Source organism: Salarias fasciatus, chromosome 16, assembly GCF_902148845.1.
Source record: "Salarias fasciatus chromosome 16, fSalaFa1.1, whole genome shotgun sequence".
NCBI classification, from domain to species: domain Eukaryota; kingdom Metazoa; phylum Chordata; class Actinopteri; order Blenniiformes; family Blenniidae; genus Salarias; species Salarias fasciatus.
The window spans coordinates 8,355,862-8,495,653 of NC_043760.1; the positions used below are offsets into that span (position 1 = coordinate 8,355,862).

General features: G+C 45.0%; 11 protein-coding genes and 1 long non-coding RNA gene across 15 annotated transcripts; 8 read left to right on the top strand and 4 right to left on the bottom strand.

Annotated features, from left to right (window-relative positions):
* Positions 1-15,982: 15,982 nt before the first annotated feature.
* LOC115403109 (uncharacterized) lies at positions 15,983-17,408 on the bottom strand. The gene is made up of 3 exons (XR_003933184.1): positions 16,607-17,408; positions 16,426-16,538; positions 15,983-16,336 (listed from the first exon to the last, which is right to left on the bottom strand). It is a non-coding gene; the product is annotated as an uncharacterized LOC115403109 (long non-coding RNA).
* Positions 17,409-23,690: 6,282 nt separating this feature from the next.
* On the top strand, positions 23,691-39,004 carry lypd6 (LY6/PLAUR domain containing 6). Of its 2 annotated transcripts, none has more exons than XM_030111909.1 (5): positions 23,691-23,970; positions 37,074-37,224; positions 37,677-37,775; positions 37,892-38,022; positions 38,126-39,004. In XM_030111909.1, the coding sequence occupies exons 2-5, from the start codon at positions 37,107-37,109 to the stop codon at positions 38,309-38,311; spliced, it is 534 nt and encodes a 177-aa protein (XP_029967769.1). In that variant the 5' UTR covers positions 23,691-23,970; positions 37,074-37,106; the 3' UTR covers positions 38,312-39,004. The 2 variants fall into 2 exon arrangements, with proteins under 2 accessions (XP_029967769.1, XP_029967770.1); XM_030111910.1 differs by having other exon boundaries at positions 23,745-23,970; positions 37,078-37,224.
* A 1,325-nt stretch (positions 39,005-40,329) lies between these two features.
* Positions 40,330-46,361, bottom strand: mmadhcb (metabolism of cobalamin associated Db). Its single transcript, XM_030112806.1, has 8 exons — positions 46,177-46,361; positions 45,454-45,503; positions 44,642-44,795; positions 44,331-44,548; positions 42,866-42,983; positions 42,513-42,643; positions 41,687-41,773; positions 40,330-40,657 (listed from the first exon to the last, which is right to left on the bottom strand). Exons 2-8 carry the CDS (start codon positions 45,460-45,462, stop codon positions 40,463-40,465), a joined length of 912 nt encoding a protein of 303 aa, XP_029968666.1. The 5' UTR covers positions 45,463-45,503; positions 46,177-46,361; the 3' UTR covers positions 40,330-40,462.
* Positions 46,362-50,156: 3,795 nt separating this feature from the next.
* On the top strand, positions 50,157-58,750 carry LOC115403009 (rho-related GTP-binding protein RhoE-like). Its single transcript, XM_030111751.1, has 5 exons — positions 50,157-50,372; positions 50,960-51,047; positions 55,660-55,769; positions 55,891-56,016; positions 57,504-58,750. The coding sequence occupies exons 1-5, from the start codon at positions 50,274-50,276 to the stop codon at positions 57,744-57,746; spliced, it is 666 nt and encodes a 221-aa protein (XP_029967611.1). The 5' UTR covers positions 50,157-50,273; the 3' UTR covers positions 57,747-58,750.
* A 160-nt stretch (positions 58,751-58,910) lies between these two features.
* Positions 58,911-63,785, bottom strand: nmi (N-myc (and STAT) interactor). The gene is made up of 10 exons (XM_030112807.1): positions 63,661-63,785; positions 63,545-63,583; positions 63,387-63,452; positions 62,169-62,327; positions 61,988-62,104; positions 61,058-61,220; positions 60,268-60,374; positions 59,991-60,177; positions 59,791-59,897; positions 58,911-59,670 (listed from the first exon to the last, which is right to left on the bottom strand). Exons 2-10 carry the CDS (start codon positions 63,578-63,580, stop codon positions 59,452-59,454), a joined length of 1,161 nt encoding a protein of 386 aa, XP_029968667.1. The 5' UTR covers positions 63,581-63,583; positions 63,661-63,785; the 3' UTR covers positions 58,911-59,451.
* An 803-nt stretch (positions 63,786-64,588) lies between these two features.
* On the top strand, positions 64,589-78,247 carry ubxn4 (UBX domain protein 4). 3 transcript variants are annotated; one of them, XM_030112113.1, is made up of 15 exons: positions 64,618-64,869; positions 64,959-72,081; positions 72,467-72,666; positions 73,356-73,458; positions 73,729-73,757; positions 74,065-74,183; positions 74,478-74,613; positions 74,707-74,812; positions 75,109-75,163; positions 75,246-75,410; positions 75,491-75,618; positions 76,187-76,289; positions 76,965-77,096; positions 77,332-77,546; positions 77,633-78,247. In XM_030112113.1, exons 3-15 carry the CDS (start codon positions 72,585-72,587, stop codon positions 77,769-77,771), a joined length of 1,512 nt encoding a protein of 503 aa, XP_029967973.1. In that variant the 5' UTR covers positions 64,618-64,869; positions 64,959-72,081; positions 72,467-72,584; the 3' UTR covers positions 77,772-78,247. The 3 variants fall into 3 exon arrangements, 2 of the variants coding, with proteins under 2 accessions (XP_029967973.1, XP_029967974.1); XM_030112114.1 differs by having other exon boundaries at positions 64,959-65,433; XR_003933195.1 differs by lacking the exons at positions 72,467-72,666; positions 73,356-73,458; positions 73,729-73,757; ... (8 more) ...; positions 77,332-77,546; positions 77,633-78,247 and adding an exon at positions 72,171-72,277 and having other exon boundaries at positions 64,589-64,869.
* A 1,725-nt stretch (positions 78,248-79,972) lies between these two features.
* itgb2 (integrin, beta 2) lies at positions 79,973-93,128 on the bottom strand. The gene is made up of 17 exons (XM_030112342.1): positions 93,059-93,128; positions 89,238-89,288; positions 88,902-88,999; positions 88,329-88,530; positions 88,081-88,251; positions 87,681-87,922; positions 86,660-86,818; positions 86,361-86,456; positions 86,195-86,284; positions 85,964-86,101; positions 85,242-85,432; positions 84,614-84,846; positions 84,285-84,504; positions 83,990-84,204; positions 81,849-82,015; positions 80,811-80,962; positions 79,973-80,535 (listed from the first exon to the last, which is right to left on the bottom strand). The coding sequence occupies exons 2-16, from the start codon at positions 89,284-89,286 to the stop codon at positions 80,897-80,899; spliced, it is 2,337 nt and encodes a 778-aa protein (XP_029968202.1). The 5' UTR covers positions 89,287-89,288; positions 93,059-93,128; the 3' UTR covers positions 79,973-80,535; positions 80,811-80,896.
* A 6,585-nt stretch (positions 93,129-99,713) lies between these two features.
* On the top strand, positions 99,714-100,789 carry LOC115403449 (trace amine-associated receptor 13c-like). Its single transcript, XM_030112343.1, has 2 exons — positions 99,714-99,880; positions 99,973-100,789. The coding sequence occupies exons 1-2, from the start codon at positions 99,717-99,719 to the stop codon at positions 100,787-100,789; spliced, it is 981 nt and encodes a 326-aa protein (XP_029968203.1). The 5' UTR covers positions 99,714-99,716.
* Positions 100,790-105,269: 4,480 nt separating this feature from the next.
* Positions 105,270-106,358, top strand: LOC115403348 (trace amine-associated receptor 13c-like). Its single transcript, XM_030112214.1, has 2 exons — positions 105,270-105,442; positions 105,527-106,358. Exons 1-2 carry the CDS (start codon positions 105,270-105,272, stop codon positions 106,356-106,358), a joined length of 1,005 nt encoding a protein of 334 aa, XP_029968074.1.
* A 17,454-nt stretch (positions 106,359-123,812) lies between these two features.
* Positions 123,813-124,901, top strand: LOC115403349 (trace amine-associated receptor 13c-like). Its single transcript, XM_030112216.1, has 2 exons — positions 123,813-123,985; positions 124,070-124,901. Exons 1-2 carry the CDS (start codon positions 123,813-123,815, stop codon positions 124,899-124,901), a joined length of 1,005 nt encoding a protein of 334 aa, XP_029968076.1.
* A 5,403-nt stretch (positions 124,902-130,304) lies between these two features.
* LOC115403350 (trace amine-associated receptor 13c-like) lies at positions 130,305-131,393 on the top strand. Its single transcript, XM_030112217.1, has 2 exons — positions 130,305-130,477; positions 130,562-131,393. The coding sequence occupies exons 1-2, from the start codon at positions 130,305-130,307 to the stop codon at positions 131,391-131,393; spliced, it is 1,005 nt and encodes a 334-aa protein (XP_029968077.1).
* A 3,243-nt stretch (positions 131,394-134,636) lies between these two features.
* On the top strand, positions 134,637-135,725 carry LOC115403351 (trace amine-associated receptor 13c-like). The gene is made up of 2 exons (XM_030112218.1): positions 134,637-134,809; positions 134,894-135,725. Exons 1-2 carry the CDS (start codon positions 134,637-134,639, stop codon positions 135,723-135,725), a joined length of 1,005 nt encoding a protein of 334 aa, XP_029968078.1.
* Positions 135,726-139,792: the final 4,067 nt, after the last annotated feature.

Sequence of the window (139,792 nt, forward strand, 5' to 3'; positions counted from 1 at the left end):
TAATATTGTAGCGTTACGACACTGAAGCAAATACTGGGAACTACTTTTTCTTTTGAAATCGCTACGCCCAGACGCCATGTTTAGTAAGTAGTTCCGTCTTAGCAATCTTCGCATAAACAACTCAATCTGGTAATTTTGCATTAATATTTCACAGCGTAGTGAATGTGCGGATTATAACGTGTCCACCAAAGTGTTTTGGGGTTGTTGGATTGTGTATTTGATGAATTTGACGAGGGGGAACAAAAATAACCATTCACTTCCATTGTGTCCGTCCTGAAAACCTTCCCCGACTCACCTCTTAATAAACAACAGCTCGCCCTCACAAAAAAAGTAAGTATGCTGTTCGAAATGACTAAGGAATTGCGCTAAATGGGCCAATTTGACAAAATGTTGAAGTATCCCTTTAAAGTCCTGGTCTTGGTCTTGACTCCGTCTGTCTAAGGATCGGATGGCAAACATTTATAAAAACATTTTAAAGAACTCAGCTTTGGTTCTAGTTAATGGCCTCACACGTTTAAAAAGACTTTTTGACATTACGGTAATTTTTATTCTTTTTTTGTCATTCAGTTTTCCTCCTACCTACTTTCACTTATATTTTCTCTCTCTCTCTCTCTCTCTCTCTCTCTCTCTCTCTCTCTCTCTCTCTCTCTCACACACACACACACACACGCACACACACAAATACACACACATGCAGGGGCTCTGAATAATCTAACCAATAAAACTGCAGCCTTTATATTGTACTACACCTTATCTTATAATATAATTTTTATTATCATTAAAATGTTGAATGAATTAATTACTTATTTAATTAATTTCATTTTTTTGTGAGAACAATATTTTTCTGAAAATAGTCAATTCACAGGAGTAGACAATACGACTTTATGTTAGACATGAGATATGTAACGCTCGAAAAGGAGTGGGAAGAAGGAAAACTTCCCACTTATTTTATCCCACCCTGTTTTTCATGTGATGGAAAAAAAAACATGATGTTTTGAAATTAGCTGTAGTAACAATAACAGACGCTACTTAAAGAGGCTAGTCTTTCTTTTTTTTATGTGTAAATAATTTTATTCACATTCTAATCCATCCAAGAAGTAGAAATATTTGTTGTGCTGTGAAAGCATGGTGGTGGCAGCATCAGGCTGTGGGGATGCTGCTCTACAGCAGGTCTGTTAAACTGTAAGCATGTTCAGATTAATAAGGAAAGTTTCGATGTAGATGTTTCAAAAGGGACCTTGGTAAGTTTTCTTTTCACAGTTTTCTGACTGTGGCGAGTCCCTCACTTCAAAAACTCCCCTCCTGCTGCAGGACTTCTGTTCCCACATGTCAGCGGCGTGTTTCCCGCTTGTCGGTTTCCTCTTCCTTCCCTGCAGGGTTCAGGTGGGAATGAAGCCTGTCGCGGCTCCCAGCTCCTCGGTGATGGGAACTGACAAACTCCTTCTCAGAGTCTCCTGCAGTGTGAGCAGGAGGGAGAGGCTGAGAAAGGAGGAAGACGGGTTTCCACATCGCGTCGGAGCGAGGACTGATCAGGAACATGACCACTTTACTCAAAATGAAAAAAACAATCTGTTTTTCCCCTGTTTTCTACCACCTAATAGAGTTTCAATTAGTTGCTTTAGCGATAATGCTAATTGTTTAACACTGACAGCTAACATCCAGATTCCAGAGCAACTTCCTCCAATGGCCTGTACAGACTGCGATCTTAAATATCTGATAAGTTCACAACTTGCCACATGGATCTAAAAATCTTTCTCATGATGTAAAGTTTGCTCTGTGCAAACACGATGAAGTCGAAAGATGCTCGCAGCACTCGCCTTTGAGACATTTGTGCATTTGGAGGGAAATGGAGAAGGAGGAGAATATGGATGCGGTCGTCAGTCTGAAAGCGAAGCAAATTTGAAATGCTAATTTTGCAAAGGGAAGCTGAAGTAAGCACTTGTTAGCATTTGCTAGAATTTTACATTAGCTTTGCATGTCGTTAGCATTTACTGACTGTTATTTTCAAACAAAACACACGACATGTAGACATAACAAACATTGCCATGAGTCGCAGCAGCAGTCCCACGATCGCCCCAAATTTCTGACACTGTCAGAAGCTGATCTTTGGTCGCAGACGACGTCGGCCTCCTTGACCCGGTTTCGCAGGGTGACGTAGGACCTTGGATTTAGAACTAAGGCCAAAGATATCGCCACGATTCTCTCACAGTCGTTATCTTTCGTCTGGGAAAGCAGAATATCGCACCGTCTGTACAGACCATAACATCCAGATTATAGAGCATCTTCCTTTCACTGACTGATGAAACTTCAGCTGAACCTAATGAATGAAATCATTATTAGATCGACCCACACAGTGTTGACAGCTCAACCATTACTTTTCAAGTAACTGATAAATAGAAATGATTTGCAGTAACTTGATGTAAAACTGGCGGTCTCTAAAAGTCTGTGCCCGTTGCTTCATCAGTGTGCTTTGGAAAGTGTTAATGTGTAGAGAAGTTCACCTTCAGGGCATTCTTTTTAAGGTTGGGCCTCCTGCCAGAAAGGGTTAAAGTCCGTGAACAAGAGCTGGAATTCAGTGAGAGAAAGTTGCTGAAAGGCCCTGAAGGCAAACCTCTCTTGCGTCCCAGGTTCGAGGCCGCTCAGTCGGTGGAAACCACACCGGGCTTCGCCTGCAGCGCATGATGCATGCAACATACACCCTCTCACACACACTTTGGGACGTCCTGCTCCATCCATCTCAATACCTCGGTACACACTGCCCACTCCGGGACCCCCGAAGAGGCCGCCGGGCTCTGTTTGTCCAGCATGGAAACTGAAAACACTCTGAAGAAGGAGTGTTTTCTTTCTCTTTCTGGCTTTGTTAGACCGGGGGCAGAGTTCATACGCTGAAGAAAAGCGGGGTCAGCTGCATCGATTTGGCCTTGTGACACCACACGGAGTGGGGAGGGAGGGGGCGGGGGAGGGGGGGTGTCCGAGGAGGAGACGGGAGGTCTGGATCACAGCAGGATGACCTCTGAGTCAGTACGGCAGCTTTTTGCTGTAGGACAGAGGAGTTTAGGGGAGAGGGTGGAGGGGGTGGGGGGGTGGGGGTGTCAGCTTACCCACGTTCTTAACCAGCAGCTAACCAGACTCTATTCAGCTTCTTCATACCGAGGCCCCAGCTCCCCCACTGCCCTGCGATGGGGCGCACCAGTCTGCATTTAAGTCCTTTTTAATCATTCAAGGGCTGAAAGATCGCTGTGATGCAGCACAATCTGAGGTTTTACCCCGACTTTTTAACTGTGGGTGATAACAAAAACACCGCTGGGAGTGTGAGTGTGTGTGTGTGTGTGTGTGTGTGTGTGTGTGTGTGTGTGTGTGTGTGTGTGTGTGTGTGTGTGTGTGTGTGTGTGTACATGTGTTGACTTTCATTGCATCTTGTGTGATTGTTGCTGAACACACAGCTGGCCACGCTTTGATGTAGAACACATGTGTTCTGCATTTAATCTGAAGAAGCATCACTGTGCGTGTGTGTTTGTGTATGTGCGTGTGAGTGTGTGTGTGTGTGTGTGTGTGTGTGTGAATCAAAGGGAGAAGCTCAGACTGGGACACAGTGGGTGACGCTGGCAGTGTGAAACACAACTTGACAGGGAAACTGGGAGAGTATATTAGTACTAAGTTCTGTGTGTACGTGCACGTGTGTGCATGTGTGTGTGTGTGGCCTCCAGAGGGGCTTCAGGTGGGAGCCAGAGAGCCGAGGGCCAGTTCACCCAGCATCAGCTGGTGAAGACTGCCCCCCGGTGGTCCCAACAACCCCTCCTTCATTTTCAAGTCATCTTCGCGGGCCTACCTGCTGCAGCCCAACTTCAACGGATGGATAGATGAACCTAATCCACATTGTGCTCTAGGATTTCTTCAATCCTTCATAGAAAGTAATCAGATTACATTGTGAGGTCACTCCGGATGGTATCTTGAGTTGTTCCACTGGTTTCATGGCATCGTGTGTCAGTCTCTGCTGGCACGTTGTGTTGGAACCGCACACCAGCCTCACAGATCAGAGTCCAGTTTCATCCCACAATACCTTCTCACCCTTTCCTCTGTAAACACTGTGTCACATGATCAGATCCCATTCGATGCCCCTTTGGGGTTAAAACACAACACAACTCTACGTTTCATCATGTCACTGCACATAGTCTGCATGCACGATGTCTTTTGTTCTGTTGGAATGAAAGCGTGTTCAGGACAGCAGACTGTGGTCTTCAGTAAACACTGTATGACCGGAACAACGAAGGGAAGCTGAAGACAGAACCTGCTGGGAAGCATCTCCAGGATCTCTCTTGGTTTGGATTTGAAGTCTATCCCAGGTCTCGTATGAAAGCAGGCAGGAGTTACTGTGTTTCTAAAGAGGCTCCTCTTGCTGCATGACTCAGTATTTGCAGAGGAACAAGTCAGTTAAAGGTTGAATCCCAGAACAAGCATCACATCCATTCTCAGAGAGAGAACTTTGTATTATGGGATTATGCTGGCATTATGGTGTTGTACTTCAGACTTGAATTTCTTGTTCCTTGAGGCAGTGGCGGTCTTGGCGAACACAGGGCCTTGTCACCGGTACATGGTCTGTCCTCCTTTGGATCACGTTTAGTCAAAACAAAACACTCAGACCAGGAAGACGTCCTGATAGCTGCAGTGTTGGACGAGTTTAGACCGTGCAATCTAAAAATACCAACATTACTTCTCCATTTCTTTCAGGTTTAAAAATGTGAGCTTTCAGCACTAAAAGCCTATCAGTAGTGAGGTAGCTATTCTCAGCACATGACTTCTTTTTTAAGTTTCAGTCTAAAGGAAGAGGAAATAAACGTGTGTTATACTAACAACACTGAACCGAGTCAGCCATTCATATTCAGAATGAAATCAAAGTTTGGAGAATTCAGTAAAAATCTCAATCCGGTGAACACATGAAGAATAAATGAGCCTGGAAACTCTGAAGCTTCCAGCAGGTCTGTCTCATATAAACCAGGTTTAGTTTGAATCCTGCTGGAGCTGCATGATGGGAATCACGCAGGGTTTACAGGCTCCTGGTCAATCAGTGTGTGAAGCAGACAAACAGTCGTGTGTGTTTGTGTGTTTGTGTGTTTCTCAACATGCTTCCATGAGGTCATTTTCACTCACTTTGCTCCTCCAGCTCTTCTTCAGCTCCAACACAACGTCCCGATGTTTGACCAGTGAGAGTGGAGACACAGACGTGTCTTTCCACCACTTCAGCCTCTCCGTCCTGCCGCATTGTGCGCTGTGAGGAACAAGCGTGCTTTGTTTGGTGCGGCCGGCCCCGGCTCGGTTTGTGGACCAACATGCTCATTGTTCCCTGTGATCAAAGCAGACTGGGGCCCGGACCTCGTCAGTCCCGCGGATTATCACACCTGTGGTTCAGGGATTAATCCCTGTGGAGACTTGGGAACCAGGGACAACAGGGCTCCAAAGGGCCACAGTAGCGAGGGGTGGGAGGGAGTCCTGACAGAGTGCATCCTGGGACGTTATCCACATGAGACCATGAGGTGTGGGCCGACATGCTGGTGAAGATCATTTTCACTCAGCAGATCTCAGCTGGATTAGAGTTCAGAGTGTCGCCTGCTGCTGAAGTGACTGCATGTGGACTTCCCTCCTGGTCCCTACTGGTCCTGAGAGGGACTAGAGGGAACAGTATGGGGACAAGTATGAACCAGGAAGGTTAGCTGGGATGCCTCCCTGGTCTACAGTCTGATATGTAGACTTCTGAAAAAAAAATAAGGAGACTAAAATATAAACTGATAGAAACTAATTCATAAACCAACATGTAGACTGATGTGTGCATTAATGTGCATGCTGGGACTTCCTGAAGATTCCTCAGAGAAAAAAAAAAAAAAAAAAAAAATTCAGCCTCCACTCATGGTGAGCTGGGATGCCACCCTAGATGAAGCAGATCCACTCTTCCAGCAGCAGGGGGCAGCATTGTAGCACATGGCTGAATGAGAGCTGACAGCATGTTTGCACTCTTTGTGTAAATTGGCCGACATTCAGACCGTGTTGAAGACTTTATATCCTGTGGTGCAGTGATGCTACACACACCCGAGGTTCCCAACCGGAGAGGCGGTAAAGCTCCGAATGTTCAGGAAGTCACCGTTCAAGTTTCATTTGGTGGAAAGATTGTGATCAGAGGAGTCAAACCTGTGGTCTGCAGGCCTGAACCGGTCCTGAAGACGAGGCAATATTGTGCAATATTTTAACAAATCATCATCTTTTCAATTCCCAAGTTTCTGCTCTGATTTTTTTTTTTTTTTTGTCTTTCAAGGATCAAGCAGAGAATCGACACAGTCTTGCTCTTCGCCTGCTATCAGGACGAAGAACAGCATTTTCCACTTCCCTCCAACTTTATGGGCTTGAGAGTTATAGCAAAAGGCGTTTTTGGAATTGTGCTGCAATGTGAGAAACAGGGTTCTCAGGAGATTGTTGCAGTAAAAACCTCCAACAGGAGCCACAACTTCAGCAGAAAGGTGAGAATTTAGAATTTTTCAGGCCGACTGTTCAGAGATAGCCGAAAAATAAAAAGGATGGAGGGACTGAGGTTTTCCAGGAATAGAGAGATTATATCTCTGGTTTATGGTGGGCGGGACTCTATAGTGACAGAGACAGTGTTCCCATGGCTCAGGGAGGACGGGGACACAAGTTCTAGAAGGTTCTGCAGCTCTGGTGTTACACTGTAAAGTGTCACCATGTTATTTCCAATAGTGTTAATAGCTAATGACTGTTTGGAAGAAGGGACACAGATCAATTCAATTCAATTCAGCTCCATCAGCCTCCATGCTCTTCACATTCAAATAAAATTCTGACAAAAGCCACAGAGTTTCACATTCAGGGGAGACAAAGATACAAGTTACGGACCCTCTGCAGGAGTTTACGTTTCTCAGCAGGTTAACTGAGAAAATGCTCTGCAGTGACCTGAGTTGGAACTCACTGTGGGGTTACACACACACACACACACACATACACACACACACACACACACACACACACACACACACACACACACACACACACACACACACACACACACACACACACAGAGGGAAGCTGCCTCCCGTTCTACTTTTAGAAGCACATTGTTGCACATAATGATTCTTTCCTGTGTTTAGTTTTATTGTCAAGCTCCTGGGACAATCACAGGATCATCAGCTAAATGCCGCTCTGGAATCTGATGAATACCTCACTAAATGTGACTCTGGAGCCTGAAAGAACCCTCAATGGAGCAGACAGACTCTGACTGAAGTCCTGTAGAATCACACCATGAGAAACATCACCTGCTCACAGGAGCGTTTCAATGAGAATCTACGAGATACAACAAAGCGTCTGTATTCATCTGTATTTCCATTTACTCTGGACTGACTGAACGCAGCGCCGAGACCCCCACAAGCTCAGGAAAACAGATTAGGACACGATGGTGGAGGAGGAGCAGATAAATCTGAATTTGGTCCTTAAAACAAGAGACACATGCAAATAATCTGAGGTGCAACACAGAAAACATAAAGTCTAAACACAATCATTAAATCACAATGTACATTAACCACTAAGGAAAACTCAACTTAAGTCAAATGTCCTGAAACAGTAATTCCCAACCTGGTGGACCTGATCCTGACAGGGGGCGCCAAAGTTCATAGAGAGACGTAAAAACAATCTTACTTTTGGGGAGTATTGCATTTTTTTAAGTTTAAAAAATAACTGATTTAGAATTCAATTCATTTATGTCACGAAGTGTTTACATTAAACATTAATAATTTATTCAAGAATATTTTGTACAATAAATAAATGACTATTTGAAAATATCTCTAATTTCCACAAAGGGAAGATCACAAAGAAAGCAGTGTGAGAAAAAAAATATAAATGTTCACCTTATAAATAATAATATAATAATATAATAATATAATATACATTTATATAATATAAATGCATCTGTTGAAGATGGGACAGACAGACAGATGCACTGATTTTACAGACCAGTGGCACAAACATCCCACCTGATAAAGACCCTGGACAGTCTGGTCCAGGTTCATCTTTTCTTTTTCTTTTTCAACTTGTAAAGATGGGTAAGTACAAATCAACACAAAAATACATTACATGTGGAGTACCGCAGTGTTCCATATTGGGTCCAAAATTATTCAATCTGTATATAAATGATATATTTAAGGTATCTACACTACTGAAACTGATTTTATTTGCAGATGATATAAACATTTTCTATTCAAATGAAAGCTGTAGTGAAGCTATAAACTGTGTTAACAAGGAATTAGCCAATATAAAAATATGGATGGATAATAATAAGCTATCACTTAATCTGGAAAAAACAAAAGTTATGATGTTTGGTAACTTTAAGGAAAGCACAAATATGAATATAACCATTGATAATACAATTATAGAAAAAGTAACTGAAATTAAATTTTTAGGAGTAATAATAGATGAGTACTTAAATTGGAAAGCTCATATTAATTACACTCAAAAGAAAGTGTCAAAAAACATATCAATAATCAACAAAGCAAAGTGGGTACTGAACTATAATGATCTCTATATTCTTTACTTTAGTCTTGTTTTTCCGAATGTGGCAGAATGAATGGGGGGGATAACCAAAACTCAACCAAATCAAAGACAACGCCACCTGGGGGCTTGCACCCCAGGATCTCAAATGCTAAACCAAATTAAACCAAAAAAACAAGGGCCCGCAGGTTCAAAGGATTCACTGGGACGGGAGACATGAGTTCAAATTAAAACAAACTTTATTAAATTCCTAATGTTAAAATCAACAGACTAACTCAAAATAAATGGGGTTTGAGGCCTGCCAAACAAAACCAAACTGGACAGGGCTGGGGCTTACCACGACAGCGGTAACAGAAAGGGGGAGGATCCAAAAACACACAGCACCCGTGACACAGCAAACCAAAAAGTGAAAACGGAACCACCACCAGGGAACCGCTGCCGCTCTGGGGCCCCCAGCACCTGTCAAAAGAAAAGAAAATCAACAATTAAACTCACAAAATGATGGCAGCCCTCATACCCCGAAACCAAAAACCCAATACCTAAATATTCAAACGAAAAGAGGAACAAAGTAATTCATACGAAATGAAAAAAACAGAAATCATTACAAAATAACAAGAACCAAAGAGATAGAACAGGAAACAATAGAGCAACGTAATCACTATTAAACGCAATCGAACAGAAGAAGGAAAAAAAGAAGAAAATCAGAAAGAAAAGTGCGTCTGCATTTCTAAAAATGCCCGAGCACGGCGCATGCCCAAGCTCCTAGGCTCGATGCAGGAGAGCCACACTTCTCAAGGAGCCTGGGTGGTCCATCAGGCCCTAGGGCAGCAGGGTGTACTGAGGAGGCCGTGGTGCGACGAGCAGGTGTCAAGCACATCCAAAGAAGGAGAGCCAAAACAGCAGTAAAGCCTGGGGTCAACTGCAGCCGATGACTGCACCACTGTAAAACAAACCATGAAATCACACCAAAATAATGAAATTAATCTAAACAATAAATCATTGTTCCCTACTGAGGAGGGATTGGCACACCTGGCAGCATGAAGGAGAGCATACACAGCCCGATACAGCAGTGGCGGCGGCTGCAGGAAACACACCGCTCCCACACAGACTCCAGGGCAGTCCAGCTCCCAGTCAATTCACAGCTGTGAAACGCAGGGCTGGGGTAAATACACTGCTCTAAGCGGACTAAAGAGAAACAGGACATGCGTACCTTTGTGGGAGGCCAAACACTATCCTGCACAGACACGCTGTTAGGACAGCAGCCACATGTCTGTCAGTCCCATGAAGGAGGAAGAGGAAGAGGAAGGGCGGAGCAGGGATATTTATAGACGCCCAGTAATTAGAAGCCACACTGCCTCAAGTGGAGGGGAGTGCAACTCCCCACCATGCCACATCTACCCCCGGAGTTTGTGTCGTCGTCCCGACGACTGACCAAGGGAAAGGGGCTAACACCAGGGTCTGAACACAGCTGTCTGTGCATTGGACGCAGATGGCTGAGGGCCATCTGGTACACGATCTGCCTGCCCTGCAGACCGGGGAAGATGGTGCACATTGGGATGTCGACCAGCAGTAGAGCGACCAGTCCGGCGCAAGGTCTGCCGATTGGGCCCAGGTTGAGCATCCAGCAGAGGAGGCTGAGCCCACTCGGCTGTGTCTGCCTGTGCGCCAGATGCACAGTCCACAGCCTGAGGCTCCAAGGCGACAACAGGTGAAATGGCAGAAGCGGGCGCAACACTAGGAGCTGCTCTGGTAGGTGACAGGGGGTTTCCTCGCACCAGGAGCCATAGATCTTCCTCAGCGGACTCACTGTCCGACTGGACTGGTGCAGGTGGAGGCAGGACCCGGGAAGGGTCAGCCGGGGGTCCTGACCTGACCTGGGGCTTGATCATGTCTCGGTGGACCTGGCGCACTCTCTGGAGGTCATCCACTGGGGCAACAGAATAAACAGGCCCTTCCACAGGTGCCCGCACAATTTGGTAGACCGCAGAGTTCCAGACATCCTGGATCTTATGACGACCTCTGACACCATGATCCCGCAGGTAGACCAGCTGGCCAACACTCAGTGGGGCATCACGAACGCGTTGGTCATGTCGCTCCTTCCGGCGACTAGCAGCAGCAGACAAGCGTTCGTGAGCACCCTCAAAGGCTAACCTTAACCTGGCCTGATGCTCAGCCACCCAGTCTTGGACCTCTCCTGGAACTGGATCACGAACGCGACCTAGGAGAAAGTCTACAGGGAGCCGCGGCTCACGTCCAAACATCAGGAAAAAGGGGGACTCCCCAGTGCCCTGATGCGGGGTGGAGTTGTAACAGAACAGAACCTGTGGAAGACAAGAAGCCCAGTCACGCTTCCGTGAAGTCGGGAGTGTGCGCAGGAGGTTGTGGAGCGTTCTGTTAAACCTTTCACATTGCCCATTGCCTGCAGGATGATAGGGTGTGGTGCGGGATTTTGAAACCTCGTACAGGCTACAGAGATGCTGAATAATGGAATTCTCAAAGCTCTTCCCCTGGTCTGAGTGAATACGACTAGGAACCCCCAGTCTAAAGAACCACTCCTTGACCAATACCTGGGCTACAGTGGAAGCCCGTTGGTCTCGAGTGGGGACGGCCACAGTGTACTTGCTGAAGACGTCGGTCAACACCAGGACGTTTTCCAAGCCATTTCGAGATGGTTCCAAGACTGTAAAGTCCATGGCCACAATTTCATTGGGCCTGGACGCCAGTAAATGACCCATAAAGCTGTGAGGCACCAGGTCCGAGTCTTTTGCAACTTGGCAACGCTCACACCCCTGGACCCACTGTTTTATATCAGTGGTCATGTTGGGCCAGTAGCAGCGTTCCCGAACCAACTCAGAGGTCCTCTCGATGCCTTGATGGCCATGTTCATCATGGAGCTGCCTCAGGGTTTCCTCCTTAAGGACAGCAGGTAGGAGCAGCTGAAGACCTTCTTCACCCCCATCTGGGTGGAAGAATCGACGGTAGAGAACCCCCTCCTTCTCCACCAAGCGGTCCCACTGACGCAACAGTGCTACCGCTGGTCTTGAAAGCTGCTGGCGTTCAGCTCGGGAGGGCTGGGCACGTCTCCTCCAAAACACCAGGACCGCCGCCAGAAGGGGGTCAGTTTCCTGCAAAGAGCAAAGGTCAGAGGGAGAATGCCCTGGGAGGACGGATACCAGGGACTGGGTTACCCCAGTGGGAGGGGCAAGTTGCAAAGTCTGTTGGAGGGCCACAGGGACAGATGTTCCAGGCACAGCGTGTTCAACTGAAGTCGCACCAGAGGTGTACTGCCGGGAAAGGGCATCAGCATTCCTGTTACTTCGGCCTGACCGGTACTTGACTTCAAAATCAAATGCTGCAAGCTGAGCAGCCCACCGATGTTCTGTGGCCCCGAGCTTAGCGGTGTGGAGGTAGCTCAACGGGTTATTATCTGTAAAGACAATGCACTTGTGTCCCAGTAAATACTCCCTGAACTTCTCCGTCATGGCCCACTTAAGAGCCAGGAATTCAAGTTTCATGGAGCTGTAATTCTCCATGTTGCGCTCGGTGGGTCGGAGGCCCCGGCTAGCATATGCCACTGGGCGTACCCCATCCTCCAAGTCCTGGGAAAGGACTGCCCCAAGGCCGCTGTAGCTAGCGTCAACCTCCAATATAAAGGGACGGGAGAAGTCGGCATAGGCTAAAACCGGGGCTGAGACCAGTCGCGCCTTAATGGCCTCAAAACTCTCCTCACACTGAGAGGTCCAGGAGGCACCCAGGTGCTTCCCTGAGCCCTTTTTGGATTTCGTACCCACCAGCTCAGCAACCAGCTTATGGAGGGGGCCAGCCAGGTGGGCAAATCCCTCCACAAAACGCCGATAGTAGCTGGCAAAGCCCAGAAAGGAGCGTAGCTCTGAAACATTCTGGGGGCGCTGCCACTGGGCCACAGCCTTGATCTTGTCCGGATCGGTGGACACTCCCTGGCTAGAGATCACATGGCCCAAGTATTTCACTTCTTTCTGAAAGAAAGAGCACTTCTCAAGCTTTGCCTTCAGTCCCTCTTTCTGAAGACGACCCAGAACAACTTCGAGCCTCTGCAGATGCTGTGAGACAGAGGAAGAAAACACAACAATGTCATCCAGATACAAAAGGAGGGACTGGCATTGTTGATCCCCAAACATCCTCTGCATCAGGCGCTGGAAGGTGCTTGGTGCATTGCATAACCCAAACGGCATCCTGTTCCACTCGAACAAGCCGAAGGGTGTGCAGAATGCAGTCTTGGGCTTGTCCTGTTCGGTGACTGGGACCTGGTTGTACCCACTAGCCAAATCGATCGTAGAAAACCAGCGGGCCCCGGAGAGTGCATCTAAACTCTCCTCAATACGGGGAAGGGGAAATGCATCCTTCCTGGTCTTCTGATTGAGGAGCCTGTAGTCAACACACAACCGCAGGGTTCCATCTTTCTTTCGAACCAGGACAATAGGGGAGGCATATGGACTGCTGCTTTCCCTGATCACCTGGGACTCAAGGAGCTGACTGATATGGGCCCTCACTTCCTCATACTCGGATGGAGGGATTCTTCGGTATCGCTGTCTGAGGGGGATATCATCAAGAAGAGGGATGTCGTGAGAGATGAGGTTAGTACAGCCTAAATCGCCCTCATGAGCAGAGAAGACTGAACTATATTTTTGAAAAAGGGTTCTCACCTCAGACTGCTGTCCCTCACTTAATGCCGACAAATCCAATGCCTCCACCATGTCCAGGACAGGATCAGACACCACCTGGGAGGATACCATGGCAGTGGACGACGTCAACTCAGTGACCCCCGCCGGGAGACTAATGACCTGTGCACTACTTAAAGTGCCGAGACTGGTGCGTGGGTAGAGAAGGACCTCCGTAGTTCCCACATTGACCACAGGGACATAAGCGGTACCCCTGACCACCTGAATCAGGCTCGGAGATGCCAATAACCCTGCTGGTAGGCCTGACTCAGCGGGTTCAAACAGGGCATCCCGACCAGCAAACTGCTCCGGGCACGTACAAGTCACCAGTCTCATGAACCCACCAGGTATGCGCACCACACGTCTTCCCTGGACCTTGACGGTACCACTAAGGGTTATCTGAGCCTGGCCTGCAACCTCGTGACACTGTTGGAGGGCCTCACGGACTGGGCGGGGAACATCTAATAACAGTGGGGCATCAAACAGAGAATCACCATACTCGCCAAAGAGTTCTTTGTAACAACGGCGGATGATATTCATCCCAAGGATCCCTGGGGATGAAGACACTGGGGCTGGGGGGTCCCTAACCACCAAAATACCACAACGGGGGATAACCTTGCCACACAGTTCCACATCTAGCTCCAGGTAACCCATGTAGGGTATAGCGAGCCCATTAGCCGCTCGCAGCTGCAGCCAGTGACAACACTGGAGGCGGTCATGGCCCCAAGGGGCAAACTGCTCCATAAAGAACTGCTCAGTTATGGTGGAAACCATGGACCCAGTGTCCACCAGACAAGAAACGGAAACTCCCCCTATCGAGACATCAATCTTTGGACAGGAAGACATCAGATCAACAGCCTTACCATCTATGGAGCCTGCAAATTCCCCCACTGGGCCATGGCTCAGTGACTCAGCGGGTTTCAGTTTTCCGGCTGCTGAGTGGACGAGGCAGGTCTGGAGGGGCTGGAGACTAGTCCTGTAACAGAGTGGGCACGAGCGTGGGAAGAGACGCGTTCACCATCACACTCACGAGCAAAATGTCCCGGTTGCTGACACCGGCGACAAATCACAGGGTTATTACGTGTCATCCGACCTTGGGGTCGAGGGGCCTGCAAGGCATCTACTGTGCGGGTAAGGGTGTTAAGCTGCTCTTGTTGTTTCTTCAGAAGGTCCATCAGCTCAGTTAAGCTAGGACCCTGGGAAGCAGCTACAGGAGGTGAAACGGAACCACCCTGAACTCTGAACTGAAGACCATGTGTAGATGGTAGAGAGTAACTCCGGCCACGCGAACCGCCAGGAAGACCCTCTCGCTCCCATCTAATAGCCTCCATACGCACCTCCAGCAACGAAGCGGTGGGCTGACGCCGGACCATCTGCTTCAGTTCCCGGCGCAAGGAACTGTCGAGGACATGTTCCACAAACTGGTCTCGAAGTAAAACTTCAGAGTTTGGCATCCCATCAGGTGCACACTGCTTAATGTTCTGCATTAAGGCCAGCAAGGCTAATGAAAACTCCTGCAAGGTCTCACCTTCCTGTTGTTGCCTTGCAAAGAAAGCCTGCTGTAGAGTGACATAAGAGTGCGTGTGGCCGTACAACTCCCGCAAGATGGAAAAAATGCGGGCCGGGTCGTCACGCTCCACCCTCGGTCGAAACCTTATCTCCTCCCGTGCCTCCCCCTCCAAATGGTCAACAATGAAAAGGGCCTGATCAGCAACAGAAAGGTGGCGAGTTCGCACGCATGCCTGTATCTCTTCAATCCACTCAGCTACACCTATACCTGATCTACCGTTAAACATGGGACACCTGCGATCCCTTGGTATAACCACCAGCCGCTCCGCCACAACAGCAGGTGAACTACCAGCTGGATTTGCGGAGGCTGACGCTGCCCCATTGGGGTCCGAGTGAGACGCAGCACGCTCCCCACGCAGACGCTCGTTGTCCGCCTTCAGCTGCTGCACAAGCTCTCGGAGCTGCTGCACTTCCTCCTCCATACCGACAGACAACCCCACCTCAATTAGGTGCCTCTAACAGAACAATAACCAAAAAAAATGACAATGGTTAAATGAATGGGTGATCCTCCAAGGCAGTGCTGCTGTTTTGGCTCCAACACAAATCAGACAATGATTAAAACACAATTAAGACTTTTAAATATAAATACATATATTTTAAAGTTGAAATCACGTCTCCGTCCTTTAATTGTGAATCCTGCCGACAACGCCAGAATGTGGCAGAATGAATGGGGGGGATAACCAAAACTCAACCAAATCAAAGACAACGCCACCTGGGGGCTTGCACCCCAGGATCTCAAATGCTAAACCAAATTAAACCAAAAAAACAAGGGCCCGCAGGTTCAAAGGATTCACTGGGACGGGAGACATGAGTTCAAATTAAAACAAACTTTATTAAATTCCTAATGTTAAAATCAACAGACTAACTCAAAATAAATGGGGTTTGAGGCCTGCCAAACAAAACCAAACTGGACAGGGCTGGGGCTTACCACGACAGCGGTAACAGAAAGGGGGAGGATCCAAAAACACACAGCACCCGTGACACAGCAAACCAAAAAGTGAAAACGGAACCACCACCAGGGAACCGCTGCCGCTCTGGGGCCCCCAGCACCTGTCAAAAGAAAAGAAAATCAACAATTAAACTCACAAAATGATGGCAGCCCTCATACCCCGAAACCAAAAACCCAATACCTAAATATTCAAACGAAAAGAGGAACAAAGTAATTCATACGAAATGAAAAAAAACAGAAATCATTACAAAATAACAAGAACCAAAGAGATAGAACAGGAAACAATAGAGCAACGTAATCACTATTAAACGCAATCGAACAGAAGAAGGAAAAAAAGAAGAAAATCAGAAAGAAAAGTGCGTCTGCATTTCTAAAAATGCCCGAGCACGGCGCATGCCCAAGCTCCTAGGCTCGATGCAGGAGAGCCACACTTCTCAAGGAGCCTGGGTGGTCCATCAGGCCCTAGGGCAGCAGGGTGTACTGAGGAGGCCGTGGTGCGACGAGCAGGTGTCAAGCACATCCAAAGAAGGAGAGCCAAAACAGCAGTAAAGCCTGGGGTCAACTGCAGCCGATGACTGCACCACTGTAAAACAAACCATGAAATCACACCAAAATAATGAAATTAATCTAAACAATAAATCATTGTTCCCTACTGAGGAGGGATTGGCACACCTGGCAGCATGAAGGAGAGCATACACAGCCCGATACAGCAGTGGCGGCGGCTGCAGGAAACACACCGCTCCCACACAGACTCCAGGGCAGTCCAGCTCCCAGTCAATTCACAGCTGTGAAACGCAGGGCTGGGGTAAATACACTGCTCTAAGCGGACTAAAGAGAAACAGGACATGCGTACCTTTGTGGGAGGCCAAACACTATCCTGCACAGACACGCTGTTAGGACAGCAGCCACATGTCTGTCAGTCCCATGAAGGAGGAAGAGGAAGAGGAAGGGCGGAGCAGGGATATTTATAGACGCCCAGTAATTAGAAGCCACACTGCCTCAAGTGGAGGGGAGTGCAACTCCCCACCATGCCACACATATTTTACTTATGTAATAGAAGTATGGGGCAACAATTATAAGAGTGCACTACACCCACTGGTAAGACTTCAAAAGCGTGCACTACGAATCATCCATAAGACGGATTATTTGGAACACACAAATACACTCTTCTTGCAGGCCAAAACACTAAAATTTTTAGATTTGGTGAATTTCTACACAGCTCAATTGTTATTCAAAGGCATTAAAAATGTTCTTCCAGCCAACATACAAGGCTTATTTATGGAGAGGGAAGGTGATGGCTACAATCTGAGGGGAAGTGGTAAACTAGTACCACCAGCTATAAGAACTGCAAGAAGAAGCATGTGTGTGTCAGTTTGTGGGGTTCGTCTGTGGAACAGCTTAGGATGGAGTCTAAAACAAAGTTCGAACATTCACCAATTTAAGGCTAAGTATAAGGAAAGTATATTATTGCAGTACAGTGAAGGATGAAAATTCTTATTATAATTTTTGTTAGAGAATAAAGACTATACATTACATTTCATTACATCGGGGAAAATTCATTCTAACTTAGTTAGCACCATTATTGGTATTAAGCAACCACTGATTAGAGATGGTATGTACTGGTGGTGGGATTAAATAAGTATCTACTTCTTCCCACTCCCTTTCGAACGTTTAAGTTGTTAACTACTGTGTACATATGTACTATGTTTATTTTTATTATTATTATTATTATTATTATTATTATTATTATTATTATTATTGTTTTGGTATGCAAAATTGTACTTTAAGTTTACTTGTTTCCTGTGGAACTTCAATTGACAACCGAGTTCGAAATAAAAAGATTGATTGATTGATTGATTGATTGATTGATTGAACTATGGGAACAGAAGTAAACTCCAGGCACATACTGGTAATACAAGTTCATTTTGTAAAATAAAAATGACTTTTCTATCTGCTGATATTGAGCCAAACATCTGATTCAAAACCAGTTTTAAATGTTTAAAGAGCTGTAAACATCTGTAATTGACAGTACAGACGGATTAATAGTTGTTTTGTTTGTTTCCATGGAGTCACAGTTTTGAATAAAGGTTTTAGTTTCAGAGAAAGAAATGTGCCACATTGCAGAAGAGTGAATGTTTACTGAGTGACTCACCCGAGCCAGATGGACCCCTGCTGTTCCTCCATTCACCTCCATCAGTGTCTCACCTGTTGCTCGTAGGTCGACTGGGTTTGATGAGTGTGTTGCCTTCAGGGGAGACGGGAAATAAAAACACTGCAGACAAAAAGAAAAAAAAGTACAACATAAATGCAATTCCATACAATTTCGAGTTACAAAGGCAGTGAATTCAAGCACAATAAATAAATGGATTAAGACATGCAAAAGTTATTAAAGCATGCATTAAAAAAAGACACATTAACGCTGATCCTGACAACTGAAACGCTTTAATGTTTGTGTAATACGGTTCTTCCTCCATAAGAGGGAGCCACAGTATCAAGAAAGGATTCTTCAAACTCCAGAAAAGTCACAGTTTAAAATAGGAGAGTCTCTCATACTAAAGTGTGTGTGCATGACTCCAACATCAGCAGTCTGGCACGAGCTCTGAGACAAAGGTTTTAGAAAAGTCCGTTTCTGGCTTGGATAACCCTCCTACCTCACCGAGCTGGGAGACCAGCTATAACCTGGCGTAGGAGAGGATAACGGATCCTGTAACAACCTGACTTTCCCTGAAAGAAGGAGAACACGTCACTAATACTCTGACATAACGGCATTTAATAACATAATGAAAGCAGCAGCCTGCCTCTTCAGCCTACCTCCCACAGATCTCCTAAAAAAAAAAAAAAAAAATAAAAAAAAAAACAGAAACCTGGATGCAGGAAGATTCACAGTAGGATTAAATTAAAAAGAGAAAAACCTAAACTCTCCTGCCCAACTCTCCCTCACCTGCATGCAGCAGTTCAAGCCAACCTCAAACAAAGGAAGCTCTCATTGCTCACATCTGGGCTGAGAGGGAAGTTCTCTACCTGTCCTGCAGAGGGTGCTGTTTTCTACCCAAGTGCCTGACACTCTGACCTCCACCAGTTCTCACACGTGCATTATTGTAATATTATGAGTTATGCTTACTAATGCAAAACTCAGAGAAACTGGGAAGAAACTGCAGATTCTGCATCTGACTGGAGGACCGGGGGGGGGGGGGGAATCTAAGATCAGAGAGGGGGACCAGGTGTTTTTTACAGGGGGTCTGTGAGAACTTCACGGAGAATAGAATAGAATAGAATAGAATAGAATAGAATAGAATAGAATAGAATAGAAGACCCTTGATTGTCACTGGGAAAAGCAGAGATTCAGATTGTTTCTGAAGATCTCCAACCTGTTGCAGTTCAAAAAAAGAAAGAAAGAAAAAAGCAGAACATCGAAGAAAATAAAACCCTACAAAAAGCACACACATAATCATTCTTATTATTCTTATCATTATTGGTTCAGCAGGCTGATTGTTTGTGAGCTGGTTCACAGTGCTCTTCTGTATCTTGTCCCCGGATGAGACGTGAGACGTGTGTGTGTGTGTGTGTGTGTGTGTGTGTGTGTGTGTGTGTGTCTCTCCTCACTCTATATTGTGTGATTTTGTGGAGCAGTGGAGGGTGAAGCTCTTCAGAGCGAGCGGCTTCCTTTATTGTCACAGTGAAGTCTGAGCAGTCTGTGACTTTGATGAAGATCTGATGAGCACACTGGAATATTTCACGTTTTACTTCAGGAGTGTGAAATTCAACATAAAATAACACAACGTGACCTGCAAAGAATCCTAAAAATGTTCACATGATGCACCTTGAACTGAATCCAGCTGGATTTCTTGCACCTCTTTTCAAAACACATTAAAGCGACACAAACCAACGTGAACGTTTTCAGACATTCGCTAATTATCATAAAGTCAAACACGTTTGGTTTCGCATCCCCTCATCAGCATTGCAGCGTCACATTTTATTACAACGCTTCACCACATCCGGCTCCGGGGCTGCTTCTCTTCCGCATCACTGAGAAACAGACCTGAGATCAGATCGACACGACACCCTCATGCGGTCCTCCTGAGTGCAAACAGCAGCTCCGATTCCCGTCTACATGCCCTCCACTCGGGATTAAACGCCGTCGCAGTGGCTTCAAAGCGAGCTGGGCTGATGGCGGGCGAATCTGAGCCCGCTTAAGAACAGCCGCCCCGTCTGCGTCTGAAAAAACAACTGCACACAACCAGGGATTAACATTCCTGCCCAAGGTCACGGCGTCACGGTCATGCGGTGCAGTGTGGAGCTCCTTCCAGCGCCGTGGAGAACACACACTTTCCGACCATCTCTGACCTGCGTCTCCGTCGCCCGCCTCCTGTCCGCTGCTGACAGGGATCACAAACCGTGGAAACGAGGGAGAAGGTGGAGCGTAAAGGAAGTTCCCGAGGCCGACTGAGCAAACAGTGATAAGAGTTAAAAACACTGATGCTCAGCGGCCATTGTCTCACAGTGACTCGTGTGCACGAGGACAAACATCCAGAAGGAAAGAAACTCAGAGCTTTAGACTTCATAATGCTCCAACAGCCCACTGGTGTTTTCTATAAATCAAGATTTACTGCAGTGAAGAATCTGCACACTTCCATTTGGGTTTTTCTTGAAATACTTTCTTCCCTGACCTAATCAAAGCTCACTTCCCTAAACTCTACTTCAATCCACACCAAACAACGGAGACCTCGGAGGTTTTGGTCATCCGAAGACCCTAAAGTTTTCTTCTTTGTTTCAGAGTTTGGTAGCGGATAAACGGAGTGAGGCTGTGTCCCTGGATGGAATGATTGGTGCGTCGGTCCATGTGAAAGAGCCTCTGTATGAAGACGGTCCCTCTAACTGCTGCCATTGTCTCCTCTGATTGAAAGCTCGGCCCTGATAAAGCTCCGAGGAGCAGGTATCCTCCACCAGGCTCTCCCAGACGGAGATACACCACGGAGATAATGACCACCTGCATCAACGCACATTCAGAGCCATCTGCCGGCAGACGACCTCTGAAGTCATCCAGTAGTATCACATTTTTACACGGAAACCTTCTAGAATACCAAACTGAGCTGATGTAGGAACTTTAGGTTCAAAATTCAAAGCTGAACTATTTAACCTGAATCATCCACCAAGAAAGACTCAAAACATAAATCAATGTGAACGTAATGCCTCTTCAGAAAAGTTAGGAAAAACAGTGAACACAGCGGAAATACTGACAAAGATGGTATTATAAAATGCAATAAAAAGCAAAATATAAAAACATAAAAATAGTAAATCTACTGAAGTGACTAATCCTGCATAAAATAAAAACTTATGAAGCAGAAAAAAAAAACAACTAAAACTGCTATATTGCTTCAAACTAAACGATTAAAGACCTGAAATATCTTAATTGCAATAAAGACATTTTTAAAAAACCCAGAAAGAACCACCAAATTAATATTTGTGTTCAGATTTTGTAGCTCCAGATGATTTTTTGCAGTAAAAAGCTTCTTGTTAAGTTCAAGTTCAAGTTTGCAGCTCTGATCTGAAGCGACAATTTTGTTTGGATGGGTTAAAGCAACACTAAGGAACTTTCAGTTTCCGCTGATTTTGGCGGCGCCAGTGGACAAAAGCGGTAGTGTTTTGCCTGAACAAATACTACAGTTCCCATGAGGACTAGTGCTTGGCGTCATAAAATGCTGCTCCGGTTGGCGCGCTGTAGGACTGAACTCGCCTGCATTTGTTTCCAGTGGCTGTGTGAAGGACGGATAGCGACGAGGTAATGGATCTAATGGTGGCTAAACGATGTTATATCATAATGTGACGCATGCCGTGTGCAGGGTTCCTACCACCCTCCTCACAGTTTCTTAGTCCAAGTGAAAGCAATACTGACGCCCTCAGCCCGTGACAGAGGGGTCATTCAACTCGTTGTAAGTCAATGTATCATCACAAAAGATATTAAAATGTTTTATTAAGGTTGAAAAGTTCCTTAGTGTCGCTTTAAAAAAAAAAAAAAAAAAAAAAATTAGAAAAATAAAAAAAAGCCAAACTTAAGCTGAAGTTCTACAGTTGTGCATCTAAAGTCAGTGCTGAGGTTACCTGCCCCCCCCCCCCCCCCCCCCCAAGAACTGGAGCTCTCTGTCTTATCTGAGTGCTGAGGCCTTTATCTCCGGGTCCACCAGTCGTCATTAGCTGCCATCCGATCCCCCCTCTAATGCTCGTGTAATTACGGGAGATGGCAGCTCGCTGATCTTAACTTCAAGTGGAATCCAGTCATGCCTGAAATCTGCAGATAGATCCACTCATTTGTCCGGAGAATCCCGGGACACTTGTTACGCTCCATCACACACAGCCAGCTCACATTTTCCCTCCCGTTATGTAGACGATCAGCTGACGGCGTGAAACACAGTCGGTCATCAGAGGGAGGAATGCAATCAGAAACACCAGGAGAACAGTTGGGACAGGACAGGACAGGACAGGACGAGACAAAGTGAGGAGAGACGAGACGGGACAGGGCGGAATAACACGAGCACATCCTGAAGTCAGTCTGACTGGGACAAACCTCACAGATCTTCACAAGCACACATTTTTCCTCCAATGTGTAGACGATCTGCTGGTCAGAAAGACATACGAAACAACAGAAGACGAGATATGACAGGACGAGACTCGACGAGACAAGGCAAGACTGGACAAGATGGGATAAGACAAACCTGAAGTCACAGAAAATGTAATCAGAAAAATCTCAACTTCTAAGAAAAGCAGATTGTAGAATGGAGTCTTCGCACTTGAAGCCCTCTGAGGCAACTGTTGTTGTGATACTGGGCTATACAAAAATAAATTGATTGATTGATTGATTGACTTCTGTATCATTAAAGCTGTTTTGAGCAGAGGCTGAAGTGGGACGATGGAGAGAGAGGATCAACCACTGGAGAGTCTACCTGTAGGAACAGAGCCTCCATCATGCCCTCTGAGTGTTACTGAAAAGCTTTCACACCACTAACTTCACACCCAGAGGCTCATCTCGCTGCCCTGTTTTCAGTGGAATGACGGTCTGGTTGTGAGGTGAACACATGTTGTACCTCCACCAGGACACACGTGGACTCTTCTGAGGACGTCTTTGGGACATTATGTCCACTGAGACTTTAGAGGGTGTCTGTTATTTTATAGTGTTTTTATCTCTCTTTTTTACAGATGATGTTTCATTTCGAAAAGTATTTCATGAAGTCATATTCAGTACTGAAGAACATAAGTCCCAAGTAGTAAAGACTGATGATCAGAATGTGGTTTAAAGATATACACCTAATACATTTACACTGCATCTTCTAATTGTATCTATGATAATAATAATAATAATAATAATAATAATAATAATAATAATAATAATAATAATGAACTGTTAAACAATCCCAGAATAAAGAATTATCAAAGATTATGCACCACTAAGAAGTTTGAAATTTACCACATAGAAAATCCTACAATTCTCACACAATTTCAAGAATGAAAAAAAAAAAAAGGCTCAGAGAAATTCTACAACTCTCAGAAATTTTATATTCGGACAAATTCTAGCGCTTTTGATGAATTCCATAATTCATTCTCTAGAATCCTGACATATTTTAGAATCTGACAAATTCTCAATCCCTCAGCAAATCCTCTAACTCAGACACGGTCTGGTCTGTCAAATACTCCACAGCTTCAGGAGCCCCAGAGCCTAAACAGACCTTCCTGGACCAGGCTCCTTCTAGAACCTTCAGTTAAAACCTTTCTGTCTTTTTCTCTTTGAAGGACATTTCCCGCTGTGGTGACTTTCCTCTTTACCTGAAAGTGTTACATTTTTGGAAAAAGTCGCACATTATTGGGAGGAATCCCGGATGAAGTGATCAATACTGACCGGGTTTGGCGGACGTCCCGCGGCGTCTGGGTCCTCGGTTCCCCGGGCGGAGCCAGCCGCCGCCCACCGGCCCGTCCCGGCCAATGGGAGGCGGCCTGCCGCTCCGGAGGCTCCGTGTCCCGGGCTGTCAGCGGAGAGCCTGCCTCCCTCAGCCCCGACACACTGCGCCTAGTCCGAGCCGAGCCGAGCCGACCGGACCCGCCGATGGGACCGGAGTGACCCCCGAGGCGGGGAGGGACGCAGCGGGAGCAGCGCTTCCAGGCCGGGGGAGCTTTCTTCAGCCCGCCGGGGATCCTGAGACACTTTGACAGCCGGAACCTCCGTTCAAAGTAAGTGGTTTGATGCGGGGCCGCTGCTGCCGGACCCGGGGAGGGACCAGGGGGCCGCCCCTGGACCAGGGGACCCTTAATGATCCGTACGCTACTCTGACCCAATTTGACCCCCTGCTCCAAAAACCTGCCCTTCATCTTCTTTAACCTCCTCGATTTAAAAGCTTGTTTTTACTCATGAAGGCCTTCAAGACAAAATTACACCATGACCAGCAGCATTTCCATTATTTCTACTGAAGCATCTGAGATTAAACTGGCCTCAGTGGCATTCATGTGGACCTGGTCTGGATTCATGTGGACCTGGTCTGGATTCAGGACCTCAGGTATGTGGTTCAGGGTGCTCAGTGGGACCTCACAGCCAGGAGCAGGTGGTGTCCATCCATCATCCACCATCCATCCATTCATTCATCCATCCTGGATCCATCCTGGATCCATCCATCCATTCATCCCTTCATCCCTTCATCCAGAGCTGCAGAGATGCTCCTGTTTGGTGCCACCAGAATCATATCATGGCATCTCTCCCCATGTCAGGCAGGCTTTGTTCCCAGTGCTCCGTGCTCTTTCGTGGTTAAGTCGTGGAGGTGCTCTCTGATAAAAGAAGATGTTGAAAGGTTTTCCGTTTGCCGTCTTCAGGGAGAATGAATGTGATTATGTTAACAAGCTCTGTAGCCATTCATCAGTTATTCCTCCCATGTGTTTGGACTCATCATTTCAGTTCTTTTGTTCCTTTAAGCTGAAATCGTCTGATTCCATTTTCATCACTTGGACCGCTTGATCCACTTGTTTTTTTCTCATATGATGAGAAAGTGAATATTTTTGGGCTGTAAATTGTGGTGGGGAATAGCCAAGGTGTGTTTCATTGTTTTTAGACGTTTTAATGACCAAAAAACATAAATCGATCCTGAAAATTATTACTAGCTACAGCTGCGAAGCTGGAAAAAAACTGAAATGATTGATGTAAATTAGTATAAATATGTTAGTGTTATTTAAATGTTTCTGCTGGGTGTGGTTATTTACATTATTCTCTGACAGGACAGAAATTAAATAAATAAATGATTGTAATGACTGAAGCACCAGTGGAAAACATCTGGCTTCTAACATTCTGCTTTTTATCAAAATCAGACAAACAGTCTGAAACAGGAAGCTTTTATCTAGTGTGTGTGTGTGTGTGTGTGTGTGTGTGAGTGTGTTTCGTCACTAATTTTGCAGTGATTTCATTGGAGGGTCTCGCTCTGTTTTTCTACCCCTCTGTCTCAGTCTGCTCTCTTTTTCCTCCCTCTTTTCCGTCTTTCTGGATCACCATAACATTATTTCTGCTTTCAAAAGTCCGATCCGGCTGATTGAACTGTTTGCCGACCATGTAATCTGCAGCTCGCGCAGGCTTCGCTTCATATTCCGAATCATTTTTAAGATTAAACGGCTAAAAGTCAGTCGAGAAATGAACTGACAGATTCTTGTTTCCGACACAATAATTCATGAGCAAGGCAGGGTTTCTGGCGGGTTCAATAATGGCTTTAAGGGGAACAATTCTGCCCCCAACTGATGAAATATCCAGTGTGTGAAACATTATTGTCGGTGAACCGTCACCATGCAGCTGAGCTGATTCTTCTTCACGCTTCGGGATGTGCAGACCTTCACTGACACCACCAGAGGAAACTCCCACACCAGCAGTGAAACAATGACTCCACCCTGTCTCACCTCCAGGACGACTCAGACAAACAAAATGATCGGTTTACTTCCAGAAGGATTAAGACCAACACGGTGCCATCTATTAAAATGATCTGCTCAATCGTCCAATATGAGGATGGTTTGTTAAATCTCAGACGCAGGGACCTCTTGGGGAGACCGCTGACCAAACTCTTTAGGACACTCATTCTTTACTCTTAGGATTCAAAGATGTTTTTCATCCTGAAACCTGAAATTTGTCAAATAAGCCGAAGTCACAAACAGTTTGGATGAAGGTCTTTCATCGTCTGTCACAGTCCGCCTCCTGCTAAAGTGACCTGACTGCCTCTTTTCTCATCACATTGTCAGGCCTCAAGCAGTTGTTGTGAACTCCGGCAATCACAAGGCATTTAGCCGCACAATAGATGATGATGATGATGATTGTGTGTGTTACTTCTGAACCTTCTGCCCGGCCTGAAGGCTTTAATGTGCTGTGAAGTGCGTCTGCGGGCTGGCTGCTGCTCATTGTCACACGATGTGTCGGCCATTGTGTGTCCCTTCAATCAGCATCACAATGGCTGCTGGAAATTAGCGCACACTAAGGGAGGACCGAAAAGGGTTTGTGTAGGTTCTGCAGCACCTCTGCTCCTGCTGGACACTGTTCCCAACAGCTTGTATCCACCTGCTGTCACAGTGATCAGAGTTTTCAGAAGCACGTGGAGCTGAGACGAAACTCAGGTTGAGGTGGACAGAAGCAGACTTCTAGTTTAATCTTGGTTTTACACTCTAAAAACTAAAGAGGATAGACCTGGAAGACTAGAGCTGTTCCATGGTCCTGCTGGGATCCAGTTCTACAGACAGATGAGATGTTTGATACCAAATGAAGCCTAAATCGAAACCTCCAGCTCAGCAGGTGTTAAACATGGTGGAGGTATCATCAAGCAGTGGAGCTGCTTTGCTGCCACTGATACCGGACACAGTATCAGTGCACAGCAACCAGTTTGAGGTGTTGATTTGGCCTGTAATTCCCCAGATCTCAGTCCAGTCAGTCGTCTGTGGGATTATCTGAACAAACTCTCCATAAAGGCCCACCTCGTGGCCGTCAGGACTCCCGTGATGTGCTGCTAAGATCTTGATGGCAGTTACCACGGCGCCCCTCGGAGGTCTGGTGGTGTCCATGCATGTAACGCTCAAGGAGGAACTACGCCAGGTTATTCGGACGGCTGTAATGTTAAGGCTGTCTGAAGAGCTTCAGAAGACATTTACCTGACCTGACCGTACTATCCTCTGCACATCCAGCATCCTGGAGTGAATTCATGGATACGTGTCTGGAATCACATATTGTTGTTTTGGACTGACTCTGTGTTCCCCAGTATTTTTTTTATTGCCCCCTCTCCCCACTGCGGAATAACCTCCTGTCCGGTCTAAATTGCGTCTCTGTGTGTGTGATTGCATTAGTGTAGCTGTGATGGATAAGGCCTGTGTGGAACTGGGTCGTGCTGGGTGATGGATGACGTCTGGAACTGCCAGAGCGACAGGGGTGAAAAATGGGATGTGGCCTGTGAAGGCGACTCCGTTCACCCTCATTAGCGCAGACACTTTCCATTAAGGAGGCGGGTGATGGGGTGAGGCCACATCTGTGAGCGAGGGCCGGTTGATGGGGGTCCTCTCAGCTGTGTGATGAAATGGCGAAGAGAAGCATGCGGGCTCTAGATCACTCTCCTGCTCGGAGGGGGGGTGGGGGTGCGGGCATTAACCAGACTGAATTACACAACAACATCAAACCTGCCTGGTAATGTTCCGGCCCCCTTTGAACCTCGAGTGCACAATTTCTTCCGCTGCCGTAACCATGTAAGATGTCTGAGACCCCGACTGGTGATAATAATCCCACGTGTTCGTGTGTGAGAGGGTTTGCTGCACCAAGCCCGTGAGTGAAAGAGGACTCATCCTGTAAACAGCATCAGGGAACCAGTGTCTGGTGTTTACAAGGCAAGACTTCCCTGTAGAGCAGCGGAGGTCTTTCATGTCAGCATGTAGACAAAAATGATCCGGTCAAATGTGGCAGCATCGTTTTCTTCAGCTGTGTAATCCGCACAAACTCTCGTCACAATCTAACCTTTCAGCTAGGGCTGGGCAGTATATCAAAATATATAATATATATCAACATTTTCCAAAAATACAATATTGTTGATATGTGAGAAATATTGTTTCTTTATTGTTTTAAAGTATTAGTTTTAAGAGTCACTCAGTCACTCAGTTTCCCTCTTCCTCACCTGCCTGCAATCTCGGCCCCACCCCTCCCTCATCGCTCACGTCTCAACCATGTATTCTACTTATTTACACTAAAAAATTTGGATTTGTTAAGACACAGCTGGCTTTAACCTGACAATTCTTTTTTTAATACATAGCTACCGCTAGAGAAGTCACATGTTTGGTTTGAATTGCAGGTGGTAAATAGAGGTGCCTGTGTTGCAATTTCTTTATTGCCTTTGACCCAGAATTGTATTGTATGTAATTGCAGCGTGACATGTATGTAATTTGGTAACTTTGATTAAAAAAAAACAACAAACATACATACACACACACACATATATATATATATATATATATATATATATATATACATGGACAAAATTGCTTGTACCCTTCGTTTAATGAAAGAAACATTCACAGTGATCAGAGAAACAACTTGAATCTGACAAAAGTAGTAATAAATAAAAACTCCATGAAATTTAACCAATGAAAGTCATGCATTGCTTTTCAACCAGGCTTCAACAGAATTTTTGAAAAAAATAAACTCACGAATCAGGCCTGGACAAAAATGATGGTACCCTTAACTTAATATTTAGTTGCACATCCTTTTGAGGCAATCACTGCAATCAAACGATTCCTGTAACTGTCAGTGAGACTCCTGCACCTTTCAGCAGGTATTTCGGCCACTCCTCATGACCACACTGCTCTAGTTGCCTCCGGTTGGAAGGCTGCCTGTTTCAGACGGCATGTTTCAGCTCCTTCCAAAGATGTTGGATAGGCTTTAGGTCAGGGCTCGTAGAAGGCCACCTGAGAATAGTCAAATGTTTTCCTCTTAGCCATTCTTGGGTGTTTTTAGCTGTGTGTTTTGGGTCATTGTCCTGTTGCAAGACCCATGATCTGCGACTGTGACCAAGCTTTCTGACACTGGCGGCACATTTCTCTCTGGAATCCCTCGATAGTCTTGAGATTTTATTGTACCCTGCACAGATTCAAGACCCCCTGTGCCAGATGCTGCAAAGCAGCTCAGAACATATCAGAGCCTCCATGTTTCACAGTAGGGACAGTGTTCTTTTCTTCATATGCTTCATTTTTCCTTCCTTGAACATAGAGCTGAGGTGCCTTGGCAAAAACTTCCTTTTTTGTCACATCTGTCCATAGGACATTCTCTCAGAAGCTTTGTGGCTTGTCAACATGTAGTTCGACAAATTCCAGTCTGGCTTTTTTTATGATTTGTTTTTAACAATGGTGTCCTCCTTGGTCGTCTCCCACGAAGTCCACTTTGGTTTGAACAGCGACGGATGGTGCGATCTGACACTGACGTTCCTTGAGCTTGAAGTTCACCTTTAATCTCTTTAGAAGATTTAAGGGCTCTTTTGTTACCATTCGTATTATCCGTCTCTTTTTTCAATTCTCAATTTTCCTCCTGCAGCCACGTCCAGGAAGGTTGGCTACAGTCCCATGAATCTTGAATTTCTGAATATTATGTTCATCTGTAGTCACAGGAACATCAAACTGCTTGGAGATGATCTTACAGCCTTTACCTTTAAAATGCCTGTCTATAATTTTCTTTCTAATCTCCTGAGACAACTCTTTCCTTTGCTTGCCCTGGTCCATGCTGAGTGTGGTTCACTTCATGTCACCAAAAAGCACAGTGACCTGTCACCCTATATATGAGCCCACTGACTGATTACAAGATTGCAGACACCTGTGATGCTGATTAATGGACACACCTGGGACTGACATGTCACTTTGGTCACAACATTTTCAGTCTTTTCTAGGGGTACCATCATTTTTGTCCAGGCCTGTTTCTTGAGTTTATTTTTTTAAATAATTCTGTTGAAGCATGGTGGAAAAGCAATGTCTGTCTTTCATTAGTTGAAATTTATTTAAAAAAAAAAAATGATTACCTTCATCAGATTCAAGTTATTTTTCTGACCACTGTCAGTTTTTCTTCCATCAAACAAAGGGTACCAACAATTTTGTCCACGTGTATTTACTATATATGTATTTATGAGTTTTTTTTCTATTTTGAGAAAAAATTTGAATGAAAGAAATGAATTTTGGGCCTTATCGCCCAGCCCTACCTTCATCTGTGTAGTTTGTCCAAGCAGAAGAGGAACAGGTTGTTTTGGGGCATTTTTCTTAGTATTTGTGCTTTTATTCTTCTGCCCTTTTATCACCAGTGGCCTGTAGTATGAAATAGGATTAACATGCTGTTCATGGAGGAGCAGAAACTGGCCTACTCTGTTATGTATATACATGTATATGTATATACATGCACGTTTTGTGTTGGGATATCAATTCCCTGCTGTAACAGCATGAATAGTTGTGTGTTTGACAAATTTACGTTTTTTCAATTCAGCCACGTGTGACCATCATTATTATTAGCCTCATTATTGTAAATTTAAAGGAATACTTCGAGGACCTCCTCAATCCCGTCGCCACGTCTTCCATGGAGGAAGCAGAGGCTGAGGTCTCAGAGGTGGACTCGTCCATCACCCAAGCCGAAGTCACCGAGGTGGTCGGTAAGCTCCTCGGTGGCAAGGCACCGGGGGTGGACGAGATTCGCCCTGAATATCTTAAGTCTCTGGATGTGCAGGGACTGTCTTGGTTGACACGTCTCTGCAACATCGCGTGGCAGTCGGGGACGGTGCCTCTGGATTGGCAGACCGGGGTGGTGGTCCCCCTGTTTAAAAAGGGGGACCGGAGGATGTGCTCCAACTATAGGGGGATTACACTCCTCAGCCTCCCTGGGAAAGTCTATTCCATGGTACTGGAGAGGAGGATTCGACCGATAGCCGAACCTCGGATTCAGGAGGAACAATGCGGTTTTCGTCCTGGTCTTGGAACACTGGACCAGCTCTAGACCCTCCATAGGGTGCTCGAGGGTTCGTGGGAGTTTGCCCAACCAGTCTCCACATGTGTTTTGTGGACTTGGAGAAGGCGTTCGACTGCGTCCCTCGTGGTGTCTTGTGGGGGGTGCTTCAGGAATACGGAGTCCGGGGCCCCTTGTTAAGGGTCGTCCGGTCTTTGTATGACCGGAGTAGGAGTCTGGTCCGCCTTGCCGGCAGTAAGTCGGACCTGTTCCCGGTGCATGTTGGGCTCCGGCAGGGCTGCCCTTTGTCACCAGTTCTGTTCATCATTTATGGACAGAATTTCTAGGTGCAGCCAGGGGCCGGAGGGGGTCCGGTTCGGGAACCATAGGATTTCATCTCTGCTTTTTGCAGATGATGTTGCCCTGTTGGCTTCATCGAACCCAGACCTACAGCATGCACTGGGGCGGTTCGCAGCCGAGTGTGAAGTGACAGGGATGAGGATCAGCACCTCCAAATCCGAGGCCATGGTCCTCGACCGGAAGAAGGTGGCTTTGGAAGAAGGAGTTTAAGTATCTTGGGGTCTTGTTCACAAGTGAGGGACAGATGGAGCGTGAGATTGACAGGCGGATCGGTGCAGTGGCTGCAGTGATGCAGTCGTTGTATCGGTCTGTTGTGGTGAAGAAGGAGCTGAGCCGAAAGGCGAAGCTCTCGATTTACCGGTCAATCTACGTTCCCACCCTCACCTATGGTCATGAGCTTTGGGTCATGACCGAAAGGACAAGATCCTGGATACAAGCAGCTGAAATGAGCTTCCTCCGTAGGGTGGCTGGGCGCTCCCTTAGAGATAGGGTGAGGAGCTCAGTCACCAGGGAGGAGCTCGGAGTAGAGCCGCTACATCGAGAGGGGCCAGCTAAGGTGGCTCGGGCATCTGGTTAGGATGCCTCCTGGACGCTTCCCTAGGGAGGTGTTCCGGGCATGTCTCACTGGGAGGAGACCCCGGGGAAGACCCAGGACACGCTGGAGAGACTATGTCTCTCGGCTGGCCTGGGAACGCCTTGGGATCCTCCCAGAGGAGCTGGAGGAAGTGTCTGGGGACAGGGAAGTTTGGGCATCCCTGCTGAGACTGCTGCCCCCGCGGCCCGGCCCCGGATAAGCGGTAGAAAATGGATGGATGGATGGATGGATATTGTAAATTTAATCGTAGTGGAGCAAAACAGACTTGGGAACAAGAGAACAACTACAGAAACATCCTTTACAACGCTCAGTGACAAGTGTTTTATCTATTCTGTCTCCTCTCATGATTTGCACACCAACCAGGATCTCCTAAGATGGACAGGTCATTTTCCAGGAGATCTGATTGATCTCTAATCCAGAACATAACCTGCTCCAGCGGAGGCTAACTGTTCATCTTAAGTTACCGTGGTGATTTATCCGGAAGGAAGCTAACCAGCGTCGTAAGACAGAAAAGTCGGGGTTAACCCTGAACCTACCTTGATAAGAGAAAATCCAGCTTCATAGTCCAGGCTCCAGGTGTGAAAAAATGTCCAAAATGATCTGTTTTCATGTGCCTCTTGTTGGAAACATGATCATTTTCTGGAATGTAGTGAATTTAAATCCTCCATTGTTGTTGTTGTTGTTGATGTTGACCCATTGGTCTTTAAGATGATAATGAAGTATTTTCTATTCTATGGTAATTGTGAATGCATACTTATATAAAAGTGCATACCGGTATGCACAGTTGTCTGAGCTCATTTGCCTGTTTAATAGAATTTACTGAGTTTGCTCTTATTAAGATAATTCCATCATCAAGCTGATTGATGGACAACTCTGAAAATCTATGTGCGACCGAAGTGAAGGGATTAGTCTTTACAATATTTGCTATTTCATTCTCTTTACACCATCATTTCTGGCTTTCAAAGTGGTGATATTAAAGTAATTTTACAGTGATAATACATATATCCCTGAACACAACTCTTACTTTATTTGTATTCAGACGCTAAAACTGCGTGTATGAGCGAGGGCCCAATGAAGTATAAAAATCACAGAATAAAGTTTTATATAGTCTGGTCAGGTCTGTACATACCCAGGCCTCTCAAACGTGTATTTGAAATCACTGATCGGCGGCGCTTGGTGAACAAATGAGTCCTATCTTCTTTCTGAATTGACGTCCACGCCTCAACAAGTTCAAGCTGGTTTGACTGCAAACAGAAGGGCCGCTGCAGCTGACCGGGCGGGTGGTCCTCATGCAGTGGCCGGTCAGCAAATAGGTCTTAGATAGGGGTTGACTGAACCCGGTGGGAGGTGGAGATGTTTCCCGCTGTGTTTTATCTAAGGGTTAAATATAAACCGTACACATGCCCCGTGCTCCTCATGCAGTCTGATTCCCTCCTGTCCGCCTTCTGCTTCCATCCTCTGGGATTAAATGCTTCATTTACGCAATCTGTTGGTCTATCCAGCAACACTCTCTCTGTGTCAGTCTTTTCTTTTCACTGCAAGCCGTTTTTTTAATGTAAGTCGTTGACTCTGCGAGTTATTTACACTGTGAACTGTTTACAGTGCAAGTTGTTTTTGCTTTTTTTCTTCCCGTAAAGTCTTCCATTACGCCTGCTGTTTCTGATTCTGTCTGAAGATAGACAGCAGCTCCTGATGTTACGGCTGCAGATGTACGGAGGACCTTTAGTCTGTAGCTTCACCTGCAGGGGGCATCGCAATCACTACTGTGACCATGAGTGTCAACTTCATCTCTGCAGCCTCGATTCACTGGACTGTGACAAATTACAAGTTCACAGATGAGTTTCTGACACATCTGGAAGCAGCTGCAGGGAGTTGTTTCCTCTCATCTGGCTTTGTGAACATGGACTTTGAACATGAACAAATGAGGTCTACAGCCTGACTCAAACCTGTCTCAATCTGGTTTTCACAAAGTACGAGGTGTGAGGAATGAAGGACGAGCTCGCAGGACGTCAGTCTCGTCTTCATCCAGGTTGGTGTTTTTACCCAGAAGCCTCTGCAGCCCTTTTTTGAGCTTCCATTTGGTTTAATGTCTGATGGCCCTGCATCCACTTACCGAAAGGGTGCAGATAAACCATCAATCTGTCCTCATGCAAACGGGACAGTCTGAACTGATGTGTGTAAACAAAGCAACTGAGAAAGCGGCTTTTCACCTGCATGTTCATGAAGAACCTGGGCAGTCAGAGAGCGGTAGCAGTTACTTCTAGTTTTGTGGAGCTGCTGCTCGGCTGCCTTTGGCTTTCTTACTGTTTTAGCGACAAGATGCAGAAGATGCCTGAAGAGACGTACATGATGGGGCTTAACCGCAGGTCAGGGGTCAGAGGTCAGGGGTTTCCTCCACATGGCTCGCAGCTCGCTGTCAGGCCGTTTGGAAATATTCCCTGGAGTTGCAGCTGCAGGTGGACTTTCTGAAAGGAAGGACACGAGGGGTGCAACGGTCCAGGTAGGCCACTGTTTGGCCTGAACCTCGGTTTGTGGTCTACCGTCTTACAGAGGGGTGTTTACACTGGAGCTGCACGCTCGTGTTGCTCAGGCTTCATTTAATGTATGGGAACATGTTTCAGGTAACATCTGCAGACAGTGAAATTTCTATTAACTGTTTTCACTCCTTCATCGGTGTATTCAACCCCAAAAATGAAATGATCCCACATAGAACATTTGAATGAAGCTGGAAATGTCTAAACTAGCTGTAGTGGAATCAAAACAAAGACAAATTCAGTAACTGCAGCTTATTTCTCGCCTGAAATACTTTCAGAAATACTTTTCGCTGAACGGTTTCAGTAATAAAAGAGAGAGTTCGTGACCGAGTCAGCATGTTGTTCTCGGTTAATTGAAGCATTTGTAGACATCTACGAGTGGCTGAAAGTGACACACCCACATACTATTGACACGGTGTGTTTCTGTGTGGAAAAAAAAATTCTCCTGTGGACACATGAGGTGAGCCTCACTCTCTCTGGTTCCAGTTGTGGGCAGAACTAGAACAGTGATTTGACTTTAACTTGCAGTTAGGGCTCTTGTGCAAGGTTGACTCAACCTGTAGACACACACACACACACACACACACACACACACACACACACACACACACACACACAGGCTAAATTAATCTGAAAACCATAAAACCGCTGTCCATCAGGCCATATTGAACCATGCACGGTTAACCTGATGCTTCAAGTATTTTATAGAGAACTGTTGCATCCGTAGAGGACACGTCCTGCACCTATTCCTGCTCCAGGTTATCAGATCATGGATCACGTTGATTGCCATTTACACTGGTGTGAGACTGTAGAGGCAAGTACATTGCTTAGAACCACCTTTCCAAAAACTGTATCAAAGTTCTTACAAAGGACTCAAATCAACAAAACAGACTACTACATACACTGTACAATACTGAAATAACAAGTCTACCATTATCTACACATCACTCAGAATGAGTTATCTTAAAAGTTACAGTCATTCATGCTGTGATGTTATTTTTGAGGCAGATTATCAACTCCCAATCTGAACGCCGGCTCCCTGAACTGCTGCTGACGCCTTGTTTGCAACGATTTCCTATTTGCTTGATGGAGCATGTTTTTTTCCAATCCCAGTGTGACTGTGCCAGCATGACAGATGAGTGTTGCTGTCCGTATCAGTGTACGTGGGAGTGTGTTTGCTCAGAGAAGGGCTCTGTGTGTCAGGCCCGCTCTTTGAGAGCCGCTCATTGGGCTGACGGATTGGGAACGAGGGCGTCCACATTTCAGCGGGGTCTTCAATGCATCTGGCTGTGCCTGTTAAAAAGTACACAAAGGACCGGAGTCAAGTGCATGTGACAAATGTCCGAGCGGCTCCATTAGTTCAGTGCGTGTCGGAGCGGGGACAAGCTGTGCCGTGTATCCGCCTGTTGAATGAGCCCCAGTGGGTCCGGCGAGGCCAGGCTCGCTCTACCTGCCTGCAGCGTGATGGATGGAACCGGCCTCAATCTGCCCGGAGCCGTCATCCTTCAGTTCTCCGGAGAAAACAAAGCTGGAGCCTCCTCCGACCATGGGAACGCCTTCGTGCTTTGATTAATCTTCAGATGATAATTTCAGCAAACAGCACACACGGAGCGGGAGCATCACTTCACACTGGCTGACGTCAGTGTCCGACTCCGGGAGGATAAAGAGGAACTGTGTGTTTTACAGTTCACGTGAGGAAAAAGTAGACTTTGAAATGTTTTTCTACATGAATCAGACTTAAAATGGGATTTGATTTGCATCTACGTCAGTGGTTCTCAGTGTGGGGCAGGCCTCCCCTGAAAGTCGACGCTTCACCCTCGGGGGCCGCAGAAACAGGAAGTGATGCCCAACGGAGACAGCGTGATAAAAAGACACAAACTGAGGATTAAACCTTTGTTCGGGACTACAAGTCACACATTTTCTCTATCTGCCTGATCACGTGACTTACATTAAAAAAAGTGACTTATTGATTAAAATATACAGAAAATACCATATGTGACCACTAGGTGTCATAGTGTGACCACAGAAAGCAGCTACAGAACCTCAGTAAACTCCATTTACTGCTGGATTTACCTGGCAGAGAGAGAAAAAATGTCCATAGCAGAATTTAAACTAAAAACTCAGAGTTTAGAGTGAGAAACTCATGAGAGGGAAAATAAAATGTTACTGTACGCCTCCTCGTATCCAGGCTGGTAAGATGTAGGCCCTGCAGCAGCATTTGCAAGTTCAATGTAGCTTCAAATCCTGTTGATGAGCACCACTCATAATGTGGGTTTAGTCCAACAACAAAGCTTTTCTACGTTGTTTTGTTTTTATTTAAATGAGTTTAAAAAGTATTGTTCTGTTTATATATTTTGATATTCTACTGATGTAAACACTCTTTAAATATTGTTCAGCTATCAGTTTGGTCTGTCACTATGAGGACATAATTGCATTTGCACAGGAATATGCTCGATATTTAGATATATTTTCTATACAGTGTTTATGTTCTTTATTTGAAGATACTATTACTTTTTTTTTTTACATTTTTCTACGTTTTATGTTAATTAAATTCCACTAAAATGAACCATTTGAACATAAGAGCACAGTTTTAAAGTTATTTTGTATGATAATTTTTGAAAAGTTCAAGTTTCTGACCTGTTTTTTTTTTTTTTTTTGTTATTTTTAGATTATTTCTAAATGTATTTATTGCTTGTCAGAGGGGCCCTTTGGGAATGGTTGCCCGGAGCCACAGAACACTCTGGAATCTCCACTGCTGCAAACAAGTTTCCATCAACCCAGAAACATTTTTCCTGGAGACGATGGTTTAAAGCTGTATTCCTTTAGGTCTGATGATGTTGAACTGATACTGCCGCCTCTAAGCCGAGTTTCTGTGTGTCAGACAGCTGCATGTGTGGCGCGCTGACCTCCAGTGATGGAGCCCCGGCCCGCCGTGGCCTGGGTCCTGCTGCTGACCGTCATCCTGGACCTGCTGAAGGCCACACACAGCAGGGACTTCTCTGAACAGGACATCGTATACCTCCACCCGTCCAGTGAGTCTTCCCAACACACCCGACTGATCACACGACCGCAGCAGCTTCTATTCCATGACTTCCACCATCTAACTTTACAGGTCCCATTTTATGCAAAATTTACTTTCTGATGGTTTTCTGTGAAAAATTCTACATTTTTAAAATGGCGCATTTACTTATGATGTGTAAGCAAACAGAACATTGTCTGAACTTCTGGAGGACTATCACAGGAGCTTCATTAGGAGGAAAAATGATAGATCAGGTTCTTTCTGCCTGGAAGAGGCTGGATTTTCCTGATTTCCCCTCTGCATGAAATGAAATGAAAAACTGATTTTTTATTTTCAAAACTGGGTTTTGAAGTTTTCGGACTTTTTAAATGTGCTCAAACGTAACTAAAACTAAAGTGACTCTAACCTCCGTGGAGGTTTTCATCTTTGGTTTCCATCTGTGATTTGTTGCTGTTGTTTTGACAGCCACTCCCTTCCCTGGTGGGTTCAAGTGTTTCACCTGTGAAGACGCACCGGACAACTTCCAGTGTAACCGCTGGGCGCCGGACGTGTACTGCCCCCGAGGTCAGGTCTCCCACCCTGGATTCTGTTCAAGCATTGCTTTGTTTTGCTCATCTGTTCGTCCCCTGATCCGGGTTTCATCTGTTAATGTTCTGGATACGTGTGTCGTGGTGTTTCAGAAGCTAAGTACTGCTACACGCGCCACATGATGGACGCGGACGGAGGCAGCGTGTCCGTGACCAAACGCTGCGCGGCTGTGGAGGACTGTCTGTCGTCTGGATGCTCGGCGACGCAACACGACGGAAGCCAGGTGAGGCAACGCTCCGCTTCAGCTGGAGTCACTTCCTGCAGGACTCTGGAGGATTCAGGCTCGTCTCATTCAGACTCAACATCCGGCTGTGTGCTGGGCGCAGGTCTTCCTCCAGATGTGCTCCGCCTGCTGCGAGGGAAACATCTGCAACTTGTCGGTTCCCTGGAATCAGACGGACGCCGTCTTCACGGCCACGTCGTCCCTCAGCAGCGGCGCAGGACGTCCCCGGAGCCGCGGGGTGGCGGCGGCGCTCGTCAGCGCTTCGCTCATCATGTGCAGGACGGTGTGAGGCCCGCCGGGGACCGCCGGGTCCTTCAGTCCAGAACCTCCATGAGCTGAACGGAAGCTTTCTTCCATGTTTCGTCTCCATAATCCAGGAGCGTCTAAACATCATCATGAAGTTGATTTATCTCATTGATTCCATTTAAAGAGTTAAACTCAAAGATTCTTCACACGATATTGTGGAAAAGTTGAATATTGATGATCTGTGAAGGTTTACTGAGAATTTAAATGCTCTCAGTTTGACTGACCTCTGAGGAGCGTAGGGACTGAGCATTTCATTAGAACTGAATTCATCCTCTGCAGTCATGATGAATCATGAGTTTCACTCTGAATGGAATCACGGAGATGACTGATGATTTTGTTTTTGCATGTTATTAATCTGCTGTCTTTGTGTATTTGCTGTTGGTTGACGTTTGAGGCCGTAACTGAGTGCATGTTCAGAGTATTTATTTTTCTATCCGAGTACAGTGACCTGTGAGTCTTAGCTGTAGATTATCAGGTTTAACCTTCATTCTTATTCCTAAAATCAACTTTCTGACTCCTTTCTAATTTATTTGCAGTGAACATTCGAAGGGCTGGAAAGTGTTTCATGTTATTTGATGTCGACATTTTGTATCAAAATCTTCTTCTTACATTTGTTACGTGTTTTTATCAACAATAAAGAAAATGTTCGCTTTTAAAACTGAACTAATAAAACGGATTCCGTGATGTTGTTGGTCGATGTTCTTGCTGAGCCTTCACTTCCTCCCCCTCCTCTTCCTCCTCCTCCTCCTCCTCGGGCTCTACTGTTCTCAGGCTTCCTCTCAAGTATAATTTCAAATCCCTGTCCTGGGGGGGGATTAGCCCCCCCTCCCCGTTCAGGACCTGTCAGTGTTCACTGAACCCTGCTCTGCTCTCTGAACCCTCATGTGCTCGAACCATGTGATCTCACACACACTGAGCTTCATGTAGTCCACCTGAAGGTACACACACACACACACACACACACACACACACACACACACACACACACACACACACACAGTCTCTAATCTGAACCGGGGGATTGTTAGGTGGGCACCCTGGAGAAGGTCTTTGTTCTCCGCATGGCAGTGGATCCTGTGTGCTGACTTTAATTACAGCACGCACACACACACACACACACACACACACACACACCGCACAGGAATCTGACACTGTGTTACAATTAAGCCTTTGCAGCTGGAGAACTGGACGGATGAGAAGGTGGGGGAGAATGGGGTGGATGCGGATGTGGGGGCTGCCCCTGTGGCTCCGGGGGAAAGTCAGGGTGAGGGGGGGGGGGGGGGGGGGGGATTATCAGAGGCTCAGGCCAGGTGAGATTATGTGGACACAAACAATCCAAATGTTCCCCAACAAAGTCCACAGTTAATGAAAACCTTCACAAAAAAACCTGCTGTTGACTTTTTAAGCAGGAAGCCCCCTTCACTGATGGCACCCTGGGCCATTGCCCACAGAGCTGGACGACCATCAATTAATTGCATGATAAATGAAAATGAACTCGACCACGCTCTTGTCGGTGAAGTGGGATCTTTGTTTTTGTGAGGGGGCGGCATAATGACTTGGTCCACACTGTTGATGTGTTTAAAGGATAAATGATATGAAAGATGTTGCATTATACTCTAATATTGTTTAATTTATTTAAAAGTTCCTGTCATTCCAGGAGTAAAAGATGAGAAATAAAAGTTAATTGCATTTGAAAGGGTATCTTTGCATTATCATGATATATTATCATTAAATTGTAAATTTGGTCTCAAAAAAAAAATCCTGACAATAATAATCGCCCCTGACACCGTACGAGGTCAAGGCAGGACGAAATTCCAGTTCCATTATTTCTCGTACATACGGCAGAAACTGACAAAAAGATTCACTTTGGCTTCAACTTTAAATCCACACCAGCTACGTATTCTGAAAATAATTGATTTATTTGAGTCAGACTGAAACATCCATCCACATTGTGTTTACCTAAACTTCTCACTGCAGCTTCCTGGTTTCACTTTAATCTGAATGATGAAATTAAACCCAGGAATCAGCGTGAAGTGCTCTGCCTGAGTGAACGGGCTCTGCTTGAGAGAGAATGTAAAGAGTCTAAAAGTGTCCGGGCCGTCGGGGTTCCAGTCCAGCAGCGGCCTCCGGCCGATCAGCTGCCCTGCAGCTTCTTCATGATGCGAGTGTCGGCGGGAGCGTTGGTGAAGATGGACCCCACGAAGACGTGCGTCCCCCACAGGGAGTGCCGGATCACTTTGCAGCAGCCCAGGTCCTCGATCTGGAAGCCCAGCTGGCGATACCTGTCGTCTGTCTCGAACAGCGTGTTGTTGGTGTAAACGCCGAAGAACTGCGGGGGGAAACACTCGTAAAGTCCTGACCATGCCACAAACCAGACAGCATCGATCCAGCTGAGTTTACTTTTATTGTGATTAATCTAGCTTGTTCAAATACCGTTTTCATCATAACCCCATGCACGACACAATGAAGCTTTTCTACTTCTACAGCTGGTTTAGGTTCTGTGAAAAGATATTTAAACCACTTCACAATAAAACGGTGGAAATCTGTTGTTGAATGTTCTCAAGCTGTGGCTCTGCTGGTCCTGCTCACCCACAGTATTAGGAAACTAGATTTGTTTTTAAAAAACAGACCTCAAATAGTGCGTTTTAATGCATTCTACATACCAAATTAGACATGAAAAATGCTCCGTAAAAGTGTCTACAAACAACTATGCTGTAATTGGCACTTCGTAAATAAAGCTGAATTGAACTGAAAAATGGAATTAGACTTCACTTTTTTTACACAGCTATACTTCTTTTTTTCACCTCACACAGTTCCCTGGACTGGAGACTTGATTCTGTACATTTTTAAACGTTTTTTTCCACTTACGCAATTTAAATTTCCCGCTCAATCAAAAATCAAAATAAAATGAGCGAATCAGAGGCCATTTTAGATGGGTGAGTACCACATCTCTCGATCAATCATAAGGAAAAAAAAATGTGGATTTTTCTGGTAATTTTGGTGAAACAGACGGTTTCAACCAAAATTAGACCAGGTAGATAGTGTAAGAGATCTAAATATTGGTATTCTGAACGGCTTTAGACAAGCTGTCAGCAAATTTTTAGGCCTTTTTTGTGAAAATCAAACGACGGGCGGACGGCTCGCTGCCTAATACTGCGTGTCCGCCCACTGTGTGGTCTGCTCACATGATCTGATCTGTGGGGCTGCAGCAGCTCTCTGCTGAAGCTGACGGATTTCACCTGCTTGGTGAGTCAGTTTGCGAGGTTTCCTCAGGCGTTGGGAATGTGTTCTGTTTGCTGCAGATCTGTGGACCTGTGTGCTGTGAGATGTGGTGTTTAGAGCGATGCCGCAGTCTCACCGCCTGGCCTGACGAAGGGTCGATGAAATCGGCCCAGAAACCTTCTCTCTGCAGAGCCAGGCAGATCTCTTTGGCACCCTCGATAAACTGGAGCACAGAAACAAAGAGCAGAGGCAAACGCTCACGTTAATACAACATAACATGAAAAACATCAGAGACAAAGAAGAACTAAGTTTAAACACACAAAATGACAAGTGGAACTGATGGAGGATAAAACTCCAACAGCAGGGGGCAGCAAAGCACAACACATCTCAGAATAAGACATTTTTTCTGAATATTAAAATTTTTCTGTGATTTTTCTGCTATAACAAGGTTACTATTGATTTAAATGCACTTGTTTTAATAAGTGAAGCTTTAATCAGGTCAACTGATCCATGAAAAACAGGTCTGTGAGAAACTGGAGTTACTGGACTATTTCTTTTGGGTGGGTGGATTTAGCAGTAGCAGCTCCACCTTCATCTGATCACCCCCCCATCAGGGAGCTGACTGGCTCCATCCTCCATCCTGCTTCCCAGCATGCTCTCCTGTCAGGGTTCACTCATTAAGTCGCTCGATCGTGCTAATCCACAGCTGATGCTCCGGCATCTGTACGGTGGGATGACTGGACAGACTCCAGAGGAGGAGGAGGGGGTGGAGGGGGGAGTGGTTCCAGCTCACAACATATGAAAACTCCGACAGAAAATACTCTTTGTGCCAAGATTAGAAAAGTTTTGGGTGATACCACTGTTGTCATATTTGATGGTCACTTGACCAGCTCGCCTTGTGCAGTGATCAGTGATCGATGCCCCCGATCAGCAGTACAGTGTAGATCAGAGTGGAAGCTCACCTTGTGCAGCATCTGCTCCCGTTCCTGCTCCACCTCGACGCTCCACCCCGTCATGTCGTTGGAGGTCTTCTGGGTCACCGTGACCACCATCATGCTGGAGGGCGGAGCCTCTGGGAACATGAACTTGAAGTCTGCTGGGACACACACACACACACACACACACACACACACACACACACACACACACACACACACACACACACACACACACACACACACACACACACACACACACACACACACACACACACACACACACACACACACACACACACACACACACACACACACACACGGGCTGTAATGGAGCTGAACTCAGCTGAGCGTGGAGGCAGAGGGCGGAGGATCCGGACCTTTCTGCAGCAGCTTGGGACACGCCTGGACGGAACACTCCACGGTGCAGCTGTCGGCGAACTGCAGGTTGTGTTGGGACGAAGACGTCTGCTCTGAGACGGCGGCCTCGTCTTCAATCTGAGAGAGAGAGAGAAAGAGAGAACAGCAGGTCCACAGCAGCTCGCACAGACCGCCTGGGGCCACTAGGTGTCACTGTCTGACTGGAGTGGATTGGACATGTCTCCTAAACTAAAATCTACACAGCAGCCAGAAACACAAAGAAAAATGAAATGAGATCAGCTAAATGTTGTGTCTGGATGTGTGAAAAAACGTTTCTCAGCTGAATAAACTCGACAGACTCTGCAGAAAGAAACTCCTGTGATCGTGGAAAAACCCACGCTGGTGTAACCACACAGTGCATGTGTCTCATGCCCGAGTGTTGAGGTTCAGCTTTGTTTCACAATAAAGAAAATAATTCTCAGATGAGTGTTTCCTGAACCTGCAGAACAGCCGATCACAGTGAGGGTCGCGACCTTCCTGCCGGTGGACTCAGTTCAGTGTGCTTCCTCCCAGAAGATCTACACTGTGGTGAAAACTATATGTTTTCTTTAATCTTCTTCAGAGCTCAACCTGAGGACACCAGCAGATCCACAGGTCGCACTAACAACAGAACAGAAGAAGAGTTGGTGGATTTTTGAACAGTGTTGCAGTGTGGCCATGTCCCTGGGACACATCAAGAATTGAACAGATTGTCTCTCCATTTATTCAATCCAAAAAAGGCGCAAATGGCTTTTTTTTTTTTAAGTCAGTTCTCAGTGAACACTGTTTCACTTAAGTCGCACCATTTATCTGGATCCTGTGAGATTTCTGTACCTTCACATACATAGCCAAAAATCTTTCTGCGGCTCCCTCTACTGGAGATATTGTAAATTTTTGGCGTTTCTTTCTTTGTGGGTTATTTTATCTATTTCTATTTTTCTACTTATATTCTTTTTACACTGCCCATTCAGGATTATTGCATTGCAATATTGTAGTACATACTGGCCATTTAAGAGGGTTATTATAGTAGATATTGCACATTTCAGAGTGTACTGTATTAGAAATTGCACATTTATGTTTTTTAACTTCCACTAAAGAATCTTGATCCTCTGTTTTTCTTGTCTGTATTCTATTTTGGGTGAAATATTTGGTCTATATTCTATTTTTTCTTTAATTCTGGGCAATATACGTCGACATGTCTACATTTTGATTCCACTGTGCGTCTTGTACGTACAGCAGAACTGACAATAACGCTCAATTTGACTTCAACTTGATTAAAGAAATCTTCTGCTCAGAGTATGGGAAGAAGAAGATGATGATGATGATGATGATAATTTAAGTTGTCTCTCTGGCTGGATTGGGCCATCAGACGGGCTGGTTTTGGCCCCAGGACCATATGTTTGACCCTCTCCGCTGACTGCTGATCTCAGGTCCTCAGACACTCACTGAGAGCTCTCCCATGAACTGGGCCAGGATGAACTGGTGCCTGTCGCTGCTGGTCGGAGCCGACAGCAGGTCCGGGACCGGCCCGGGGGTCTGGCTCTTCCTCTGCTGGTCCAGGCCCTCCAGGTGGATGTGGAAGCCCACGTGACCCGGGAGCTGGAAGCGCTGGTCCTGGGGCCCAAACGGCCCCATGCTGTCATTGGGCCACACCGTGCGCAGCCCTGAGGAAAACCAACTGTGAATTATTTCATTTTGACCACAGGACGGTTCTACTGCTCCTCTGAGGGGTGTGTGAGGGGTCAAGCAGGTCGTACCCAGGTCGGAGGGAGCGACGGCCACGTCGGGCTCATCAGAACCCGATGACCCGGCGGCGGAGAAGCTTCTGGACCCGGTGGACCCAGTCACACGGTGCACCAACACATGTAGTCCTGGAAGGTAAGTGACCAGCCGGGTCCTGCTGCACAGCACCTGCACACGCACGTACACACAATGACCTGTTTGGAAAATGTTCCTAAAAGTTCAGAGTCATGACACCTAGGCCAAGGATTCGGGTCGATTGGGAGAGGGAGGGACGTATAAAATTTTGCCACTTTTTTTTTTATTTGGTTTCACACTGCACTTTACAGAGCGGACAGAACCGCCTGGAAAACGTCACACAATTACAACAGCAGCTTTTTCAGGGTGCTCAAAACTGAAGAAATGCATGTCCAAGCAGAAACCCAGCTCACTGATTGGTTCAGTCTGAAAGCGGAAATCCCTCCTACTCAGCCGGCCAGTGGCTCATGTCTCGCCACGACTCATATATAAAATCTTTCAAACATGTATCAATGAGCACTGGCACTTTCTCACCACTCCATGTCAGCCCAATTGTTGAGTTTTCCTCTGTAAAAGTGCCCAGAAGTGACGGTGTTGTACCTGGAGCTACATTATTAGAGTATATTATTGTTGTCTGCTTCTTTGGATTCTTGTCATCCGCTTTTTTTTGTTCACGACCCAAAATGCACGGCACTCTACGGCACATCCCCTCTGCTGATAATCCACTTTGGTTTTACTGTGGTGTCCTTTGCTGGTGGCCTGGATGGATGGAGTGTGTCCATCAGCAGGATCGGCTCCTCTTTGTACTCACGCTGGTCATGGTGGCTTGCCTCGGCGACGTCAAGGTGTCCAAAGGTGTCTCTGCAGGTGGACAACGCGGTGTGGTTACAACACTTTCCCAAAAGCAATCAGACGTGACAACAGGTTGTTCAACAAGACTTTAGAGTACAGGGGACGGGGGAGTCATTTCTCCATACAGTGGATGGAAGGATGGGGGACAGGGGAAAGGTTAACACCCTGCTTCTGATTGTCTCTGGTTTTGATGGACATAAGCACAGAGTAAGTGAGTTACTTTATCTTCAGAACATGATTAGATGACCGGACAGATTCAGATGGACGTTTAAGACCAGGGAAGAGTAACTTCTAGGCATTTAACCAGAGGGTAAAGTCTGAACTATGTCCTCACATGTTTTTATACTCTTTATTGTTATTGAGAGGAAATGAAGGTGAAAGACAGGGGATGAGGAAGGAGGACAGAGGAGAGATGCTAGTTTGAATTCCTGGAGCCTCAAGAAAAGGGACAAATAAATAGAAAATATCTGAGGAGACAGTCCCAGATCAGCCTGTAGAGGCAGGTCCACCTGGACAGGCGACAGGTTCAGCAGAGAGACACACACCAGGACAACCCCGGAGACAGAGGAAAGGAGAGAGAGAGCGAGAGAGACAAAGACACAGGATACAGAAAAGGAGACAGACAGACACGGAAAGACACTAAGTATTTTCCATGTAAAGAGTTGTTTTTCAGAAGACTCACCTCGCGTCCCTGCGTTAACGCAGGAAATGTCCTCCAGTCCTCCGGTCCAGCTCGCTGTGTGTGTTTGTGTGTGTCCTGCTCTCTGGAGCTCCTCTGCGGCGTAGAAAACACAGAATTTGACCCCAAAATTCCCCAAATATTAACTTCTATCTCCAGACGATCACCTTGGAGCCGCGCATGCGCTGTAAAACCGGAAGTTATTTGGATAGACGCGAGCTGAGTGCGGATATCGACCGACAGCGACCCCTGCTGGAGAGGAGAGGCAGTACATCAAAACTCCACTTTCGCCCCACCGCGTCAAAACATCAGAGCACGCGGTCCTCACAGCGCCACATCATGACTAAATACCGTTCTATAACAAAACACTCTACACATAAAATGTGTGTGATTTATCAAACTTATACCCAAAACTTCCAGTGAGTTCTCATCCCTTTATCAATCATTTAACCAGGACCCAAAAAAAGAGTCTTAGAAACTTTCAGGCCAAGACTTTAGAAATAAAATAACAAATCTTATGGGATAAAATTCTATTTTATTTAACTACAACTAGCTAAAACTGTAGTTTATGTTCAAATTGTCAGTAATGAGAGCCATTTCGGCATTAACACAGTTTGAACTGTTTCAACAGTTTCAAAATGATGTTTTGTAAGTTTGGTGACTTTCAGTTAAAAATTACGTTTATCACATAAAATTTGAAATAAGAGATAAAAGCACAATTGAAACTAATGTTTACATATTGTATGATGCAGAGAGGCTGAAGAGTGGCTCAGGAGAAACTGCAGAAAGCTTTTGGACATTGGTATTCAGTGAGTTGAAGCTAATCTTCACAGATATGCACTGAGGAATGTATCAAATCCAGAGACTTTCTGAAGCTATACATGGTGGAATATGTGGGATGTCGGTCAGTATCACAGACAGCTTTTCAACAGGTTTTATCATGTGTATGTGGGACATCTTCAGAGATATCCTCAGATAACTACTGTATATACTATCTCTTTTGTGGTGTTTCAATGGATTCATTGTGTCTACAAACACACACACACACACACACACACACACACACACACACACACACACACACACACACACACAATTGAAGTATCTGTGTCCATTTAATTTGATCAGATGATCACAAACAAGGTAAAATGATCTTAAGACAGAAAAAAAGGAGATGACCTTAAATTGTCACAGACGGTGTGGAGGAAACCTCAAGTCTTAACTGTAATTCAGTAGTTCAACCATTCTTATTTGGAGACTCCCAGATTTCCCCAGAGACAGGTGGAAAATTCCACTTCTCCAGAGACGTGCCTCTGGCTCCACCGTGAGAGTCCCTCAGACTGCTGTCAAAATAAAGATAAAACAGACACATTGTCAGCGTCACAGAGACCACAGTTACTTTATCTCTGGTACATGATGTCCACAGTCTGGGCCTGCTGTGGAAACTATGGAGAGTGAAGACCTCTGAGAGTCCATCGGGTTACTGGTTTCATCTTTAGCTCAGTATGCAGTGATCTGTGCATCAGTGCATGCAGGTTGGATGTGATGCACCTTCTGTCATCCAGAGCTGAACCATTGTTTCTCTCTTTGTGTGCTAAAAATACCACAAATGCATTCTGACTGTACTGAGTCTGTGTTTTCCTCCTGGAAGGAAGAAGCTTTTGGCTGCTGTCTTCATTCGGGTGGATCTTGTTTTGAGGAGAAGAAAATAGACACTCGTACTTCTCTAAGCTTCCTATCTTGGGTTTGGTTGGCGAGTTAGAAGTTTGTTACCTGTTCTTTCTACACCCAACACGTCTGAAGCTTGCTGATTAGTTTGGATTTCATGAACTGGATGGATGGACTCTTTCTGACGGTGTGACAGCTTTCCTCTTCCTCTCCTTACACTTCAAAACAAACTGTGTGAAATGGAGAGGAAGGTAAATAAATATAAGAACTAAAGAACCTGCTGAAGCAACCAGAAACATTCCCATTTTCATCTGCATAAAGTGTATCTCTGTTCACTCATCTTTCTTTTGCTCATTGTCCTTAATTTCTGCCTCACAACCAAATGAATCAATTCATTCTCTCAGTCAATATCAGAGTTATTTCTTAACCAAAGATGTCATGCTTTCCCAGTCTATTGCTGATAATCATGAATATTAGCGCTGTTAATCTGCAGCGTGTCTGCGTATGGAGAGAAGAACTGGGGTCCGTGGACCCTCCCCCAGCTCACGCTTCACCATCTGGTTACAGTTTGAGCTCAGACATTTTTGGCCGATGCTTTCAAACCGCAATGGCAACCGGGGGAACCACAGAGTCTGAAGCAGCGAAACACCACACCCAAGGATGAAGGACTCACACCTACAGCGCGCTGAAGCCAACAGAACGCACTGCGGCGGAGTGGTGTAGTGCAGCAGGACCGCCGTGGACCCTGAGGCTGCGGAATTCGTCATATCCTACGCAGGACTGACCCACATTTCCTGCTCTTGTTCGAGGTCTTTGAGAGGATTCCATTAGGGTGATGTTCTTTAAGTCAGTCAGCTGATACTAACTGCTAAATGGCACATGATGCTAACATAACCAGCGGGCGGAGGGCTGAAAGGCCCGTGTCCTCGGGGCAGCAATCGCTGCTCTTTCTCAGCGCGATAAAAGCAAAGCCGTATCCATTTTGTCACGGCCTCTGAAGAAGTCACATTCTTCTTCCAGTAACGAACGCCCCCCCTCTCACAAGAGATCAGCTGCAGGACAATCTGTCACTTACGCTTTAGAAACCACTGCTGATGAAACATGAACAACCGCAGGCCGCGGTCAATGTGACCACTTTAAACAGTCCACCAGTACCTGAGATTCCAGCATTGATTTGATTCAAACTGACAGAACTGCTATTTTCCTGTTTATCAAACAGTTATTTTACAAAGTCAAGGGAAAAGTCATTCATTCTGTAAAGATGCGGGGGGGACAGATCACTTTGAAGGCTGCAGGAGACTTGACAGTTTAATATCTACTGGCACGACTGCTTCACTTATTATCATCACATAGCATGAAACTCTTCAAATTACACACTGGAGGGACAATGTTTGTTTTTCTAAGCACCAAGGTGGTCCGAAATCACCCATTTCCCCCACTGATTTCTACCTCTGGACAAAGCACCAACACATCAACATGATATTACTTCGGTTCTCAACAGAGTCGGAGACCGAAGCCTGAGCTGAGTCTCTGCTAGCAGCGTGTGGGGGGTAATTATTACAGCAGAAACATGGAGCTGCCCGGCGCGCTGCAACCCAAAATATAAACCTGCCAACATCCCAAGACAAGAGTGTCCCTCATATAAACCACATGATTTCAAAAACTGTCCAACTCCTTCACTGAGAAGGTTAATGATGAGGACAAGAAGGCCTTCATCTTCACCTTGAATGTTTTTCAGCTGGAAGTGTTTGTGTTATTGGATTTGGATCTATGCTTTTATGTTATAAATATATTGTTCATTTGCTTGAAATAAATCAATGAACGAATGAATATGTCTGATTTGTAAAGTTAGGAGGGTTTGAGATGGGTGTTACTGTTAAGACACCCTTCAGTGCTTTTATAGGTTTTTTTTCCTCTTCATCCAGGGGATTTTTACAGACCGAGCTGAAGTTTGATGACGAAGACCAAAATATTTGACTATCACCTCAAAAAATCCGCACGCTTTTCTTTTTAGACTGTTTTTGTTAATTACACATTGAGTCTAAGAGCCACACAGCAGATGTTTAATCCTTCAGAGTCTGTTTCTTTGTTTTTCCTCTCTCAGCGCTCTCTCCTCAGGATGGAGGCTTTTAGCTGGAAAACCCTCCCGTGCTCTGATTCCCGGACTTTGGGGTTTGGATTCTCTGGAGTCGACGTCAGGCAGGAATTCCAGGATTTTCCAGCAGCACCGCCCTCGTCTTCCTCCTCCTCCTCCTCCTCCTCCTCCTCCTCCGGAGTCTGAGCCGAGCGGAGCCAGTCTGAGAGAAGCCGGAGGACAGTCCTCCACAGCGGGGCACGAGACCGGCAGCGCCGCCTGGAACAGCCTGGAAGAACCGGGAAGAGCCCGGAGCTTCTCCCCCCGTCCTCCTGCAGACCCCCCCGGCCGCTCCTCCATGGATTCCGACGTGAAGTGTAAGATCGTGGTGGTGGGGGACAGCCAGTGCGGGAAGACCGCGCTGCTCAGCGTCTTCGCCAAGGACTGCTTCCCCGAGGTAAGGCGCCTCCGGCCGGGGGAGGGAGCGCGGAGCGCCGCCGGTCCACAGCCTCACCTGTCCCGTCCTGAGCCGTCCTGTAATGTCCCGTCCCGTCCTGTCCTCTGCCGCTCTGTCCTGTCCTGTCCTGTGCCGTCTTGTGACATGATGTCCCGTCCTGTTGTGACCCGTCCTGTCCTGTCCTGTCCTGTCCTGTCCTGTCCTGTCCTGTGCCATCCAGTCCCATGATGTCCTGTCCTTTGTTGTTCTGTCCCCATCCTGTCCTCTGCCGTCCTGTCCTGTGCCGTCCAGTCCCGTCCTGTTCTGATCTGTCCTGTCCTGACCCGTCCTGTCCCGTCCCGTCTTTTCCCATCCCGTCATCTTGACCTGTCTCATCCTGTCCTGTTCTTTCATGTCTTATTCTGTCCCAACCCGTCCAATCCTGTCCCGTCCTGTTCCGATTTGTCCCATCCTGTCCCGTCCTGACCTGTCCTGTGCCATCCTGTCCTGACCTGTCCCGTCCCATCCTTTTGTCTTGTCCTGTCATGTCCCTGTGTGTCCCATCCTGCCCCGTCCCGTCCTGACCTGTCCCCTCCTGTCCTCCGCAGTGCTACGCGCCCACCGTGTTTGAGAACTACACGGCCAGCTTCGACCTGGACATCCAGCGGGTGGAGCTCCGGCTGTGGGACACCTCAGGTGAGGACAGACACCTGGACACACCTGAAATAGACCTGTCCATCCCCATCAGTCTCAATCTACTGATCGCATGACAGAATCCTCACATCCTCACATCGGAGTGTCCACTTTAGTCTCAGAACTGAGAGGAAAGCGTCAGAATTCTCTCTTTATATGGCGCCGAAATCCTAAAGCAACAGTTCAGAAGGTTTCTGGGATTATTTAATGTTTCCATTGCCGCTGGTTGGTTACCAGGATAACTCCGGAACATGTGCGAGGATTTTTATTCAAAAAAGGCATGAGGCAGAGGAAGGGATTTAATTTCCTGCTAAATCTGGACCATATCAGAGATCATGAGTTCCTTCTGGTTCAGATCTTTTTTAGTGAATTCTTTGAAAGTCAGGGAAAAAAAAAAAAAAAAAACACATAAAAGTGACATTTACAGTCGGTAAGAGCTGACCGCTCATAGCGAGTGGGAGTGAATATGAGTTCAGAAAGCTTTGGGCTTCGGTTTGATGCGTGCAGCGGAGTCCAGCTCTGATTTTTATGTTAGTCAAGCAGAGGCGTCGTCTGTTTTCATGGAAGAAGTTCCCACTTGCACTGTTTTCAGGTGTGCTTCCCCACTTTCTAGTGGGACTTTCCCACTCATGAGTCAAGCTGATGGTGGCGTTAGAGCCAGACTCTCCGCTGAGATTTAAATATATTATGACAACACGTGAGCCCCACAGTTAACGTTCATACACAAATCACATCTTCCAGGATTTACTTTCAAAGCTCTTGTAATCCCATAAAAACAACAGAAAGAGTGGGAAAAACTGACCGCTGTGTATTGATTTCAGTGTGTAAATGGAGCCGAGTTTTGCAGTTGTTCTGCTTTATTAGAAAATGGAAGTGATGGCGAGGACAGATGAAGTTGCGGTGTTGACGTTTGCATCAGCTGCTTCAATCTGATCACTTTCTTCACATGTTCGTGTAAACGAGACGGTCCGAAACAACAGAGCCGGGCGAATTTAAAAAGATGGCGTGCAGCAGCGTGGGGAGAAATGAACGGCGCTCCTCTCGGCTCCATCAGCTGAACCTGAAGAACAATCCGACGAAGCTGAGACTGCAGGAGGGTCTGTGCTCACCCCACCCTGCATTTCTGAAGGCCAATGTGGTCAGAGCCCCCCTCCCCGGCTCCAGAGCGCCCCCACCCCGACCCCCCCCACTGAGAACAAAATCCACCTCTGTTTTTAAAGATGTGACTCGGGGCAAATAGTCCCCCAGTTGCCCCTGAAGCTGGCGGCGAGGGCATGAGGACCGTGGGCGACTCTCAGCAGGACATAGAAGACTTTTTTTTTGTTGTCTCCCCCCCCCCAAAAAAAAAGGGGGAGGGGGGGGTCTGGCGGGGTTGTTGGGTGGGTGGGCTGTCTGTTGTGAAACAGGGTGTAAGCTGTAATTCCTGCCATACTAGCAAGTTCCCCACAAAGTCTGTGACGCAGCCCATCTGGAATGCAGGCCGAGCGCTGGAGAGAAACCAGAGTCAGATTTCACTGCAGCCAACATATGAAATTCTTCCACACACACACACACACACACACGGGATGAAGAATAGCTCTGGAGTCACGTGGTAGACTTCTCGGGCAGATCATGTGCACGGAGAGCTTTGGCGGGGCGACACCTCCAGGGAATTGCCCCGGCCTCCCGCGGACTGACGGGTCTCGCTGATAGAGAGGCTGCGGCGGGGTTCGGGAGGAGGCAGGAGGCGGTCTGCGGCCCCTCGGGGATGGAGAGCATGCTCTACAGCCCTGCGCTGCCTGCAAGCTGTTGAGATTTTAAACAATCAAACAAGTTCGCAGGAAACCACACGGTTTGACATGAATCCAATAAACTTTGGGTTCGACAAACAACTACTACTGTGGTGCTGATCAGGACGTCTTTTCACACATTTCCATTAAAACAGATTTGAGTGAATGTGTGGTGAACTCTGAGTACAGAGGCTCGGATACTCGTGCAGTTCTTTGGGGCTGCAGCATATTTTGAAAATGCACGGCGCACATCCTGCAAAAGACTGGCTGAACTGTGATAAATGATGTGTGCATGCGCTGTGTGCGCTCCTGATCGGCAAGTCAACGTGTCTGACCAATCAGATGGAGCCATACTGTACTAGTAACTGTAACTTCAGGGCTCCAGGCTCACAGGCTCTCTCATTCTGGCGGCTTGTATGTATAATTTTGTGTAATTATCTTGTAGTGCCACTTCATAAAAGTGTTTGCTCTGTGACCCATAAGCTTGAGCATATTTCAGCTGTTCGTATGAAGCGGCTCGTTCTTGCGTGTTTTTTGATGAAAACGTCGTCATTAGATCGATTTGTACTGAAGCAGGGAGAGACAGGCAGAGACCTTCAAACTGTAGCTGGACTCCTCTGAAATTTTCTTTTAGACGTTCTAATAGCGTATCTTGGTGATCTGTAAACCGGACTACTTTTATTTTTTATTATTATTATTATTAATCTGAACTAATTGACGATAATTATTGAGCATTCAGAGGGATGAATCTCCATTTCTTTCAGGGCTGTTGTGACCTGAAAGAAAACAATGGTAACAAAGAAAGATATCGAGGAACAAAAGGAGAAAATATGCCTTTCTCTTCGTTTCTTTTTTCCTTTTTTTTCGCACTTTTTCCTCGTTTTTCTCCCTCAAGCATTCTTGTGGAAAAACCCTTCATCCCACAGCTCCTCGAGAAGACCCCGCCTGTGAAAACAAGAGCTGCTGCTCTGTTTGACTGGAGAAATGAGCCAGATGTGAAAAGATTTCATCAGGGTTTACACGGTGCCCAAGTGGATCTGTTGGTGGAACGATGTAGAGGAACCTGGAGGGGTGGGGGGGGGGCTCAGGGGGCCGTCGGGGGGGGGGGGGGTTCCTGTCTGACTCTGACTCTCCTTAACTTGTGTTTAGGTGAGTGAGATTGAGTATAAAGAGACCTGGAGCTGGTTTGCGTTGACGTCTCCAGGCTGGTCCTCTGTGGACCATCTGGATCCCATCAGTGCTCCAAACATCTTGGCTTGAAGAGGCTGTAAAGTCGCTCGGAGAGGCGACGGATCAGGTTTACAGAGAAAGTTACGAAAAAGTAAACTTTGACTCAGTGCTTTCTCTCTGTGTTTAATGAAAAGTTCACAGTAAAGACTGACTGGAGGGAGTCTCGGAACAGGGCTGTGATTTGTGAAGGTTTGTATATTTGAAGAATGCTCAGAGTACATTTCATTGGAGCTGCTGACGGATTCGTATAAGCAAATATTATTTATGTGTCCTTGTTTAAGCAGTGGGCAAAGCAGAAGTCTTTGAAATCAGCCAGCAGCATGTGCACGGAACGTATTTTGGCATTGCAGCCCCGTGGCTCGCTGGCTGTAAAGACGTCAGCGTGGAGCTCTGACAGGGCCGCTCGGAAACGCCAGTCTGTGGCGGATTTGTTTGGTTCGGTGTGTGTAGTGTTGTTCTGCTGCTCCACCTGAACTCACACACCCTGCTGGATGCTATCTCTGAGGCAGTGATGCAGCCTCAAACCATGATGCTTCCTCCACCGTGCTTCAACATTGTGACGTCTCCGGTGCCTGTTTTAAAACTGCATCCGGATTTTTTTAATTTTTTTATCAGTGTCGGCGATGTGGGGTGTTTATCGGTGAACTCCAGGCTTCCAGTGATGTTTCTTTGAAAAGCCGTGCTTTGCTGTTCTTTGTCCCGTCATGAACAGCATGCCTGTTCAGAGTTATGTGAATGTTCCAGTGGAGGATGGTGTCAGTGACGGTATTCATGTACCGAAATGAAGGTTATAGGACTAATATCTCTCACTGATTATCAATAGCAGAGAGATGCGCTCAGGAGTCCTTCAACCTTTCAGTTTGGAAGGCAGATTCTGCTTTTTTCTTCAAGTCAAACCACACCAGAAGTGACTTGTGGCTGTGGATGAACTTTTTCGACCATTTAAATAAGCCTCAAAATTTGAATTACACAGTTCTTCTTCCATTGGGTCACTGTGCTGTCTGCTTTCCTGTTTTTCCCAGGTGCTTTCTGATATCCTAAATATAACAGTGTTTCCTTTACGAGATGCCGCTAGTCCAGGTTTCTCACCATCAGTTGCTCAGTGCAACACTGTAATGAAACCTTCTGACTCTCGTTTGATGTCTGGCTCCTTTCTTCACAATAAATGCCTCTTTGTTGTCATGTGAAATCCACGTCTCACAGCCAGGAGGAGATATTCCACAGCAGGATAAACAGTAAATGGGTTTTACTTATATCGCAAATAAGCGTTTCCACTGCTCCTACCGCCCCCAGAGTACTTAACACGTTGTGAATCACGTTCACCTACACACATGACGGTCCGGCGGCTGAAAGCCTCCCAGCTGCCTCCGCTGCGTTTGAATGATCGTTCCAGCAGGACGCTGCTCTCTGTCACATGTTCTCGGATTGTTTCACCGCAGACTGATACCAAACGTGTGGTATTATGTAACTCAGCTCAGGAAGACTGTGTCTGATGCCGCTTTAGACCTGAGAAGTCCTCCTGTTCTGACTCGTGGAACAATCCCAGGTTTGTGGCTGTTACAAGTCAGTAATGCACCGTCGAGAAAACTCACCATTTTCAACACTTTCCTTTAAAGGGTCTCCATACTACGACAATGTGCGGCCTCTGTCGTACCCGGATGCAGATGCTGTCCTCATTTGCTTCGACATCAGCAGACCAGAGACATTAGACAGCGTCCTAAAGAAGGTGAGAGTGACAGAAGCTCTTTACTAAACTTACTTCATTGTCAGTTAATCCATTTCAATAAAGCTGATCTTGATGATTTTATGAGTCCTATACCTTCCCTGTGCTTGCTCCTTCTGCGCAGTGGAGATATGAGGTGGAGGAGTTCTGTCCCAACACCAAGATGCTGCTGGTTGGATGTAAACTGGACCTCCGAACAGACCTCTTCACCAGGTCTCACACCCGACAGACGCCAGTGTCATATGACCAGGTAGGCGTTGGAGTCGTACCGGAACAAACTGCTTCAGCCTCCGTGTAAAAACCTGAACGCTGCTGGTTTCTGAAACCACTCTACTGTGATGCATTACGGTCTTATTGAGTTTCAGCCCTCTCCAAATGTTTTCAGTGGGATTTTGGTCAGAATCACCACTGTCTTTTGCTTTAAGCTTCTTTGAATTTGACTTGTTCCCACCTTTAGAATTCAGTTGATTTTAATATTTTTCTCAAGAATGTAGTTCCTGTTGCTAGAGGAGCCAGCTGATGTGCGGCATTCTGAAGAGTTATATTTTAGTTTTTGTCTCTAAGAAAGCAACCCATTCTAATCCAGGCTTGGCCTGGTTGAAACTACTGAAAACTAGACTAAACTTGGTCTAAACTAGAGAAAAACTGTCCTTATCATGGTAGAAACTACAGAAAACCAGACTTAACCTGGCCTGTAGATAACCAGTGAAGACTGATTAAGTTTATTTTTTGGAAGTGTACACTGGTTTCTGGATTTCAGTTTTCAGGTTTGGATTGTACTTAGACTGATTTTTATTTTAATGTTTTTAAATTTCAGACTAGTTTGTTGAGACTCTGACTGTTTTGGACCTATTTCTTGAAGTGTAGACTGGTTTTCTTTAGGCATTAACTGTTTAGACTGCCTTCAGATTGTTGTATTTTTATGCTTAAACTGGCTTTAGACTGGTTTCTTTAAGGTTAGACTGTCTTTTTGATTAGTTTTTTGAAGTTGAGACTGTTTTTCTTGAGGCTTTGAATATTTAGACTGTTTTTTTATTTTTAAGTGTAGACTAGTTTTCTGGAGGTTTTGAATGTTTAAACTGGTTTTCTGTAGTTTGGATTGGATTTGTGAGTGGGCTGCTTTCATCGTTGACACACTTCTCTCACTGAGTGTGTTCTTGGTTCACTTCCATTAAACTTCAGAAACTTGTTGAGAACAAACTTTTCGGACAGATGGTTCAGGATCTTGACTGGTTTTCATTTTCTCTTGGGAGTTTGATCTTTGGTCTGCTCACAGCGGGGTGCCACGGTGTGTGAGGAGGGGGATTTCTTCCCCCCTGAGAGCATAAACAAGCCGCGGGATCATGTATACCACTGAAATTGTGGCGGGATTACGTTAAACCCAGTAAATAAGGTGCAGTCAGAAGGCAGGATGCCGTTTGCCTCTAAGAATGCAGGAGACATGAAGCCACAGAGGAATGTGAGAAATGTGCCCTGAGAAGAACAGTGGAAAGTTCTTCAAGGACGATCTGCAGCTGCTGGAGCAACGTGGTTCAGGTTCTAGACGACAAAGAATGTGGCGATAACCTGGGAGTGTTGCATTTGTGACATGAATACAGATCGGAACACTTTTTATGAGATTTTTAAGGACTTCGACCTTCCCTGCTGAGTGTTCTGCGTTAACCGGATCAGTGTGGCCTGCTGCTAATGCTGATATATTTAAATATATAATATTTTTTTTTCCTTCTGTCCTCCCAGGGCTTCAACACAGCCCGGCAGCTGTGCGCCCCCTACCTGGAGTGCTCGTCCCTGCAGTCTGAGAACAGCATCAGAGACATCTTCCACATGGCCACGCTGGCCTGCGTGAGCAAGAACAGCAAAAACTCCAAGAGGAGGAAGTCCCGGGCCAACAAGAGGATGTCTCACAGCGGGGGGGACGTGTCCGCCGTGTCCATGGCGGGCTACCAGCAGACCAAGACCAAGAGCTGTGCGATCATGTAGACTGCTGGGAAATGGAGCTGCTGGAAGTGAAGCGCAGCGGACTTCATGCAGACAGTAGACTGAAAAAATGCTCTGGAACTTTCTGGAGGATGTGGACGTCCCACATGGACAAAGAGCAGGACGTCTTCTGTCCACCACAGACTGCTCAGAGGTGGACACACAGACTGGTTTCCTACACAAACTTTTCCCAGACTGATCCTTAAACATGGCATGATGTGCAAACTTATCTTTGATTTGAAACATAAATTCTATATATTTTATAATTCTGGATTTAGTTTCAACAAAGTTTGTAAAAAAAAAAAAAAAAAAAGAAAGGTATGGATCCTCAGCATCATGTGCTTGATTTGCTCTGTATTTTCTCGTCCTTAATTCTGTATTTTCTTGTTGAATAATGTTCCCTCTTCATACAAACTGTTTTGTGTTGTTTACGTCAGACCGGTTCGTTCCGTCGGTTCTTCCCGGCTCCCTTCATCCAGTCAGCGAGCAGGAGCGGCGCTTCCTGCCGTCTCTGAATCGTCTCTTAATGAGACGGAGACATTTGGACACGTCTCCTCCTCCCTGATTTGCTCTCTTTAGACTTAATACATTTTATTCAATTCCCACAATGCTTTGGTATTCTGGTTTTCTTGCTTGTTTTCAAGTCTTTAGGACGTGTTTGTTTTTCTCGACATGGTAATCAAATCTTTTCAAAGTGGCTTTTCCCTCCCTGAATGAATTTATTTTCAACGTGTGCCGAGCCGTTTTGGATGTGAACATGTGAAACGGCGTGAGAGTCGGGCGGAGTGGGATTTTTAACCTCTTATCCAGTCAGTGTTTGTTTGGTGACTAACATTAATAAGTTATACAGAAGGACTGGTTGAACACGTGTTGATGGAAATCCTTATAATGAAGGTTTTACAAGTTACACAATAAATAGACGGATTTTACTTGAAATTTTTTTTTCTGCTTTTGATTGCTCATGCCTCCATAGAGCCAGAGGATCTATGATTTTTAAACAGTGGATTAAAGGGGAATATTAAACGAGCAGATTGAAATCTTTTTGTGTACTTCTTTTATATTTTTAATCCCCATGAAAACATGCTGAGACTTCAGTGATCCAGTTCACTTTAGTTTCACTGACTTTTCAAACTCGATAAAGTGACTGATTGAAGGAAAACGCAACGCTGCTTGATCCAGGTCTTTTATTGAAGCCAACGATAAAGTGAGGTAGAACACACACCCTCTGAATTTGACCTGATTATAGATTCTCTGTTCAAGCTTGAAGTCCAGCACAGTTGGGACGTCAGAGCTGATCGGCAGAGGTCGTAAATCACACAAAAGGAGAAGACTCTTCATGTCACCGCCTGGTTTATTCCTCACAATCCAGAACACTTCATTCCCCATCAGCAGCCGCAGAAACATGGCTGATTTTCAACACGCACATGTGTTTCTAAAACACTCTGAGCCACGTCTGCAGGATACAAACACAGTAAGATGTTTTTCACTGAACTTCAGAAGTATAATAATCACAGATCTGATATACAGTTCAACCACATCGCCGGAAGCCTTTTTTAAACTAAAAGAAGACTTTTTATACATGTATCAGTGAGAGCTTCACACACCCATCCCACAGTTTCCCAGAGAGATTACCACGTGACAAATTCAGATAAAGAGTTAGTGATGGCAGATCCTATAAGGAGGTAAATAAACGATGATGTTTGAGGTTTTACAGCGCGGCGTCGGTCTGGACGGAGTCCTCACAGAAGAAAGCCCGCAGAGCTTTCCCCTTGGAGAGGTACTTGATGCTCTCGATCTCGCCGCCTCGGTTGCTGGGCTTCTGGAAGTAGATCTCCAGGTGGTCCTGCACGTCCTCCTCGTCCTCGACGTTCTGGGCCACCTGGATGTTATCCAGGAGGACGGTTCTCTTGGCCGTGCCGCAGAAGGTCTGCCGTGACAGGAAAAGACGCCAAGTCCACTGATTTAGAAGCAGAAACTGGTAACTCGCTCACCTCCGAGCTAACGCGGGATCGGTCGAAGTGCTTCAACATTTTCAACAAATCTTCACCTGAAATCTGCGAAGCTTGTAGCTGAACTCGGGTCCGACCTGCACGCTGACTTCGTCAGGATCCAGATCCACCTGGTGCTTCCCTTTCAGGGCCAGGCGCTCGGCAGCTACACACACACACACACAAACACACAGATGTAGACCACTCTGCTGCTGAACGAGCGTGTGTGTGTGTGAGTGTGAAGCTGCTGCCTGCGTACCTCCTGGCTGGAGGAAGGCGATGCGTCCGGTCCCGGTGTTCATGTCGTACTCCACGGTCTCCACCTCGGCTCCTCCCCGGCTGGGCTTGGAGAAGCTGATGTGCAGACGGTCCCTCACTCGCTCCTCGGCCATGGACGGAGGCACGTTGGAGACCTTCACCGCTCTTCTGGACACGTCGAGGTGAACCTGCAGCGACGGAGGACTGCCCGTTATCCAGCGCTGCGTGTTCCCGGCCTTCAGGCTCGCCTGGATGGTGCTGGGGAGCGAAAAACCCACCTCGAACTTGACCGAAGGGTCCATGATGACTTTCACAGGAGTCACTTCCACGGTGCTGTTCTCGTAGGACATGGAGCACTTGTTGAGCTTCAGCACCTGAGAGGCCACTGGAGGAGAGGGCAGGAGGGAAGGGCTGGTTAGAGGCCGGCAGCAGGAGCAGGAGCGCCCTCTGCTGGCGGGACAGCACAACTATAGGCTGCTTCAACAGGCCCACGCTTCAGTTTAATCCTGTACGTTTCGAGATTCTTTTTGTGTTTACATCATGAAGTTCATCAGTTCATTTAGAATTCACGTGATGCATCTCTTTATGTTTTCTTATGAACAAACAGCAGCTAACCTGAAGGGAATAGAAAATATGGGAACAGATCAGATGTTAATTTCAAGCATTTCTTCTAACACACTGCATTGCAGGAGAATGAATGTTAAAGAGTGTGAAAGAGTGAAATATCTGCCATTCTGGTCAGTTTCCTGCCATTTTTCCATAGATATGATTGTATAACTGTCATATCATGCTGTTTTTTTTTGTGTTCTTCTTGGCATTAAATTCCTGAAGGATATAAAATAACATTTGAAGGTTAAAAAGTTCAATATGCACTTGATTTAATTTGGATTTTGACACATTTTCACATGATTCATTGTAATTTTAATGGTTTCTTCTTCACAAAACAAGGCTGATCTCAGAGAGATGTACAACAGAGTTTTAACTGACCTCGTGTTTTTAGATCTTTATGTCTGTCAACAGCACTTCGGTTCGGCTGTGGTTGTTTTTAAAGCGCTCCAGCCGCCTCACCTTTCTCCTCCTCGAAGGTAATAAGCGCCTGCCCCCCCTTTAGAGGCACGTCCACTCTCTTGATGATGGTGAAAACTCCCGCCGCGACGTCATCGTAGACCTCCGACTCCTCTCTGTGCTGCTTCTGGAAGTTCACCTCCGTGTCTGGGATCTGGGTGCAGATCTGCACGGGGGGGGGGGGGGGGGGGGGGGGCACAGCGTGTTAAAGCTCAGCGGTCTGGGGAATAAAACCCTCCACTGACTCCAATGAGAGGAAACAGTACCAAATAATATGATAATAATCATAGTAAATAATATTAAAATGTACTCCAGTAGTGAGAAACCTATTTTCCTGTGAATTATGTTGAATTTAAGAAAAACTTCTTGTTGAATTTAGGAAAAACTTCTCTTTTACAATATATATAGTTTATAGAGAACCAGGATTATCTGTAATCCTCCACTACAAAAACCTGAAACTGTCATTCATCAAGTGAAGTTCAGATGTTTATGTAGTTTTTATTGTCAGAGACACTTTCAGTAAAGGTTGTCCAAAACTGAATATTGATCCACGTTATTCCAGAGTTTTAATGTCTTGTTTTCTCAGCTGATCTTTGGTTGTATTGAGTTTATTTTAAAGCTTTAAAATTTCTGTTTTTATCACTTGTGCTCAGTGGATTCTGCTCATAAAGAGATTAAAATATGAATTCACAAGTGAAATACTCTGACTGAATTCAATAGTGTTGTCAGTTCTAATCGCACTAATCGTGATTAAGTAATGGAGGGTTGTCAATGATTAATTTTTTAAAATTGTGATTAATCGCAGAATTAGATTTAGGGTTAAAAATTGGCTCAAAGAAAAGAAATAGGAGAGAAAAGTGATTTTACTGTCATTGGGACATCGATGGGGAACACCTGGGACGACTGAAAGGATCGTTTTTTTTTCATGCTGACCTTGAACTTCTGCTTCAGTTTGCTGGACTGAACTTTCCGGGCCTGCAGCTCGTCCTGCAGCTTCTTCAGCTGAGCCAGCAGCTTCTGTTTGCGCTCATCCTGCTGCTGGACGTCACCCTGTGAGGAGCAGCAGAGGTCAGACCACCAGAGGTCAAAGCACCGGAGGTCAAGGTGACAGTACCTTCACTTTATTCATCTTGTCAGTTAGATCCTTCTGACGCTCCTCCCGCCGTTGACTACAGGCCATCATCTCCTGCTGTATGTTCTTCTTCTTGTCATCTTCTTCCAGTTTCTCCAGTACGAGCATGGCCTTCACGTCGTCAGCCTTCTCCACCTTCCTCTGGAGGACAAAGAGAATGAGCTGCGGAGCTTCCAGTGGCTCGGACTGAGTGATCGAAACTTAACGCATAGCACTGATTTCAGCTTATTCAACATCGATTTCACTCAAACTATAGTATCTATAATCAATGCACTGCCAATGGAGAGTTCACTGACACAATTCAGAGATAAAAGTAAGTCTAGGTTAGTGTGGAAATTATACAAATCATGGATAATATCAAGGTTGTTACTGGTTGACCTGTATCTGATCCACAGTGTATGATTTAAGTCACATAAGGTCATCTATGATATGATATTGTTTTACAATATTGTATTTATGTTATGAGAATGGGGTAGGGGTTAAATAAGATATTGTTCTTCAACCTACTCCTGTTCTTTACTTCATGGTATGTACTTGTTTTTTCTTTTTTTTTTTTCTTTCATAATTTGTATAAGATAAATGTATTTACTCTTAATGCTACCATGAAAAATAAGAACAAAATAAATGAAACGAAACGAAACATTTCCTACCAGCAGCAAATGACATTATATTCAAACAGTGTTTGCAACGTTCAGTCGTATTATACCTACGACGTAGATTGATAGTTTTCAGAATCTCTCACCTGTATTTGGACTTGGAAAACGTCACGTTTACTCAACGGGCAATGAGAAATATCAATAGAATAAAGATTTGGGACAACAAATACCAGACTAGATCTGGTTGGAGGGATATAAATCCCAAAACGGCCCAGCTGATTCACTCACCTGGACCAGTTTCTGTTGACACAGCCTGCATGTTTGTTTGTTATTATGTAACAATACACATGTATGTAAATCACAGATACCAGCTATTCAAACCCTCTGCTGGAGAGAATGTGGATTTGTCAAGGCAGATCAGGTTCATATATTCTGGTCCAGGTGAAATATTTGAAAATATGCGAGTGTTTGACACTATCCACAGACAGTGTTAATTGTAACTTGTGATCTGTTGATTGAATATGTGACCTGGTTTTGTTTGTATACTCTGTTCATGCAGCCGTGGACCTGCAGACAGGCCCTGAACCTGGACTTCAACTCCTACCTTCCAAGACTCCAGCTCTGCCTTTGCCAGTCTGAGCTGATTGTTTGTGTCCCGGAGTTCTCCCACCTGACACGAAAAGATAAATATTTATCCATCATTCGAACACAATCCGTCCCACAATAGAAACTAATAAGGACTGTGATCAATAAAGGCCGCACCTCGGCAGAAAGCTGGTCCATGTTAAGATCAGACATAACCTGACGCACAAAACAAAACTCAGTTAAAAACATGGAAAAGAGAATAAGTGTCATTGTTTTAAATAGTGGTTTCTCACCAGTTTGTTGTAAATTCGATGCGAGGATTAAAAGAGGCTCGGTGAATGCTGTCCTTTTTTTCTTTTTCCTGAGCGCACGGAACAAACTCAGAATCAAAAGTGAAAGTTACAGAGAGCGCTGTCACTCCCGAGGAGTCCGGAAAGAGCCGAGTCCGTCGGCTCGCTTCAGCGAAAAGAGCCGAGTCTCTTCTGCTCGGGTCACCGAAAAGATCTCCGGGAGATATCTCAACTCCAGAAACAGATCTACAGAAAGAGGTTCTAACTTGACCCTGTTTCATATCGAAATACTGTAGATTAGTGGATGACAAACCATGAAAAAAGTTATTAAATGGTATTTGGTTATGAGTAAAGTTGAGGAAACATAATTTTCAGCATATCTTGCTGAAAATTAATACAGATTTTGATTATTTTGTAATAAACATCCCGAAACAATCTTTCATTTGTTTTTTTTTTTGTTTTTTTTTTTGACCGAATTAAAAAAAAACTTTTGATTTCATTCGGATTAATATTTAAATTCATTTTAAATGTATTTTCGAAGGGGAAGTTGTTCAATCTATTTGAATCCACTGGGATAAATGCGTTGTTCATGACGTCAGAGTTAAAAAAATAACTTTTTTATCATTTTCATTGCAAGCGCAAACATATTTTCTCAATTAAGCACAAAACACATTAAAACAGTAGAAATCTGCCCTTTACTGAATATTTTTTAGTGTAAATCCCAACCTCCGAGTCCGAACATAGGAACAAACGTTTTTTTTTTGTTTAACCCTTTTGCTATTTTTTTCACAAATCAGTCTTTATTTAACAGCCAGGGTCCAACATAAACATTGTGCATTCAAAAATGCTGAAAAGGATAAACATTATATTAAAAAAAAATTTAAATGGTAAATAAACAGAAACCAAATTGTGGCTGTCGCAGTAAAAACAATAATATTGGGTTTTTTTTGTATAATATCCACTGTAATTCAAGTCAATGTTTTTTGTTGCAATAGTGCCCCTGTGTGGTTGAAAAGATTATTGTTTGCATGGATTGTGTTTAGCTGATTGGTTGAGGGTGAGAGAGCGGAAGCAGGAAGCAGGAACGCAGCAGCCTCGATTCAGCGGAGAAGTTGTTTGCAAAAGAGAGCAGAAAATAAGGAAATGCAAAAGGAAACATGGACGATCAGCAAACCTAACAGCTCCCACACATTTGAACAGAAGGCGCACACGGTATGACTTTTATTTCTGAAAATGTGGATGTTTATTTGAGTTTGACATTTTATTGATGAATATTTTTTTTTGTGTCTGTTACTTTTCAGTTTTTCACGTTGCTTCTTGCCCAGCTAAAAAGAAATAAAACGCTGGCAAATTCATCAGTTGAAGCGTGGCCTATTTCTGTGCAAATAAATAACCTGGGAGCGGTTATAGTGAAAAACGTGTCCCCTGCCGTTATCAACGAGGAAACATCGCTGCACCGGCGTGAGAGGGGCCAGCCAGCGAAAGAGCGACGAGTGAGCAGCGTGGCTTCAGCTTGACCATGCTCCAAGGGAAAGAGGTCTACGTGGAGTCCATCACCAGCCTCCATGGTTCTGCAGCAGCTGGACGTCCAGACTTCAACAGCTTGACCATGCTTCAAGGGAACGAGACCTTCGTAGAGTTCATCACCAGCCTCCATGGTTCTGCAGTGGCTGGATATCCAAACCTCAAACAGTTTTTCCAGTGGAATTAAAGACTAAAGCTTCACTTCAGCACAATGCAAGTCTACAGTAAGCCCAAGCTTCACAAGGATACCAGGTCAGACTGTGTCTATAGACTCTAAAAAAAAAAAAAAAAAAAAAACTCAAATACAAAGAAGAAGAGATAAAGAAAAAGAGTTCAAAGGAGTTAAGAGAGTTAAAATTGTTTACAAAGTGTTTTTGTTTATTTTTGCTGTGACACTGGTATTGTTTGATATTTTAATATTGGGTTAACTTTGAAATATTTGAAGTCTATTGTGCAACACTGAGATGGAAGATACTTCAGAAACACGTCTGTTAGAAGAAGTAATTGAAGCATTAGAAAAAGAGAAGGCTTCATTAGAGGTAAAACTAATGGATGATCTTGAAGACAAAGAAAAACAAGAGATTGAAATACGCCTAGGTGAGATCCATGCAGATCTTGAAATTCAAAGAATAGGCCAACGTCCAATCCAAACTTTACCTGGAGTTGAAACAGAAGTGAGGCGCTCAGACAGAGAAAGAAACCTAACTGAGAAAATGTTGGAACTGAAAAGAGATGACATACTGAGCAAAGAGAGAAGTTTTATGTCAACCTACTTGCACTTTAAAGCTGAGGTTCAACTCACAAGGTCAAAACTGAAAGGAGAATGCTCTAAACTTGAGTTAGGTGACATGATTCAAAGGGTTGAAAAATGCGAGTCAGATTTAAAGCAAAACTATGTATCTTTACGTGCACTGACCGCACCATCCCAAGACATAAGGAGAAAAATGGACAGTGGCAGTTCGGTTTGTACTGATATCATAAAGCTTCTGAAAAGGCGTTATGCAGATTCTGACAAGGAATTTAATGCACAAGCTGCAAAGGAATCAGTCTTTCAATTACTGCAAAGAGAGGATGCAAAGTCAATTTATGGCTCAACTGTGTCAAGACAGAGAAGTCAACACAGAAGTCTAAGTGAGCACGAAAGCCAATTTTCTGCAAAAAGGGCTGAAGCAGCAGCACGTTTAGCTTCAAAACGAGCAGAAATAAACAGAGAAATGGAAATCTCAAAGCAAAGACAGGAGATTCTTGCTCAGCAAGAGAAGCTGAAAATGTTGGAGAACCAAAGAGATCTTGAGGCAATAGAAGCAGAGTACAATGTATATGCTGAAGAAGAATCAAAGATGAATGCTGAAAGAACTGCAAGTGAAATAAAGGTCACTTCAAGTCAGCTTCCAAAACAGCAGCAGAACAATGTCTCACGCCCAGAAGTTCTTTGTAAGCCAGCGCCAGCTTTACCTGAGATTAAAGGTGAAAAGATTTTCCAAAGGGTGTATGTCCCACAAACTTGTGACAGGAATCCAATGCCAAAAGACACTGAAGTAGCATTAGTCCAAGCGTTAAAGGACTCGTTGACAATGACAAGACTGCCAGCTCCTGAACCATTTACATTTAGTGGGGATCCGCTGAAATTCATTGAGTGGAGCACCTGTTTCAAAGCTTTAATAGAGACTAGCTGTGTTGATCCAGCTCACAGATTGTTCTACCTGAAAAAGTACATAAGTGGGGAAGCACTTACTGTATTAGAAGGAACATTTTATAGAAGCGATGAGGAAGCTTACACCCAGGCTTGGGAGGCTTTGAATAAACGTTATGGCCATCCATTTGTTGTCCAGAGAGCGTTTAGAGGAAAACTAAGCAGTTGGCCAAAGATTGGGTCAAAGGAGTCTCTGAAACTGCGAGAGTTTAGTGATTTCCTCATTTCATGCAAAAACGCTATGCCTCATGTACAAGGTCTCAGGGTATTAGATGATTGTGAAGAAAATCAAAAAATACTCCTCAAGCTACCAGACTGGGCAACAACACGTTGGAACAGATATGTGACTAAAACACTGGATGAAGGAAAAGAATATCCAAGTTTTGCGGAATTTGCTGACTTTGTGGCTGAAGAAGCACGCATAGCATGCAACCCAGTCTCGTCCTTGTTTGCACTGCGAACATGTGACAAACTAGACAAGGAGCAAAAGCGTCCTAAGGCGAGTGTCTTAACTACTACGATAAAAGGAATCAAGAATACGAAGGCAGCAAGCACAGCTCAAGAAATCAAATCTCCCCCTTCCACAACTCAGAACAAAAGACAAATTGAGTGCATTTGTTGCAAGCAAAGCCACTTTATTTACAAATGTGTAAAATTTGCTGAAATGTCTCTGGAGGAAAAGAAGAAGTTTGTTTCTGAGAATAATATGTGCTATAGTTGTCTGAGAGTTGGCCACATTTCAAAAAACTGTCGGCAAAAGGCTACTTGTAATGTGTGCAGGAAAAACCATCCTACTCCACTTCATGAGGACCGTCCACAAGTGGACAAACTTGAAACGCCACCACAAGAAGATGCTTCTGCAGTGTCGAACAATGTGAGAATAGACAATAGTGACCGTACTTCAATGATTGTGCCGGTATGGTTATCTTGTGCAGAAGGTAATGGGCTTGAGATCTTAGTTTACGCGCTCCTAGATACTCAAAGCAGCAACACGTTCATAGACCAAGACATTTGTGAAAAGATTCAAGCACTCACAGAGTCAGTTAAGCTGAAACTGACAACAATGACAGACAGGGGTTCAATTGTTCAGAGTCAAAGAGTGAATGGGCTGAAAGTAAGAGGCTACTATTCACAAGAGTACATTGAGTTACCTCCCACATACACTCGTGAATACATCCCCCTTGAACAAAGCAGTATTCCCACTCGAGAAACAACAAAGGGATGGGCACATCTTCAAGGTATTGCACGAGAAATGCCAGAGTTGCTTGATTGTCCTGCAGCACTTCTTATTGGCTACGATTGTGCAAGAGCTCTGAAACCAAGAGAAGTAATACCAGGCAACGACTACGATCCTTATGCAATCAAAACAGACTTAGGTTGGAGTATTGTCGGATCTATCAAGCCTTTGACAAGTTCAATGGATGTAACCGGAGCGTGCCATCGTATCACTGTTAAAGAGCTGCCATCCATCACTCCCTCTTCTGTGATCAAAGTGTTGGAAACAGATTTTCGGGACACAAATCCCAAAGATGGAAACATATCACAAGAGGACATTCAATTTTTGCAGCTCCTCAATGAAAACGTACACATCAATGAAGAAGGTCATTTGGAAATGCCTTTACCTTTCAGAGAACGTCCCCAGCTTCCAAACAACAAACAGCTCGCAATAACACGGCTCAAGCACTTGAAAGCAAAAATGGAAAGGAATCAGAAGTACAAAGAGGATTATGTTAAATTTATGAATCGTGTATTTGAAGATGGTGATGCAGAGGAAGCAGTCGGCACATCTGCAGATGATGTCACATGGTATATACCTCACCATGGGGTATACCATCCCAGAAAGCCAGAGAAAGTGAGAGTTGTGTTTGACTGCTCAGCGAAATTTCAGGACACATCTTTAAATGACCATCTCCTCACAGGCCCAGACTTAATCAATACGCTCATAGGGGTACTCTGCAGATTTAGAGAACACCAAGTTGCCATTACATGCGATGTAGAGAAAATGTTCCACCGCTTTCATGTCTCTCCAGAAGACAGAGACTTCTTAAGGTTTTTATGGTGGCAGGATGGAAACACCAGTACAGAGCCAAAAGAGTATCGCATGCGTGTTCATATTTTCGGAGCAGCATCCTCGCCTGGTTGTGCGAACTATGGCATGAAGTATCTTGCAAGTGAACATGAAAAGGATTATCCGTTGGCGGCAAGCTTCATTCACAGAAACTTTTATGTGGATGACGGATTAATCAGTGTCGATAAAATCGAAACAGCAAAACAGCTGGTCCGTCAAGCACAAGAGATCTGTGCAAAAGGAAAATTGCGCTTACACAAATTTGTGTGCAACAAAAGAGAAGTTTTGGAGGTAATCCCAGAATCAGAGCATGCCATCAATGACAAAGATGTCAATCTGAACTACTCTGACATTCCTATGCAAAGTGTGCTGGGAGTCAAATGGAATGTGGAAACAGATTCACTCTCGTTCAATGTTGTTCTCAAAGGAAAGCCAGCCACTCGGCGAGGAATCCTGGCAACAGTAGCGAGTGTGTATGATCCACTAGGATTTCTTTCTCCATACATTCTAACTGGGAAGCAAGTACTACAGGAAATGTGCAAACGCGGCATAGGATGGGATGACCCTATTCCTCCTGCTCTGGAAAAGCAATGGAAAATATGGCTTAATGATCTGGAAAACTTGCCAAAGATTCAAATACAGAGATGCTTCATTCCCGAGGACATGGATACAGTGCAAAGGATTGAGTTACATCATTTCTCGGATGCAAGCAGCAGTGGCTATGGACAATGCTCATACATCAGGATTGTAGCAGAAAACAAGGTGCATTGTACTCTCGTTATGGGAAAAGCCAGAGTGGCTCCCACCAGAGTTGTCACTATACCACGTCTCGAACTGACCGCAGCGGCAGTTTCAGCGGGAGTAAGTAACTTCCTCAAAACAGAGCTTGAGCTAAAGATTGACGAGGAGTTCTTCTGGACTGATTCTCAAGTGGTGCTCGGGTACATTAAAAATGAAGCAAAGCGCTTTCACGTCTTTGTCGCAAACCGTGTTCAGAAAATTAGAGACTTCACAGATCCAAAGCAATGGTTCTACATAGAGACGGATCAGAATCCAGCAGACCACGCTTCTAGAGGTCTCAAGGTGGCAGAGCTCATGGACTCTAGTTGGTTAACTGGACCTAGATTTCTCTGGGACAGAGAACTTGTAACCAAGCCACACTCCCCAGCTCTTTTCTTGGGAGACCCTGAAGTAAAGGTTCTTGAAACTAATGCTCAAGAGAAAGACAATTTTCTTGAGAGATTCTCGAGATTTTCTGATTGGAACATGGCACTTAATGTTGTTGCAAGGATAAAGAGACTTAACAAAAGAGACAAATCAGAGCTCATTACTGTTGAAGAAAGACAAGAGGCTTCTCTAGCGCTTATTCGGCTAGCACAGAGAAGAACTTTTGAACAAGAGTTGGATCGAGTGAGACAAAAGGGAAACAAATTGCCAAGAACTCACAAGTTGCATCAACTTGATCCTTTCATTGATAATGATGTACTCAGAGTCGGAGGCAGGTTGAGAAAATCCTCAGCATCATTTGAGCTTAGACATCCTGCTATTCTTCCTAAGGAAGATATTGTCACAAAACTGATTGTTGATTATTATCACAAGAAAACACAACACCAAGGACGAGGTCAAACCCTAAATGCACTTAGAGCCAATGGCTATTGGATTGTAGGTGCCAGTAAAGTAGTGGCCAGTTACATCAAAGATTGTGTAGTATGCAGAAAGATGCGAGGGTCAACAGAAGAACAGCGTATGGCTGACTTACCAGCTGATAGAGTAGAGCTCTCCCCTCCTTTCTCTTTCACAGGATTAGATTGTTTTGGTCCTTTTATCACAAAACAAGGTCGAAAGGAGTGTAAACGTTATGGTCTTCTATTTACATGTTTAAGCTCCAGAGCTATTCACATTGAGATGTTAGAAGATCTTTCTACTGATGCGTTTATAAATGGATTGAGATGTTTTATAGCGATCAGAGGAGCAGTGAGACAGATTCGATCCGATCAAGGCACAAATTTTGTCGGAGCTCGTAATGAGTTTGAGAAAGGTCTCAAAGATCTTGACAAGGACAGGATTGCTACCTATCTAGCTAAAAACCAATGTGACTTTCAAATGAATGTTCCCGAAGCAAGTCACCGAGGCGGTGTCTGGGAACGCCAAATCAGGACTGTCAGGAATGTTTTGAGTTCAGTCTTGGCACAAGCCATAGGAAGACTTGATGACACCTCTCTAAGAACTTTCTTTTATGAGGCTATGTCAATTGTAAACAGTCGCCCACTTACCACTAATACTATTAGTGATCCAAAAAGTGCGGAACCTTTGACGCCCAATCATTTACTTACAATGAAAGAGTCAATCCCTCTTCCACCTCCAGGCAATTTTGTCGGTGAAGATTTGTACAGTCGAAAGAGATGGAGAAAAGTACAGTATCTTGCAGAACAGTTTTGGCACAGATGGCGCAAGGAGTACTTAACCAGTATAAGTTTAAGACAACAGTGGCACACATCCAAACGAAATGTACAAGTCGGAGATGTAGTGATCATTAAAGAAGAGAACATTCCCAGAAATGAATGGAAATTGGCAAAGGTAATTGAAGCCAATAAAGACGATGATGGTTTGGTACGAAAAGTCAAGATTCAAGTTGGACAAAGAGATTTAGGAAGTAAAGGTGAACGTCTGAAACAGTTGTCCTATCTTGAACGACCAGTACAGAAACTAGTGGTACTAGTACAAAATGAGTCAATTAAGATTTGAAAGGTTAAGAATGGTTTATTTTCTTTTAGGTTGGAAAATTACCATGTTTTATTTTGTTGTAATATAAACCTGTTGTAATTTTGGTGGCAGTGTGGCTGTCGCAGTAAAAACAATAATATTGGGTTTTTTTTGTATAATATCCACTGTAATTCAAGTCAATGTTTTTTGTTGCAATAGTGCCCCTGTGTGGTTGAAAAGATTATTGTTTGCATGGATTGTGTTTAGCTGATTGGTTGAGGGTGAGAGAGCGGAAGCAGGAAGCAGGAACGCAGCAGCCTCGATTCAGCGGAGAAGTTGTTTGCAAAAGAGAGCAGAAAATAAGGAAATGCAAAAGGAAACATGGACGATCAGCAAACCTAACAGCTCCCACACATTTGAACAGAAGGCGCACACGGTATGACTTTTATTTCTGAAAATGTGGATGTTTATTTGAGTTTGACATTTTATTGATGAATATTTTTTTTTGTGTCTGTTACTTTTCAGTTTTTCACGTTGCTTCTTGCCCAGCTAAAAAGAAATAAAACGCTGGCAAATTCATCAGTTGAAGCGTGGCCTATTTCTGTGCAAATAAATAACCTGGGAGCGGTTATACAAATCTTGCAAGAAGTCACGAGTAAACATTGAATTGAATTAAGACCCTGAAGTAGGAGCACAGGTTCATGGTTTTGACAGCTTTCTTATTTTTAGCGCCGCAGGTTTAAAAATACACTTGTTCAAATGCAGTCTGTCCTGTTCAAAATAGAATATCAATAAAGTTGTCGTATTTTTTTACGTGCCAGCTGACGCAGCCTGACGCGTAACGTGCAGCCGGAAGCGGAAGCCGCGGGGCTGACTGATGTAGCTTAGCCACTCCGGAGCGTCACTCACCGGGCAGAGACAGAAGAACTCCCCGCAGACATGCTCTGGTTCGAGGGCTCCATCCCTGATGCCATCAACTTGGCCAAGCAGCGGGGATCCGTGTTCGTCGTGGTCATTACAGGTAACGTGTGCGACGAGGAGCTAACAGGCTAACTGCTAGCCGCTCTACAGATTAGCTACACGTAGCATAACCGTCTGTCAGTAATATCAGACTTTAGACAGATTTGCGGCGATGTAACCATGTAAAAGAACACTGAAGAGTGTGACAGTATGTTAGTGTATCGACCTGGAGCTCTGTACAGCGGAGCTTTATTTCATTGTCATACTTGTTTGTGTATGTGACAAATAATCTAGTCTCATGTCAAACCTGAGTAGATTAACCGGATCGAGGCAGCCAGTTTGACTTCTGCAGGCCAAATCTAGAAGGTCTCTGCTGGATCAGTAGTTCTCTGACTGGGAACGCATGACAACAGTTGACAGCACCTCATAACACCCTACAAGACACGACAACACCCCAGAACAGCTGACAGCATTTCACAACACCCTATGACAACACCCCCAAACACTTAACAACACATGACACCACCTCAGATGACTCCTCACAACCTCACCTGTTTCATGGACATGCAGTCCATGAAAAAAATTCTTCATACAGTTTAGCCTTAGTTTAGTCAGTCTTAACAAATATTTTTATTGTGCATGTTCTGTGTGTGTATGTGTGGGTGTCTGCCTTTGTGCGTCCCTGTATTTATGTGTCTGTGTGTGTCTGCGCCTCTCTTTCTCTCTCTCTCTCCCTCCCTGTCCCCTCAGGAGAAGATGAGCAGTCTTCACAGCTCATGTCCAGCTGGGAGGATGTCCAAGTGTCGGAGACGGCTCAGAACTGTTGCGTGGCCATCAGAGTGGATGCTAAGAGGTACACATGTCCCTCAAAGCGGTGTCAAACATAGGGCTCAGGGACTGATGAGACTCGCAGCAGAGGTTTGAGAAAAAAAAGTGCCTGAATGTCTTCAGGAATGTGTCGTATTTATTGAGGTTACAATGTGATGCACTAATTTCATCAAAGAGGTTTGAAGTCCATTGTAATAATTTAACCTCTGTCACAGTGAGGACTTTTTAAATTGGACTTTGTGTGTCTGCAACACTGTGATCTGATCATGAAATGCTCTCTTATTGTCCTTCACAGTGACACATGTGTGCAGTTCTCTCAGATCTGTATCCTTTTGGAGGTGTATGTCAGTGTCTCTCTCTCCGTGTTTTAACAGCCAGCTCAGAAAAATGGTAACAGTTTCAAATCAGTGTGTGTCTTTATTGTATTCACAGTTTAAACCTCAGTGAGATACAGGTTATATTTTCAAGGTTTTTATCTTATAAATAACACAAAAAATGACTAAAGTTTTTTTAGTTTCTATGATTCAAGTGTGAAAATACTTGTCAGATAATCCTTTCCTGTTATGGCTGGATTGCTGCTGTGCAGTGCATGTGCCGCGTGCGGTTTGCTCCTTGACGCGTTCCCTCTCAGATCCAGTGGTCTGCATACCGTCCAGCTTCTTCATCGGAGATAATGGGATTCCTCTGGAAGTCATCGCCGGAAGTGTCTCCGCTGAGGAACTGACCAAGAGAATCCAGAGAGTCAACCAGGTACACACAGCCGCACTCCAGCGTGTTCCTGTCAGGTTTTCTAGAACACTGTGAGACCTGGACAGGAGACACATCAGCAACAGACAATGTCCAGGTCATCAGAGCAGGACACCTGAGGTTCTTCACCCCGGTAGCATGAAGATAATCTGACACAGAGAACCCAGTCCAGATGAGATGTCTTCTGTCTGGACCAATGAGAACATGTATAGATTCAACATGAGGGACGTGTCCAGATGAAGGAGGTCTGGGTGTGTGAGACGGTTCCAACATCTGAACTGCTGAATCTGACCACAGATGCATCGTCAGGAGGAGGTGAGCAGTGGAAGCCAGGTACCTGTGGAGAGCAGCCCACCTGCCAGCTCCACAGCCTCAGAGTCTGCTGCAGCCTCAGAGTCTGCTGCAGCCTCAGCAGCTCCACAAACAACCAAAGGTAGAACACACCTGGATCGCTCACACACACAAACACACAGACCTACACCTGAACCATGTGGTGTTTGATTCTCCCTGTCTCGGTTCTTCACAGAATCTCTTTCCAGTTCTTTGAGTCCAAGCTGTTCTTCAGGTTCTCCTGCAGAGGACTCGTCTTCACCTCAGAGCTGTGAGGAGAACCTGGACGCTAAAGTGGAGAGGTACGAGCAACAAGATGTCTTCCTGTTCACTTCGACTCACTTCCAGCTTGGAGCTTTGAGAGTGTTGACTCAGTGTTCATCTTTCAGAGTTGAGCTGAAAGCTCCAAGTGAGAGTTGTCTGTTGCTTTCAGCTGCTCGTGCTGTGTTTGAATGACATCAATCAAAGTTTTACCCTCCGATCGTTTGTTTGATCAGGATTACTTTTATGAAATTGAAGCCACAACTTCCCCCTGCTGTTCCTGCAATAAACTCTGATATGTGAGTGTGACTCAGCTTTTCATCGTTTGTGCTCTCAGATTGACAAAGAAACTGGAGGAGAGGCGAGAACAACGCAAGAAAGGCGAGGAAGAGGTGAGGGAAATGGAAGAACAGCTGCAGAGCTGCAGGCGTGTGTGTTTGCGGAACACTATCTTAGATGTTCAGATTCTTTCAGCATGAGATCAGGAAGGAGATGGATCGGAGGAAGATGGGGAAAGACATGCAGGACTTCAAGAGGAAGCAGGAAGAGGAGAAGACCAAGCGCCTCCTGGAGGAGAGGAACAGAGAGAAGGCGGAGGAGAAGGCCGCCAGAGAGCGGGTCAAACAGCAGATCGCCATGGTAACTACCTCCCGAGTGACTCCCACTAGGTTCCTGATACTCGTTTTATAGACACGCTCGTGTCTGCGATCTGTCCACAGGACCGGGCCGACAGAGCAGCTCGATATGCCAAAACTCAGGAGGAGGAGAAGGCCGCCAAGCAGGCGCTGCTGCAGGCCCGCCAGGCGGAGCAGGAGGCCCGGAGGGAGGCCACGGTCCGAGAGAGGAGGCGAGTCCGCTCTGAGATTTACAATCTGAAACAAAACAGAGATTCACCGAGAAAAAAAAACAAAACAGGCTGACAGCTTACCTCTTGGTGCTGACAGCTTACCTCTTGGTGCTAACAGCTGTTTCCTGCCAGGTTGAAAGCTGTTGAACTGTGACTGCGTTTCTCTGTTGCCTCTGTTTCCACCAGGCTGGTTCTAGGTCTAGTTCACAGCTGGAGCCTGACTTAAAACCAGTTCTGTGTTTCCAGCTCCAGACTCTCAAAACTGGTGCTCAGCAAGCAGAAACTCTTTGCTGGGCCAGAGTGAAGTGCCGATACGTCAACGGCTGGGGGCGGCGTAGTCAACACTTCATTGATTATTATTTTTTAATTCAAAATGAAAGCAGCAGTGGACGGAGGCCGGTTCTTCAGATGTGCCATGTTGGATCTGACTAAACACTGACACCTGGTTCTTGGTGGAATAGGAGTATATGTGTCAGGATCCCGTTCTGCCCGTCAGACGGCTCCTGCCAGCGGCCGGTGCTCACAGCTCATGCTAACAGCCTTGTCCCGTGTTTCCCTGGTCGATCAGCACCGTGGCCAGGATCCAGTTCCGCCTGCCGGACGGCTCGTCCTTCACCAGCCAGTTCCCCTCACAGAGCAAACTGCAGGAGGCTCGGCAGTTCGCTGTTCAGGTGAGGCGTCGCACGTCCAGGAGACGCTAAAAACGTCTTCAGTTTGCACCACAGAAGTCCTGATGCTGCTCATGGACTCCGAGAACTTTTTCCCTCTAACAAACATGAAAATGGAATTTCTCTGGATTTTCTCAGAAGTCCTGAAACTGCTGCTGTGTAGGGAGAACATTTCTGTTTTACAAATATTAAAAAGAAGAATGCACAATCATCTACTCTTGAATTGATCAATAATTATGATTGATACATTGAAATCTGCATTTGTTGCACATTAGCAGTTTGTTTCTGAAGCATGTTTTCTTCCAGTTCATATTCCTGGCGTATTCTTCTTTAATATGTCCACAATAGCTCACTATCTTGTAAATATAGCATTGATTCCCTGCACGTTCTGAAATTGGAAGAAAGACTGATGATCTGCAATGAATCATAAACAATAATATTATAGTAATAAACATCAATGTGAGCTGGTAGAAATGAGAAGCATAAAAATCTAGTAAAATTGAAGCAAAACAGGAAAGAGGAGAAAGTGTAGATGTGGGGAATCCCAGATGGAGTGAAGACAGGAACCTGATCCAAACTGGTTGGAATTTTAAGATCCTTTTGTCACATTTGAAAAGAAAGAAGTGTGAACATGCAGTGAGAGTTTGTTCCTGACCTGCGGTGCCGCTCTGTTCTCAGGAGGTGGGGAACCGCTACGGGAACTTCTCCCTGGCCACCATGTTTCCTCGACGGGAGTTCACCAGTGAAGACCTGAACAAGACCCTGCTGGAGCTGGAGCTGGCCCCCAGTGCCTCCATCGTACTGCTGCCTGTGAGTAATCGTCTCCTTCATCTCCGTCAGAATCTTCTCCTCCTTCATCTCAGTGTTCTTCTCCTCAGTCTGCGATGCTGCACCATTTTCCTGCTCCTGTAATGTTTTAGATTTGGTGTTTCGCAGAAGGGAGAGTCAGTGGTGGTGTCCATGTCAGTGTAGCTGGAGTCCAGCCTGACGTCAGGTCTCTCTCTCTCTCTCTCTCTCTCTCTCTCTCTGTGTCGCCCCACCGCAGCAGTCCAGCCGGCCCTCCAACTCGGTGGTCCAGTCCGGCGGTGGGGGGATCTGGGCGGTCCTGGGCACCATCCTCTACCCTCTGCTGGCCGTGTGGAGATTCCTCAGCTCCTTCCTGTTTGTGGCTCCGCCCCCAGCCAGGCCGCCCCCAGCCAGAGGCCCCGCCCCCCAGCAGCCCACCTCTCACACTAACGCAGGCCCCAGCAAAGCCAAGAGGTGAGGGAACCTGCATTTTGAAACGTTTGCTGTGATTAGTTTATGATGATCTCTGTCGCCGACATGACCTCTGTCTGTGTGCTCAGAGAATCCCTCACCAAGCACAGTTTGGAGAACAGACCCAAGGACTTCAAGAAAGACGGTAAAATCTGCCGGCTCAGGACTCAGGAGGACAGCGAGGACGATAACAACACCTGGAACGGGAACTCCACCCAGCAGATGTAGTGTGGCCCTCCCTCTGTGTCCCACCCTGCTTGCATGGGTAGATCCATAACCATCACCAGAATTCCTCCTGCTGCTTCAGCTCAGTGTTTTTTGTGTTGATTATAACATGAAGCAGGTTCAGACTGCAGCCACTGCGACGTCCTGAAAACGGCCCGCTTGGGGTCCTGAAAGCGGCCCTCGGTCCGCTCGCTTCCCCGCCGCTCAGCTGCAGTCTGGTCCTGCCGTTATCTGCTTCTGGACTCACTGCAGCTTTGAAACTTTAAACAGACGGAATTCAGAAATGTGGAATGAAGATGATTTTTCCTGTTAGATGTAAAAAAAAAAAATATATATATGCAGCCGCTGGAATAGGATGACACACACACACACACACCCATGTACTATGACACCCTGAGTGTGTATGTGTGTGTAAACCACAGACCATAACTGTAGTTCTTTGTTGAATCATAAAAAGTTGAACTGCTTGTTTTTTCAGAGATCTCTCGACTGTGTGCTGGTTTCTTTCCCTTTCATTAATCTCTCTGTGAAATGTGTGAAAACATGAGGCCTGCGGGCCGAGAGCGGCCGGTTGGAGGTCTGCCTCGGTCTGGATGAGGAGCCTCCAAACTGTTGGAACAGTCACTCAAATAGCTCCGCCTACTTATTTGTTGACAGTGATTGAAAAGTGAAGAGTGAATGAAGGCAGTGCCTGCTGCAGCGTGGTCCAACATGTGGTCCCGGGGCCCTCAAACTGTAACAGTACCACACAAACAGGAGCTGTGAGTCATTCTTCACTGTGTGTAGTCCACTCAATAAAATAAGTACAAAGGAAAAACCTTTTTTTTTAACACACCTTTATGCATCAACTATAACATCAAGGTGCCTAAAACTGCTGAAAATGTTGCTTCATTATCATTTCTGGTCATTTATTTAGCATTGTACCATTCATTCATTCATTCATTTAAGTGTTGCATTGATCATTTCAAACTGGACAATGAGTTCCTTTCAAAGATGCTGTGCAATAAAGGTTTCTTCCCATCTGATGTTAAACGTGCTGTGATGCTGCCACAGTCAGTGCTACAGATTCCCTGAATACAGACGGCTGCAGGTTTTCATTAGTCTTTCATTCAAAGCGGTCGATCCACTGCGTGGTTGCGTTTTACTGCGCTGATGGTTTCAACGTGCAACAGCACAGCAAGATAAACGGTGGACAGGAGCACAGTCCCCGTTACCTGTCGACAGATCTCCTCTTCCCCACGAATCAAGAGAAGCTCTCTGGTCTCCCTATGTTGTCAACACCGGGTCATCTTGACGAAGGATATCTCACACTGTGTCCGAAAACAGCAAGCGTGCCAAGTAGGCACGTCGACCCGGGTCTGGCTTTCCCACTGAAGCCGATAGGAGGCGATCCGATTAAAAGTCGGGTCAAAATGCCGAATAAACCCCTTCCCACTGCCACAAGGAGCCCATTATTAGTGGGTCTTTACAAGGAGGAGTTATAGAGTCTGATGGCCCCGGGGAGGATGGATTTGGAGCTCTGAACTGCACTTTGGAAGTGTTGGTTTGTTACTGAAGAAGCTCCTGTGTACGGAGTGTGTTCAGGCTACTTACACTACACTTCCTGTTTTCAGCAGGCGGTGGATGGTTGTTACTATCGCGGCTGTGATGAGTGTCAGACTGAAGCGACATGTAGAGCTTGATGCAGATCAGATCTTGTCTTTTGAAAGACATTTGGGAAAGATTTAAATAACTTTTGCTCACCAATCCCTTTCTATCAACTGCCCGAAGTAATTTGGGATTAGCCACCAGGATGAGGTCATTCTAGAAATGTGTAAATTTGAAGGTGCTCAGTGTTCTAAATGTTGACGCTTTTTTGCCAGTCACATGCATTTTCCCCAATTTTTGCTGAGTCTAATGTTTGTGAAAGTGCAAGTTTACTGATATTTTCAGTGTGGTTAGGGCCTCAAAAATGCTTTTGGGAGAATGTTTAAATTTTTTATCATGAGCAATTCTCCCGGGAACCCTCAGCACACCCTTGATTCTCCGACAGTAATGACTGTTTTCAAGCAATTTAAATCTGGATGACTTATGACTGCCTTCAATTAAAAACCACTAAAACAAGATCTTATATTTGCCCCCCCCAAAATGGAGCTCAACTGTAAGTGATGGCGTCTAAGGTGACAGAGACGATGGTAATGATCGGAAAGGGGAGGAAACACAGGTAAAGTACAGTTTAATCTGTTTATTAAATATATAACTGAAATATATCAACAGGTTCTAGTGGAAAGCGACAGTGGACCGACGTGTTCTCCGTCACTCTGGAGTTGGAGTTGTGTGTGACGAGGAGCTTCGTGGACCGGCGTGTCCTGGCTCCCCGGCTGCAGGCCCACCTGAGCGCCGGGTGAACCTGGAAGTGTCCGGGTCCCGACCGACACTGTCCTGTGATGGCGTGTGAATGGAGCTTCCCACACACAATATTTCGTATCTTAATGTACAAATTCATACAGGTCATCTTCAGAAGTCTCTTAAAAACAGTCTGCATACTTACTGAACACCAACAGATACGCAGGTATGTACATTATGGGATGTTGAAACCAAACCACACATAATGAGGTCTGTTCTGCTGTTAAAAGCTGATTAAAATTATGAATAAGTGACAGAAACAAATTGCCAATAGTCGAGCGCTGTTGGAAAACACAAAGTAAATTCAACTGCACTGAGAATAAAAGCAAAAACCGGTAAATACGTGTGTGTGTGTGTGTGTGTGTGTGTGTGTGTGTGTGTTCTTGTATTTCTATCCTTGTCGGGGCCAAATGTCCCCACAAGGATAGCAAAACGTGGAACGACGTGCCTTGTGGGGACCTTTTTCCGGTCCTAAGTAGAAGAAACAGTGTTTTCTTGACCATGTTGTTGTTACTGAAAAAAGTAAAAGTGCAAAAACATTTCTTTAGGGTTAGGCTTTGTTGTGGTGTGGGTTAGGGTTAGGGTAAGGGTCAGGGTTAGGGGCTAGACATGAATGGGAGTCAATGGACGGTCCCCACAAGGATAGAAATACAAGACTGTGTGTGTGTGTGTGTGTGTGTGTGTGTGTGTGTGTGTGTGTGTGTGTGTGTGTGTGTGTGTGTGTGTGTGTGCACGCGCAGCTGTCATTCTCCAGTGAAAGTGGGGTTTGCCACAGTGGTGGTTGCATTCTGGAACAGTGGGTTATCCGCCTGGAGACAAACAAACACAAAACTATCTGAGCTCAAAGTACCGACTGGAGGATATTCAATAAAAAAAAATAAAACAAGCAAAAGTACGTCTTAAAAATGAACTCAACATATCTGAAAAGATTTTGAAAAAACTTGACTAATCACTATGATAAAAGTGAAAAATCACAAGCGAAGAGAGAAAGTTTCACTCGGTATCAGAACATTTTCTCTGTGTCCAGATGTTGACAGTCTCAAAGCTTCCAGAACCTTCTTTGGATTTTTAGCCCCAGTTATTTTTTTCATATTGGTAACAGTTTCTTTTTTCCTGTATATCACCAGTTTCTCACTTGCTCTGAACTCTTCCTGATGCACATACTAAAATTTTTAAGTGGATATTTTTCTTTTTCAAGATATTATTCTTACTTTGTCAGTCAAATCCAGTAGCAATGGAGGCTTTTCTGTTATCCAATGGTATAAACAGTTTTCTGTTGTCATACAGTGACATCCAGTGGTCACAGATGATATATACTGATATTCTTTAAGTCACACGATCAGCCAAACTACTAAGATAAATGTGACTTATAGTTCAGAAAGTACAGTTTTTCATTTCACACGTGTTGTTCAATAAAAATTATGGTAATTGAATTTTTCTTTGCATTGTTTTCAGCTCAAATAGATGCACCTTTTAAATAAAGTACCGATTTGTCAACATTTGTGGAAATAGTGTTGAAACATTCTTCAGCAACTTAAAAGCAGGTGATAATTGACGAATAAAGAGCCAACATGACATGAGCCTCTGCTTCAAGCAGTATACATTCATATTATGCTGATATTCACACAATTTGAGGCGACCATCGAATCGATAACCAGACAGCAGGAGTCATTATCAAAGTGTTGATTGACTCACCTCTGCCCACTTGGACTTCTTCTTCTCATTCTCAAACTTCTTGAACTCTTTCAGGTCGTTCATGTAGATGAGCAGCTTGATGAGGAGCAGCATCGCGACGCCGATGAGAGCGACCAGAGCGACAGAGCCTCCGATGATGGCAGGGACACTCGGCGGCTTCGGACAGTCTGAGCAAGGAGTGACACAGCAACCCCAACCATTAACCACAAACTGCTGGAATGACATTTATGATCAGCTCAGGTCACGTTTACTTTATTAGGTATTTTCAGGTTGAGTATTTATGAAAATAGATATTTCCCCATCTATGACTTAAAAAAATAATTCACTTGAAAAAACCCACATAAAGCTTGGTCTCAGGCTTACTCTTCAATTGAAATAACAGTTCAGTGAAGAGTATCTGTGAAAACATGAGAAAAAGGTTGTCTGGTTGCTGAATCTGTCCTTGTTTTTGTTCCTCTGCAGCTAACTTAGACCTTTTACCAAAGTTTCACGATGCGTTAAAAAAACGGTTCTTTTTGAGGATCGGTTTTGAGTGTTTCAGTTCATTTGCCAATTTTGGAAATGATTCCCTTATTGATTCCAGTGGGCATGACTGACGTCACCATGCACGTAGTGCAGCTTACATTTCTTTTTTTTTTTGCATATTCGAAATCAATCAATTAATCAATCAATCAATCAATCAAATGAAATCAAGCTGCACAACTTGCGTGATGACATCATTCGCGAGCACAGCCAAGAAGAAACATGGCGCCCAAGCAGCACATACTCATGAGAAAGGACTACAATAATACTTACAAAGTGGATATTTCATCAAAAGGAAAAAAAAAACACTACAAACATGCAGGAACATTTATACACTCGACACAGTGTGCAATTACTTTGAAGGAATGTTATGTTTTCAGCAATAAAACCTGCTATTAGCAGAGGTGTGCAATCAGGGGCAGCAGAGCCAGTACTTGAAGCAGTTATCTACCTGAGACACCACGTGCCAAGAGTTATGTGTATGGGATTATGTTTCTACGAACATCCTGAGCCCACATTGTGAAATTTTGAGCACAGAAAAACAAATATATCCATCCATCCATTTTCAACTGCTTATCCAGGACTGGGACGCGGGGGGAGCAGTCTAAGCAGAGATGCCCATACTTCCCTATCCCTATACACTTCTTTTAGCACGTCCAGGAGAATCCCGAGGCGTTCCCAGGCCAGCCGAGAGACACAGTCTCTCCAGCGTGTCCTGGGTCTTCCCTGGGGTTTCTTCCCAGGCAGGCATCCAGGAGGTATTCTAAGGTATTCCACCTTAGCTGCCTCCTCTTGATGTGGAGAAGTAGGGGCTCTACTCTGAGCTCCTCTCTAGTGATTGAGCTCCTCCTCCTATCTCTTAAGGGAGCACCCAGCCACCATACAAAGGAAGCTCATTTCAGCCGCTTGTACTTGGGATCTTGTCCTTTCAGTCATGGCCCAAAGCTCATGACCATAGGTGAGGGTAGGAGCAAAGATTGACCAGTAAATCAAGAGCTTTAAATTTTGGCTCAGTTCCCTCATTACCACAACGGACCGACACAATAACCGCATCACTGCAGATGCTGCACTAATTTGCCTGTCAGTCTCAAGCTCCATCCGTCCCCCACATGTGAACAAAACCCCAAGATACTTGAACTCCTCCACTTGGGTCAGGGTCTCTCTGCTGACCTGGAGGGGGCAGACCACCTTTTTCCGATCGAGGACAGTGGCCTCGGATTTGGAGGTGCTGATCCTCATCCCCATTGCTTCACACTCAGCTGCAAAACACCCCAGTACATGCTGTAGGTCCAGGCTTGATGAAGCCAACAGGACAACATCATCCGCAAAAAGCAGAGATAAAATCCTGTGGTTACTGAACCTGAGCTCCTCCGGCTCTTGGCTGCACCTCGAAATTCTGTCCATAAAAATTATGAACAGAACTGGTGACGAAGGGCAGCCCTGCCGGAATCCAACATGCGCCGGGAACAGGTCCGACTTACTGCCGGCAATGCGGACCGGACTCCTACTCCGGTCACACGGAGACTGACAGTCATACTGACAGATACAGCATATCAGATATCAGCCCATATCAAATATCAGGCATCCCTACTCAGTGACGATAAAATGAAGACGTTCACCTCTCATGTCATATATTTCCGCATAGTAGTTATCCTTTCCGGGCAACTGGTCCAGCTTGAATGTGATCCAGCATCCCTCACTGTCCTTCCGATGGCACTCTTTACCCGATAAGGAGAACTTCTGTACCAGATTGGACCTAATGCTTGCGCTGCAGGCCTCACTGCAGTTCTTCTTAAAGGGGCCCGAGTCAAAGCCCTGGCATTCAATGCAGTTCCTGAAAATTATCACAAAGAAGATTAGGAATCAAATATTCAGTTTAAAAGTAAGAAGTCAAGTAGATTCAAGGTGGCATACAGCTTGGCCTGGCATTGGTCAGGGCAGCCCAGGCACGTCAGGCAGTTTGGAGGCTGGTAGCCTCCGTGGCATTTACAGCGGTTGCACTCGCAGTCTCCTCTGCCGAAGCACACAGTGTTCGAGGCAGTACGACAGCCGTCCTGAGAGGTCTTGCACTGACAGGCAGAGCCCTCGAAGCCGTCGCTGCACTCACACTTCCCACAGTTGCATTTCCCGTTTCCTACAGAGAGACCAAGGAGAAGACTGCTAATGCACATCATTCTCTTTGTGAGAATAAGTTCTGTGCAATTTATTGAAGGCTGCGCCGTGTTCATCCTTCACAAATGTACCTCCGCACTGTTTGTTCTGGAACTTCTCACAGTGGTCGTCGTCACACTCGCAGAATTCCCCATGGTAGCTGGTCCCGCTCTCGGTGGTGTGGCACTGACACCTGCCGCACACACAGTCTCCTCGACCCTCACACACTGTGCCATTGTCTCTCCGACAGGTCTGTTGCAGTGACTGCTCGTCTTTCACACCAGCAGAGCACTCGCAGAACTGCCCCAGGAAACCTTCTCTGCATCTGATAAGTAACCAGGTAGAAATGACAAACAGAACTGAGAGTTGCATAATGTAAACTTCCAGAAATCTGTCATGAATGCTTCAAAAATCACTGTTCTGGTTAAGAGAGTCAAGAGCGAGACAGCATTAAACTTTTTCAAGAGATCTGATAAGTCAGAAGGCCGAGCTTCTCTACTCCCTGATGTGTTATTGAGAACATAACCTGCTGCAGGCTCGCTGTTCAGCATAAGTTACCGTGGTGATTTACCCCGGTTAGAAGTAAACCAACGTCACAGTTTGGAAAATCCAGGGTTAATTCCAGAAGTTCCCTCGATAAGAGAAAATCTAGCTTTGCCGTACAGACTTCTGGAGTCCTAACAGACCCTGACGGTGGTGTTTTCGTGGGATCCTGCTTACCTGCAGATTCCACAGTCGGTGCTTCCGTTGTAGTTACAGTGGCTGTGAAATTCTTCACTTGGGTTCTCACATTGACAGTCACAGGTGGTGGACAGCATCACCGTCAGCGTGTCCCTGATGCCCTGGGGTCTGATGGTGAAGGACTTGTCTGTCATACATGAGCTGGCTGTCACAGTGATTTTGAAGGAAATCTGAAAAGAGAAGAAAGGAGGTTTGGCTCAGTTGCCTGCCACTCTTTTTGTGTAGTTGTTCTTATTAGAATTTAAATTAAAGCTATAGCGCGTAACTTCGGTCGCCCTCTAGCGGAATTCTGCGTTCTTACAACAATAAAGCCGGTGCTTCCACATGACATACGCCCTGGTGTCCCCGGTGTCCCCCCCTCCCCCTCTCCCCCCAACCGCTGCCACGGTCGAATCACCGTTGGAAACGGTTTTTATTCTGTGTGAATAAGGACAGCTGGTGAAAAAAATATATATGGAGAGGTAATTATTGTTTTCTTTTTTTTGCCACAGAAACGCAAATAGCTTATTACAAATGGGAGACAAAGGGCCTGCTAATTTGTAACTGACAGGTTAGTGGATGAAAAGGGTGGGGGGGGGTGGGGGGGGGGGGGGGGGGGGGGGGACAAACGGCAACTGAATTGAACCCGGGAGAAGTCTTCATTAGACGTCCGGCTCCACAGTGTGAACGTGCTGCATGAGGTGTGACCGAAAGCTTCTTACCTGTTCCTGCACACCCACGTTGTCACAGACCCCTTCATTCTCCCCGGGTGGTCCTGAATTTGTACACATCGGAGTGTAGACGACTCTCACATCGTCAGGAAGATTGTCGTGACTCAAAGTGACTTTGGAGGACAGCCTCTGTCAGGGAGTACACATTCAACTCAGCATCAGACACAGATGTTTACATTTCAACAACAACCTAAAGTTAACTTAACAGAATAATGAACTTACATTGTAGGCATTTTCTATCAGCGCCACAACATTGCTGGAGTCTGACTGCAGGGTTCCCACCTCTGATTTTGGGATCATTTTAGACAGTTCCTGAAAACCAAGAGAAGAAATCCCTAAATAAAATGAGAAATACATCAGAGGGAAAGAATGACAGGCTTTTATTTACCTTGTACACTGCCTCAACATTTTTGGTAACTGCAAATATCAGCTGAATGTTGTTTTTCTCCAGAACAGTAGCCAGCTGTCCGACGGATGGGTAGTCCTGCACGTGAGAGTCAGTCAGTTCTTTCACTTAAATCAAAGTAACAGCTTTATTTGCACCATATCGATCAAAGACATCACACATTTGGCGTTCCCATCGAAATGTACCCCCTTGTGACAAATAAAAGGAATCTTGATGGAAAGAAAACCAGAAAAGAACTTGTAAAACCTTTGATCTGCAGAAGGAAATGTGAGCGAGCGTACCATCTCACTGCTCTTGGTATAAATGTTGCGAGCCATGTGGCATTGCTTGTCATTGGGCTCCAGGATGCCAGCCAGTTTTCCATCACCGGCCATGTGGAATCCAGCATCGGTGGTGAGCACGATCAGTCGGGTACTGCTGTTCCTCCAGCCAATTTTTTCCTGAAAAGAACACAATAAATGATCAGATTAAATCTAAGATAGGGTTAGGGTCCTTAGAAGGAGACTCATGCCTACAGTTGATGAAGACAGTGAGGACCCTGAAGATGTTTCGCCATCACCTCCAGTGTGAGGTATCTACAGGTCACTTAAGGATCTCAGAAGGGTCACTGGCATCATATGTGGGCGACCTCTGTTTATAATTTGGCGATTCCCAGTTTACTTATTGTCTTTCTATCGTATATATCCAGTCTGTCCATTGTCCTCTGAACTCCAACAACATTGTATTCGAAGTGTATTTCAAATAATCCAGCCTTGGTGCTGAATTTCAGCCACTCGAAAAGTCTCTCTAGTGAGTTCTACTGAGAAAAGGCTGTTTCTGCGTCAGCCCACTGCTCTCTGAGAGGGTAAGTCACATCTTCTCAGACTTAATTTACTTCTGGGGCCTCATAAACAGGCTATGGGGGCATAAATCACAGGTACAAAACTATTGGAAAGTGATTTTTGCATAATATGGGACCTTTAAGAAGAAAATCAAAAAGAACCTTCTGTTCCAGTCCAGCAGGTGGCAGTACTGCAAAGACTACCAGTCATGACAATTGCATGTCTGTGACAGGAAGTGAGGCAAGTCTTGTTTTAAGATTAGTTCAATATTGATCTTTAAAAAAAAAAAAAAATCTTTTTAAAATGGCCCAAACTGAATATTTTCTAACTGACCTCTAAAAACTAAACAAACTGTGACAAGAGATGCGTTTCTGGGGTCTGCTCTTGATTATGATAATACTACAAGTGTGTGAAGATGGTTTTCTGAGGCGGTGTAAATCCAGATTGGACGTCAGAGTAGACAGAGGTTCAGATTTCTCACCCCGCACACAGCGGCCTGCATCATGGCGTCCAGGCTGCCCTCCGGAGAGTCCAGGTTCCCGGAGATGAACTGCTCAGACACCTTTTTTCCAAACTCATCTGCACTTTTGGTCATACTGAGCACGTGTGTGTATCCGAAAGCCGGCTGACACTGCTGGTCCTTCTGATCACAGGGCTTCTCCAGCTTCTCCTTATTGGTGTTTGTGTAGGGAAGGACAGTTTTATCAACAAAGGCTCCAAACCCTGGAGTTTCAAAAGAAGAGAAATAGATTTAAAGCCCACTTTGAAAGGCGAATGATTGATGTGGTTAAATGTTTGTACATCTGCAATAACACTCGGGAAATCAACACTCTCTCACACACAGGAAGCTCTCTCACACTGGGAAAAGCTGCTTGGATTACCGATTTGACCGTGTTGAGTGATTTTATTGAGTGCCCTAAACAGATCTCTGCCCAGCCCTTTGACTTGAGCCAAGTCGTCCTTCATGGAGTAGGACAGGTCCATCAGGTAGTAGAGGTCCACCGGGTAGCCCTCAGCTCTCTTGAAGGAGACGTTGAAGCTCGAGGGAAGACCTGGAAACACACAAACACACACACGAAGTGAGCAGCGCGGTGGCTGAGGAGGAGCTGGATGGAGCAGCTCCACCCACCAGGACGCATCTTCAGGTTGATCCTCTGCGGACTCATCTGCACCAGCTCGCGGCCTTCAAACACGGCGTTCAGGGGACGCGCCTCCACGATGTCCACGAGGTTCTCCGGGGCGATGATCTCCTCCACCGGGCAGCCTCTGGCTATCAGCTGAGCACGAGTGTCGCAGCGTACGGCTTCCTGTGCTCCCACTTTGGTGAAATTCTGCACAAACACAATCAAACGCTGAACTTTCTGACGCGGTTTAGGAGTTTCTGACTCAGGCCATACATCATCAACATGTAGACAGGGGGCGGGGCCTAGTGAGGAGGTGCGACAGGAGGCGGGGCTTATGAATGAGCTGATCTGCAGGTTAGAGCGGTGATTGTCAGCGAAGATGTGACGGAAGCTTGATGATGTGAAAAGTGAACTTGAATGAATTTATCACCACTGCGGCACTCGCTGCTCCGATGCGCCAACATCGGGTATTTTTTCCACCACTCTCATGAGAATGTGGTTTTTATGGTCACCTGGAGGCACTCCTCGCTTCTCGCCTGTGAATGTTCAACGTTTGTTGGAGGAAGCGTGTTTCTCACCAGCTGCTGACACCACACACAGTGTGGCCCGGATCTGATGCAGTCACCACACGAGTTGATCACCGATTTGGAGCAGACTTCTTCCTGTTGACACCACCCTGCAGAGAAAACCCACAAAAACTTAGCATTACGCTGTCGCAGCAGACGAATCGCAGTGCTTCTTGCACTCAGCACTAACAGGAAGTGTCAAACACAAAAAGACAAGCTCAGCTGTTAATGTAAAATTTATAAAAGAATAAAAATAAAGACTGTGTCTGACAGCCAGGGTGTAAACAATCTCACTCTTGAATGACAAACTCTGAGGATATTTTAGCAGAAAAATGAAATAACCCAAACCATTTCCAGCCAGTAGCAGGGCCAGAAGTAACGGCACGCAGCAGTCCATCTCTGGAAGGGGAGAAGCAGAGACTTCAGTGATTAAACATCGACATTTCATTTGCCCCACAAGCACAAGTGAAGGGAGAGGTGAAGCAAGTTTTATTCTCACTCGAAGCTCACAGCACAGAGGTTATTCAGCCTCATGGCTCTTCTCCACAAAATTAAAAACAGGAATTGAAATAATTGTCCATCAAGCCGTGGGAACTTTATAAACTGTGTAAATTGTTCAAACTGTACAAACTGTGTAAAGTAATTTTCCCATGAGTTTCCATGTGGAAGATTAAAGTGACGCAGCTCTAATTCTCAGAACATAAAGACTCATCTTTTAATGTGCCGACTTACTGGCACCACTCACTAAAGGGATATTTTTATAAAGATGGAAGTGAGTAATTTATAGTTCCTGTCAGTGTCGCAGTCTGATCTAAAGAAGGTTAAAAATCAACCAAAATTCAGTCTAATTCCATTTTCAGTCAGTCATCTCTTGGAAAATACACAGAAATATCCCAAATCCACATCCCTCTCTCTCTCTCTCATTTCCTCTGTAAATAAAATTCCGACTTTTATTTCGTTTTTTATCTTCGCACTGAAGTTGGTGAAAGTCAGACGCTTTATAGAAAACAGGAATTCACCCTCACACTGTGCTCATGTCACTACAAAGGAGGAAGTGACAGACTGCATCTTTTTTTTTTTAGCTCCGGTACGCCCACATGTCACACTGCTGTGATAAAACCGTACCGACACTTTGATCAGGAGCTTTTCTGCTGCCACTGAGTCAGATGACATTTCAAGGTGTCAGTGGCTTTTTAAAGTAATGCCACTCTAATAATACAGAGTTTTTAATGATTGCAGAGCTGCAGAGTTACCCTTCAAAACTAAACATTCACAGTCATAAAGTGAAAATTTGAGTCTTTTTGAATAAAACTCTCTGAATACAGATAATCTCAAGAAAACTGAAAAAAGCAAATGCAACTTTTCCAATAAAGTTACTTCCTTATGCCCTTTTTAAAAATAATTATAGCTACTTACTTCCAGTAACCTGCTCTGTTATACAGCAGCCACTTTACCAGCAGCTCAGTGACTACACATCTGTTTATCTACACATCTGTACATCCATATGTCAGCTTTTGAATCTCCTTCCTCTTTAATTTTGAACTGTTATTACATTTTAAGTTTTCAAAAGGCACTTTCAGCTGGATTTTATTCTGCAGTAAGTCAAATATAATAAGATGCTATTACTATAATTTATTTTGCGATATCTGAAGAAAAAAGCTGATCCCTCCCAGTGGCAGCCAGGTGTACCTAATATCTCTGTGGTTCGACTACAAGTCCGATGTGAAACTCTTGATGCGAGTGGGTAAACTCAACAGACAGGAAACAGAAAGCAGAACGCAGCCTCGGAAAAGATCATCACACCCAAGAAAGGGAGCGCTGCCTGAGAAACTATCATCTTAATCAGATCATTCGCTTTTCCAGTTCTTACAGTCCCACAGATCTGCCTGGAGCAGATTTTAAAATAAACATCCTATATCACCAGCAGCAACATTTATCTTTGGTTTAATTAAAAACTCACTCAGAGATTTGATTCAGTCTGGAATTATTCAGTTTGTCATCAGACTTTTATATCTGCCTGGAGAGTTTTCTTCTCACAAAGTGGATGAACATCTGGTTACAGCTGTTTGCCCACATCTGGGCAAAAAACAGGCCGCAGTGAGCCAGAACCGGTTACAGCTGGATGGAGCCGGCCACAGCGAGGGACTGCAGGCCACAGCAAGCCACAAGGTGTGTGACAACAACAAAAAAGAAAGTGCAATCCTTAAAGAGCGCAAATATGAGAACAAATTTAACACAACCTTCAACATGCAAAAAGGAAAACTTTAATAAAATCATCCAATAGAAGCCGTCAGCACGAGAATGACTTCATGTGTCCTGAGCTCAGTGTATGAATGGCTGTGCATGAAACTCTTTCTGAGCCGATTTGTTTTAGTTTTCAGTGTTTTCAGGTGATGTTTTGGGGCGGGAGGGGTCTGTGAGTGCTCTGTGAAGGCTCTGAGGTGACGCAGCGCGTCCTTCGTAAAGCAGATCAGTACTTTTGTTTTTACACGTTTTGCTGTGTAAAATGAGGAAGAAGATCGAAATTGGTCTGCTTTCGTCCAGGAAGTGCTGCTTCTGATGTCTGAATCAAGGTTTGAAGAGAAGTTGACATCTGAGAGCACATCAGAGCTACAAAGGTGAAAAGTGACGAGTTACTTCACTTCTGCTTTCCTGCCTGCAGCTCAGAGAACAAACATGTCAGGACTGCGTTCCACACCGAACCTGAGACGAAGAATCAAGAATCACTGGCACAAACTGTAACGTGACCTAAAAACTGTAATCTAGATGTCGGAAACATTCAGAGAGTAAATTAATTTTTCTCCTGAAAGCATAAGTTTCTGTGTGTTTCTTTTTTTAATCACGTTTCACGCAGGATGTAGAAAAATGATGAAAAAGTATAAATTCATCCGAACGAACAGTACTTTCTCTTTAACGTGACGACATGAAGGAAGTCTGCTTGCTTTAGAAGTCTGTAGTTACGTTTACTCCACTAACTTTTAGTACGAATTGGACACATTTTCACTTTGACTTTTGAAGAAGACTCTGTTCAGTGAAATACTTGAGTGTCTTCAGATGTCTGCTCTTTACTTTCAGTGTCCAGTAATAGACAATATCTCAGTGTCACCACTTCTGGTTGACCTGCATCAGCCACTTAACTGAAAACTAGCCCCGGCGGTGGGTGTCGACACCGTGAGAAACTCCTGTTTCCAAAGTTATCTCTGCACTCGTTCATTTGAGAGTGAAGCGCAAGGGGCGTGAAGTGTGGCTGCCAGTCAGACATGTCTACCGACTTCTTTGAGAAACTGGTTAAAACAGCAAACCCCAGAACAGCAGGAATGAGTCACCGTCCTTACAGATCATCCCCTGGCCACGGACAAAGTGTGTGTGTGTGTGTGTCAGTGTGTAGGTGTGAATGACAGCGACAGAGAGAGATAGAGCATGCATGCACATGTCTGCATGAATGAATACACATGCATGCACAAACACATGAAAAATAGACAATTCTCACAGTGAAGCGCTCCCTGTTTGCCGAATATGCCGAATTCATATCAGAATGGGTCAATGCAGGCTCCATCTCTCTGATGGAGAATATTACCATGTTTGGAAACTTCCTGTTTCTTCTTAACGGCGATGATCAGATGGTGATAACAGAGCAGGGCAAGACTCTTCAATTTTCAGTAAATTGATGCAAAATCTTCCTCACCAGCCAGCAATGCTCAAAAATCTGTTCCAGTTAAAACATTGTTACTTTAGCTTCACTTTATCTTACAGTGAAAGTAAAGAGCAGCCATCAAAAATCCACTGAAGTACTTTACTGAATAATACCAAGAGCACTGAATTGATCAAGGACATTTAAAAGTAGGACGATTAAGTCCAGATTCACTCAAACATCAGTTCTCTCCTTTGAAAATGTGAGTTTCAGCTGAGAAACACAGGCTCGCTCCCCTCATGCACAATTCAAACAGTTCCTTCAGTGTGGTGACAGAACGCTCACTTCTCTATTTTTACATTTTCTAACAAACTACCTCTCTTCACAGCGAGAAGCCCAGCAGTAACAGCTTTTCCACTAAGAGCCGATGAAGAACAGAAGGCTAAAAATTGAAACATATAAAACTAACTTCTTTATAAAACAAAGATCACGTTTTTTTTGTTTGTTTTTTTTTCCTGCAAACAAAAAACAAACTTACCAATAAGAGGAAGATGCAGCTGTGGCAGTGAGAGTCTGCTGTGATGAAGACTCCACCCTCATGGAGGAAGTCTGAAGACAGTGCAGGGATCACGTAGGCCGCTGCCCTCAAGCTCCACCAAGAAGACACATTTCTGACAGCTGAGGAAGAAAACAGTAGAAATAAGATGTGTTTGTCGCAGGTGGAGGTGTGTGGTTTAAGAGTCTATTTACACACAAAACTGTGTTTTGAACAACAAAAACATTATGATGAGAACTAAATCATCTTTAACTTCAAAATATATCTGTGCTAACAAAGGATGAGCACAAATTTCATATCAACAGTGATCACAAATATCATGAATATTCACTTTTTCAATCCACTCAGCATCAATACAGGCAATCAAACAGAAAGCCCCTAGAAAAACTAAGAAAAATCCCATTATACTTACAAAAACTTACAAAATATAACACTGTACCTACAAAAGCTATGAAAATATCACATTGTTCCTACAAAAACCAAGAAAAATTTAACATTATACTTACCAAAACTGAGAAAATGCCACATTATACCTACAAGAAACTAACAAAACATAACATTATACCTACAAAAACTAAGACAATACCACATTGTACCAACTAAATCTGACAAAAGAGAAAGACAATTTTTTCATCCCCATGGGGCAATACACAGTTCCAGCAGCATCAACACATGATAGAATAGAATCAAATCAAGAATAAAAACAAGGATTAGACAAATTCAATTTCAATTAAATTCAATAAATGCCGTTAAAGTTGAAATAAAACCTAAAGTTGAAAGAGCGAGGTAGTCTGATTGTCACAGCACCACTGGCCCTGTCTGGACGGGAGACTTATCGATGCAGCCTGTAGACGATGGCGTTCTCCACCCGCACCCTCTCTTGCCAGGTGAGCTGCAGGGGGTGGAGGGCATGGCGTTCCTGAGGCCTCAGAAGGTGTCTTCATCACGCAGTCTTCAGGTTATGGTTTCCCAGGGGCTGGAATAAAGCAGGGAGCTGTCCACATCTGAGGAACCTTGCCCCGTCCCGTTGGAGATGAGGGTCTCCAGCTGGCCTCCGGGGCTGCTGGGATCTTGGATGGGGAGTGGACGGGGTGGCGGCTCCTCTTCCTGAGCTGCAGACCATGACGGTTCCACGTCCCAGTCCGTTGATTCATAGCGAGATCTCAGAGGTTGCTCTACCTCAGCAAACCACTTCCTGATGATGTGGGTATCCTGATACCTCTTGATCTGTATGAGGTCGTGGTCTGCTTCCCACAGCGCAGGAAGTGGGAAGGAGCTCTATGTGCTCTTCACATTCGCACACAGAAGGTCAGTAATTCACTACAGGGCCTCCTCGCCTTGTCAGGGTAACTGCATGGCCACAGCACACAGCTTTCAGTTCGCCAAGTTGGCTCCTTGAACAAAAGCATTTAAGCTTATTATAGTCCAACTAAATAGGATGGATGCTTACAAAAACTGACAAATACTGATATTAATATATTTTTTCAATATACAAACGTGACTTTTTTGTGACTACATTTTAGAATAGTTTTAGCTGTTTTGGCTTTTGTTGTCATTTTTATCAGTTTGAACCAGAAGTTCAGAAGTTTTTGTTATTTCTTTCGAACAATTTTTCGCCCGGGTTTGCAAATAATAAAAACTTCAGAGAGACGCTGCAGAGGAGCTAAAGAGTCACATGTGCCTGTGAAGCCGCAGGCTGTCGATGAGCCAGTTCAGGTGAAGACACACACACACACACACACACACACACACATAGTACACACACACACTCACATAGTACACACACACACACTCACACACACACACACACACACAAACACACATACATAGTACACACACACACGCACACACACACACACACACATAGTACACACACACACACACATACATAGTACACACACACACACACACACACACACACACATACATAGTACACACACACACACACACACACACACACACACGCTCAGTCTTGTATTTCTATCCTTGTGGGGACCGTCCATTGACTCCCATTCATGTCTAGCCCCTAACCCTGACCCTTACCCTAACCCTAACCCACACCACAACAAAGCCTAACCCTAAAGAAATGTTTTTGCACTTTTACTTTTTTCAGTAACAACAACATGGTCAAGAAAACACTGTTAGTCCTTATTAGGACCGGAAAAAGGTCCCGACAAGGCACGTCGTTTCACGTTTTGCTATCCTTGTGGGGACATTTGGCCCCAACAAGGATAGAAATACGAGAAAGCACACACACACGCACACACACACACACGCACACACACACACACACACACACACACACACACACACACACACACACACACACACACACACAGCAGCTTCAGGTCTCATGTTTTTTTCAGAGAGGAAAAGCAGAAGTTACAAACAGGTTGGTCAAGACTCTGATCACAGGTTAACCGCTAACTTTGACAGTGACAGAAACACAGAAACACACTGTGTGTGTGTGCGTGTGTGTGAGACTTCTCATATCTCACTGACCTTTTGGGCCATATTCCTGACATGACTTCAGTGACAACCATTTCTCGGTTTCTCCTTTTTCCCTTTTGATTCGTCATGTTGAGGTTTGTTTTTGAAAGATATGCATGTCTTTACTTTGAGTTCCTGTTTTCATCACATTGAGTCAGTGTATTACAGCAAACGACCTGCAGGGGGCGACACAGACCACATGCAGAGCTGGTGTTCAGTCATAATCAGACTTTCAGTGTTCCAAATGTCTCAAACACACAGACCATGACACAACACAGACACACAGACATTAAGATGAAATCATGCATTTTTAATGGAATTTTTGATTTCTTATATATTCACGTCCTGAGGTTAATAATTAACTATTTACATCTTAGAGAAATTTGTTATCTGAAACTGATTAACTGTAGACACAAAGTAAACATCACATCTGCTCCATATCTGCAGTGATTTTTTTATTTTAATGTTTTTTAATTAATCTATTTCAGCTCTTAGAGATGAAATCTGCCTCTGGGGCTCCCTCAGAATCGGTTCCTGGGTCTGCCCATCTGACCCACAGAGATAAGCCTTCATCCAGTCCCTCTATGGTTTTTTGTCACCCCTTTTCTTTTTATTGTTGCGGCCTGAAATTCCTAATTTCATGGGAGCTTGTACAGAAAATTGTGATTAAAGTTGTAGCAGTTTATAGGCCTTTGTTGCCGTGAAATTGAAGATCAAGTGAACGTGAACAGTTGTGATGACGGAAAACAATTTGTGATGAGCTTGAAACACTTTGTACTGTGTATGATCTGCATCATCAGCAGGCCTCGTACAGCAACAAGTCCTACTTCCTCAGTTCACTCACTCTCCATAGAACTCTTCTGCACGATGTGCATGTGAACCAGGAGTTAGCACTTTTAGCACACGGTGCATTCTTAAAAGAGCTAAGAGGAACGTTTACATCCCAAGATTATAACAGTTACAATATTACAATATTCAATTAATGAAGACAATCCTGAGAGAAGAATCCAGTCCTGTGAGTGGTTTCAACACATGGCAGGGGAGGATGAAGGAGGGCTGGGGAGAAAGATGGTGTGGTCGGACGACGCTAAGTGGAACGACGAACTGGCATAACTTCGTTTACAGTTTACTGTGGTGTCAGGTTTGGAGAGCCTAAAAAAGGTTTAATTGCAGCTTTTTTCTTTGAAGGTGCTGTTAGGTACTGGCCACATGGGTGGCCTTCAGACAAGAAGTTGAAAATGAGGCGGTCAGTCACACTTCAGTCCAACAACACTGATTCAAAGACAATGATGAACTTTACAAAGCAGATCTGTGGGCTAATGAGTCACATTGTGCACAAATTCACTAGTCTAACACAGAAATTGAACCCACAAAGCAATGCTAAGCCTTGCACCGCTGCCACCGCTGCACCGTGGGCGGCATCAGTCAGACGGATGATTTTTTTAATGAAAGAAGTGTCAATAACTAACCGTTTCATGCATCTGTGTACAGCATTTTCACATGTAATATACCACGCACTCATGCATGCATGCAAACATTAACACAATATGTGCTTCAGAATATAATTCTTATATTTTCATTTCTAGATGTTCTGTCTTATTATCTCACTTCCTCTTCCTCGTCTATTCATCAAGATGTACATTTTTGCTCCTTTTTACCTCCTTTTAACAAACTGCAGTATCACCTAAAGCCACATTTACACACAGAATGCTTTTTTTAAGTTCGTTATTCTTATGGTAAATTGATTTTTTTTTTTTAAACATTTCTTTTCTATTATGATTTTATAATAGCTCCTCTTGAAAAAGAAACAGTTGAAGTCTGTTGCTGAAGAAGTTTTTGATGTCCAAAACAACGATGGAAGCAAATGTATAAGCGGTGATGAATGTGGGATTATTTATGCCTTTATTGGTCTTATTGAAGTCGTGTGTTCTTCCTTCAAACCTGAGTAGAACCCATCGAGAACCTGCTGCTTGTGAACACACTCAGTTTGAAGGTGTTTTATGTGGCCATGGTCCACACATCCAGTTCAGGGGTATAGAACATGTGTGTACGCCATGTAGATAAGAATGTGGATAAATTCAACAAATTTTATAATAACATTATTTTTATGCATAAAATTAATGGAAGTTTCTGCAATATTGAAGGATTAATATGAGCATTTAAACAAGGTAAAAAAAACAGGGTACAAAAAGATTTTCCATCGTTGACATGTTTTATTAGTTTTAACAAGAAGTTCATTCTGTGCTGATGAGTTTTCAAAGTCTTTGTTGGGGAAAACACAAGTTGAACTCCACAACTTCAATCCCCATAACGTCCTCAGTGGAATCACACCTGTGGAAATTCATGCTTGTTATGTTTGTTTATGCAGCCGGATGGATTTTGTGTGAATTGTTTGTATCCTACAAAGACCTCCGGCTCGGCAGTCACGTCTCAGAGGTGCACTCGTGTCACAAAGCTGTGAAGTTTCACTGATGTTGTCCTTCATCATAGTGACACAGCTGAACCTTGTCGCCGCAAACACAGCGTTGCATCATGGGGGCAGTTTGTTATCTGGCTGGAGCTTGCATCATGTCCTGATGCTTCACACCACACATGTTTTCATTCACACCTCTAATTGGAGACAACCCACAGAGAGGGTGTGACACGACTGGTGCATGTGTGTGTGTGTGTGTGTGTGTGTGTGTGTGCGTGCGTGTGTACACGTTGCATAATGCTGTGTGTCTCTTTCATCATGCAACTGATGTGTTTGTGAGAAAAGGAGAAAATGGACACTTGTTGACTGGATGATGAAATTAAGTTCATACTTTGTAAAACAAACTTCCACGATCTCACACCGAACATGGAAGATAAAGAGGAAAAGCAGATGAACCACAGGTTTTCTCTTCATCACTGCAGTCAGAATGACAGTCACTACTCTGTCAAACCTCACATCCCTTTAACTTCGAGCAGTAATCTCTCCAAGAACCTCTTCAACTATCAAATTCTATGAGGGATAAAACTGAAGACACACTCGTCAAATCTGTCACAGACCTACCAAGCACATCTTATTCAGGCTTGTCAGCAGAGAAAAACAATTGGAATGGCTGAAGACAGATTATTACAGCGTGTAAATTGCTAATAACAGTGGAGCTGTCCCTTTTTATTTCATAAGGGTTGTCTATGTGCTAAATGAAGTGAAGGGTAGATAATGGAGAGTAACTTTCTAAAATGCCTGGACGAAGGATGGGCTTTTTAAGAAGGAGGTTCAGTAACAGCAGCCTTAAAGAAGGAGACATTAATGGCAGTAGCTGAGAAGCTGCAGCTGTCCAAGCTAACAGCAATCACCACTGATGGTGTATCAGTGATGAAGGGTTCAGCAAACGGCCTGATAGGCCTCTGTAAAACTGATGACTGACGTTTCACTGCATTATCCACCGAGAGCACCTGGTGTCTCAGACACTATACATGGACCACAGTTTGAATCCTGTGAGAGAAAATATGAATTTTATTCAGTCCATCTCAGGACAAACATATAGAGACAGACAACTGCACACACTCACATTCACACCTGGGAGCAATTTCGGGTCACCAGTCAAGGCGACATGCATGTTTTTGGGCTATTGGAGGAAACTGGAGTCCCTGAGGACACCCATGCACACAGAAACCCCCAGCTGGTATTTGAGCCCATGACCATGAGGCAAAGGGGCTAACCGGTGTGCCACCAATGGAAACATGAATTAATATTTTAAAATGAAACCACTTGAGGTGTCAACTGTAGAAAGACAAGCATTAAAACAAGGTTGGGTCTTCTGTTGAAACGTCTTGATGACTAACAGACGCTGACCCATCATGAGCTGTCAGTCATCTGACATCTGAGACCACTGTGAAGGTTAGATGTTTGAGTACTGACTGTCATTAAACCTCATGTTTGGCAAATGGCAAAAAACTTACTGGTAAAAAACACAACACAAGTCAAACTCTGCTTCGTCACTGAGGGACACGCATCTCAGTGGATTTCACGTGTCTGTATGATGACCACGGGTTGGTGCTTAAAGATGGATCAGAGGAAGGGCAGTCTAATGAGGAAGAGGAGGGAGAGGAGGGCAGTCATAAATCTATGGTCCATGATCAACACGCGGTCAAGGGTCAGGAGCCTGCCCTCCTCAAAGTGATGGAGGGAACTGAGCTCTGCTTTCCACAGCTGGCCAACGCCTTCTGCACGAGGCCGAAGCGTCCTCACGTTGAGGCGATGCTGGTCTACATCCTGCTGTCCTCCATCTGTCTGCTCACTGTCATCCTCAACCTGCTTGTTGTCATCTCCATCTCACACTTCAGGTCGCCAGATGCCTTCATGTTTTAAGCTAAAGTTCTAAGGTGGTCTTGATTGCATGAATTGGTTTATACATGCTCTATTTTTTTCTTTACAGGCAGCTCCACACTCCCACCAACCTCCTCCTCCTTTCTCTGGCAGTGTCAGATTTCTTCGTGGGCTTCCTCATGTTCTTTCAGATGGTGCTCATAGACGGCTGCTGGTTCCTCGGCGACATCATGTGCACAATCTATCAGTATCTGGCGTACATCATCACCTCGGCCTCCATCGGGACCATGGTGATCATATCCATTGACCGCTACGTGGCGATTTGTTATCCCTTACATTACTCCACCAAAATCACTCATCGTAAGGTTCAGATCTCAATTTACCTTTGCTGGATCTGCTCTGTGATTTTTCAGACTCTCAATCTGACTGACGCTCTGGAACAACCGGGCAGGTACAACTCCTGCGTCGGAGAGTGCGTCTTTTACATCAACCACATTGCTGCCATCGCAGATCTCATTTTCTCCTTCATCGTTCCCATTGCTGTGATCATAGTCCTGTACATGAGAGTGTTTGTGGTGGCTGTGTCTCAGGCCCGCTCGGTCAGATCTCAGCTGGCGCCGGCCTATCGCCACCAATCAGTAAGAGCTGCAGCCAAGAAATCAGAGCTGAAAGCAGCCAGGACTGTGGGCGTGGTTATCGCTGTGTTTCTACTGTGTATGAGTCCTTTTTATTTTGTCAACATCACAGGCACAGACAGCTTCCTGAATGCAACGTCCGCGACCTTCGTCATCTGCTTGTTCTACTTCAACTCCTGCCTGAACCCCATCATCTACGCCTTCTTCTACCCCTGGTTCAGAAAATCCATCAAACTCATTTTAACTCTCCAGATTCTGAAGGCCGGCTCGTCTGACGCAAACATGCTGTAGCAACACTGCCAAAACCTCAAAGTGGTGCGGTGAACAGCCACAGAAAAATATGCTTGATATCATATGAATGTTACAGTGTTATTAGATAAAGGCCTTTGTGGGCGAAGCAGGACATAAAGACTTTATGTTCGTTTGATTCAAGGGGAAATCACATCTGTCTCATTGTAATCTCATATGAAAGAATCTACTATGAAAGAAACATGTTGGAGATTCTCTTTTTTTATTAAATGACTGGAGTCTGACCGTTTAATGGGGTGGCTGAAAGACATCATTCACATTCATTTCGAGCAATAACTAATATTCCTAATACCAAAGGCTTGCACAAAATTGAATCAATAATACAAATGCTTTCCATAGAAAGACAAACAAACAAGCCAAATCAAACCATGCCGGGCCATTTAAGTTTTTTTTGCCCCCATTCTGCTCGAGATAGAGTAGGAAGAAGAGGACTTGTTGAATCCCACCCCAAAATCCTCTTCAGTCACTTGACTGTGAATTTTAAAATACTTCCTGTCGTCAACTCGAAATCAGCAAAAACAATAAATGAAGGATAATGGGTTTGCACTTTCATACATCAGTGTCGAGGTTTGACCGTATGTCTGTGTGTTTTCAGCAGAACCATAAAAATCCCTTTGAGAAATGAATGTTTCTTCACATCGTTAGTCAGGAACACATATCTGCACAAAAATGCATGAAACGATAATGTATCAGCATAAATATGTAAAGCCATCAGTTTGCATGCCAGGATATTAGTTAGAGCTGCGTTTTGTAATAAAACCAATGTGTGATGTAAAAACTCAGGCTCTTCTAAGTTTCCTCCTTTTCCATACTCTCCAGATCCACACACTGCACAGTAAACTGAAGAAATGTGTTCCCACATATGTTGTGAAATAAATGACTGTAAATGTGCACTCTGTTGAAGGAAAGAGTTTAATTCGAGAGTGAGCAGCACAGATAAGCAGTCTGAGAGCAACAGCTGGACTGTCAGTTGAGTCCAGGCACCAACCTCTGCTGGTGAAAAATGCAGATGATGCAGAAAAACTGCAATTCCATGGAAATTCCAACAGGGGGGATAATACTCATTTCAAAAAGAGCCCTGAGTCCCATTGGAACCAAGTGCCAACCTCTGCTCTTAAAACATGAAGGCAATGCAGAAGGGCAAAAATGCTGTAATTCTGGGGAAATTCTAGCAGGGGGCGATGATGTTGGTTTCATAAAGAGCCCGGGTCTCATTGGAACCCATTCAAAAATGCAGATTTTCAGAGTACAAATAAACATAATTTGTCTGTATTCAGAACATGTTTTGGTCTCTATCACTAGTTTTTACAACCGTGTTGGCTTCACCAGACTCAGATTTCCACATAAATCATGTTGATTTTATTTTTTTTTTAAATAAATCAAACTGTGATTGAGAACATCAGTGCAAAAAGAAAAAAAATCATATTTTCTCTCACAGGTTTCAAATGTATAGTCTCTGAGACCAAATACCTCCCCAGATGATGCTGTAAAATGTCTTTCACATGTTGCAGCAGCCGACAGCAGTGTGTGCTGTTGTGCCCTTCATGCACAGCTGTACCCCCATTCACAATGGGCTCTATGCACAACTCAACCACTTCCTGAACTTCAGGAGGCTCCTTGTTTCCTGTCTTTCACGATAGGATGAGCTGATTACTGCAGGTGTGTCTGAACATTACTGTTGTGGTGACAGAGGTCAGGGACTCCTGGATTAATCAGCTCGTCCTATCATGAAACACTGGAAACAAGGAGCCTCCTGAAGTTCAGGAAGTGGTGGAGTTGTGCATAGAGTCCAATGAAAGCAAATCGACTGGTGTGTGTGGTTTGATGAATTGCACTGCGTTTCAAAAATATGAAATATGTAAAATTTTCTTTATTGCGAACTGTGCCACCACGGTATCCACGGTTGTATGTGAACAGCGCGAAACCAATCTCCAATATCTACAATCTGCAATCAACTTCTCCTCCTCCTCATGTCATCTCCATCTTACCAACTTTCTTCTCTGCTATCAACATTTTCTTCCCCAGTGTCAATCAGTAGATATGTGACAACAGTATCGGTTCTTTGATGGTGTGAAGTAACAACGTCTTCCAGGTATAAAATCCATCATGCAGTCCAGGTGCCTTCCTTCTCGAGGTAGAAATGATGATTCACCTAGACTTTCAAAGTGTTTTGCACACATGGTCTTGAGGGGAAATCAGCACAATCTGAACACACGGCAGTCCACTGCTGCGGCGATCCGCAGGCCGAGTCGCACTCAGTTCGTCACTGCAAGAATTATTAGATGAGGCTAACCAAATGTCTGAGAACTCGCCGAGTTCTATGAGACTGAAGCTAGAGAACAGTAAATCAGGTTCTGAAGACAAGTCTGAGGAAGATGTGTTTGTTAGATGTGTGTGACAGCTTTGAGGAGAGGTTCTCGGAGTCATTACTGCTCTAAGTTAAAGGGGTGTGAGGTTCAACAGAGCTGTGGCTGGTTGTCAGTCTGGCTGCAGTGATGAAGAGAAGCCTGGGCTTCACCTGCTTTTCTTCCATGTCTTCCATGTTCAGTGTGATATCATGAAGCTGTTAGTATAAAGTATGAAACATGAATGTCATCATTCCATCAACAAATGTCTGTTGTCCCTTTTCTCACTGACACATCAGCTGTATGATGAAAGAGACCCACAGCATTATGCAATGTCTACACACACACACACACACACACACACACACACACACACACACACACACACACACACACACACACACACACACAGACACACACGTGCACAGGGACCTCTGCTTCCCCCTGCTGTTTTTAGTTTTAAAGGTGCTAACGATGCACCTGCTGTATGAGGCGTTCAGGGTCAGTTGAACACATAAAATCCATAATAACCATAAAATACAATGAATAACAATTAAAAGAAGGAAACAGAATAGTCCATGAAAGAATTATCCCATCACATCCCCCACATGACTGAATGTTGCCACTCTCTGCCACAATCCAGGTTGACCAGCAGTTTACACCAGCCCATGTTGTCCACCAATATAACTGGAATGAATAAAAAGACCACCAATACCACAGAGTAGGTTAAAAGAACCCAGGACTCAGTTAAAACTATCAGGTTTTCTTTATCAGGGGTGAGCAGAATTAAGAGTCAAACCATCACTTTTAGTATTTAAAAAACTGAACGCCCAGGACAGTTTTCCTGCCCTCCATGCCAAGGTCCACCTCATACAATCTGCTGCTCCTGTCCCACTGCGCCCAGTCTGGCTTCTCCAGGCTCCAGGCTTAGCTATCTTTAACCAGAGACTGTAATTAAAATATGGACAGACCTTACATGACGTCACCTATAGCGTTCTGAAATCCCATTTTGAGGCTTCTATCAAAACATGTTCTGAAACCAGGCTTTAAATGTGTATTTGCACTCTGAAATTTTGCTTTTTTGAATGAGTTCTAATGGGACTCAGGTTCTTTTTGAAACCAACATCATCCCCTGCTCTTGAATAGCCTGTCTTTATGCAAAGGTTCTTCACGGCTGCCAGCGATAGCTTTCCGCTCTGTTCACCTCAGGCTCTCGTGTGGCTGCTGCGGGCAGCAGCCATCTTGCCTGCTCTCTCCTGAACTTCCCATCCTGGGGTGTCTCTCCTCTGCCGTCTTAAGCATCCTGAGGGCAGCTGCAGCCCTCTCAGCCTGTCATCCATCAGCTCCCCATTCTGTGATGTGCACATTTAATCGACTCCTGCTTCCCTGTTGCTGCTGGTTCCAAAGGCGCTGTTCACCCACCTGGTGCCAAAGCTACTGATTCCAGCCAGTGTGTGAGGCGTTCAGGGCTGGTAGAATAAAAAAAAAAAAAAAAAAAAAAAAACATTCAGTGAAACCACTACAACCAAAAAACAAACCAAAAAAGAAAAACAAAAATCAATGAATTACTATTAAAAAAATAAAACACAATAGTCCAGAAAAAGCGACCTCATCACACATGAACCACCTTCTTCATCATCGTGGCTCAAAAAGCCATATCGATGTTAAAGCCATATCGATGTTAAAGTGCCGGACCGGCACTGCAACTTTCAAGTGACAATTTAGCGCAGTTAGAGGTACTTGTAATGAATATGTCAGGACACAATGTACACATCATTAAAAATGTGTAACATATTTATGGTGGAAAATAAGTATTTTTAAGGTTGTAAAACTCCTTAATGCACCTTTAATGTTGATGAAACAGAGAAAAGGCATTACAATAACATATTGATGTCTCACTTTTTCTTCTGCAGGTACTGAGCAATCTCTCTGTTACTCTCTTTTGGGCTTCACTGGCAACCATCACAGAGGCCTCCTGGGTGTTGGGTCAGTCATTGGATGCATTTATGAAAGGAGGGGGAGCGATGGATGGAGGAGAGCTACTTGAGCTACGTGACAACGGTTCAGCGGTTCAGAGTGCTGGCAGAGCTCAGCAGCTTCTCCTCTTCTGTGTAATGATGACAACAACCTTCGAGGAAGCTGAACTCTGCTTTCCGCAACTCAACTCGTCCTGCAGGAAGATCATGCGTCCTCACTCAGTGTCCATGCTCATCTACATCACCCTGTCCTCCATCTCTGTGATCACTGTGGTTCTGAACCTGCTGGTCATCATTTCCATCTCCCACTTCAAGTAGCTCCATTTGATAAATGTATACGACGAAAATAGTTTGTTAGTTCACACAGTGATCAGTTTGTTGCTCTGTTATTTTTCCAGGAAGCTGCACACTCCCACCAACCTCCTCCTCCTCTCTCTGGCTCTCTCTGATTTCTTTGTGGGACTCCTCATGGTGTTTCAGATCATCCTCATTGACGGCTGCTGGTTCCTGGGTGATCTCATGTGTGCTGTGTATTTTGTTTTGGACTACGCTGTAACTGCAGTCTCAATTGGAACAATGGTTCTCATATCAATCGACCGCTATGTGGCCATTTGTTATCCTCTACTGTATCCCATCAAAATTACTCAGTACAGGGTCAAGATCTGTGTTTCAGTGTTTTGGATGGTTTGTTTTTTCTGTAATGGGCTGTATCTAAAAGTTAATGTTGAACAGCCAGGCAGGTATAGTACTTGTATTGGGGAGTGTGTGGCTGTTATTGAAAGTTTTCTTGGGTTACTAGATGTTTTACTATCCCTTTTTGTCTCTGTTACAATTATTGTGATACTGCATATGAGAATATTTGCTGTGGTTGTGTCTCAGGCCCGTGCTATGAGGTCTAATATTAGAGACGCCAAACGTCAAGGTTCAGTCAGAATAACTGTGAAGAAATCTGAGGTGAAGGCAGCCAGGGCTCTGGGAGTTGTTGTTGTTGTGTTTCTGATATGTGTCTGCCCTTATTTCTGTGTTACACTTTCAGGTGACGATGCTGTGGTCAGTGCTTCATCTGCTGCCTTCGTAATGTGTTTGTTCTACATTAATTCTTGTTTAAATCCTCTGATTTATGCCTTTTTCTACCCCTGGTTCAGAAACTGCATCAGAGTCATTGTTACTCTCCAGATCCTGAAGCCTGGATCATGTGACGCCAACATACTGTGTAGATCAAAGAAATGACAAGAAGTCAAGAGATGTTACTGCAATTTAAGTGTTGTTAAACTGGGGGGGGGACTTAGGCAAATTTGGTTGATTTGGCTGAAATGCTCCACGCCTGAGAAATTTATTCTCATAATTTTGTTTGTGAACATTTCATTTTTTCACATAACACTTTATGTAGCATTGTTTTCTTCTATTCATGATTCTGTCCATAACAACCGACAACTGCCATTCTATTGTTGTAGGAAAAGAAACACAAATATTTTCATTGAAAATACTAGCCTTTGTGATTGCTTGACATGACACACCACGGTTGATGCATTCAATGGGCCTGTTATCGATTGACTTTTGGGGCCTCAACATAAGGCAGTGTAGGTCTAGCCAGTCAGCTGAAACTATACTTTTACTACAGTTCAGTTATAAACGTTTTCTTATGATCAGGTTCGATTTGAAAATCATAATTTGATGAATTGGACTAAAGTGATTTAAAAATATTCCTAAAAACTATCACTGTACAAGAGAAAAGCACTTTGGTTGTGGACTACTGTTGAGGATACAGATTCAGCTCTGATGAGTATAATCACATGACTCTATCTGCCTGCATTCCTCAGAAAGGACAAAAATACAGAAAACTTAGAGACAGTAAAAACATGGGCATCAGGTCTGAATTGTCCTTAAGACAGAGAACATTTTAGTCAATTCTCTAGGACGGTGAATCTCATTTAACCTGTGAGTAAAATTTTTTTGTGTGAATTTTATCATACATATTGAGATTTTGATGGGTGGTAGGGATGCGTGGTTGGGATGGGTGGGGGTGCTGACGCACAATGTGTTCCATACTGCATCCATTGCAAAAACCAACTTTGAGAGAGGGCTCGAGTCTCTCTCTCGCTCTCTTTCTCTCTCTCTCTCTGAGTGCGTGTGTGTGTGTGTGTGTGTGTGTGTGTGCGTTCTTGTATTTCTATCCTTGTGGGGCCCAAATGTCCCCACAAGGATAGCAAAACGTGGAACGACGTGCCTTGTGGGGACCTTTTTCCGGTCCTAAGTAGGAGAAACAGTGTTTTCTTGACCATGTTGTTGTTACTGAAAAAAGTAAAAGTGCAAAAACATTTCTTTAGGGTTAGGCTTTGTCGTGGTGTGGGTTAGGGTTAGGGTAAGGGTCAGGGTTAGGGGCTAGACATGAATGGGAGTCAATGGACGGTCCCCACAAGGATAGAAATACAAGACTGTGCGTGTGTGTGTGTGTGTGTGTGTGTGTGTGTGTGTGCGTGCGTGCTGGGGGGCTCACGGCAACTCCAGGGTGAATGGGCCCAGACCACACTGCCCACATGCCCAGCACCCCACTCAATTCAAGGGGGCCCCAGCGAATCACCGCAGAGATGGCCACACTCGCAATCCAGGAGGCACCAAAGGGAAAGTGCTGAGAAGGCCATCCCAAGGCAGGAGGGGCCCACAGAAAAAGGGGAAGGGGTACGAGAACTCTGGTGCAAGCTGTCTGATCGACGTGGCCAGGGTTCAGTGCTCCTGGGCCAATGGCGGTCAGGGCTAGCCTTGTAAACCAGCCCCACCCTCTCAACATCCACATTTAAATTTTGGAGCTGAGGTGGGTCTGGGGACAAGGCAATACAAAGAGAATGCAGCGGACGAAGCAATCAGTGTTGCCACTTTTTGTTTTCAATTTTTTTTGGGTGAATTCCGGTGGCTAAACCGGAAGTCTGTGCGTAGCTTCTTCCAAAACAGAAATCACTGAGATTACGGAGATGAGCATTAACCATTGTCTGAAAGCTGCAATAAGTAAAGTTATAGCCAGAATACCAGGTATTACAACAATCAAGCAAGAGCAAGAGTCTGCGCTTGGTGAATTTCTAACAGCACAGGACGCTTTCGCGTCTTTGCGTTTAGAGAAGCTAACACATGTTGATCACGTATTTGTTTTGAAGCGCTGATTGGCTGAAGGTGTAACCAACACCCCCTGCACAAAGTTTGTATTGCCTTGACCCCAGACCTACCCTAGCTCCAGAATACAAATGTGGATGTGGAGTGGGCGGGGCTGTTTTACCAGGCTAAGTCAGGGCCCCACCCAAACCTGGAGAGAGAACCTGCCACACCCGTGTGAGCCAAGTCTGTCCAGTGCTTCCTACTCCCACTGGCAGAGTCAAGCTGGCCCCATCCATCGCACCACAATCCAGCCTCCACCTGTCCCCAGACCAGGAAGCGCAGTTAGACGACAACTATTTTCCAGTCCTTATTCAGCCTGCACCTTTGCTGGAAATCCCAGAAACCAACCGTCGCCAATGCACCCTCCAAATATAGCCACCAAGGTGACCAGCAGGACCCCACCAGGTCACCACAAGGCCCCAACCTCATCAGGGTCACACCCCCAGGCCAGGGAGCACCAGAGGAAGAGCACAACCCTCCACTGAGGGGGGACCTGCATTACGTTCTAAGTTTTATTTTCATTTTCCTTGTATTTCTTGAATGTTCTGTATTTTATTTGCTCTTATTGTTAAGCCGTTGTAACCATTGATGGTATATAAAGATAAGCAAGAGTTATGTGATGACACCCATAACATTTTGAAATCCTGCTTTGAGGATTTGAGCAGGATGTCTCCATACTGAACATTTGAAAGTGGATGTAAATGTGATTAGTCAAGCCTGTCATGTGACTGCATTATGTGGAAAGAGGAGTTTGGTTGCCTTAACAACCACTTTGGCGGTAGCAGCCGCAGCTTCCAGCTGAGCAGTGGGCGTGTCCAGCCGGCCCCACTTCCTGTCCGCGGCCCGGCTCAGTGTCCTCCTCCTCCTGTAGGGGGCGTCCTCAGGTGCTCTGGACACCGGACAGGGAGACATGTTGCTTTGAGTCTGTAGTGGAAAGCTGTGAACGACCACACACTGGATGGGTGTGTGTTTGTGTGTTTGTGTGTTTCAGTCTTAGTTCTCCAGCCTCTGAGGGTTGGAGATGATGCTGTTTCCTTCGAGGGTGATTTATGCAAAAGTTTAACTCAAAAAGTAAAATCAGCAGATGATTTCTTTGAAAATTAGAGTCTGATCAAGCCAACATGGTTGTAGAAACTAATGATAGAGACCAGAACATGTTCTGAAACCAGGCACTTTTTATGTTTTTTGCACTCTGAAATTCATTGCTCCAATGAGATCCGGGCACTTTTTCTAATTCCACCATCATTGCCCCTGCTGGAATTTTGCCCTGAATTACAGGTTTTTTGCACTTCGTTTTTCACCAGCAGAGGTTGGTGCTTGGTTGTAACTTTGTTTTCGAAAGTACCATACAAACAAAGCTATTATTATTAGAAGGGGAGGGGGCACCAGGTCTCCAAGGATGCCACCAGGCCCAGATGGCCAGGGCCCAGGGCTGAGGGGGCCAACGGGGCCAGAGCAGCACTGTCACCCAAAGGGGGAGCCCCTCGCGACCCCAGGAGTCAAGCATCCCCATCACCACCCCCACCCCAAAGGCAGAGCAAAGCTGACCCCAGCCTCACCCCAGACTCGGAAGACATGAGGATCGGAAGTCCACCCGGACAGCCATCCCCAAAACCCTGGCCAACCAGCACTGCCACCCACGCCCCCATGTGCCACCCCAATCACAATCTCCTTGGCTTGTCTGAGTATGGTCATGGACCTCTGTCTGAGCGGGCAGGAGGCAGCTCTTGTTCTCTTATAATCCGCACATTCACAACGCTGTGGAACACCAACAAATAATATTGTAGTGTTACGACAGTGAAGCAAATACTGGGAACTACTTTTTCTTTTGAAATCACTATGCCCAGACGCCATATTTAGTAAGTAGTTCCGTCTTAGCAATCTTAGAATAAACAACTCAATCTCGTAATTTTGCATTAATATTTCACAGCGTAGTGAATGTACGGATTAAAATGCGTCCACCAAAGAGTTTTGGGGTTGTTGGATTGTGTATTTGATGAGTTTGACAAGGGGAAGCAAAAATACCACTCACTTCCATTGTGTCCATCCCAAAAACCTTCCCTGACTCACCTCTGGATAAACAACAGCTCGCCCTCTCAAAAAAAGTAAGTATGCTGTTCGAAATGACAAAGGAATTGCGCTAAATGGGCCAATTTGCCAAAATGTTGAAGTATCCCTTTAATTGTTGCTTATTGTTGCTTATTTTGAGAAAGAGAATATGTATATATATATGTATATATATATATATATATATATATATATATATATATATATATATATATTATATACACATATATATATATATATATATATACATATATATATATATATATATATATATATATATATATATACGTATATTAATACTGCAGTAATATGTTTTAAATCTTAAATCACGTGAAATGTTATCTCTGTTGTGAGTTGTTGCATTTAGAATAATTGTACAATAAAAAGTTATTTTATGAGTAACCTTATTGTTTTCAACATATTTATATTTTCACAAAATGATATTTGAAAAATAGGGGCCGTCTTATAATCAAAGTCGTCTTATATTCTGGCCAATACGGTAATTTGTTTTTGATGGTCGGTGCAGCAATATTAAAAACAGATTTAAAGGGCACAAGTATAAAATATAAATAGAGAGGGTAATAAGAAAGAAATGTCGCAATACTAAAGGAAACAAAACCATCAACACACCTAGGCAGCCATCCACGACACCATCTTGTCATAAAAACAGTTGCTGTGGAACATGACCCAATGCACAGAACCTGTCTGGATGACCTTCGGGGATAGACACAATGAGCTGCAATCCTTCTTCATCACCACGGCTTCCACACAGCTGCTCATTCTGGGTTTCCCCTGACTGAGAGTCCGAAACCCCCACATCGATTGGTCCACAGAGCGGCATTGAGTCTTGGGGTCCGGACTGTAAGGTAAACTGCTTTACTGCACCATCTGCTGCTCATCAGCCCACACCTGCCTTTTCATCACAGCGTGACCTTTCAGTGGTGCCCCAGGCCTACTGCATTACAATAGAATGACAACTACATTAGTCTTTTGTAAAACTAAAATAAGACTTTGTTGAAAATACATTACACTAAGCCTTATAGTTCTATTTGTGGCTGTTTTCTGCATTTCCAATAAAAAGCAAAAAGGTGAAATGGCATGACATTTAAAAAAAGTCAGATATCAAATTAAAAAAATGAGGCTCTATTCACAAAATATGAATATACTTACTACACATATTAGCATTTTTTGTAACAAAACATAAGTATTTTTTTTTTAAGTTTTTAAAATTCACTAAATTACAACAAAAAAGCAGGTCTTTTTCCACAAAAAGGTAAATAAATTAAGGGATTCTTTATAAAAAATAATTGGCCTACTCCTGCAAAAAATAAATGAAGTAAAAATTAAATCTTGTGCATCACAAAAAAGATCACCGGTGGCAAAAAAACCAATCATTGTAAAGCATACAAACAGGTGACCTACTTTTTGGAGAACAATGTAACCAAATGACAGAAGAAAAACACACAGGTGTGCATTACTCACAGAAACTGTGCCCAACAGGCAGCCCTACAGAAGAGGTCAAAGCTAAAACTATTACACTCACTTGGAATCAGGACGATGTATCACATTTCTTAGCAAAGTCCAATACACGTAGGATTTATAATAAGAAAAACAAAACTTTCGGAAGTGTCTCAGTGACAGAACAGTGGCAGTGTTGTCACAGGTTGAGTGGTGCAGTTCTACTGTAATAAATTAAATTCCTGACAGCTGTCGCGGCGACGCTGAAGATTCGCTCGTTTAGGAATGGACGGTTTTTGGCAAAGAAGGCACACTGGCTTGTTATTTACCTCCAGAAAAGCAAATTCTTCCTCCCATGACGGTTGAAATTTCCTGTGTTCATCGCATAACTTTAGTTTAATTTTACCGGCGGCAGCCATGAACTCCACTGCGATCGGTCTTCTTCGAGTCTTTTGTTTTTGGCGGTGAGCAAACAGCCTATTGGCGCATTACCGCCACCAGCTGGTACAGCCCCACAGTTGCAACACTTATCTGCCTGTTGTCAGCAGGTCAAACACACTGCCCTCTGGTGTCCGCATATCAGAAACGTTTTTTCCTCATTAAAAGTAGATTTTTTTTTTCACTGCTTACAATCAGCCGTGGGCCGCACCATTACAGCATGCGGGCCGCATGCGGCCCGCGGCCCGCGGGTTGAGTAGCCCAGATGTTGGTGTCAAAAAGAGCCCAGGTCTCATTAAAATCAATTCAAAAATGCCGATTTTCAAAGTGCAAATAAACATATAAAGCGCCCGTATTTGGAACATGTTTTGGTTTCTATCAATAGCTTTTACAACTGTGTTGGCCTCACCAGACTCTGGTTTTTACATAAATCATCTGTTGGTTTAATTTTACAAGTTAAAGTTTTGCATAATGCTGGGCGGACACTGTGCGATTTTATAAATTTGACTGTCGGGGAAATGCTCCCACTGCACGATTGGGTTCGTCACTCGTACTCTATCTGACCCGACGACATGTGCACTCATACTGTACGACTGCTGTCGGTCAAGATTATTGACAACCACGGCGTCAGTCGACGTGTGACGGCACGACGTGCTCGAGTGTAAACAACGAAAAACCAAGGTTCCACGTTCCTATGACAACCACAGCGTGCATGACAACAAGACGGCGAGCAGGCAGCAAGTTGTTGCAGTTGTGTGCGCTGTCTTCTGTGCTGAAACTGAAAAAAAAAGAAAAGGATTTGGGTACGTGAATGGCTGAGGAGACGTGGTCGTTATGGGATGTCCATCCTTCATCAGGAGCTTGAGGTAACGTTAATGTAAACTATATATTGTTTTACTGTAGCTATAGTTTCACGTTAGCATTAGCAATTAGCATTAGCGTTGAGCCGCACTGAGCCAGCCAATGTTGCTTTAAACACTATACTGCCTCGGCGAATTCCTCATCTGTAGCCGATAACGTTATGGTGAATATAGTTAGCTCCACCAGCGTCTTCTGCGCAGGTGCGAACGTAGAATCGTGATGTAACGCCACTCACACTGTACGAGCTACGGCGAAAATTTCTGACATGCCAGAAGTTTGATCGGGAGGTCGCAGCATTGTCGTTGGAACGCAGCAGCAATTAATCCTTCCTCGTGAGTGTTCTCACACTGTACGGCTCACGACCTCCCGACTGGACGTCCCCGACGCTACGATGTTGCCACGATGACGCAGCGTGGTCTGCGACGGCAAAATCGTGGTGAAATCCCCTCAAAATCGCACAGTGTCCGCCCGGCATAAATCGCACTATCACAGCGCCTCCTCTGTCCACAAGATGCGGTCATGTGACAGGCTGGAACAATCATGTCTACATCCACTTTCAAATGTTCTATATCTAGACGTCCTGCTGAACTCGTTGAAATCTTCACAACGGGATTTCGGAATGGTATGGGCGACATCACGAAACGTCCATCCATTGTATTTCCTGTCAATGACTGGGACCCTTAAAAAAAATGCCAAATTTCAGAGTACAAATAAACATATAAAGCGTCCGGTTTCAGAACCTGTTTTGGTCTCTGTGATGTGTGCATGGACACAAATAAATGTTGAGAGATGCCTTGTTGGAGTCTTTCTTTTTTGGAATTTAAGTTTTTATTAGTTTCCACTTTTTTTAACAAAAGACAAACAACAAACAAAAGACAAAAAAAAAAAAAAAGAAAATCCAAAGAAAAGTGACTGGTGCAAGTCTCCCCCACCCCCCTTTCCCCCATCCTCACCCACCCCCACCACAGGTGCAAATCTACAAAGCATTACAATAAAAAAAACAGGTTCAAATCACTCCCAATAAATTGCTGGGGAAAACAAAAAACAAATCCAGAGCGGTGAATCTCAGTCTAAGTAGGTTTCTGATTTGCCTTGATGTAAGACCAAAAATCGTCCCAGTCAGTATCGCTGTCCTCTGCTCCAGGTCTCAGTCTGTGTAGCATCGATTCATAAGAGGCTATGTCCGCCATTGCCTTGAGCCAGTCTTTCATTTCTGGACGTGCTGTGTTTTTCCAGTGTCTCAGGATTATCCTGGATGCTATTACCAATCCGGTAATAAAAATGCTGAAGATCTGCTCAGAAGCTGTGGGCATTTGAGATCTCTCCCCCAATAAACACAGTTCAGGTGTCAATGGCACCTGTAGGCTGTACCAATTGCTCAGTACCTGAGTAACTTTAGTCCAATATGGGATTACTAAAGAGCAGTTCCACAAAGAGTGCAAAAATGTCCCTACTTCTATTTTACATTTCCAACACAAGTTGTCCGACGTAAGCTTCATACTGTATAATCTGACCGGGGTATGATAATGTCTATGTAGAAGTTTATACTGTTTACATTTACTTTTAGCTTCCTTGACATATTTCCCATTATCTGACAAAATATCCGCCCATCGTTCATTTGTAAACTCTACTTTCAGATCTTTCTGCCATAGAAGTTTGATATTTGTTGGCTCAATGCTGCGACTATCATTCAAATGTCGATAAATCTGTGAAGCTGTGTGGCGATCCCGTGGCATGTGAATGTACTCCAAAACAATATTTTCACTATTTTCTTTAAATTTTGAAATAATACAATGCCTAATTTGTAAGTATTTCCAAAAAATTATCTTTCCCTTCCGGATTAAATTTCCAAACAAGGTCTGCATAAGACATAAACTGGGCTTGTTGGAGTCTTGAAAGTTTATATACATCCATTATCGGGGCACGATACAGGCAGACAGTGTTCTGGCAATCATACAGGCATTCCTTCCTATATTGCTCTCTGCGCATGCTCACTTCTACGAATGTTGCGTTCAATGACAGCAGCATGGCTCGTAATAAACATTACTCCAAACATTACAGTCTCTATCACTAGTATCTACAACCATGTCGTTTCTCTGTCCCCTCTGCTTGGAACACCCTGAAAATTGAAATGAAAATGTCTTTGTTGGTTTCTCTGAATCTATTCCAGTCATTTCTATGCAGCAAAGAGCGAGTCTCGACCAGTCAGTGTTTGTGTCTTTTACAGCAAACTAGTGAATCATGACATCTTTCAACTGCATTTTATGGTTTGCATTATCTGTATTTATTTTTTAACACTACCTATAGAAATCTGCACTTTATAATTTTTAATTGTTGGATACTGTGAAATAAAAATATGTGACAGCAGTGTCGGTTCTTTGATGGTTTGAAATAACAACTTCTTCCTGGTATAAAATCCATCATGCAGTCCAGGTGCCTTCCTTCTCGAGGTAGAAATGATGATTCACTTAGACTTTCACAGTGTTTTGCACACATGGTCTTGAGGAGCAATCAGCACAATCTGAACACACGGCAGTCCACTGCTGCGGCGATCTGCAGGCTGAGTCGCACTCAGTTCGTCACTGTGAAAGAATTATTAGATGAGGCGAAACAAATGTCTGAGAACTTGGCGAGTTCTATGAGACTGACGCTGGAGAACAGTAAATCAGGTTCTGAAGACAAGTCTGAGGAAGATGTGTTTGTTAGATCTGCGACAACTTTGGGGAGTTCTCGGAGTCATTACTGCTCTAAGTTAAAGGGGTGTGATGATCAACAGAGCTGTGGCTGTTTGTCAGTCTGGCTGCAGTGATGAAGAGAAACCTGGGCTTCACCTGCTTTTCTTCCATGTCTTCCATGTTCAGTGTGATATCATGAAGCTTTTAGTATAAAGTATGAAACATATGAATCTCATCATTCCGTCAACAAGTGTCCATTTTCTCTTTTCCCACTGACACATCAGCTGTATGATGAAAGAGACCCACAGCATTATGCAATGTCTACACACACACACACACACACACACACACACACACACACACACACACACACACACACACACACACACACACACACACACACACACATGTGCACAGGGACCTCTGCTTCCCCCTGCTGTTTTTAGTTTTAAAGGTGCTAACGATGCACCTGCTGTATGAGGCGTTCAGGGTCAGTTGAACACATAAAATCCATAATAACCATAAAATACAATGAATAACAATTAAAAGAAGGAAAAAGAATAGTCCATGAAAAAATGATCCCATCACATCCCCCACATGACTGAATGTTGCCATTCTCTGCCACAATCCAGGTTGACCAGCAGTTTACACCAGCCCATGTTGTCCACCAATATAACTGGAACGAATAAAAAGACCGCCAATACCACCTAGTTGGTTAAAAGAACCCAGGACTCAGTTAAAACTATCAGGTTTTCTTTATCAGGGGTGAGCAGAGTTAAGAGTCAAAACATCACTTTTCGTATTTAAAAAACTGAACGCCCAGGGTAGTTTTCCTGCCCTCCATGCCAAGGTCCACCTCATACACTCTGCTGCTCCTGTCCCACTGCGCCCAGTCTGGCTTCTCCAGGCTCCAGGCTTAGCTATCTTTAACCATAGACTGTAATTAAAAGATGGACAGACCTTACATGACGTCACCTATAGCGTTCTGAAATCCCGTTTTGAGGCTTCTATCAAAACATGTTCTGAAACCAGGCTTTAAATGTGTATTTGCACTCTGAAATTCTGCTTTTTTGAATGGGTTCTAATGGGACTCAGGTTCTTTTTGAAATCAACATCATCCCCTGCTCTTGAATAGCCTGTCTTTATGCAAATGTTCTTTTTTTTTTTTTTCCTTGTCCTGTTCGGCAGCTGGGGCGTGCAATATTGTATGATTGTAGCCTTTTACTATCCGAACAGATTTTAATGTTAGCACCAGGACGAGACTGAGTCTCCTCCTGCTGCTGCCTTTATTTAAAGCTGGCATCCGGCATGGCTGCCGGACACGACCGGGACAGAAACGCTCAGAGAGCAGGGACAGAAAGAGAGAAAGATAAAGACAGGGAGAACGGGGGGGGGGGGGGGGGGGCGCAACCTATGTACAAAGTCACAATACAAAACAGTGTTGTCGATGCACCACACGCAACCTACAACAATCCCAAACCCCCAACCAAAACAGAGCCGACAACCAACACAGAAAATTACAGAACCATACATACATTTTTTTTTTTTTTTTTCCGAACCATACTAGTGAACAGACCAGGCCACAAAAATAAAAGGAGGTGTAGGGGAGGAAGGAAATGCAAGGACACCACAAACCCTTTTTTTTTTTTTTTTGAATATAGCTAGTCGTAACTAGTAGTAAACTAGGGGCGTGCATCAAGAGAGGTCTGCTACAGATCACCATTAGTCTAACCACCACAAGAAGACAAGGTAACCCAGTATGTGAAGAGTGATTAAAGATCAACGTGATCATGTGAATCTGATGGTGACGGTGATGGTGATAGTGATCATGCATATATGACCTCTGACCTCTGAGAAGGCCAGAAGCAGGCCAGAGAGGCCCTCAGAGCCCAGACAGCCGGCGGTCATCACAGAGCCCGGACCCAAGCCGCCCCCCCAGGCAGACGCCCACGCTCCGGTCCAGAAACGGGGCAGAGGAAAGCCCTGGCCGGGGACCCCGGCAGCCCCGGGGCCCGGGCCCCGCGGAGCCACGACCGGCAGGAGCCGGTCCACCCCGGGCGCCGGACGCCCGGGGCGGGCAGGGCCGAGAGCCCAAGGCCCAAGAGCCCAGAAGCCAACCCCCCACCCCGGGCGGAGGGCCATGACCCACCCGGGAGAACCAGCCCACACGGGCGGCTACCCACCCCAGGCCAGTACACCCCCCAGCGCTCCGGCCACGCGCCCCGAGATCCAGGGCATCACACCCCCCCCCCCCCCCCCCCCCCCCCCCCCCACCCCCCCCCACGACCCCCACCCGGAACCCACCCCCTGTCCACCGCCCGGCCCACCCCTCCCACCCCCTGTCCTCTCCCGCCTCACTCCCCCCCGCCCCAACCCAACACTCATACCCACTCACTCATACTGACACACACACATGCACACACGCACACACACAACCACTCATCCCTAAACCAAATGCACACACACACACTCACATTCCAACACACTCACACACTCTCACGCACACGCTAACAAGCACGCACGCACGCACACACACACACACACACACACACACACACACACACACACACACACACACACACAGTCCATCCTACCCCAAACACACTCACACACCCCCGGAAGGCAAGGGAACACCGAACCCCACATCCAGGACCCCCCGCCACCCACAACTGCCGCCCCCACCCCCCCACCCCACCTCCGCAGACAGATATGCACCCCCCAGAGCCAGCAGCCCCCCAAACCACAGCCGCTACAAACCCCAGGCCTGTGGGGAAAACAACAGCCCCCCCGCCCCACCCCCCACCAGAAGGAATCCGGAAACGGGGGCGCAGAAGACCCCATTGCCCTCCCTCCCCCCCCTCCGTCTCGTGAGTGTTGATGGAGTATATGTTGTTTGCGATTAAAATTTGAGGGTCAGTAACCACACCGTGCCGCGAGTGAAGCCAAACGAGCAGTCTCATCCACCTGAACAGCCCCACCCCCGACACAGCGCGCCAAGACCCCCCGACGTGTGTGTTTGTATGTATTTGGTCGTGTTAGATGACTAAGTGCAATTAAGACTGAGAGGCGAGCCACTGAAGGGTGCAGTGATTGGGGCCACTTAGATGGCCCCCTCCACCACACCCAAATTGATAAGCCCGCCTCCCAAAGCCCTACGTGTGTGTGCATGAGAGCGGGGGGAGAGGGGGGTCCGGGGATGCCGCAGCACCCCCGTCACCCAGGAGCCCCCCGATGAAGGACAGGGCCAGGAGCGCCCCCCCCCCCGCTCAGGCCCAGGGCGGACAGCGACCATGGCCAGAGAGCCACCGACCCAAGAAGCACACACCCATCATGCATCAGGAGGAGTGAAGGTGAGGACAGACAGGGGGCAGCAGAAGGACCCAGACCCAGGGCCCACCGCCCCCAGGCCCACCGGGGCCCCCCCCCACAGGACACCGCACTCTCTCATACATAGCTCCAATCGCCCACACATATACACCCACACGTACAGACAGACATACATACTTACAGATACACACCCACACACACATACATACCCCGCTCACAGATAAATACCCACACACACATACACACTTACACATACATAGTCACACACATACACATACATATCCAGATACACACCCACACACTCACATACACCTACATAAATAACCACACATACAAAAACATATATACATACTCACACATACACACCCACACACATATACACATACACGTACACGCACCTTCCCCAACCCCCTAACCCCCACAGCCCACCACCCCCCTATCTACCCCCCCATCCACCCCGCCCCGTCCCCCACCACCCACCCACCTCCCCCGCCACCCCCCACCAATCCACCCCACCCCCCTGTCCCCCACCACCACAACCACCGACCCCGATGCCCTGGATTCCGGGGCAGCAACCAGACACCAGGGCGTGCACCGACCCAGGCCGCGGCAGCACGCCCGAGCCGACCGGCGCCCCCAGCCAGGTCGACCCCCTCACCCTCACGGAAGGAGAGAGCCCCCAGGCACCAGGGCCCAGGGCCCCCAGCCACACCCGCCCCAGGACACCCCGGCCGCCCCCGGCCCCCCGGGGCCCCCGCCCCACTGCCGCCAGACAGCCCCAACAACCGGCGGCCCCCCCACCCCCAATCCAAACCAAACACGAAGACAGCCCCCAGCGAAGCAGCCCAGATCCCGACCCCAAGACAGTGCCAACCACCCGCAGCCATCAGGCCCTCCCCACCAACAACCGACCCTCAAAGAGGAGAGGCCCTCATCTTCCCCTTACATTAAGTGATGGAGCTGATCACAGGGGACCAGAGGGAACCAGATTCAGCTGATCGATCCTCTGAACAGACAGACATTGTCTCCAAGCTGATATGATCTAATAGAAGATTCTTAAACTGCCTGTTACTCAGATTATTTCTGGATTTCCAGTTTACAAGGATAGTTTTCTTTGCGATGCACAAGATGGTGAGAACCATGTAGACAGAGTTTATCGACATGTTAATTTCACCCAGATCACCTAAAAGGCACAGTGTGGGAGTTGCAGGGATATTGCATGTGAACCATGTTGACAGGTCTTCACACACCTGAAGCCAGAACCTCTGCACTGGTGTGCAGGACCACAAGGCATGGAGGTAGCTGTCAGTCATGTTATCATTGCAATGTGAACAGATATCAGATTGTGATAGACCCATCTGGAACATCCTTCATCCTGTGTAATGAATTCTATGCAGAATTTTAAATTGTATTAGTTGTATATTTGAATTCTTTGTCATTTTGAAAGTATTTAAACATATTTGTGACCACGCATTTTGGTCAAAGTTGTTAGATAAATCAGCCTCCCATTTTAAGGTCGGAAGGAAGATTTCATCTTCTACCTTTGATAATATTTTATATATCTTTGATAGCAACTTTGGGGAACTGAGGTTTAAGAATTCTTTGACCCCGAGAGGTAGCTGTCCCTGCAATTGATTAAAGGTATACTTTTTACCTATGATAGATTTAAGTTGATGATATTCTAAAAATGCTGTGCTGCTGATTCCATATTGTGAGATGAGAGTATTGAATGATAGAAAGTTGCCATTTTCAATGATATGTTCAAGCTGGCTGATTCCTTTATTTCTCCACTGAGTGAAGTTTATCATCTTTTTGTTTTGCAGGATGTCCGGGTTGTTCCAGATGGGTGTGAGTTTACACGGGATCAGAGAAGATTTGGTTAGCTTTAGAAAGTCCCACCAAGCCATTATGCAAATGTTCTTCACGGCTGCCAGCGATAGCTTTCCGCTCTCTCCACCTCAGGCTCTCTCCTGAACTTCCCATCCTGAAGTGTCTCTCCTCTGCTGCGTTAAGCATCCTGAGGCAGCTGCAGTCCTCTCGGCCCGTCCTCCTGTCAGCTCCCCATTCTGTGATGTGCACATTTAATCGACTCCTGCTTCCCTGCTGCTGCTGGTTCCAAAGGCGCTGTTCACCCACCTGGTGCCAGTGCTGCTGATTCCAGCCAGTGTGTCAGGCGTTCAGGGCTGGTCGTAAGGCTGCACGATTAATCGATTTTGAATTGTAACCGACTTTTTGGATTAAGACAATATTAAAAAACGCTGAAATCGCACATGAACAATTTCGGCTTTTCACATGAACGCGTCCTTTTTGGTGCCTCTGAGCCACCGTAGTTTCTTCGGCCCGTCTCATGACGTCATGACGGAAGTGCGTGCCCATAGATATCTTATAGAACACTAGATGCCTCGCGGCAGATTCCACGACGTCCGCAGAGGTCAGCCATCTTTGTACGGGAAAGTTGTCAGAGTTTCTGTGGAACGCAATGTAAGGTTGGTGATCTGTGCAGACGTTTATACTCTTATTTCACTGAATTTTTTTAATGGAACATCTTAAAGCACTATAAGGCAATTGCTGTTGTGACTCTGAGTTATATAAAAATTGATTGATCAAGAGATTCACTCAGTTGCCTTTTATTCGTTTACCTAATTATATTGTGACTGTAATTCCATTATTTGACTTGAGACTTTCTGAGTTCCTTTTATACATTTTTACAATGCCTAATTAAATTTTTTTTTTTTGAAAACAATGTGTTTTCTGGTGCACTATTTCATGTTTAAATAATCAATGGGGGGACATTATACATTCACAATAGATTTAATAATGTGGAAGGTTACTGTTTAATGTTATATATTAATGAAAAATAATATAATACATTCAATATAATGAGGTTAATGAGATTTAAGTATTTCTGAAGTTTCAGGTGGGTAAATTGTTCATCTTCAGCCTCCACTACAGCCCTGCCATGTCTTAAAATATTTTCACACAAAACTAAAAATATGGACATGTATGGCTTTTCTAAATTATTCGTAAGTGCGATAAATATATCTCAGTTGTAAGGATTTGAACATGGAGCCTAATATGAAGAATATTATGAATATTTACGATATGATATATATTTATGATATATATTTAAGGCATGCCATACTCATCAAACATATGTCATGTCATTAACAGAGATTTGATGTTTATTACAAACCAAACCGTTTGAAAATCGGTAAAAATTTGAGCAAGTTACAGCTTGTTAAGCAGTTCATGTCTCATCAACACAATGTTATGAGCGAGCCAGATTCCCGTACAAAGATGGCCGACCTCTGCGGACGTCCGACTTCATTGGCCAGCAGCGGAGACGAGGTATCTAGTGTTATATAAGATATCTATGTGCGTGCCAGCCTTCCCTCAGCATCTGGTAACTAACGACAACAAGTCATGGCTACTGCCGAAGAAGTTAAATTTGCTCAGGGAAGTAAAGTTTTAGGCTGTGTTCATACCGACTTGGGCATCTAGATCGACCTCGGACCTCCTCCTCGAAGCGGCCCCGGCTCGACCCAAAGGTAGGTCGACCCAACGTGAAAGACATGTTCACACTGTCGCCCCCAGCTTTTTCTTTTACAAAAAGTGACTTTATCTATTTATTTTTTATTTTTTTTGTTTTAAGTAAGAACATGGACCTGGAGTGTGTTAAGATAAGGTGCTCTTAATCCCAAGGGATTCTTGTGTTTATTTGCAACAGAATTAAGTTCACTGGCAGTAAGGATGCATATTTGAGATTGTTCACTTTGGATTTTATAATTGACAGTTTTGCACTTTTCAATCAGTAACGTCATTGTAACTTTTGGACTTCGGGTTTGTTGAATCCAAACAGAGAAATAATGTTCAATACAAGACATTCAAAGTACTTTATTATTATTATTATCATTATTATTATTATTATTATTATTATTATTATTATTATTGTTATTATTATTATTATTATTATTATTATTATTTATTTTTTTTTTTTTTTTACAAAAAGTCGTAATCGTAATCGAAAAATTGGCTTTCAGAGAAAATAATCAGGATTTTATTTTTAGGAAAATCGTGCAGCCCCAGCTGGTAGAATAAAAAAACTTGACGTAAAAGCACTAAAACCAAAAATCAAACATAAAAACAAAAACAAAAACTCAATGAATTACTATTAAAAGAATAAAACACAATAGTTAAGAAAAAGCGATCCTCATCACACATGAACCACCACTTTCATTGTCTTGGCTCATGAAGCCATGTTGCTGTTAAATTGATGCCTTCAGTCTGTCCTGTGTTTGATTTATGAAGGTTTTTTTTCTTCTTTGATCCGCTTGATTAACTTTCGGATGTTCTAACTATCATCAATGTTATTTGAATGTGAAGAAGCAAACGTAAGCAGTAAGGACAACATAATATGATTAGCATTTTATGATATGTACTTTAATGTTGATGAAACAGAGAAGGGGCATTACAATAACATATTGATGTCTCACTTTTTCTTCTGCAGGTACTGAACAATCTCTCTGTTTCTTTCTATTGGGCTCCACTGGCAACCATCACAGAGGCCTCCTGGGTGTTGGGTCAGTCATTGGATGCATTTATGAAAGGAGGGGGAGCGATGGATGGAGGAGAGGTACTTGAGCTACGTGACAATGGTTCAGCGGTTCAGAGTGCTGGCAGAGCTCAGCAGCTTCTCCTCTTCTATGTAATGATGACAACAACCTCTGAGGAAGCTGAACTCTGCTTCCCACAACTCAACTCGTCCTGCAGGAAGATCATGCGTCCTCACTCAGTGTCCATGCTCATCTACATCACCCTGTCCTCCATCTCTGTGATCACTGTGGTTCTGAACCTGCTGGTCATCATTTCCATCTCCCACTTCAAGTAGCTCCGTTTGATAAATGTATACGACGAAAATAGTTTGTTAGTTCACACAGTGATCAGCTTGTTGCTCTGTTATTTCTCCAGGAAGCTGCACACTCCCACCAACCTCCTCCTCCTCTCTCTGGCTGTCTCTGATTTCTTTGTGGGCCTCCTCATGGTGTTTCAGATCATCCTCATTGGCGGCTGCTGGTTCCTGGGTGATCTTATGTGTGCTGTGTATTTTGTTTTGGACTACGCTGTAACTGCAGCCTCAACTGGAACAATGGTTCTCATATCGATCGACCGCTATGTGGCCATTTGTTATCCTCTACTGTATCCCACCAAAATTACTCAGTACAGGGTCAAGATCTGTGTTTCAGTGTTTTGGATGGCTTGTTTTTTCTGTAATGGGCTGTATCTAAAAGATAATGTTGAACAGCCAGGTAAGTATAGTACTTGTATTGGGGAGTGTGTGGCTGTTATTGAAAGTTTTCTTGGGTTACTAGATGTTTTAGTATCCCTTGTTGGCTTTGTGACCATTATTGTGATACTGCATATGAGAATATTTGCTGTGGTTGTGTCTCAGGCCCGTGCTATGAGGTCTCATATTAGAGACGCCAAACTTCAGGGTTCAGTCAAAATAACTGTGAAGAAATCTGAGCTGAAAGCAGCCAGGGCTCTGGGAGTTGTTGTTGTTGTGTTTCTGATATGTGTCTGCCCTTATTTCTGTGTTACACTTTCAGGTGACGATGCTGTGGTCAGTGCTTCATCTGCTGCCTTCGTAATGTGTTTGTTCTATATTAATTCCTGTCTAAACCCTCTGATTTATGCCTTTTTCTACCCCTGGTTCAGAAACTGCATCAGAGTCATTGTTACTCTCCAGATCCTGAAGCCTGGATCATGTGACGCCAACATACTGTGTCGATCAAAGAAATGACAAGAAGTCAAGAGATGTTTACTGCAATTTAAGTGTTGTTAAATTGGGGGGGGGGGGCTTAGACAAATTTGGCTGATTTGGCTGAAATGTTCCATGTCTGAGAATTTTATTCTCATAATTTTGTTTGTGAACCTTTCATTTTTTTCAAATAACACTGCTTTATGTACCATTGTTTTTGTCTATTCATGATTCTGTCCACAACAACCGACAACTGCCATTCTATTGTTGTAGAAAAGGAAAAAAAAAATAAAGATTTTCATTGAAAATACTAGCCTTTGTGATTGCTTGACATAACACACCATGGTTGATGCATTCAATGGGCCTGTTATCGATTGACTTTTGGTGCCTCAGCATCAGGCAGTATGGGTCTAGCCAGTCAGCTGAAACTATACTTTTACTACAGTTCAGGTATAAACGTTTTCTTATGATCAGGTTCGAGGTGAAAATCAAAATTTGATGAATTGGACTAAAGTGACTTAAAGATATTCCTAAAAACCATCACTGTACAAGAGTTTGAAAAGCACTTTGGTTGTGGACTACTGTTGAGGATACAGATTCAGCTCTGATGAGTATAATCACATGACTCTATCTGCTTACATTCCTCAGAAAGGACAAAAATACAGAAAACTTAGAGACAGTAAAAGCATGGGTATCAGGTCTGAACTGTCCTTAAGACAGAGAGCATTTTAGTCAATTCTCTATGAGGGTGAATCTCATTTGACATGTAATTTGTTTGTGCGAATTTTATTGTGTTGACATTTAGGAGGGTGGGAGGTAAGGGGGGTAGTGGTGGGTGGCTGATGGCACAGACACACATTGTGGTCCATACTGCACCCATAGCAAAAACTGCCCTTGAGAGAGGTCTCGAGTCTCTGTGTGTGTGTGTGTGTGTGTGTGTGTGTGTGTGTGTGTGTGTGTGTGTGTGTGTGTGTGTGTGTGTGTGTGTGCGCCCAAACACCAAAAAGGCCGGGGGGGGGCGGCGGCAGCGTATGTTCATAGGAAAAAATTATATTCCTGAGAAGGTGATTTTTTTCGTAATATTTGTATTTATTCAAAACATTTCAAAGTGCAGTGCAAAAAATACATACAACTTTTTTAATGTAAACAACAAATGTGCATGATAGACTTTACAAAGTTCTGCAGCAGATATCTTGTCATCTTCAGAGTTGCTTCCCGAAAAAATAACTGGAGGGCGGAGGCACCTGCAGCCCGTCTGTGGCATTGGTGCTTCTCTGTGCCCGCCTGGCTTTCAATGGCCGCCTTTCTTTGGGTGCTAATGTCAACATCACATCAACAAAGTGTGCAATAATCATGTAAATCGCCTTTGCTGCTCATGCTAATAAATGCTGCTCTTTTGGCCACTCTGAGTTGAATGACGTCAGTCTTTTCAGCATGTTGACATTCAACTAGGTGTGGCAGCTAACCACAAGGGAACAGGGGCGGCTTCTTTACATTTTTTCAAACAATGAGAAACCAGAGAATTGAGTGACACTGCTATTACCCAATAATTTTTAACCCCGTTTCTTTTTTTTTTAACCAAAAGTCTTACACCATTGGCCGATATGCAGTGTTGCATTTAGGTGCAACTCTAAAAAGGAGGACAAATGAGCGTCTTGCTTGAGGCTGTGCCGGACGCCGGACAAGGCGTTTAAAATCTGGACTATCCGGCCTAAATCCGGACGTATGGCCGCCCGAGTTTGCAGACTGGGCATTAACACAACTAGATGCTGGGGGGCTCACGGCAACTCCAGGGTGAATGGGCCCAGACCACGCTGCCCACATGCCCAGCACCCCCCTGAATTCAAGGGGGCCCCAGCAAACCACCCCGGAGATGGCCACACTCGCAATCCAGGAGGCACCAAAGGGAAAGTGCTGAGAAGACCATCCCAGGCAGGTGGGGCCCGTAGAAAAAAAGGAAGGGGTACTGCAAGCTGCCTGATCGAAGTAGACAGGGTTCAGAGCTCCTGGGCCAATGTTGGTCAGGGCCCCATCCAAGCCTGGAGAGCGAGCCTGCCACACCCCTGTGAGCCAAGTCTGCCTCTGATTTTAAACACACTGTTTAAGCCGCCACGTGCCTGCATCTATATTTGGGTTTGTTCAGTCCTGACCATAGGCGGATCTAGGAGGTGACTACTTGGGCTCAAGCCCCGGATGTTTTGTCAGGAGCCCCGGATCGCTGATCCGAGCTGGTCTGAGTATAATAGTACTGGAATTCAGCAGAGAGTGGCAGCATGCGCTGGAGAGCAGCCAGCAGTCTGCCGCATGTCCAGAAGATGAAGCGTTCACGTCAGGGCCCCACCCAAGCCTGGAGAGGGAGCCTGCCACACCCCTGCCACACCCCTGTGAGCCAAGTCTGCCTCTGATTTTAAACACACTGTTTAAGCCGCCACGTGCCTGCATCTATATTTGGATTTGTTCAGTCCTGACCATAGGCGGATCTAGGAGGTGACTACTTGGGCTCAAGCCCCGGATGTTTTGTCAGGAGCCCCGGATCGCTGATCCGAGCTGGTCTGAGTATAATAGTACTGGAATTCAGCAGAGAGTGGCAGCATGCGCTGGAGAGCAGCCAGCAGTCTGCCGCATGTCCAGAAGATGAAGCGTTCACGTCTGTGCGCGGGAGTCGCTGCTCCTTGATTCTACTGCTAACCAGAGTCGACTCATAATGGATATCTGAAGCTTTTTCAAAAAGCGGACGTCAGCACCACCAGCAGCAGCAGCTGCTACACAGATTGATGTTCCCGGTTTGTGAAACTCTGATTTTGCTGGCTGGCTATCAGTATTATCAGCTAATACCAACAACACAACCGCACTGAAAATGAAAGACAGCAAGATCAATGTTGCATTCCAGGATAAAACTAAAAACCCTTTATGAAATATGAATGGAAAGTATTACTAGCAAAATGATTAAAGGGGCTGTATCATGCAAAATTCACTTTTTGTATGTTTTAGCCTTGTTATATACTTATGTACTCACCAAAAACACCCCCAAAGCATTTTTTTCCTTCGTGCCTGCATGTTTGAGCTTTTCTCTTGTTTGTGCTGCTCAGAGAGGCAGCCCCTCCCGTACCCGTGAAAACGCTCTGTTTTCCCACGTTCACGTCACACAGTGAAGATGGCTCCCCTGAGCCCCCCTCCCGCAGGCCCTCGGCAATCAGCGTTGCTGCTTTTTTCTAACTCTGATTACGGAGATAAACTTTAACCATCGTCTGAAAGCAACAGTCAAGCAAGAGCAAGAGTCTGAAGGGTCTGTGCTTGGTGAGTTTCTAACAGGAAAAGACGTTTTCGCGTGTCTTTGCGTGTAGAGAAGCTAGAGCTAAAGCACTAAAGCTAGACAGCGTATTTGTTTTGAAGCGCTGATTGGTTGAAGTACGCTGTCAGTCAAAGTCCACAGGGGGAGAGGCGGGATTTCAGTGAAACGGAGCGTTTTCTCTTCCGGGTTTCAGAATTAGCCCCATAAAATCTTTTATTTCACACAAAATTACTTTTTCTTAGCGCCAAAAATAAACTATTACCATGTTAATGCCATTTCTAGGGTTTGGACTAGCTAAAAAAGCATGATACAGCACCTTTAAAGTGTTCATTGTGCAGGAAAGTGCTCCCTGTCAGGGCTTTGCCATTATATGGGATGTTTTTGGATTATTATACTGTACTACGGCAGATGTTTAAGCTTGTCCTAATTTTAGCTAATGTACACTTTTGAGTGGTTCAATCAACAGTTAATAATGATGTATTTTTCAGCTAATCCAAGGGAGTTTAAAACAGTTCATTTATTTGATGAAGAGGGAGAATTTTCTAATCTCATCAAGAAATATTTCAAACATTTAAACTCAATATATCAGTATGTTTCATAGGTTTTATTTCTAAATATTTTTATTTTGGTTCATGTGTGAGTGAAGAGGAAAAGACAGGAGATGACCCACATTTAAAATTCCAAAAAAAGGCATGACAAGACATGAGAACAGCTCTGAAATATTGTATTTAAAGAGTAACAGAGACAGAAGAGAGGAAGGAGTGAAAGAAAGTGGGGGGGGGGGGGGGGGGGGTGAACAGGAAATCATAAAAAATGTGCAGAGAAAGCAAGAGAGACAGGAGGTTGAAGACAGGATTTGAGGACAGGACAGAGCAGTAAAGGACAGCAGAGGTGCCAGCCAGGATCACAGGTAGCCTGCAGTAAGGAAATACTGTAAGGAATTTTATTTCTTTAGTTTATGATCAGTCTGAATAACTTGTATTTTAGATTTTTTTTCTTTCAGTGGACATGAGGCATAAAACAATGACTTCAAGGCTGCTGGTGGTAAGACATTTGAATCATTAAAGGGTCTGACTTTTAAGTGTTCTCTGTACCTTTCTCAGCTTTCAATTGGTGGTAAGTTGATGTAAAAAAAATAAATAAAGATAGTTTAGTATGCGTGGCACAAAAAATGCAGGAAAAAATAAATCGGCATCTGCACCCTCAGGGCTAAGCCCCTGATCTCCTAGAATCCTAGATCCGCCCCTGGTCCTGACAGTATCTGAATGACATTCTGGTGTACACATTTGGTCTGAGAGGAGCCTGTTGGAATTAAATAACACACACGCACGCACACACACACACACACACACACACACACACACACACACACACACACACACACACACACACACAAGCTTGCATGTCAGAAGCGCAAAGAAACTACACTGTCCATTTGTTGCGTATACCTTCATTGATACAAAATAATAGATGCTTGTTTCCAGGTTGGAGAACCAGATGAGTCGACTGTCAGATTGATGCTCAGTGTGCAATGTGACTCACATCTCACATGCATGCAACAATTATTGTGGTGACAGGCATTTCTGTAGCTGGTCCCTCAAGTCCTTCATTTGCAGACCCCTTGTTGTACCCTGACTGTATGACTAATCATCACTGTATGACTTCCTCCACCAACATGTCCAGTTCCATGATACAGCATTTTGTGCTTTGGGGAGCTCAGTTCTGCGTACAGTTATACAATGGTGAATGCAAGCAAACAAAAGTGGAAAAGATTTTGTTTCCACCTAACTGTTTTCATGTAAACAGGGTCGAACTCTTGCTTAAAGTGTCGTCTGCACCCAGTGCCATATTATTCTTGGTTGATCACTTACATAATGTGCAATCTGTTTGCTTAACCATGCAATTTTGCACACTTCAAAGTAGACGGTTGGTGTGTTTCACTTTGTGTTCTGAAGGGACTACTTCAGGTTACTGTCTGTTTGGCTCCATTAGCAACCATCACAAAGGGCTCATGGGTGTTGGGTCAGTCCAGGGTTGCATTTATGAAAGGAGGGGGGAGTGATGGATGGAGAGAGAAAGATACTTTGGGTAGATGACAAACGTTGAGACAGATTGTTGGCAGAGCTCAGCAGCTTCTCCTCTTAGCTGTAATGATGACGACAACCTTTGAGGAAGCTGATCTCTGCTTCCCACAACTCAACTCGTCCTGCAGGAAGATCATGCGTCCTAATTCGGTGTCCATGCTCATCTACATCACCCTGTCCTCCATCTCTGTGGTCACTGTGGTTTTGAACCTGCTGGTCATCATCTCCATCTCCCATTTCAAGTAGCTCCATTTGATAAATGTATATGATGAAAAGAGTTTGTTACTTCACACAGTGATCAGCTTGTTGCTCTGTTATTTTTCCAGGAAGCTGCACACTCCCACCAACCTCCTCCTCCTCTCTATGGCTGTCTCTGATTTCTTTGTGGGCCTCCTCATGGTGTTTCAGATCATCCTCATTGACGGCTGCTGGTTCCTGGGTGATCTCATGTGTGTTGTGTATTTTGTGTTGGACTATATTTCCACCTCAGTCTCAATTGGAACAATGGTGCTCATATCGATCGACCGCTATGTGGCCATTTGTTATCCTCTACTTTACGCCACCAAAGTCACTCAGAACAGGGTCCAGATCTGTGTTTCAGTGTGCTGGATGGCTTCTGTTCTCTGTCATTGTCTGATACTAAAAGATAATATTGAACAGCCGGGCAGGTATAATACTTGTCTTGGGGAGTGTGTGGTTGTTATTGAATATTATGCTGCGATCGCAGATGTTTTTATATCCTTCATCGGCCCTGTGACTGTTATTGTGATTCTGTATGCGAGAATATTTTCTGTGGTTGTGTCTCAGGCTCATGCTATCAGAGCTCATATTAAAGACGTCACACTTCAGGGTTCAGTCAGAATAACTGTGAAGAAATCTGAGGTGAAGGCAGCCAGGACTCTGGGAGTTGTTGTTGTTGTGTTTCTAATATGTGTCTGCCCCTATTTCTGTATTACACTTTCAGGTGACGGTGCTGTGGTCAGTGCTTCATCTGCTGCTTTTGTCACGTGTTTGTTCTATATAAATTCCTGTCTAAACCCTCTGATTTATGCTTTTTTCTACCCCTGGTTCAGAAACTGCATCAGAGCCATTGTTACTCTCCAGATCCTGAAGTCTGGATCATGTGACGCCAACATACTGTGTCGATCAAAGAAATGATCAAGACTGAAGAGTTTTGCCACTATTGACAAGAGCTACTGGAAAAAAAAAAATCACATTTAAAGTCATGATATTTTTTTATTTTCAGGTTTTCACAACATTGTGTAAATAAATGTTTGTCAACCCTGTACACATATGTGGAAGCTGGATTATAAGCATGACAAATGAATCTACCAAAGAAATCTGCCTGCTTTTTTGTTTTTGGTTAAACAAATTTGTCTTCATTTGCAGAAATGCTCCCAGCCTGAGAAATGTATTTTCATGTCTCTGTTAGTGCATTGTAGTGTGGATCAACTTCTTTCCTATACAACTGTTGCATTGTTGGATTGCTGACCTATAGAAATTGAACAATTACATTTTCTAATTGAAAATATTTACCTTTGTGACTGCTGTGCTGATTTCTTGACTCAATACATCATGGTTGATGCATTCAATAAGACGTCGATTGAATCTATTCAGAACACTTTTGGGGACTCGGCATCAAGCAGTTTGGGGGTATACTATAGCAGGTAGTTGAAACTATAATTTAACTACAGTTTGATTATAAATGTGATCTGATCATCAGGTTTGGGATACAAATCATAATTTGGTAATCTGGATGAAAGTGATTCAAAAATATTAATACTAAATCAGACAAAAAAACCATCACTTTACCTGAGTTAGAAATGCACTTTAGTTGTGGAGCATGGTTGAGGATACAGATTAAGCTCAGATGAGTATAATCAGATGCCATTAACTGGTTGCGCTGCTCACAGAAAGGACATTGTAAGAATAAAGGAAATAGAGCCAGTAAACGTTTTGGTATCAGGTTTGAACAGTTCTGAAGTGGAGCACATTTTATTTCATTTGCGATGAGGATGAATCATTTAATATGCAAGTAGATGCTTTTGTGTGAAAATTTCTTATTCCCGAAATACGTTCCTAGTATCGAAAGTCTTTTATTTGTCCCACATGGTGAAATTGCAGTTTTCCAGCAGCAGTATAACAAACAGAGAAAAGAAATATAAATAGAATAGAAATGTGACAATTTTAAAAGCCAACCATACATAAAAAAACTTAATATAAATTTAGGACACATATGTACAATATAAAAGAAATATTTGAGAAACACAAAAAGATATATACACAGGGAGTTGCACAGAGCTGAATGGAGGAGATTTCACTGGTTGGATGTTTGCACATGATAGATGATTGTATTGACATTTAGGAGAGTGCGTGGTGGATATATAGCTGGACCTGCTTCAGAGACAGCAGCACTACTAGGCACCCGGCAAACTAGTCTTCAGTCTCCAGCACAGCTGGTTCAAGGCCTTCAGACTGTAGTTTTCCTATTCCCTGTCTCTAGTCCCCCAGTTCCCATTCTGTAGTCTCTAGTCTTCCAGTTCCCAGTCTGTGGTCTCCAGTTTTCTAGTTCCCAGTCTCTAGACTCTAGTGTTCCGAGTTCCCAGTCTGTAGTCTCCAGTGTTCAGAGTTCCAAGGCTGTAGTTTCTTGTGTTCCAAGCTCCCAGTCTGTAGTCTGTTCCGAGTTCCAAGTTCTGTTTTGGCTTTCTACTCCTGTTCGGAGTTTTGAGTTAATTATCTTAGTCCTGTTCTGAGTTTCTAGTCCTGGATCTATAATAGACCCACCTCAACTCCACCCTTGTCAATGTCTGCATTTGGGTCCACCTGCTTGCTTTGACACCTGACAGAGTTGGCTCAAATTGCACTGCAGACATTTCCAGCATGTCACCAGATCAAAGGGGGGCCCAGAAAATTGCCATGGGCAGGGCCAAGATAGGCAGGACCCATGGCTCTGGAGCCAAGGGGATAGCGCTCCACCAACATCCGAGGGGTTTGCCCCTCACATCCCCAGGAATTAGGCCTCTGCATCACCACCCCCACTCTAAAGCAGAGCTGAGCCACTGTACTCTGCTCCAGCCCCACCCAAGAAGAAGCATCATAAAAGTTGCTCTGGACCATTGAACCCAGAACAACACATGGCAACACCGCAAGTGCAATCATGTACCCCATGATATCCAGCCCTCCAAAACACCACCAACACACCCATGCAGTACAGACCCAAAACGAACAATAACCCTGGCACCAGCGGTCCTCCAACAAAACATCGCCAACACACAAAGAATGCCCCCTTCCCACCGACGTTTTACAGTCAACATGCCACAAGCCCAACTCTCCTGAAATCATCCACCAGCAGAAACAACACTGATTCCCATGTGCAGCTGGCAGCGTGATAGCCCAGCAGCACACAGGAAACACCTGTAAACCACAAGGCCACTTCAACAGTGATGGAAGACGCCACAAAAAAAAATTACCCTTCTGCTACTGGTGCTAGAAGAGCCACCAAAATCACATCAATCCCCACACATCCCCCGCTAACCACATTACATCACGTGGCCCCACACCAAACAAACATACCCACCTCCCACCTCTTGAATGAATCCCCACAAGCAACAAAATCACTCCAATACATTCGCAGGTCAATCAATTACCCACCACACAACCACAAAAAGAGGCTCGTGGACCACACCACAGTCACCATAAACACAAAAACATCCCTCCATACTTCCTATATGACCAAGAACATTCAACAACTCCACTGAAATGCACTGTAGATCAATGGAGCCTAAGAACTGACAGGCATTTCTGTAGCTGGTCCCTCAAGTCCTTCATTTGCAGACCCCTTCTTGTACCCTGACTGTATGACTAAACAGCACTGTATGACTTCCTCCACAAACATGTCCAGCGCCATTATACAGCATTTTGTGCTTTGGGGGGCTCAGTTCTGCATACAGTCATACAATGGTGAATGCAAGCAAACGAAAGTGGAAAAGACTTCATTTTCACCTAACTGTTTTCATGTAAACAGGGTCGAACACTTGCTAAAGTGTCGTCTGCACCCAATGCCATTTGTGATATTATTTGTGGTTGATAACCTTCATAACACATGAATGTGCAATCTGTTTACTTGTGCATGCAATTTGGCACAATTCAAAGTAGACAGGCAGTAAAACTGGCTGTCGGTGTGTTTCACTTTGTGTTCTGAAGGGACTACTTCAGGTTACTGTCTGTTTGGCTCCGCTGGCAACCATCACAGAGGCCTCATGGGTGTTGGGTCAGTCCAGGGCTGCATTTATGAAAGGAGGGGGGAGTGATGGATAGAGAGAGAAAGGTACTTTAGGTAGATGACAAACGTTGAGACAGATTGTTGGCAGAGCTCAGCAGCTTCTCCTCTTAGCTGTAATGATGACGACAACCTTTGAGGAAGATGATCTCTGCTTCCCACAACTCAACTCGTCCTGCAGGAAGATCATGCGTCCTAATTCGGTGTCCATGCTCATCTACATCACCCTGTCCTCCATGTCTGTGGTCACCGTGGTTCTTAACCTGCTGGTCATCATCTCCATCTCCCATTTCAAGTAGCTCCATTTGATAAATGTATATGACGAAAATAGTTTGTTAGTTCACACAGTGATCAGCTTGTTGCTCTGTTATTTTTCCAGGAAGCTGCACACTCCCACCAACCTCCTCCTCCTCTCTCTGGCTGTCTCTGATTTCTTTGTGGGCCTCCTCATGGTGTTTCAGATCATCCTTACAGACGGCTGCTGGTTCCTGGGTGATCTCATGTGTGTTGTGTATTTTGTGTTGGACTATATTTCCACCTCAGTCTCAATAGGAACCATGGTGCTCATATCGATCGACCGCTATGTGGCCATTTATTATCCTCTACTGTATCCCACCAAAGTCACTCAGAACAGGGTCAAGATCTGTGTTTCAGTGTGCTGGATGGCTTCTGTTCTCTGTCATTGTCTGATACTAAAAGATAATGTTGAACAGCCGGGCAGGTATAATACTTGTCTTGGGGAGTGTGTGGTTGTTATTGAATATTATGCTGGGATCGCAGATGTTATTATATCCTTCATTGGCCCTGTGACTGTTATTGTGATTCTGTATGTGAGAATATTTGCTGTGGTTGTGTCTCAGGCTCGTGCTGTGAGGTCTCATATTAAAGACGTCACACTTCAGGGTTCAGTCAGAATAACTGTGAAGAAATCTGAGGTGAAGGCAGCCAGGACTCTGGGAGTTGTTGTTGTTGTTTTTCTAATATGTGTCTGCCCTTATTTCAGTGTTACACTTTCAGGTGATGATGCTGTGGTCAGTGCCTCATCTGCTGCCTTCGTAATGTGTTTGTTCTATATTAATTCTTGTTTAAACCCTCTGATTTATGCCTTTTTCTACCCCTGGTTCAGAAACTGCATCAGAGCCATTGTTACTCTCCAGATCCTGAAGTCTGGATCATGTGATGCCAACATACTGTGTCGATCAAAGAAATGATCAAGACTGAAGAGTTTTGCCGCTATTGACAATAACTACTAGAGAATAATCACATTTAATGTCTTTTCTTTAAATTTTAATTTAGGTTTTCATAACATTGTGTAAATAAATGTTTGTCAACCCTGTACACATGTGTGGAAGCTTCATTATAAGCATGACAAATGTATCTGCCAAAGAAATCTGTCTGCTTTTTTGTTTTTGTTAGACAAATTTGCCTTCATTAGCTGAAATGCTCCCAGCCTGAGAAATGTATTTTCATGTCTCTCATGTGATGTACAGAAATTGAAAAATTAAATGTTGTTTTAATTAAAAATACTTACCTTTGTGACTGCGGTGCTGATTTCTTGACTCGATACATCATGGTTGATGCATTCAATAAGACGTCGATTTAATCTATTCAGAACACTTTTGGGGACTCGGCATCAGACAGGTTGGAGTATACTATAGCAGGGAGTTGAAACTATAATTTAACTACAGTTCAATTATAATAGTTATAAAGGTCTGGGTGAAAATGATCATCAGGTTTGGGATGCAAATCATAATTTGGGAATCCGGATGAAAATGATTCAAAATTATTTTTTGACAGACACATATGTACAATATAATAGAAAAATGTGAGAAACACAAAAAGATATATACACAGCGAGTTGTACAGAGCTGAATGGATGAGATTTCAGTGGTTGGGTGTTTGCACATGATATATTAAGATTGTATTGACATTTAGGAGAGTGCGTGGTGGATCAAATCAAATCAAATCAAATCAAACTTTGTTTGTATAGCACTTTTTCATATTTATAAGAACAACACAAAGTGCTGAACAGTAAAAACAGTAATAAAAACAAAAGAAATAAAAACCGCACCATCAAGTAGTACACACACACACACACACACAGACACACACACACACACACACACACACACACACACACACACACACACACACACACACACATTTTTTTGCGCACAGCAAAGCAGAGGAGACATGGCATGGCACTAAGCATCATGGGAAAACACTACCAGTGGGGCCGTTCACACCAGGAGAAGGCGGTGGTCATTAATACTGGGGCCCCAGTGCTCGACCCGGATATATAGCTGGACCTGCTTCAGAGACAGCGGCACTACTAGGCACCCGGCAAACTCGTCTTCACTCTCAAGCACAGCTGGTTCAAGGCCTTCAGACTGTAGTTTTCCTATTCCCTGTCTCTCGTCCCCCAGTTCTCATTCTGTAGTCTCTCGTCTTCCAGTTCCCAGTCTGTAGTCTCTAGTTTTCCAGTTCCCATTCTGTAGTCTCTAGTTTTCCAGTTCCCAGTCTCTAGACTCTGGTGTTATTGGTTCCCAGTCAGTAGTCTCTTGTGCTCCAAGCTCCCAGTCTGTAGTCTCTAGTGTTCCGAGTTCCTAGTTCTGTGTTGGGTCTCTCGTCCTGTTCCGAGTTTCGAGCTCCTTTCCCCGTGTTTAGTTTCTAGCCCTGAATGTATAATAAACCCACCTCAACTCCACCCTTGTCAATGTCTGCATTTTGGTCAACCTGCTTGCTTTGACAACTGACAGAGTTGGCCCAAATCACACTGCCGACATGTCCAGCATGTCACCAGATCAAATGTGGCCCCAGCAAACCGCCATGGGCAGGACCACATCCCAAACCGAGGGGGCACCAGAAAGAGGGAACCAGAAAGACCACCCCCAGCCACGAGAGGCCCGGAGGAGAAGCGGAGGGAAACCAGACCCCAGAAGATGCCACCAGGCCAAGAAGGGCAGGACCCATGGCTCTGGAGCCAAGGGAGTAGCGCTCCACCAACCCCCATGGTATTAGCCCTTCATGCCCCCAGGAATTAAGCCCCTCCACCACCATCCCCACTCCAAAGCAGAGCTGAGTCACTGTACCCTGGCCCAGCCACACCAAATACTCAACATCACCAAAACCGCTCTGGACTATTGAACCCAGAACAACACTTAGTAACACCACTGGCCCAATCACAGGCCCATGTACCTGGCCCCCCCCAAAAACACCAACACACCCATACTGTACAGACCCAGACAGAACCATAGCACTGGCACCAGCAGTCCTCCAACAAAATATCACCAACACACAAGGGATGCCCCCTTCTCACCGACGTTTGACAGACAACATGCCACCAGCCCAACTCCCCTGATAGCATCAACCAGCAGTAACAACACTGATTCCCATGCACAGCTGGCAGCTTGTTAGCACAGCAGCATGCAGGAACCACCTGTAAACCTCAAGGCCACTTCAACAGTGATGGAAGACACCACAAAAATTTCCAGTATAGCTGGACCTGCTTCAGAGACATCAGCACTACTAGGCACCCGGCAAACTAGGTCTGCTCACCTCACCCATGTCCAGCTCTCCCGGCTTAGCAGTCTCTGGTACAGCCGGCTCTGGATCTCCAGATCTGCTGCGTCTGGCACAGCTGACACCAGATGTCGAAGTCTGCAGTCTCCAGTGCAGCCAGCTCCAGCCCTTCAGACTCTCCAGTGCAACCGGCGCCAGACCTTCAGTTTGTAGTCTTCCAATTCTCTGTTTCTAATCCCCCAGTTCCCAGCCTGTAGTCTCTCGTGTTCCAAGTTACTAGTCCTGTTTTGAGTTTCCAATCTTGGTCTGAGTTTTGAGTTCCTTGTCCTAGTCCTGCTCCTAGTTTGTTGTCCTGGATGTTCCATCTCAACTCCACCCTTGTGAATGTCTGCATTTGGGTCCATCTGCTTGCTTTGACACTTGTCAGAGTTGGCCCAAATCACACTGCAGACATTTCCAGCACACCACCATATCAAAGGGGGCCCCAGCAAACTGACATGGACAGGGCCACACCCCAAACCCACGGTGCACCAGAGAGAGGGAACAGGGAAGACCATCCCCAGCCAGAGGGGGTCCACAGGAGAAGGGGAGGGGACACCAAACCCCAGTAGATCCCAGCAGGCCAAGATGGCTCCAGAGCTCCATGGCTCTGGAGCCAAGGGGGTAGTGCTCCACCAGCTCCCATGGGGTTTGCCCCTCATGTCCCCAGGAATTAAGCCTCTTCATCACCATCCCCACTCTAAAGCAGAGCTGAGTCACTGTACCCTGATCCAACCCGCACCCAAAATGAAGCATCATCAAATATTCTCTGGACCACTAAAACCCAGAGCAACACATGGCAACACCGCAAGTGCAATCTGTCACGGGTGCAGGATGGAAGGACCCACACACAGGCAGCCAAGTGGAGTTGAAAGCTCATTTATTTCCAGGAACTCAGGAACTCAGGAATGGAGCTGAGCTGGTGCAGGCCAGGACACATGACGGAGCACGCGGACGAACCCACAAGGAGCCGACCAGAAACAGCAGGATGGCCAGACTTAAATTGGGGGGAGGACACAGGTGCCACACATTGGGGCAGTAACGAGAGAGGCAGGAGAATGTGAGGGCATACAGAAAACAGGAAGACAGGACATGCACATGACAAAACAGGACCGGAGCACCCCCATCAGGTTGCAGGGGCTCAGGGCATGACAGTATCCCCCTCCCAATGTGCGCCTCCTGACACAACATGAGGCAACAACCCCAGGCGGGTGAGGGGAAGCAGATGCGACGGCCTCAAACGGGGCCCAGACTCTGCAGCAGACGGGGGACTCGGGACTGGGGACACAGACTCTGCAGCAGCAACCAGGAATGAGAACAGAAGTTCTCCGTCAGAAGTGGGGGAAACGGTTGCCAGACGATCCGGGGGCAAGCTTCTTTCGCCTGCAGTGGCCCGGACCGGCATACGATCTGGGGGTTAGTTTCTTCGCCGGCGGGGCCCGGGGCACATGATCCGGGGTCGAGCCTCGCCGGCACACAATCCGGGGACAAGCTTCTTTCGCCGGCGGGGGCCATAGGCACACGATCCGGTGGCGAGCAGCTTCACCGGCGGGGGTCCTCCAGACCAGCAGTCCTCCAACAAAACATCGCCAGCACACAAAGGATGCCCCCTTCCCACCGATGTTTGACAGTCATACTCCATACCTCCATACTTCCTATATGACCGAGAACATTCAACAACTCCACTGAAATGCACTGCAGATCAATGGAACCTAAG

What these genes read in the sequence shown, in the direction of transcription:
- lypd6 (XM_030111909.1), top strand. Translation starts at nt 37,107, where the DNA reads ATGGAGCCCCGGCCCGCCGTGGCCTGGGTCCTGCTGCTGACCGTCATC. An exon ending in GGACGTGTACTGCCCCCGAG is followed by an intron (nt 37,776 to 37,891) that starts GTCAGGTCTCCC and finishes GTGGTGTTTCAG; the next exon opens with AAGCTAAGTACTGCTACACG. An exon ending in CGCAACACGACGGAAGCCAG is followed by an intron (nt 38,023 to 38,125) that starts GTGAGGCAACGC and finishes TGCTGGGCGCAG; the next exon opens with GTCTTCCTCCAGATGTGCTC.
- mmadhcb (XM_030112806.1), bottom strand. An exon ending in AGTTCATGGGAGAGCTCTCA is followed by an intron (nt 42,984 to 44,330) that starts GTGAGTGTCTGA and finishes TCTCTCTCTCAG; the next exon opens with ATTGAAGACGAGGCCGCCGT. An exon ending in TCCCAAGCTGCTGCAGAAAG is followed by an intron (nt 42,644 to 42,865) that starts GTCCGGATCCTC and finishes GTGTCCCAGCAG; the next exon opens with ACTTCAAGTTCATGTTCCCA.
- LOC115403009 (XM_030111751.1), top strand. Translation starts at nt 50,274, where the DNA reads ATGGATTCCGACGTGAAGTGTAAGATCGTGGTGGTGGGGGACAGCCAG. An exon ending in CCAAGGACTGCTTCCCCGAG is followed by an intron (nt 50,373 to 50,959) that starts GTAAGGCGCCTC and finishes TGTCCTCCGCAG; the next exon opens with TGCTACGCGCCCACCGTGTT. An exon ending in TAGACAGCGTCCTAAAGAAG is followed by an intron (nt 55,770 to 55,890) that starts GTGAGAGTGACA and finishes CCTTCTGCGCAG; the next exon opens with TGGAGATATGAGGTGGAGGA.
- nmi (XM_030112807.1), bottom strand. Translation starts at nt 63,580, where the DNA reads ATGTCTGATCTTAACATGGACCAGCTTTCTGCCGAG. An exon ending in AACTGAAGCAGAAGTTCAAG is followed by an intron (nt 61,221 to 61,987) that starts GTCAGCATGAAA and finishes CCCCCCGTGCAG; the next exon opens with ATCTGCACCCAGATCCCAGA. An exon ending in TACCTTCGAGGAGGAGAAAG is followed by an intron (nt 60,375 to 61,057) that starts GTGAGGCGGCTG and finishes CCTCTCCTCCAG; the next exon opens with TGGCCTCTCAGGTGCTGAAG.
- ubxn4 (XM_030112113.1), top strand. Translation starts at nt 72,585, where the DNA reads ATGCTCTGGTTCGAGGGCTCCATCCCTGATGCCATCAACTTGGCCAAG. An exon ending in ATCAGAGTGGATGCTAAGAG is followed by an intron (nt 73,459 to 73,728) that starts GTACACATGTCC and finishes TGTCCTTCACAG; the next exon opens with TGACACATGTGTGCAGTTCT. An exon ending in AGCTCCACAAACAACCAAAG is followed by an intron (nt 74,614 to 74,706) that starts GTAGAACACACC and finishes GGTTCTTCACAG; the next exon opens with AATCTCTTTCCAGTTCTTTG.
- itgb2 (XM_030112342.1), bottom strand. Translation starts at nt 89,286, where the DNA reads ATGGACTGCTGCGTGCCGTTACTTCTGGCCCTGCTACTGGCTGGAAAT. An exon ending in CAACCTGAAGATGCGTCCTG is followed by an intron (nt 88,252 to 88,328) that starts GTGGGTGGAGCT and finishes GTGTGTTTCCAG; the next exon opens with GTCTTCCCTCGAGCTTCAAC. An exon ending in CCAGAACAAACAGTGCGGAG is followed by an intron (nt 84,505 to 84,613) that starts GTACATTTGTGA and finishes GTCTCTCTGTAG; the next exon opens with GAAACGGGAAATGCAACTGT.
- LOC115403449 (XM_030112343.1), top strand. Translation starts at nt 99,717, where the DNA reads ATGGAGGGAACTGAGCTCTGCTTTCCACAGCTGGCCAACGCCTTCTGC. An exon ending in ATCTCCATCTCACACTTCAG is followed by an intron (nt 99,881 to 99,972) that starts GTCGCCAGATGC and finishes TTTTCTTTACAG; the next exon opens with GCAGCTCCACACTCCCACCA.
- LOC115403348 (XM_030112214.1), top strand. Translation starts at nt 105,270, where the DNA reads ATGACAACAACCTTCGAGGAAGCTGAACTCTGCTTTCCGCAACTCAAC. An exon ending in ATTTCCATCTCCCACTTCAA is followed by an intron (nt 105,443 to 105,526) that starts GTAGCTCCATTT and finishes TTATTTTTCCAG; the next exon opens with GAAGCTGCACACTCCCACCA.
- LOC115403349 (XM_030112216.1), top strand. Translation starts at nt 123,813, where the DNA reads ATGACAACAACCTCTGAGGAAGCTGAACTCTGCTTCCCACAACTCAAC. An exon ending in ATTTCCATCTCCCACTTCAA is followed by an intron (nt 123,986 to 124,069) that starts GTAGCTCCGTTT and finishes TTATTTCTCCAG; the next exon opens with GAAGCTGCACACTCCCACCA.
- LOC115403350 (XM_030112217.1), top strand. Translation starts at nt 130,305, where the DNA reads ATGACGACAACCTTTGAGGAAGCTGATCTCTGCTTCCCACAACTCAAC. An exon ending in ATCTCCATCTCCCATTTCAA is followed by an intron (nt 130,478 to 130,561) that starts GTAGCTCCATTT and finishes TTATTTTTCCAG; the next exon opens with GAAGCTGCACACTCCCACCA.
- LOC115403351 (XM_030112218.1), top strand. Translation starts at nt 134,637, where the DNA reads ATGACGACAACCTTTGAGGAAGATGATCTCTGCTTCCCACAACTCAAC. An exon ending in ATCTCCATCTCCCATTTCAA is followed by an intron (nt 134,810 to 134,893) that starts GTAGCTCCATTT and finishes TTATTTTTCCAG; the next exon opens with GAAGCTGCACACTCCCACCA.